This window comes from Papilio machaon, chromosome W (genome assembly GCF_912999745.1).
Source record: "Papilio machaon chromosome W, ilPapMach1.1, whole genome shotgun sequence".
In the NCBI taxonomy this organism is placed as follows: Eukaryota; Metazoa; Arthropoda; class Insecta; order Lepidoptera; family Papilionidae; genus Papilio; species Papilio machaon.
The window spans coordinates 477,711-588,767 of record NC_060015.1 but is presented as its reverse complement, the minus strand read 5'-3'; the positions used below and the strand labels follow the sequence as shown (position 1 = coordinate 588,767).

Below are 111,057 nucleotides of genomic sequence, written 5' to 3'. Positions count from 1 at the left end.
AAATATAGCAATCATGCACTTAGACGTTTCTAATTTACTGTGTAGGTAGAGAATGGTAAGAGAGTGATTAAGTGAAAAGAGAAATCGTTTGAGAGTTGATACTTTTCCTGAAATAAATATATCACTGTCGGAATCGAAAGTTACAAATCGATTTTCCTTTTATTTCGAATTAAATATGGCAATCATGCACTTAGATGATTTAAATGTATGGTGTAGACAGAGAATGGTAATAGAGTGATTGAGAGAAAACAGAAATCGTTTGAGAGTTAATACTTTTTTTGAAATAAATATCTCAATGTCGGAATCGAAAGTTACAAATCGATTTCCTTTTATTTCGTATTAAATATGGTAATCATGCACTAAGACGTTTCAAATTTATTGTGTAGGTAGAGAATGCTTAGAGAGTGATTGAGAGAAAAGATAAATCGTTTGAGAGTTAATACTTTTTCTGAAATATATATTTCAATGTCGGAATCGAAAGTGACAAATCGATTTTCCTTTTTTCCGAATTAAATATAGCAATCATGCACTTAGACGATTCAAATTTATGGTGTAGGTAGGGAATGGTAATAGAGTGATTGAGAGAAAAGAGAAATCGTTTGAGAGTTAATACTTTTCCTGAAATAAATATATCAATGTCGGAATCGAAAGTTACTAATCGATTTTCCTTTTTTTCCGAAATAATTATGGCAATCATGCACTTAAACGTTTCAAATTTTTTGTATAGGTATAGAATGATTAGGCAGTGATTGAGAGAAAAGAGAAATCGTTTGAGAGTAGATACTTTTCCTGAAATAAATATTTCAATTTCGGAATCGTAAGTAACAAATCGATTTTCAAAAACTTACAAATCTCAAAAATTGAAATATTTATTTCAGAAAAAGTATTAACTCTCAAACGATTTCTCTTTTCTTAAATCAATCTATAACCATTCTCTACCTACACAGTAAATTTGAATCGTTTATCCTCATGATTCCCATATTTAATTCGAAAAAAAGGAAAATCGATTTGTAACTTTCGATTCCGACAGTGAAATATTTATTTCAAAAAAGGTATTAACTCTCAAACGATTTCTCTTTTCTCTCAATCACTCTCTTACCATTCTCTACCTACACAGTAAATTTGAAACATCTAAGTGCATGATTGCCATATTTAATTCGGAAAAAAGGAAAATCGATTTGTTACTTTCGATTCCGACATTGAAATATATATTTCAGAAAAAGTATTAACTCTCAAACGATTTCTCTTTTCTCTCAATCACTCTCTTACCATTTTCTACCTACATAATAAATTTGAAACGTCTAAGTGCATGATTGCCATATTTAATACGAAATAAAAGGAAAATCGATTTGTTACTTTCGATTCCGACATTGAAATATATATTTCAGAAAAAGTATTAACTCTCAAACGATTTCTCTTTTCTCTCAATCACTCTTTTACCATTCTCTACCTACACAGTAAATTTGAAACATCTAAGTGCATGATTGCCATATTTAATTCGGAAAAAAGGAAAATCGATTTGTTACTTTCGATTCCGACATTGAAATATATATTTCAGAAAAAGTATTAACTCTCAAACGATTTCTCTTTTCTCTCAATCACTCTCTTACCATTCTCTACCTACACAGTAAATTTGAAACGTCTAAGTGCATGATTGCCATATTTAATACGAAATAAAAGGAAAATCGATTTGTTACTTTCGATTCCGACATTGAAATATATATTTCAGAAAAAGTATTAACTCTCAAACGATTTCTCTTTTCTCTCAATCACTCTCTTACCATTCTCTACCTACACAGTAAATTTGAAACATCTAAGTGCATGATTGCCATATTTAATTCGGAAAAAAGGAAAATCGATTTGTTACTTTCGATTCCGACATTGAAATATATATTTCAGAAAAAGTATTAACTCTCAAACGATTTCTCTTTTCTCTCAATCACTCTCTTACCATTTTCTACCTACATAATAAATTTGAAACGTCTAAGTGCATGATTGCCATATTTAATACGAAATAAAAGGAAAATCGATTTGTTACTTTCGATTCCGACATTGAAATATATATTTCAGAAAAAGTATTAACTCTCAAACGATTTCTCTTTTCTCTCAATCACTCTTTTACCATTCTCTACCTACACAGTAAATTTGAAACATCTAAGTGCATGATTGCCATATTTAATTCGGAAAAAAGGAAAATCGATTTGTTACTTTCGATTCCGACATTGAAATATATATTTCAGAAAAAGTATTAACTCTCAAACGATTTCTCTTTTCTCTCAATCACTCTCTTACCATTCTCTACCTACACAGTAAATTTGAAACGTCTAAGTGCATGATTGCCATATTTAATTCGGAAAAAAGGAAAATCGATTTGTTACTTTCGATTCCGACATTAAAATATATATTTCAGCAAAGTATTAACTCTCAAACGATTTCTCTTTTCTCTCAATCACTCTCTTACCATTCTCTACCTACATAATAAATTTGAAACGTCTAAGTGCATGATTGCCATATTTAATACGAAATAAAAGGAAAATCGATTTGTTACTTTCGATTCCGACATTGAAATATATATTTCAGAAAAAGTATTAACTCTCAAACGATTTCTCTTTTCTCTCAATCACTCTCTTACCATTCTCTACCTACATAATAAATTTGAAACGACCAAGTGCATGATTGCCATATTTATTTCGGAGTAAAGGAAAACCGATCTGTAACTTTCGATTCCGAAATTGAAATATTTATTTAAGAAAAAGTATTAACTCTCAAACGATTTCTCTTTTCTCTCAATCACTCTCTTACCATTCTCTACCTACACAATAAATTTGAAACGTCCAAGTGCATGATTGCCATATTTAATTAGGAAAAAAAAGAAAATCGATTTGTAACTTTCGATGCCCAGAATTAAAATATTTATTACAGAAAAAGTAAAAACTCTCAAACGATATTTCTTTTCTCTTAATGTCTCTCAAACGACTCTCTAACGATTCGCATTGAAAAAAATAAAAAAAAGTAATGTGAGGGGGCCAACTTAACACTAGAATTTGAAATTGTTTTTACGGAGAAAGTAGGAACTCTCAAACGATATTTCTTTTCTCTCAAACCCTCTCAAACGATTCTCAAACGATTTGCGTAAAAAAAAGTTAAAAAAATGAAAGTGAGGGGGCCAACTTCACGGAGGTAGAGAATGTCACCGCAGTGTCGGCTACGGCTACATGTCAAAAAGACGTCTACTCGACACAAACACACTCACAAAAATATTAATTTTATAATAATTTCTCTTAGTACGAATACTTTGATTAAACTAATTTAGAAATTGTTACAACTTTCTCTCTTTGAATGCGATTTCATATAATATACACAAAGACGAATGAAAACTACAGACAAATGTGTTAATGAAAGACGTTGAATTTGTATTAATTGTAACATTATCGAAAAGAGACATTCCACTGAAAAACAACTCGATTTATTTATCTTTTTTTTGGTAAAATATCTTCAACAAAAGTTTCATATTATTCGAGCACATGACACATGACATATAGAGCAACAACAAAAAAAACATTGAATTTATTACAATTTATCATCAGATCTTCTCTTTCCGATTACATTCACTTTTTCATATATAAAATATTGATACACACATTCATTGGAATTATTTGAACTTATATTCCATGGATTTGGTAAACAGTCTACAAATTATTAGAAAAAAAAATAATAATAATAAAGAAAAAAAAAGAAAAGAAAATAAAATACAAGGACACGACATCGGATTAGAAATATTACAATAATTTTTATGTAAAGAAATTGTATTTCTTTAAGAAAAATATTAATTTATTAATTACATTTATTTTTTCTGTAAAGAAATTGTATCTCGCCTGCATTTCTTCATTTTATTATCTGGCATCATTTTGACGTTGACAGTTAAGAGAATTTTAATGTAAAAATAGTTAAAAACTTTAAAAAGGTTAAGAAAAGTAAGAGGAATTAACTTTAATTGTCGTTTCTTCACTTTTTTAGCAACACAATTGTGCTTTAATTCCGAATTACAATAAAATCGTCTTATAAAACGACAATTCTAGTAAAATTTTTGGAACATGGAAAACGTGAAAACAAACGTGTTATGTATAACCTCAATTGAAACACCGGATGGACGTACTTATGAAGTTCCAGATGACCTTAAGGCCGTAAGTAAACACACTGCCATACTTTCCTCCGAAGTTTATAACAAAATAAAGAATTCATTAAAAAAAGGCACCAAACATGATCAGTGTGGATCCCTTTAGATACAAATTTCAGTAAAATATACTTAGATGCCGGTGAAAATGTACAGTTTGGTGACCAATATTTAGAAGAGATTACTGTAAAGTCAAATCCGTCACCAGATAATACTAGTAGTTATTTATCAGAAAAGAAAAATCTGGGAAAAGCTGCTGAGAGATTTTTGATGGAAAGATATTCAAACAAAACATTAAATGCTGAACAATGGATTAATGAATTTGAGAGTGAATGTGAAAGATTTGAAATTATTCAAAGTGAGGAGAAAATTGAAACTTTAAAACATCTCTTGGAAAAACATTGTTTAGATTGGTACAGCAGTATGTTAATAAAATTGTCAGTTAACTCGCAATGGAAAGTATGGAGGGATAATTTTTGTGAAACATTTGGAAATAAAGGTTGGTCTCAGATTAAATATGCATTTACATTTATATATCAAGCTGGATCTTTACTGGAATATGCCATAAAAAAAGAAAAACTGCTGTTGGATGTCAACAAACAAATTGACACCCAAACTATGATAAATCTAATAGTCATGGGATTACCAGATCATATAATAGATAAAATTGATAAAGAAACGGCAAAATCAACGGCAAGCCTTTACAATGAAATTAGCAAACATGAGTATGTGATTAATAAAAAGGATTTCAGCAAAAATAAAATATATACAAATCCATACAAAGGGAAAATGGATAAAATAAAACCATGTAAAATTTGTGAAAACTTGAATAAAGGTGTTCGGTTTCATCCTGAAGAAAAGTGTTGGTTCCGGCAAACTAAAATAAATGATCATAAGAGAAACTCTAATAAATCTGTAAACAATTCAGTGATTGATATAGAATTAAACAATGAGTCCGTATATTGTACGACCCGATAATGCACGGCCCAATAATTCATGTACAAACAAACCTTTGTTTGTACATGAATTATTGGGCCGTACATTATCAGGTCGTGCATTATCGTGGCTGTGCATTATCCAGACCGTACCGATATTGTACAGCCACGATAATGTACGACCTGATAATTGGCGACCACTGGTAACGGAATATTAGGCCGTGCTTTACTTATACACGAATTATTTGGCTGTACATTAACGGTACGGGGGTGATATTGCACGGCCCGATAATTCATGACCACTTCCCTGATTGGTCAGCTCACCTGGTCTCTTATTGGTCAACAGATTATTCTGTCATTTATGGTTTGTGCCTCGTTTAGATTGGGATGAAGAAAAGAAATTTTGTTGCCACTATAACAAAAAATGTAACACAAATTATAACAAATACTTAAAAAATAATAAATTTGATTTAACGCAGTTTGATAGAATTTGGTTAGGAATTACACACTGTAAATTACTTAAATAAATAAATAAAATAAAATAGCCTTTATTGCTTTACAGTTTGTTTACAGTTAATATTAAAAGCCTATTTACTAAAAAACTAAATTGATTAACTTATTTCTAACTTGTATTTGAAATGTTATAATTATCGGCAACTGGTAGTTTGTTTTGTAAAGCTTGTCTGTCGACAAAGGCCTCCTCTAAAGATTTCCAGGTATTCCTGTCTCTTGCTAGGCGGATCCATAACGGTCCAGCTATTTTCTTAAAGTCATCTTCCCATCTTTTGGTTTGCCTACCTCTATTTCTTTTTCTATCTCTTGGATACCATTCCGTCACTAACTTGGTCCATTTCTCTTTGTTTTCTCTTAGCATATGTCCCGTCCAACGCCATTTAAGCTGTCTGTAGATCGTGTGTGCATTTTTAAATTTAGTTTTTTCTTTAATTTCTTGTAATTTCACCCTATCTCTTCTTTTTATACCTAAGATACTCCTTTCTATTGCATTTTGACATACTTTTAATTTACTTTCTTGTAGTTCTGTTAATGCCCATGTCTGACACGCATATAGTAAGCATGGCATAATGCATACTTCGTATACTTTCTTTTTTCCTTTCATTGGCATATCTCCATTCTTCATTATTTCCCTAAGAGACCAAAACCGTTTCCATGTATTAGTTATTCTTCGCTCTATTTCTTTATTCATACAATCATTTGTAGATATAAGTTGGCCCAAATATATATATTCATTAACATTACTTAAATAATGTTTATTATTAAACTAATAAATTGATTGAACAACAACGTAAAATAATAAAATTAAAATTCTATCTCGTGCACATATTTTCTCTACTGTTTTAAATATATCTTCCTTATAGAATCAACCTAATAGTGCAACAACCTCTTTCGATCCTCAAGAAGATCCCATTCACAACACTCCACCTCAATTTAAGACTGCACTAAATTTCTGAAGCAAGAATACCAATCTTTTAACAGACATATCGATGTAATAAATAAACGGCACACCAAATATATTGATCTTATTTCATTAAAAATTACAGTGACAATGTCAACGTAACAATTTCTAAATATAAAAATTATGAAAAATGCAAAGGTTGAAATAACACCACATCACCACCTTTAGGATCGCCGAAGAGAAGTAGCTTCATCGTTTCACACAACTTCATTACCTCCTGCAGGTTCTGAATTTTCCCGAGAAGAGTGCTCCGTCTACTGTTCTACGAGGATGTTTAAAGAATCTTTCATGCGGAAGCATTAATGATGGTGCATAATAATGATCTGATGGAACTGCTGGTAAAACATCCTCCCAATGACCTACGTCACGATTCCACAGACGAACCAAACACACAAGGATTCGACACTTCTTTAGACGACAGTTTCTAATATATGGTGAGGTTAATGTAGAGAAGTAACCACTGAACTCCAGTTGAAAGACATCTGAGAGTTTGAGAAAATTGTACGACCTTATCGGTCTTCACGTCGAGGGAGGACGTTGATGTTACTGGCGAGAGACCTGAGACAATGAATGATAATGACAAAAGAAAGGAAGAAAATCATATTGAAATAATTAAATAAAATTACTATGACGACTTGGTTGTTTATTTTGATCATTGTTAAAAGGAACATGTTGTAAAAGTTTAAAATAAAGTTTTCGTTTGCATTATCGAAGATTATAGTGTGCCCAAGCAGTCCGTCTTTGAGTGAAGACGATGCTTTATCGCGGCAACAGCAACTCGAATTTTTCGCCGTATTTAGCATTAGAATTTTAGTACACATCTTATGTGAATACCGTCAGGGGAAATGCAGCAAAGGAATTAATCGACGAGTAAACTAAACAATCGGCAGTGTATATGCGCCAATTGCAGCTATGCACATGAAGAAGTCTCGATAGTTTAATGTTTATATGGTTTAAAATTAAAAGTTAAGCACAATTCAATTTTTTGGTCGACCGATAGTCAGTCGCTGTAGTGTGCTTACTTCAATATTTAATTTAATTTGTAATCTTAACTTTACTAACATAGTTATAAGTATTATTTTACTAACAATGTATGGACTTATTATGGTCTGAATTAAATGATTTTTATTTATTTATTTTATTTAATACATGCTTATTCACATTATGTGCCGATTAGACTATTGTGCGAATAAGTCTCTTGTCTGCGGAGGCTTTTAGATTCACTTAATACGATAATCAAATATTTCTTTTTTGTTCTGATGGAATTTTTAAAAACTTTATACTGTTTGTGTGGCAACACTATTTTCAAACCCAACCGAACCGCCAATCTAACCGCGGTCTGTCATTTCGTTTCTAAAGTGCTTGGCTGGATTATCCACACTCGTGCTTTTTATTCAAATTTAAAATTCAAGAACTGCGATTTCGACACAACGTTTTTTATATTCACCTACATACTATAAATTTTGGATTTTTTTTAGTAATGGCTGAGCAGCAAGCTGTCCCCGATCCCCGTCACCCTGAGGCTCCCAGGCCACCTGGAGCTCCTCTTGGAGTTTCCCTACAAAGGGAACTCGAGGTGGTTTTCTCGGGATGATAACTTTTATGTGGTCAGTCGCTCGAGGGGGGCCTCGACAATCATGAGGTGCGCCAGCGACCGGTGTCCAGCGCACTGGATACTGCGGGATGGGATTTATTACTCTAAGTAATTCAAAAACTGCGATTTCGACACTCGACGTTTAAAGCTGGACCGACGATTGGGCAGCACAATCATTCCCCTACTCCCTGGGTGCTTAATTGGTGAGATAACAAAAATACCTTCTTTGTTTTTATTAGTGTATGACCTTTAGGCTGAGTTGCAGGCTTGTTTTATTGTTCATAAAGAATACTGTAATTAATATTGTAAAAAGTCAACTACAACTAAAAGTCACTTGTTTTGTTGTAAATTTCATGCTTATGTGCAAAGTTTGTATATGCACTTTTGCTTGACAGTATATGTAATAAAATATTTTGGATATTTTGTTCTGAGACAGCCCTGCCCATGTTATATTTTTTGGTCCTTTTCTGTGGGAATGGATTTTCCCGGTTTAAAAGTAATTACTCAAGGTTATTAAATAACCCTCTCTTTTTTCAGCAATACAATGTTCCAGGAACTAAAGAGGAGGGCTTCAGAGGAGAGTATTCCTCTGAATGCCATATATGAGGAAGAAGCTGCCAGGTAAGTGATAACTATTTCTTAAGAATTGTGTTGTTTATACCACCTTATTTATGGACCCTTTATTTGGACATTCAATTAGTTCAGAATACCAAAGTGATGTGTGTATATTTTTTCTTTTGATTGATGATTTACTATGAAAAACTATGATAGCATTATTAACTAGTAGGTAAGGTGATGCAAATATTAAATATAAATCTTCAGTGCAATCTATATACACTGGTGGTTGTGTAAATAGAAACACTACCAATGGTTGTTGAGATTATGTAAGTTACTTCAGTGCAATCATTTGTGTTTTGAAATAATACAGTAAATATTATGTAAAAAGTGTCCTTTGTTATTTAGGAGTAACATAGGATAATAGAAGTCAATCAAGTCTGCTCTAGCCAAAAACTAGGAATACTTAGTGGTATAACACCTGTACCTGATAACAGTTTGAGCGATTTGATATTTTTCTTGACACATTATGTTTTTCTATTATTCACATTATTATATATTATTTACATAGTTAACAGTTTATTATATTAATTATATAATTTTAATTTGAAACATCCCTATAGGAATATTCGTTGATTAATCAATTTACCAACAGTTAAAAACTTCATTTTTCCTTTTTGGTTTATTCTCCATAAGGCGAGGGCTGAAAATCAGTGTTGTCGTTCCGGGCAAGCTATTCGCCGAGCCCAGGCCTTTTAGTGTTACCACCTTCCAACTAATTTGTACCTTGTTTATTTTATGTATCTACATTTGTGTGTAACCTAAATAAACATTTTTTATTATTATTATTAAGTCAAAGAATATTCAAACAGTGCAGTAGTTTATTCAATGCAAAAAAAAAATTAGCAAGATGATATGTTTTGTAATATAGTTTGAAATAAATATTTTGGAATGTTTTTTTACAGATATCCGGATGCTGCATCTCACCTGCTCTACGAGAGTGTGCTGCCATCGATGCGGAAGTGGAGGAGAAACTCACAGCCGGCTCAGCCACTCACCTTGGAGGAATATGCGGTGGCCTAATAAGGCTTGTTAAGTCCTGTTCTTTTCGCCACTGTGTCGGTGGCGGAAGGAAAAGCTGTCATATTAGTCATGCGCGGTTTCGAACGTTGCATCGCTGACAGTGAAGTGCTAGTCATCGATGGAACATTCCTGACTGTCCCAGCTGGATTGTCAATTTGCCAAATTTTAACGGTACACAGTATAATTGCTGGACACAATTTTCATCCTGCTGTAGTCCTGATGCAGAACCGTCCTCTGTATGAGGCAGTTTTCCTTAGAATTTGGCAAGCAGCTGGCAATCCAAGACCACAACAAATTATAACAGATTAGAGAGTGCAAACGAGCAGATTGTTGGACGTAGGCGTTGAGGCTGTTGTAGATAACGTCCCAGAATTCGCTCAAGAAGTTGTCATTGCAGACAACATTGAGCAGGTAGCACCGGAGGTGGTCCAGGCTCCTATTCTGGAACCCGCCGATGTCCTGCCCGCGTCTCCCCCCCGCCACGATAATGATCGCGAACCTCAACCCCTTCGTTGCAACATCTGTGCGACTAACCCACTCGAAGTGGTGTTGATCCCATGCGGTCACACGCAATGCCAAACTTGTCTGGACCGTTTGTTTGAATTAAATTATGTAATTTGCCCAGTCTGTCGCTCTAATGTTCAATTTTCGAATCGAATTTTTTTTAAGAAATGAGGGGAGCGACTAGATACTTGTAATGGGTATTGTAAATATAGCTTGTAAACCTTTTACAAGTATGTTAGAGATAAATTTTATTTTCATTTAATTTAAATTAATTATTAAGAGATACTAAACTCGGATTCGAGAATGGAAGTGAATAGTCATTACTCCAAATATAACCTAAAAGAATCAGTTACTATAAAAACACAATGTAGAACAAAGTCCTAAATTAGACGATCACATATATAAAATATCTTTTGCACAAATAACAAATTCTACCTTTGGAAAGATATACAAATTTTGATGTCCTAGTCTACTTCATAATTTTGTATAAACCGAGAGTTTGTATATATTTTAAAAAGGATAGTTACAATAGCCTTGAGCTGGCGGGTATGGGGGACCCGCCAGCTCCCACTAAGGGCCGGGATGAAGGTGCACTATAGTTCCGGTGTGCCTTTCCTAAGGTAGTTGATCCAGCTTCATAGTGGTGATACATCAGGGTATCTCCACTACCATGCGTAGGAGGAACTAGAGGTGGTTTAGTGGGTATGCTTCCCTTCCGGGAGAGACTCCCACATAACTGTTTCCCCCGAGGCACATAGTATGTTTAAAATATTCTCATGAAAAAAAAAAAAATTGGAAAACATGTAATTAGTTTTTGACGTCAAAGTTAGTACAAGTACCGATAACTAACAACTTTCCCAATAAAAAAATATTCAAAAAAAATAAAATCATATTCTATAACTGCATATGAATAAACTGTTAATGTATTAAGGAGATAATTGTTTTCATTATCACTATGTAAATGTTTCTTTGATATAGTTTTTTGTTATCATACATATGTTTTATATATTAACCTTTGATTTGTAAAGTTTTCTCTATTAGGTTGTATTGTATAAATCACAATACTTTATTAAAAAATTTAAAGTATGGGTTAATTTTTTACTTTGTTTCCCAGGATCTACATATGGAATCCCGTTCTGTAAAATGTTATTTATTGAATAAAGCAATAAAAGATTGAAAATAACCTCTCTTTTTATTACTCATTACAAGTCTTACAATCCCGGAACCTTCTTGTTTTGCACTCGAGTCTGGCCACCGAGGGGGTTTTAGTGGGTCGAACCCCACATGCCCCTGACTTTAGAAAGCTTAGTAACGACAAAATAACTGTCACAGAAAGCTGTTACTCTTGGCCATCCTGTTACAAAGTCCTCCCATCATATCATTTTATGCGATGGCTAGAGCCAACCGGTGAATTGATAATTTAGTAAATTGCTCTGTGGGATTATTTGCTATAATGGGTATGGGGGCTTGAAAAAATGTTAGTACATATCTGAAAACGCATTTCAAATTATTTTTTCCAAAAATTAAGGCAAACATACAATTGAACGTAACGCGTCCTACCACGAATGCTCACGCGTTTACAAATGTTAAGATTAATCCTTACCCATTGTATGAATATAAACTGATTAATTTTTTTGGAGGCTAAAGTTATTGATTTTACAAAAAGCTTAGCTGAGTAGAGTTAGCCCATTTTAACACCTTTTTATATGACTCATCTTAATGAGCTCTCATAGCAAGTGTGCATCCAACAAAAATTTGAAATTGAACTGAACTGGAATTTGTTGACAGTCAATTTTTGAATTAACTGTAGATGTGTTGAATTATGTTTCTACCAAAATGTCCCCAAGGATATATAACCCACCCCTCTATATAACCAAGAAATATAGTTATGAAAAACAGGTAAAATTATTCACAATTATGGCGCCAAACGTCAGGAAAATTATTGTAAGCTTGTAACAACAATTGAGCTTACAAATAGCAACTTAAGTTTGTTTATATAAATGATTTTGGTAAATTAACCTCGCAAACAAAATAAAAAAATAACTCCTCTTCGGGCTTCTCTCTACTTAAAATTTTGACTGAAACTTTTTACCGTCGGCCGCCTGCAATTTAGGGAAAACGAAATATGTAGATTGTATTGTTTTGATTGTAATTGATTTTCCTGGAGTTGTTATATAAATATACACTCAATAGAAACTAAAATAAATTAATATCATCATCTAAATCTTATCTTGATTTGAATTGCTTTATCAAAACATTTTAGCAAGTTGAATGTTATGTAAAATCGCTATATTACAAAATATAGAATAAAATAATGTATTATAAAATTAACTGGTAACCAATATTATAAATAAGAAAAATTTGATTAATTGTTTGGTTGCTTTATAAGGACTACAAAACTACTGGACTAATTTGAAATTTCTCTCACTATTAAAATTCCATATTATCGCTGAATAAAATCATAAAAACTCGAGCATATCCAAAGTGAGAACTCTATTTCAAGAAACATATGATTTTAGAAACATATTAAAAAGACAAGGGAATACAAAATACATAATCATATCATCAATTTAGAAAATAGGAAGTACTATGGATGTCATACTGTAAAATTCATTCATTCAAAAATACACCGTTATTGCTTCTAAATTAATAATACTAAATAAAATAAAATAGTATGCAAATATCATGTGGACATTTATTGTCCAGTAATTTTTAAAACCTATGGATGATGTACTAAATTAATTTAATTTATTTTAAATTTTCACCGTCGAAAAGGGCGCGAGATTTGAAATTTTTCGCAATACAAAAACATCAACTATACTAGTAAAGTAGTCTAAACGAAGCATAATCATAGAGAATTAAACGCTCCTGATTGGCTAGTAGGATTCTGACAGCTGAGTGGCCGCCATGTTGGCTTCCAATTATCAGGCCGTACATTATTGGGCTGTGCATTATCAGTCCGTGCATGATATTGTACGGCCAAATAATGTACGACCCAATAATTCGTGTACACCTACTTTCTATGGGACACGAATTATCAGGTCGTACATTATTTGGCTGTACAATATCGGCCCGTGCCGATAATGCTCGCCCCAATAATGTACGCCCTGATAATGCACGGCCTGATAATTCATGTACAAACAAACCATTGTTTGTACATGAATTATTGGGCCGTACATTATCAGGTCGTGCATTATCGTGGCTGTACATTATTGCCTCCCTAAACAATGAGTATAAAAAAACGAATAATAACCCCATTAATTAAAGTCAAACTATTATTAAATTCAGAAATAGAAATATATGGGATATATGATTCCGGCTCAAATGTTTCTGTAATTAATTCCAAATTAATTAGGCTAAAAGGAGAAACAGACACTAAATCAAAGTGTGATAATTTAATTACAATTAATGGTGTGAAAAAGACAATTGGTTTGACAACTATTAAAATAAAAATATTTGATATTGAAGAAAAAGCTGATGTATACATAATTGATGGAGAAGAATTTAAATATGATTTTTTAATTGGACTGGATATAATTAAAAAATTCAAACTGAGCCATGATGAGAATTTGAATATTATTCAGAGTGTTTGCGATGAATTCAGCAAAACAAAATTGTACATAAAATCCGTATATTTGTAGGAAATTACAGCAAATTTTTAATATAAAAGAGCGTGCGTCTCGCGTCGTTGTTGGTTTGCGACTGCCGGGACGGGGAAGCGGCGCTCGCGGCGGTGCCAGCTCGCTGCGGTGCGGTGACGTCACTCGCGCGGGCTCGTGCGCGTACACAGAGAAATAAAAAAGAAACAAAAATAGAAGAATTAAAAACAAAAGAAGACAAGGATACTTTTCAAAAAATGAAGAATGATATAAAAACATGTTCAATAAATGATTCAATGAACACATTAAGGAAGAAGAATTTAGAGTACATATGAGTAATTTAAATACAGAACAACAATCGGAAATATACAAACTGATAAATAGCTATAAATCAATCTTTGCAAAAGACAAGTATGATATTGGTACAGTTAAAGAATATGAGGCACGTATTGATCTGCTTGTGGACAACTACTGGCAAAACTACTGGATAGGAATCTGATAGAAGAATCTTATAGTCCTTTTGCAGCACCGGTTACTTTAGCTTTCAAAAAAGAAGAAAATAAAAAGTCAAGGCTATGCATTGATTTCAGTATTAAATAAAATTTCAGATTCAGATTTAAATAAAATTGTTGTTCCACAGGCCCAACCATTTCCACTGATTGATGAACTAGTGGTTAAGACAAGAAACTCAACATATTTCACTACACTTGACATCAATTCAGCCTTTTGGTCCATACCACTAAGAATCGAAGACCGAAATAAAACTGCTTTCGTAACGCAAGAAGGTCACTATCAATGGACATGTCTACCATTTGGCTTGAAGACATCACCAGCTATTTTCCAAAGGATATTGAGTAACATCTTACGAAAGTATAAACTTACCGAATTTGCTGTAAACTACATAGATGACATTCTAGTATATTCTAAAACCTTTACCGAACACATTGACCATTTAACGCAATTGTTAGAAGCAATAAAAAAGAGGGTTTCAGGCTAAAGTTTACAAAATGTACATTTGCTTCAAATTCAGTGAAATATCTCGGTCATATAATACAAAATAATACAGTGCGGCCAGTAACAAATAATTTAGTGGCAATACAAGATTTTCCAACACCGAAAAATCAGAAAAATGTTTGACAGTTTCTTGGAAAAGTTAACTTCTATCGTGAGTATATACCAAGTAGTGCGATTATTTTAGAACCCCTTCATAATTTACTGAGAAAAAATCAAAAATTCACTTGGTCGGCAGATTGTCAAAAATCATTTGAATATATAAAAAAAATACTATGTTCACAACCAATCCTGGAAATTTTTGATCAAAATTTGCCTATTATTATTCACACAGATGCATCTTTAGAAGGAATTGGGGCAGTATTAAAACAAACTCAACCAAATGGCAAAAATAAACCGGTAGCATACTTCTCAATAAAATTAAACCAAGTACAAAAGAAGAAAAAAGCTATTTATTTAGAATGCTTAGCTATTAAAGAAGCAATAAAATACTGGCAATACTGGCTCATTGGTAAGTCCTTTATAGTAAATTCTGACCACAAACCATTAGAAAATTTAAATATTAAGTCTAGGACAGATGAAGAACTAGGAGACTTGACATATTATTTGTCACAGTTTGATTTTAAAATTGTGTATACTCCAGGTAAAGAAAATACTGAAGCTGATTGTTTGAGTAGAAACCCAGTACTTGATGAAAATGATGATTCAGATGATCAGTTAAAATTAGTAAACATGATAACATTAAATGAAATAGTTACAGATCAGGAAAACAATTTAAATATACAAAATAATAAATCAAACTTAATACTAAAAGACAGAGTTTACTATAAAAAAATTAGGAATCGCGAAAAAATAATTTTGTCAGAAAATTTTAGTAAGATACTTACTTGAGGTTTGGCGTTAGAATGGTTTCGTTCTTACCTGACTGATAGATTTCAAATTATTAAAATTGATGAGCTAATTAGCAAAAAACTACCAATAACCTTCGGCGTCCCACAGGGTAGTGTCTTGGGCCCCACTCTCTTCATAATTTATGTCAATGATCTGCTTAGTGTCATGGATAACACTCATACGAATATCATCTGTTACGCTGATGACACTGCCCTCATTTTTGAAGGCGACTCATGGTCTGATACTTCGCAAAGAGCAGAAACAGGTCTTAAGAGTGCAGTAGAATGGTTAAATAATAACCTTTTAACCCTTAACATAAACAAAACGAAACTTATAAGTTTCCACAAAACCAAATCTTCGGAGCCGAAATCTCAAATAAATTTAAAAATTCATTCGGAGTGTAACAATTCCAGCTTATGTAACTGTTCCGTAATAGAGCAAGTTCACAGCATTAGGTATCTTGGTGTTATTGTTGATGACAAATTGTCTTACAATATGCATATATCTGGAGTAGCTGCCAAAGTTCGTAAACTGACACATATCATGTATCGTATCCGCGATGCTGCCGACCCTAAAATTGCTCTAATAGTCTATACAGCGCTATGCGAATCCATAATCGCTTACTGTATTACTTCGTGGGGAGGATCTGCTATGACCGCCATGCTCGAGCTAGAGAGAGCGCAAAGAGCGGTGTTAAAGGTGTTACTCAATCGTAGAAAAAGATTCCCGACTTTTGCTTTGTATTCAGAGGCTGGGGTGCTCAGTGTGCGGAATTTTTTTATATTAAGAACAACTATATTACAGCATAAAGCTATCACAAATAGTACCACTCGCCAAAATTTTCTGGCAAAGCGAAAGTTTAAGGTGCCTATACCGAGGGTTAACTCTTCGTTTGCCCAACGTTTTATGCATTTCTTAGGCCCGTATATTTATAACATAATCATAGGAAAATGCGACATTAAGCGAGACTCGGTATATAAAGCCAAAATAAAATTGAAATCGTGGTTGTTGAAAATAACGTACGAGGACACAGAAGATATTCTTAAAATAGTGAATTGAGTTTATTACTACTTATTTTGTATTAATGATTTAACTTTACTTTTAAGACAAATGGCACTTTTGGTTTTCTTTTGTTAATTTGTTGCCGTCTAACAGATCTTTGGTAAAACTTAAGAGCAGGATCCTCGCGATACAGGCTACGCCTAGTGCGAGGGTACTGATCAATACTTATAAAGCAACCCTTTTGTATCCATAAAGTTTCTTAGCTTAACGGTTCAATGTAAACTTAAACTTCATTTTTTGGATTGCAATAAATTATTTTTCATTTTCATTTTCATTTTCATTTTCAAAGATGTACATGAAAACATGTGTCATATAGGTGAAAAACAAATGCAAAGTAAAATCAGCACAATATACACAGCAAAAAATTTGATCAGAAATATTAAAAGCCACTGCAAAAATTGCGCGATATGTATAAAAAATAAAACAAGAGGGCAGGCTAAATATGGTTTAATGTCACAATTAGGGCCTGCGACAAAACCCTTTGAGATAGTCTCAATAGACACAATCGGAGGTTTTGGAGGCTCCAGGTCTACAAAGAGGTATTTGCATCTTCTTGTTGATCATTTTACACGTTATGCTTATATTGTGACCTCGAAAACACAAAGTGCACATGATTTCATTAAATTAATAAATAAAGTAGCGGATTCGAATACTATAAGATTGCTACTGACTGATCAATACCCAGGAATCAATTCAAAGGAATTCAAAACATTTTTAAAAGAAAAATCTATTTCAATTATATTTACTGCAGTAAATTCCCCGTTTTCTAATGGGCTAAATGAAAGACTTAATCAAACTCTTGTAAATAAAATCAGGTGTAAAATAAACGAGAATAATATTAGAAAGGCTTGGACTACCATGGCTCATGACTGTATAGATAAATATAATAATACAGAACATACAGTTACTGGATTTGCACCCAAATACTTGTTGTATGGAACAGATGTTTCCTTTTTGCCCACAGAATTAAAGAAAAATAAATCAGAATTGGAATGGCAACAAGACAGAGACATAGCATTTAAAAACTCAGTAAAATCACATAAATACAATAAACAAATATTTGATAAAAATAGAGCTCAATTTAATTTCAATGTAGGGGATTTAGTATATGTGGAGAATGGAAACAGACTGAACAGAAATAAATTAGATGAGATAAAGATTGGCCCGTTTAAGATTATTGAAAAGGTCTCAAATTCCATATATAGAATAAGTACTAATCATAAAAAATCAGAATTTCTATTTCACATTTCACATTTCTCTATCTATTTCACATTACAAAACTCATACCAAATCCTGAAACTGTTTTAATAAAATAATTGATTGTATTTTAGTTTAAGTAATTCATATTTTAAGTTCACATTTTTATAATATGTGCATAATTTTTTTTTTTTTTTTTTGGTAGGGGAGATGTAAAGAAATTGTATTTCTTTAAGAAAAATATTAATTTATTAATTACATTTATTTTTTCTGTAAAGAAATTGTATCTCGCCTGCATTTCTTCATTTTATTATCTGGCATCATTTTGACGTTGACAGTTAAGAGAATTTTAATGTAAAAATAGTTAAAAACTTTAAAAAGGTTAAGAAAAGTAAGAGGAATTAACTTTAATTGTCGTTTCTTCACTTTTTTAGCAACACAATTGTGCTTTAATTCCGAATTACAATAAAATCGTCTTATATTTATTTATGAATAATTATAAATTATTTCAATGCGTACATTTGAACATTTTAGTACATAGGAACAAGAAAGAACACTTTGCAAATATCAAATACACTGCACATTAAACACTGAAACATTTTAAAACTTATCACCAATAAAAAAAGAAAACATTTTGCAAATCAATTTATGATTTTTTTTTTACGTGAAACATGATAATATGAGTAAATAAATCAAAAACGGCTTAACTGAACACGGATACAAAAATATCATATCGTAATTTAAGCCGTTCTTAATAAATTAATACAATTTAAACATCCTGCATAATATTCCAAATTTTTATAATTATTATAGAAAAAGTAACTTAAAAAAAAACAATTTCAAACAAAAGGCACTCAAAAGTAACGTAAAAAAACAATTTCAAACAAAATGCACTCAAAAGTAACGTAAAAAAAACAATTTCAAACAAAATTCACTCAAAAGTAACATAAAAAAACAATTTCAAACAAAATGCATTCAAAAGTACCATAAAAAACAATCTCAAACAAAATACACTAAAAAGAAACAAAATAATGTCATGAAAACTTCTTTCTTTCTTTCTTCTCTCTTTCAAAAACCCTCTAAACTCTAAAGAAAGTTCTCTTCTTTCTTGTAACATGTCTATATTGTATAATTATTGTTATTTCGCAGTCGGTGTCGGCCGAAGTAAATAGGTGACATTTTATATTTGAGATGTATTAGACATACTTACGTTTATGTCCCTACTTAGGCCGAAACCGACTCCAAAATTACAATAATTATACAATATAGACATGTTACAAGAAAGAAGAGAACTTTCTTTAGAGTTTAGAGGGTTTTTGAAAGAGAGAAGAAAGAAAGAAAGAAGTTTTCATGACATTATTTTGTTTCTTTTTAGTGTATTTTGTTTGAGATTGTTTTTTATGGTACTTTTGAATGCATTTTGTTTGAAATTGTTTTTTTATGTTACTTTTGAGTGAATTTTGTTTGAAATTGTTTTTTTTACGTTACTTTTGAGTGCATTTTGTTTGAAATTGTTTTTTTACGTTACTTTTGAGTGCCTTTTGTTTGAAATTGTTTTTTTTTAAGTTACTTTTGAGCGCATTTTGTTTGAGATAGTTTTTTTTTGTTTTGAAGTCGGCTATTTTTTTTCTTAAAATGTTTGTTTTATTTCTCAATTTTTAGTGAATTTGAAGTTTAATTACAAATTTCCTTAATACGTATAAGGACATAAATAAGACAAATAAAGAAAAGGACTTTCCTATTTAATATGTGTGTACTTCAATTCAAAAACTAATTTAGAATACACCAGATAACCACTTATCCTTTAAACAATGAAATAATTATCAAAATCGGTATACAAATTGAAAATTAACGAACTAATACATCGTAGCGTGCCTTTAATTTTGTCCAGCCGCGCGCCGCAGTAGCATTTTTCGAATGCGCGTAGTTTTTAATAATTTAATATCTTCCAAACTATTGATCAGAATTACATAGTTTAAAGGCTAATGTAATCTGCATTTAATACTCTAGCCATCAAACATATTTATTTGGATAAGGATTCATATCGAATATAATATAATAGCGCCGTAAGCTTACGACGCTGTTTTTCGTGTGCAATTTAATCGAAGTTTGTTCATAATAACATGGTTTTTGTGAGACATCCATAGATGATAGATATATGCCACCTGAGACTTTTATTTAGCAAATTTAAGGATCTATAATTACTCGATACATCATTTTAATGTAGGTCATATAGTTTGACCTACGTAAGCCCAGAAAGCAAATTTGTGCTATTCATTGTAACGCGATGTAGCATTTTTCGTTTCCGCGTAATTTTATTCTTACGATATCTCCTAAACTATTAGACAGAATGATATAGTTTCAATTGCAAATATAATCTACATTAAATTCTCTTGATAATGAACATATTTATTTACATAAGGGTTAATACTGAACTTGAATAATAGCGTCGGAAATAGGGCAAGAATTTAATTAATGTTTCGTAAAGAAAAGAATGGTTATTGTGAGAAAACTATAAAAGATAGATATATGCTATCGCGGACTTTTATTTAGCACATTTAAAGAGCTACAATTCGCCATACGTCATTTTGATGTAGGTCTTATAGTTTAGCCTACGTAAGCGCTGAACGCAAAAATGTCCCTAATTTTCGCAACAAATTTTGAAGCTTATTCAAAATCTACTAGTCTTCTAGTTATTTAAAAAAAAAAACAAAAAAATGGGACCCACCTGCAAGCACTTCCTTTCGATTAAAATAATTTTTATCAAAATCGGACCACCAGGGGCGGAGATTCGCGGTAACACACATAAAAAAAAAAAAAAAAAATTCAGTCGAATTGATAACCTCCTTCTTTTTGAAGTCGGCTAAAAAACAACATTATGAGACATTATCATTTAATATATATATAGAATTAGTTTATCATTTATAATTGAAGAAATTATTACAATCAATTTAAATCAACTTGTATATATATTTTTTCAGTTTCATTTACTGAAATAAAAAAAAGAAAAGAAAAAACAAAAAAAACTATCTCAAACAAAATGCGCTTAAAAGTAACTTAAAAAAAACAATTTCAAACAAAATGCACTCAAAAGTAACGTAAAAAAACAATTTCAAACAAAATTCACTCAAAAGTAACATAAAAAAACAATTTCAAAAAAAATGCATTCAAAAGTACCATAAAAAACAATCTCAAACAAAATACACTAAAAAGAAACAAAATAATGTCATGAAAACTTCTTTCTTTCTTTCTTCTCTCTTTCAAAAACCCTCTAAACTCTAAAGAAAGTTCTCTTCTTTCTTGTAACATGTCTATATTGTATAATTATTGTTATTTCGCAGTCGGTGTCGGCCGAAGGAAATAGGTGACATTTTATATTTGTGATGTATTAGACATACTTACGGTTATGTCTCTACTTAGGCCGAAACCGACTCCAAAATAACAATAATTATACAATATAGACATGTTACAAGAAAGAAGAGAACTTTCTTTAGAGTTTAGAGGGTTTTTGAAAGAGAGAAGAAAGAAAGAAAGAAGTTTTCATGACATTATTTTGTTTCTTTTTAGTGTATTTTGTTTGAGATTGTTTTTTATGGTACTTTTGAATGCATTTTTTTTGAAATTGTTTTTTTATGTTACTTTTGAGTGAATTTTGTTTGAAATTGTTTTTTTACGTTACTTTTGAGTGCATTTTGTTTGAAATTGTTTTTTTTAAGTTACTTTTAAGCGCATTTTGTTTGAGATAGTTTTTTTTGTTTTGAAGTCGGCTATTTTTTTTTTCTTAAAATGTTTGTTTTATTTCTCAATTTTTAGTGAATTTGAAGTTTAATTACAAATTTCCTTAATACGTATAAGGACATAAATAAGACAAATAAAGAAAAGGACTTTCCTATTTAATATGTGTGTACTTCAATTCAAAAACTAATTTAGAATACACCAGATAACCACTTATCCTTTAAACAATGAAATAATTATCAAAATCGGTATACAAATTGAAAATTAACGAACTAATACATCGTAGCGTGCCTTTAATTTTGTCCAGCCGCGCGCCGCAGTAGCATTTTTCGAATGCGCGTAGTTTTTAATAATTTAATATCTTCCAAACTATTGATCAGAATTACATAGTTTAAAGGCTAATGTAATCTGCATTTAATACTCTAGCCATCAAACATATTTATTTGGATAAGGATTCATATCGAATATAATATAATAGCGCCGTAAGCTTACGACGCTGTTTTTCGTGTGCAATTTAATCGAAGTTTGTTCATAATAACATGGTTTTTGTGAGACATCCATAGATGATAGATATATGCCACCTAAGACTTTTATTTAGCAAATTTAAGGATCTATAATTACTCGATACATCATTTTAATGTAGGTCATATAGTTTGACCTACGTAAGCCCAGAAAGCAAATTTGTGCTATTCATTGTAACGCGATGTAGCATTTTTCGTTTCCGCGTAATTTTATTCTTACGATATCTCCTAAACTATTAGACAGAATGATATAGTTTCAATTGCAAATATAATCTACATTAAATTCTCTTGATAATGAACATATTTATTTACATAAGGGTTAATACTGAACTTGAATAATAGCGTCGGAAATAGGGCATGAATTTAATTAATGTTTCTAAAGAAAAAAATGGTTATTGTGAGAAAACTATAAAAGATAGATATATGCTATCGCGGACTTTTATTTAGCACATTTAAAGAGCTACAATTCGCCATACATCATTTTTATGTAGGTCCTATAGTTTAGCCTACGTAAGCGCTGAAAGCAAAAATGTCCCTAATTTCCGCAACAAATTTTGAAGCTATATTCAAAATCTACTAGTCTACTAGTTATTTAAAAAAAAAACAAAAAAATGGGACCCACCTGCAAGCACTTCCTTTCGATTAAAATAATTTTTATCAAAATCGGACCACCAGGGGCCGAGTTTCGCGGTAACACACATAAAAAAAAAAAAAAATACAGTCGAATTGATAACCTCCTTCTTTTTGAAGTCGGCTAAAAATGCAATATTAAGGGACAACACAAATGTAATATAAAATAATCAAAAGTTAATATTTTGGATTTACCAAAAAAAAAGGCTCGTAACAATTAAAAAATGTTACTTGCTTTTATGTCAACATTGTTAAAATAAAAAAAAGTATATATAAAATATAACTGTATGTATGTATGTAGGAATTATAACAAAACAGTACATTATTGAAATTGATTTCAAAATTGAAAAATAATTAATTTAAATTCAGTGACACAGTACATTGTTCACACAACCATTTTTGTCAGATTATTTAAATATACTTTGATATAATTATTGCTTCAAATTATTTAGAAAGGCATTAAATTGATGTATACTCCACAATGTACTCGATCCGTTGATCAAATGAAAGCTATGTAAGACTGTTTGCACTGTTTGCGTGTCGGGCGATGAACACAACAAACGCACACTAACGAGCGGCGGACACCTAACAAATAAGTTCGTATCATTTCCATTTTTTACAAATAAACACGTTACAAAACACTGTACCCTTACAACTGACCGATGATTGTAATCAAGGAAGTATTAGCGTGGGGCGGACGCGACGTCACGTGTAGTAGACGCGTGGGTCACGTGTAGTAGACGCGTGGGTCACGTGTAGCAGACGCGTGGGTCACGCGGCATGTCCGACGCAGCTCGGCCCCACGCCGACTCCTAGTCGTCCGACATGAACGAGTTCTGCGACTTGAGCTCCTCCAGCCTCGTGATCTGCTGCCGCAGGTACATCACTCTACACAAAAATTATAAAAATTAATATAAATAAATTACGTTAATTTATATACATAGTGTATAATAATATATAATTGTATATTTACTTTTGTTCCTGCAGCGTAGCCTGTATCTCTGTGTGGCGCACCAGCGAGCGCGCGCACTTGAGCTCTGCGGAGACGCGCGTGCACTGCAGACAGCCCAGCTGGTACGCCTCCTCTGTGAACTTGTTCGCCTGCAAACAAACATCATTCTCACTGTACATACAGTCAGCTTTGCTCGAGGTATTCTACATTGAAGGCGCAGAACACAACTAAAGGGATTCGGAGACGAAACTGACATAAATTCACAGTAGTCTTGTAAGATTAATGTCGGTGTAAGCGGAGGTTGGTACAGAGTGGTACAGACGTAGATACCTGTTTCTCGAGTATGTCGGCGGGCCAGGCGGCGACGTGCGCGGTGAGGTCCGCGCGCACGTAGTTCATCAGGGAGGGGGTCAGCATGGGTACGGCGTGCTGCAGCGGACCCCCCACAACCGACGAGTAGCTGCCCAGGCACTCCACTGTTACATCACAAACACGCACAATCTTTAAAACTATACATATTTTGCTAGCTTATCAAGTTTCAGACAGTCTCAGATTTGAACGTAACCCAAACACGTGTCGGCACTTACTCTTCCTGGGCAGCGCCGCGTCGAGGTGGAGGGGCGGCGCATGGGGGTCCGTGTTCTCCGAATGCGTCGGCGTAGGGGGTCCGGCGTCGCGGTGCGGCGTACACCCGCCCGTGTCCGTGCACGCCGCGCCCGCCAGGCTCGTCGCGCCCCCCGCCATGCCCGTCGCACCCCCCGTGCCCGTCGCAGCCGACACCCCGCTGCCCATCGACACCGGCGTGGCCACGATGCGCGGTAACGCCGCCGCCAGCAGCGATCCCGTCTGATAATACAAGGAACATATAGTAATTATCTATAACGTATGTTGTGAAAGTATTTGTGTGTTTTACTCACGGGCTGGTTAGAGTTGTCGAGCACGACGACGGGGGGCACGGCGTTGTCGGAGCGCGGGGGGTCGCGAGCGTACGAGCCCTCCGACAGCGGCGTGCTGCGGTCAGGCGAGATGTCCATGTCCTGAGGCTGGCCATCTGACCACACAATGCACACACATTCAACACAAACATTCTCATACACATACAAGTACACATTTAAGTAACAAAATGTCACAAATAACAAAACTATCTCAGTATCAAATATATTGGAAAAACAATTCAAACAAGCTGATTTAGTGAAAGTTAACTGAAGCAAGGGTATATTTCATTTCACCTGACATCTTTTTCACAAGATATTAAGTTGTATCCAATACAATTTAATTATAAAAAATATATATCTGCATAGTGCAGTACTCACCCTTGGCATCGTGCGAGTATTTGGGTCGCTGTCGTTCGTGCGGATGCGAGTCATCATCTCGTCCGCTCCAGTATCGGTCGGAGGCGTTGTTGGAGCGCTTGCTGCGTGACTGCTCCGACTCTCGCCGTCCTGACCGCGACCGCGACCTTTTCTCTGTGTCACGATCTGTACATACCACACGAAACTTGTATAACAACAATTAGATTCATTATACAACATACATCCTTCCCGCAACTTTCAATTGGAATGAACATGAGCTGAAAACCAACTACAGTTTCATTTGAAATAATTTGGACAAATAAATACATCTTAGTGTCATTGTTTCTTGCAAATATATATCCAGAGCGAGCTTTGAAAAAAAAAAACGTAGTAATTATATGTTTTGGTGCATGTCTTACAAAGGTACAAAGTAAGTCTGCGCATGCGTAGTAACCGCCTGTCCTACGCTATCTCCTGCCAGTCGATTTACAATGTTAAAGCAGTAGCAAATCACAGATTACTTATCTTACGTTGTTATCCTATGTAATGTTACAAGTTAGTATATTACTTCAATAATTTTAAAGCTTATGTAGAAAATGGATGAAAATGAAATACAATCAAATTAAAAATATCATTAAGAAGTCTAGTTATGAAATTACTATAATCACAGGTGGGCACAGTTAATCGAAAAGTTAACTTCGTTAATCGTTAATTTGTTAATTAAAAAATTAACTTCGTTAATCGTTAAAGCGTTAAATTCTCAAAAATTTAACGCAAGTTAAAGTTAATCGTTAACAGTTAACCATACCAAAATTATACATACTAATTTCACACGTATGTGGCGACACTTGTTTAAAATAGTAATTTGACTATACATTCTATAACACATTAGTATTAGAGATAAGTATGAATGCATTATATTATAGAACTTCACATATATCAATTATCAACTCGTTCGTTCACCATTCGAGTCGCGGACAGTCGCCCAACATAGTTGAACTTACGAGCGTGGCGTGGTGCGTAATTCAAACAAAATGACAGCACGTCTCCAAGTTTCTAATTTAACGATTAACGGACTTTTATTAACGGAAGTTGAGTTTAACGGAAGTTAACAAAAGCAAAGTTAAGCAAAATGTTAACTTCGTTAATTAACGATTAACGGATTAACGAGTTAATGCCCAGCTCTGACTATAATGTTAAATTTAAATAAATATTAAAACAATTGTAAATAACCAACAACAGAAGAAGTAACTAACTTACTTGATGATAGTTAGTATGGGAAGACCTAATACTGGGACATTGAGTCAATGACACATGACAATGTTTTGGTTATGCTAGTGATCAATTTATTTAATGTCACGTCATGATCTTACTAAACTTTTGTATAAATATGGCGCGTTTATATTGGTCCGGGAGCCAGCGACAGATTTTCACGACCAATCCCCTCCCAATCGAAAATTCGTAAAATGCATAAAGGACTTATACTATGAATACTCGCGACCGTCAGCTGCGACTCCGTGGGTGGGGTGGGCAGTGGCAACCTCAAAACATGAAGAAAAAAAATTTTTTTCAGTGATTTCCTCTCAAATAAAAATTTACCTGGTGATCGTTTATATGCTACTATGAATGAAAATTAATGCCAGCTTGCTGTATCTCGGTGGAAAGTTTGTCAGCTGGCACCTTGAAATGGTCCGGAAGCCAGCCACAGATTTTCATGACCAAGTCCCTCCCAATCGAAAATTCGTAAATTGCATAAGGGACTTCTACTATGAATACTTGCGACCGTCAGCTGCGACTCCGTGGGTGGGTTGGGCAGTGGCAGCCTCCCAAACATGCAGAAAAAAAAATTTTTTCAGTCATTTCCTCTCATTTGAAAATTTATCAGAGTATAGTTTATGTAGTATTTTGAAAGAAAAACATAGTCAGCTGACCATAACACGGTGGATTATACGTCAGCTGGCTCCTTAACATGAATTTTTTTTTTATTTTTCAGTGATTTCCTCTCAACTAAAAATTTACCTGGTGATCGTTTATATGCTACTATTAATGAAAATTAATGTCAGCTTGCTGTATCTCGGTGGAAAGTTTGTCAGCTGGCACCTTGAAAGGTGTAACGCAACAGCATCTATGACCCACTGAAACTTATCAGCTGACGACTTTTCCCTTGACTTACAGCTAGCTGATTTTTTTATTATTTATTAAAGTATTTTAACAATTCCCTGATGAATCTTACATCAGAAGTGGGATAGGATCCGCGTGATTCTATCCACTTTGCTCACTCTGTGTTTGTGTTTGTATTTTTGTGAAAATAAATGCAAAGAGAAAAATGTCAGATCGTTACCGTGATCATAATAATCGTCGTAGTAGTAGTAAGTTGAGTCGAAATCAGAATCGTACCAGTGTTCGCTAAGCAAGGGTAGCGTGGACCAAGCCGTGTATTCTGCATGGGAATATGTGAGTAGTGAGACTCACGCGCTGTTTGTGTATTTCACAGCAGACAGGATTGTGGACGCAATCTATTCAATTTGTACTGCGGTAAGATCGAACCAATATTTTTAAATTTCAAGTTTTGATGCCAAATAAGACATCATCAGACTTTTCAATTAATTTAAAGATGTGTTCTATATTTCAAACTGAAATTGAATACCTCGATCAGTTTATTAGTGAGGGTCAGGTAAGACCGAGTCGTGATAAGATTAAAAGCCTTTGCCTGAGTCAGATGGATGTCATTATGTCGTAATAGTCATTGATGCCCTTTATTAGTTCAGTTTGCTTTGTCCATGTATTTTCGGGATGGTCTGCGTTGCGTAGACTGCGGGATACCCAACTGCAGAAGTGAGATAGTAAATGAACTGTGAGACGTTTTGTATCCGGAGATGCTTCTAGGGTATCTTCAGGACTGACAAACTGCGGGTTGCCATTAATATCATTTAGAGGACGGACTGCGGGTTGCCATTAATATCATTTAGAGGACGGACTGCGGGACGCTCCTATCGGCAACGGACTGCGGGACGCTTGCCCTACATGGTCTTGTGAAGTAAAGTATTGAACGGACTGCGGGACGTTCAGCATCTGGCATACTGCGGGCTGCCATTAATATCATGTAGAGGACGGACTGCGGGACGCTTCTATCGGCAACGGACTGCGGGACGCTTGCCCTACATGGTCTTGTGGCAATATGTATTGTGCAAAATGTGGCAATTAAGGCATTGAACGGACTACGAGCAGCGCGCCACAGCCGCGCCGGCTTACGAGCAGCGCGCCACAGCCGCGCCTGCCTACGAGCAGCGCGCCACAGCCGCGCCTGCCTACGAGCAGCGCGCCACAGCCGCGCCTGTCTACGAGCAGCGCGCCACAGCCGCGCCTGTCTACGAGCAGCGCGCCACAGCCGCGCCTGTCTACGAGCAGCGCGCCACAGCCGCGCCTGTCTACGAGCAGCGCGCCACAGCCGCGCCTGTCTACGAGCAGCGCGCCACAGCCGCGCCTGTCTACGACCAGCGCGCCACAGCCGCGCCTGTCTACGACCAGCGCGCCACAGCCGCGCCTGTCTACGACCAGCGCGCCACAGCCGCGCCTGTCTACTAGCAGCGCGCCACAGCCGCGCCTGTCTACGACCAGCGCGCCACAGCCGCGCCTGTCTACGAGCAGCGCGCCACAGCCGCGCCTGTCTACGAGCAGCGCGCCACAGCCGCGCCTGTCTACGAGCAGCGCGCCACAGCCGCGCCTATCGACGAGCAGCGCGCCACAGCCGCGCCTGCATACAAGCAGCGCGCCACAGCCGCGCCTGTCGCCGAACAGCGCGCCAGTGCAGCACCTGTCGCGAGCAGCGCGCCAATGCAGCACCTGTTGCCGAGCAGCGCGCCAGTGCAGCACCTGACGACGAGCAGCGCGCCCGCATCGCGCCTGCCAACGAGCTGGTATCGAAAGACTCTATGCCATTGTTACAGACGAATTCCAGTGTTGAAGATGCTGGAAAAACGAGCCCGAGGACGGTCTCATGTCAGGAGGGGCCGTGTTAGGACTGTTGAGGGTAGCCTCACAAAAGGTTTTATAAGGAAGTATGCGCTGCTGCTCGAGGCAGTCTCTTTCCATCCGTCATTGCGGAACGTCTGACATTTTTGTTTACTTACGTTCGGTTTGAGTTTATACTACAGCGAGGATTATTATGAAGTAGAGTCAAATTCATTATTTCGCTGTTATTTTAATTATTTTAAAATACTTTTGCATCAAATATCTTACAGTATATACTAGCGCGGATATTGTGACGACACACTTTACATTACACTAGCACAGCCAGCTGACGTATAATCCACCGTGTTATGGTCAGCTGACTATGTTTTTCTTTCAAAATACAACATAAACTATATATACTCTGATAAATTTTCAAATGAGAGGAAATGACTGAAAAAATTTTTTCTTTCTCCATGTTTGGGAGGCTGCCACTGCCCACCCCACCCACCTTGTCGCAGCTGACGGTCGCGAGTATTCATAGTATAAGTCCCTTATGCATTTTACGAAGTTTCGCTCGAGAGGAAATAATTGACAAAAATATGCACCTGGCTCCCGGACCATATGTATAAGTTCGCCATTCGACCTGAGATATAAAGTGTCTTAACAAATATTGTTTAAATCTTTTTTAGTTTTAAGATTTACATATTTTTATAAATATTTCTAGCTAATTCATACATATTCAAATAAAATTTTTACTCACAATCTATTAAAATCATAAAATTAAAGCCCATAAAAAATATAAATCTAAGGCCAACAATGCGGTTGTTACTGTGGTTATCGAATGCAATAACTCATATTGTTCTCACTGATTTTTTAAAAAGAATCAATAGAAATGTCATAGCAGTTGAAATGCCGAGTTTTCAATCACTATATTACAGGTTTATGATAGAAATGGATGATGAAATTGCAAGATGGATCAATTATCTGGTCAAGGTTGCGGGAATATCCCGGATGCGGGTTTCACAGGACCGATCATTGTGGCGATCTTTGGGGGAGGCCTATGCCCAGCAGTTGGCGTTACGAGGCTGAATGGATGGATGGATGATAGAAATAATTTTGATAGTTGAATATAAAAATATAACTTATGTAAGATAAATCTAGTAAAAATTTAAAAATTTATACATTAATGAGTAAACATATCATAAACATTAAATATATCTAGAACTTCAAATAATATTAGCTTAAACTGACACTGAACAGTATCCAAAATGCGTTAATGAATTTAGAGCTAAAAATTGTAAGTTATAAAAACTCAATAGTCAATATAGGGTCAATTGCAAGCACTTAATGTTATCTAGGTCTCTGATAATACAATCTAGAATAATAACTTGTAATTTTATAATATATTTACACTAACAGTTTTAGCGAAAAGTTAGTTGGATTAAATTAGTATGTATAATGTAGTATGTGTAAAAGTTAGTGAGTTTTATACGGAATAAAACAAATTTTTGCCAGAGAGGGAAGAGACGTGTAATGCGAGTTGATCGATAACAGCGAACAGAATGACAGAGTTAAAAATTAATTTATATTAACAAATCTTAATTCTATGACGGTAATCCTAAAATTACGCCGTTGCTCGTCGTAAAATGGTAGGCGTTGTGAAACGGCGAATTGGCGCGAACATGCCCCCGGGCGTTGAAGGCTCGTCCTTCAACAAAACTAGATGTCGTCTTGAGGCAGCGGGCAGATCTTGCTAAAGGCGCGGCGTACGACTCCTGTCGCAGTCCGCACGTCAGCCACGCGGGATACTCCGTCCGCTCCGGGATGGACTGCCACGACTCGACCCAGCCGCCATTTCAGCGGCGGTAGATTGTCCTCCTTCAGGATGACGAGGACGCCTTCCTGTAAAGGGTTGACATCAGAGCGCCATTTCGTCCTCAACTGTAGTTCCGATATATACTCCTTGCTCCATCTGCGCCAAAAGTGTTGGCGGAGTTGCTCCAAATGTTGGTATCGGCTCAGTGTTCCTGTGACGTGTTGCTCGTAGCAGTCAGTCGGCAGCGCGGTGAGAGGGCGGCCGATGAGGAAGTGTCCCGGCGTCAATGGAAGCAGGTCGCTAGGATCTGCTGAGAGCGGCGTTAGCGGACGTGAGTTGAGAACTGCCTCAATTTGGACCAGCACAGTGTTTAATTCCTCGTATGTGAGGTTACAATTACCAAGAATTCGTTTGAGATGGAACTTTACAGATTTAACGCCTGCCTCCCATAGACCACCGAAATGAGGGGCGTGAGGAGGTAGGAAATGGAAATCAATACCTTCAGGAGCTAGGTCACCAGGCAGCGAATTGTTACAACTTTTAATAAAACGACCGATTTCATTATACGCACCTACGAATGAGGTCCCGTTATCGGAATAAATGTGTTTAGGTTTGCCGCGACGTGACATAAATCGACGAAGAGCCGACATAAAATTATTACTTGTCAAATCACCTACTAACTCAATGTGCATGGCCTTAGTAACGAAACACACGAAAACAATAATATAAACTTTGACAAGTTTACAGCCGCGTCCTTGTCTACTGGCTGACATGATAGGTCCGGCGTAGTCGATGCCAACGGTCTCGAAGGGATAGCCACTCGCGGTCACACGTCGCTGCGGCAGGTTACCCATGATAGGATTCACTACCTTTCCCTTAAATCTACAACATAAATGACAATTACGAAAAGTTCGTTTAGCTAAATTTAGACCACCGATTGGCCAGTAAGTTTCTCTAATTGAAGTCAATAATAAACGAGGGCCAGCATGTAAAAGTTTTACATGCATATATTTAAAAAGTATTTTTGTTAAATGATGAGTGGACTGTAATAAAATAGGATGCTTCTTTTCATAAGAAAACAATGAATTACCTAAGCGACCGCCGACACGCATTACTTTGTTATTGTCTAAACGGATTAAATTTTAATAGTTGATTCTTTGCGGGCAAGCGCTTATTCTGCAATAAAATATTGTATTCATTAAATGACTCGATTTGTAATAATTTTATTAAAACAATTAAAGAATTTTCAAGCTCTTCATTGGTTGGAAATTGTGTTGGTGGACGCTGTTTTTTACAAATATTAATAAATCTTAAAACATACGCACCATGCGTTGTAATCTTACAAAATTAGAAAAACGTTCGAAATTGATTAAAGATCTATTAGAGTGATTATTAATTAAAGTAATTTCAGTACGCGTTTCAGGTAAACGCTCATTTGGCGTTAGATTTTTTGGCCAAGAAGAACTATCATTCTTTAGAAACTGAGGGCCTGACCACCACATGTCGAGATCGCGTATCTTATCAATCGTGACACCGCGTGAGACGTAATCTGCCGGGTTCAAATCAGTAGGAACATGACGCCAAATGTGTGAGCTAGTTTTATCTACTATTTCGGCTGCGCGGTTACGCACAAACGGTTGTAATTTATTTGGCAACATCTTTAACCAGACTAAGACGATAGTGGAGTCTGTCCAAAAAGTTACTGATCTTACTTGCACTCGTAGAGAACGTAACACCTTTTCGTATAGGCGCACTCCGACGAGCGCAGCGCACAGCTCGAGTCTCGGGATCGTGGTGGGCTTTATAGGCGCCACACGACTTTTTGCTGAAAGCAACCGCACCAAAACAACATTATTACTTGAACTACGAACGTATAAACATGCGCCGTAGGCAGATTGCGATGCGTCACAAAAAATATGTAAATCAATTGAGTCATAACTATTGCAAAGTACAAGACGAGGAATACGCAAAGAACTTAATAAAGGCAAGCTGTCTGCAATTATTTGCCATAATTTAATAATTTCTGTAGGCAGTGGATCGTCCCACGAAAGTTTAAGAAGCCATAATTTTTGCATTAATATTTTCATGGAAATAATGCAGGGAGCTAAGAGACCTAGCGGGTCAAATATTTGTGAAATGACTGAAAGAAGTCCTCGCTTAGTTAATTTATTTAATTTAATATTATTTGTAGAAAAATGCAAATCATCTGATTCGATAAGCCAACTGAGACCCAATGTTTTACAAGGTTCTGTGGACCCAATGTATAAATTTAATGAGGGGTCATCGGACTTTAAAATCACTCGAGGTTCATTCGATTGCTCTTTGAATTTTCTCTCTAGAGAAAGTAAACAATGCTTGGCGCGCTGCAGCGAGCCGCCTAATACATCAGGTGACTGCGTCAGTGGCAACCTGACACAGAACCGACCGTCTGCCTGACGAGATGTTTTTTTGATAAAATGTTCTTCGCACATTTTCTCTTCTTCGGAGAAAGATGAAGACTGAGGGCTGACCTCCTCGAGGTGCCAAAACCGCATTAACAGGGTTTGAATGTCATCACTGGAATCATTGCACGAAGAAACATCATTATTTGATTTTACCGACACAAAATTAGACTTAAAGTCAGAAGTCGAGCGCGCTTGGCCACTATTATACAAAGGGCCTGAAACTAGCCACCCTAGACTAGATTCAAATAGCACGGGTTTCCCGGCTCCTAAACTAATTTTACGTAGCCCTAATAAATCCCAGAAAACATCCGCACCAATAATTAAATCCACCGAAGATGGAGTGTGGAAGTTGGGATCCGCTAAACAAAGGTTGCTAGGTAAATTTAAGTCTTTTAAAATTATTTGCTGACTGGGCACATCGTCAGTTATATTCGGCAAAACAAAACAGAAAATCTTTGTCGAAAAGTTTTCATTTAAAGACTTAATGGGTAAACAACACATTTCGCCTATATGCGATTTTGAATTATTTATACCCAGAAGTGACTCGTTTACCTTAATTGTAGGTAAATTTAACGATTCTTTCAATCGTTCACTAATAAGGCATGAAGTGCTGCCGCTGTCGAGCACAGCGCGGGCGAGTCGCTCGCCGCCGCGGTTGTCGATAATTTTTATAAGGGAAGTGGCTAAGAGTACCTGCGTTCTGTTGGGCAAGTAGGTTGAAAGTTGAGCAGACAACGTGACATTACCAGAGGGCTCGTCACTGCTTTGTGTCGGGTTTGCGGGAGAAAGTGCGGAGCGGTCCTCAGTGTTAGAACATACATTAGTTGTTGGCTTATACTTCAGATCTGGAATGTGAATTAGAACATTATGTCGCTTTTTACATATTTTACAACCCGTAGTTCTACAATTGTTTGCATAGTGACCTGAACGTAAACAATTGAAACAAACCTTTAATTTGTGTAAAAGTTCCAAACGCTGTTCGTAAGTAAGTTCTAAAAACTTGGGACAATTGCTTAATTTATGTTCGCATTTGCAATTAGGACATAACTGTAACGAAGGCTTCTCGTTATTTTGAATTATTGAACATTGTGCAATCGACACCATACTCTTAATATTGCTTGTCCTCTTTTGTGCAGGTTGAGAACAACGAGATAGTTCTAAAGTTTCTAAAAGGTCTGCACGATTTCGAAGAAATGTTAGAAATAATTGAAATGAAATGGCAGTATTACAGTCCAACCTACCTTTATATTCCTCCCACTCACGATACGTTTTTGAATCTAATTTATGGCTAATTATGTATATTAATAACGTATCCCAGTAACTTACAGGTTCTCCTAACGATTCTAAAGCCCTAACATTTTTATTTATCGTATCAATTGTACGCTTTAAAATATAATTCGACTCTTTAGTAATTGTCTCGATGTTAAATATTGCAGCAACATGATTCTGTATCAATAGCCTTTTGTTATCAAACCGGTCGCATAACAAATTCCAAGCAATTAAGTAATTACCGGCTGAAAATTCAATAGATTGAATAACCACAGCGGCTGTCCCTTCGAGCGACGCGCGAAGATAATGAAACTTATTTATATTATCTATACTATCGTTCGAGTGTATTAAGCTACAAAAAGTGTCTCTAAACTCAAGCCAATTATCATATGAACCACTAAACTTAGGTAGCTGTATAGTAGGCAATTTAACGATATTATTGTTGCACTGTGAACTACTGCAACTTAGTGCGCTTTTGTTTTGCTCACTATTATCATGACGCATTATTAAGTCTTGCGCCTTTGCAACAATTTTAAAATAAATTGACTCGAAATCGGTACGTTCGCTAATTTGACTGTCAATATCGTCGGCTAAACACTCTAAACGTAGTTGGACCTCATCGTAGTTTGTATATAAAATATCAATTTTACTTACGCGGGTCTTCAATTCGCTAACCTGGGACGAAGTTAAAGGCTCCTTTAAATCGCTGATGTAATTACTCTCTTCCCCCCGGACTGCCGTAAGGTGTAGACGTCTTTCGTGTGTTTTGTTTTTCGACAAAAATATATTAAATTTAAATCAGTTTAATGTGGACAAAATAATAGGAGTGCATAAAAGTGTGGAGTTAATAAACAAAAAGAAGAAACAAACAACTATGATCGGACTTATGCGACCCTGGTACCGTGAGTCGAACAAAATTATTTTGTAATAATAAATTCATTAAGAAGACCCCGCCCACATCGTTGTAATTGGTCAACCCTACTTTCATTTGGTTTACGGAAGACGCGCACACGCACTTCGCTACGCCCTTGAGATTAAGACCCGTTCACACGGTACATATTTATATTTATAAAAAAAATAAAAAACAAAATAAAAAAAAAGTATTTTGAACTATTTCTATATTACAAAGGACAACTTAACACGATGAACAAATCGCAACCAGAGGACATGACAGAATCCAACCCACAGACGTCTTTAGTCACAGCGCGCGACAAACGAAAAAAGGCAAATGTAGACTTTAGTGTCGAATTCAACTATTTTAAAGAGGAGATGAGGGAGCTCATTATCTCTAGAACGTCGGCACAAGAACAAGAACTTAAAAAGATTGCTCCAACTCTAATAGAAATACAGCAATCTAATCGTAATATAGAAAACTCAATAGCTTTTCTCACGGCGCAGAATGAAGAATACAAGAAACAAATTGAGAAACTGCAACGTCAAGCACAAGAGGATAAAAAATATGTTACACTTTTAGAAGAAAAAATTGAAGACATGCAAAAGGGAATGAGAAAAACTTGCTTTGAGGTAAAGAATGTACCAAAAAAAGAATCCGAAACAAAAGAAGATCTAATTGATATGATAACGTGCTTAACAAAAAATATTGGATGTGAAGTTGATAAGAAAGACATAAAGGACATCTACAGAGTCCGTGGAAAAAAGGATGGAGCGCAAAAAACACCTATCGTAGTTGAAACAGTCTCAACTATCTTAAAAAATGACATACTCAAGATGTCTAAAAGCTTCAATATACGACATAAAGATAAAATCAGTGCTCGCCATTTGGGACTACGTTCTGGAGAAGACACACCAGTATTTATAACAGAAAATCTAACAGCAAAGTCAGCCAGACTGTACTTTTTGGGTAGAGATCTGGTAAAATCTAACTCCTATAAATTCTGTTGGACTGCATACGGGAAGGTATATGTCAGAAAGGACGAAAAGTCTCCTGTTGTACTAATTAAAAATGAATCGCAAATTCAACAACTAATGCAAGCTGGCTGACTATATGATCTTCAACCTTTTAGTATTTTTATTATTTTTATTATTACCTCTGTGCGATTTGATTTGTTTTACATATTGTATCAAAACCTCATACGCTCTGAAACAATATTCACTCACAATTCCATTACTTCACCAGTTACCTTCATGTGCCAATTCATAACAAATATTAACCTATCTCTGCCTCTAAAAATTAATTGCAAACTAACATCTGTTTTCTCATATGACCAACAGAATATACATAAAATAAATACAACTAATATATCTTACTTTAAATTATATCATGGATAATCAACTAATTACTTTACATGAAATAGACGAATCTAGCTCTGCAAAATCAATAATTTGTGATATAGATGATTTGAGTAAAAACACAATCTGTAAGAGTGATCTAACAGTTATAACTCAGAACATTAGGAGCATTTATAAAAACTTCGACGATCTACAAATTTCATTAACCAATTTTAAAAATGACTTTGATGTATTAGTACTAACAGAATGTCAATTAGACCTTAATAAAACAATTCCTATGTTAGATAATTATACAACATATAATACTTTAAAACACTTAAACAAAAATGATGGGGTTACTGTATACGTTAAAACTGATCTTAGACCTAAAATATTTGAAATTGATTTGGCACATGCATCTTGTGTACAAATAGATATACTTAATTACAGCATATTAGGAATATATAGATCACCCTCAACAACGAATGCTGAAAATTTCATTGACTCACTTCGTTTACACCTCAATACTTTTGATAAGCATAAAAATATTATATTAACGGGCGACTTAAATATTAATCTTATACCTAAAATCAACGAATCGAGTACAGAATATAATAACAGACATAATTACCTTAACATGTTATCTGAACAAGGCTTACTACCCGGACATTTAAATCCAACTCGAGGAAACAGCTGTCTAGACCACTTCATGTTAAAACTAGATAAGATGATTTCTGCTACGGTAGCCACCTTAAATACTACAATTACAGATCATCGAATGATTTTATTATGCTTAGCTAAAGTTAAGGACGTAATATCCTCCCCTAGCACTAAAACTATATTCGATATGGAAAACGCCTTAATCAGCCTGGCAAATAAAAATTTATCCGAACTATTACATTATGATGACCCGAATAAAATAACAGAAAGTCTTATAGAAAAAATTAGTGAATCAATTAGCGAAAACACAAAAACAATAAAAAAGACTAAAATTACTAGAAATATTAAGCCTTGGATTACGACGGGTATATTACGCTGTATTCGGAACAGAAACAAAATGCAAATGAAACTAAAACTAAATCCTTGTGATGAGATTCTGAAAATAACTTATAAGCGGTATCGCAACTACTGCAATAACCTTATTAAAAAACTTAAACGTGACTATGAAAGAAATTTATTGTTAGTAAAAGACCCGAAAAAACTTTGGAATAATATCAAAAGCATTGCTCACATTAAGACTGACAAGAGCGCCAACACTGAACTATTAAAAATTGACCAAGACCCTCTCGTGTCTGTAAATCGTGTGAATACCTACTTTGCTAGCATTGGAGAGGAATTAGCTAAAAATATTTTAAACGACGCTCAAACAATTCCCAGTGATACTAACGAAAATAAGTACAACTCTCCGAATCACCTTACATCTTTAGCCATGCTCGACACGGATGTTGAAGAGGTTGGCCATATTTTAATGTCTCTAAAATCTGACAGTGCGGCAGGCTGGGACAATATAACATCCAAATTTCTAAAGTCGGCAAAAGAGATAGTCGTTCCTATCATTTGTCATTTAGTGAACACTTGCTTCGCGAAAGGAATTTTCCCAAAGTTGTTAAAGAGATCAATTATTACACCGGTATACAAGGGTGGTCACCGTGACGATGTAAGCAATTATAGGCCTATCTCGGTTCTTCCTGTTGTATCTAAAATTTTAGAAAAACTGATGAATAAACGGTTAATAAATTATTTTAACAAATATGAAATTCTATCCCGCTCACAATATGGATTCAGACAAGGGAAATGTACACAAGATGCAATTTTAGAATTAACTTCAAAAATAACTGATGCTCTAGACCATAAAAAGAAATGTTTGACCGTATTTTTGGATTTAAAAAAGGCCTTCGATACCGTCTGTGTTACCACCCTTATCAGAAAATTGGAAAGACTTGGTGTAAGGGGAAACCAGTTAACCCTACTACAAGATTATTTAAGCAACCGTACTCAAAGGGTAAAAATAGGAAAATACACTAGTGATGATCTCAAAATATCATTTGGTGTACCACAAGGCAGTGTTTTAGGCCCCACCTTATTCTTAGCGTATCTCAATGATTTGTGCAACCTAAATCTAAATAAAGGACACGTTATATCGTACGCGGACGATACAGCATTAGTCTTCGTTGGGGATACTTGGGAGGAAACACGTAGTGCAGCTGAACTTGGTTTGCGCAAAGTAACAAAATGGCTTAAATCTAATCTATTAACTCTAAACACATCAAAAACCAATTACATATGCTTTTCAATCAACAACCGTACACAACCGTTAAACTTCAATATAAAGATTCATGACTGCAGTAACGTGAATAACGACTGTCTCTGCCCTAGTATTGAGCAGGTTGGTTGTACCAAATATCTTGGACTAATGATCGATCAAAGATTATCTTGGCACAATCATGTTGAATTATCTACAAACAGAATACGAAAACTAATTTGGATTTTTAAAACTATCAGAAACATAGCCTTTAGTAAGCTTTTAAATCAAGTGTACATGGCTCTTGCGCAGTCGATTCTGACATACTGCATCCCTGTTTGGGGTGGTACTAACAAAGTTAAGCTCTTAGAGCTAGAACGCAGCCAACGATCCCTAATAAAAGTCATGTACCATAAGCCCTATAGGTATCCTACGAGATTACTTTACGCTGACAGCAAGTTGTTGAGCATTAGGAAATTATACATACTACACTTGTTAATAACAAAACACAAATCAGTTTTCTATAATTCTAAATTGGATACTAGAAGAAGCAAAAAAGCAATCAATGAAGGTATGGTAAAAACATGTTTTGCTTGGCGTCAATATAAAAAACAATCAGAATACATATACAATAAAACCAATAAAATTCTAAATATGTCACATTTGAACCTACATGATTTAAAAAATATTGTTACGAATTGGCTTAATCAACTAGAATATGATGAAGTAGAAATGTTACTTAACGCACCATAACAGACACATTCAGAAACAAAATAGACCAAAATACTCACACTACTAGTTCCACGCATACACTTTCATGCACTTGCAGTTTAAACGCACACAACACAACACAACAACACGCGCGCATTTACACTTAAAAGCAAACACACATGCAATGTATTAGTCTAAGTCATAACGAAATGTAACAAAATAAAAATGTATAAAATTTCATATGTTATGGAAGAACGGGGCATCCTGACACAAGTATGTACTTACTTAAAAGGGTGCCTCAACCTAAAATTTGTTTGTAATAATTGTGTTTTGAAATAAATAAAATTTATTATTATTATTATTATTATTATTATTAATTACTAAATACAGTTAGGCGACCTTTATAACTCGCTCGCTTTTTAATTAATTCCCTCTCCTCGGTCATTGTATATGGAAAAAGGCAAAAATCTGAAAATTTACAAAAATAATCTTAAAGTAAACTAAACAACACTACACAAATAATCAAAATACTAATAAACTTCCATTAAACACTGTGCGGTGCTGAGTATGTTTGTCCGTTTCTTTGTTCTCAAGATGTCCTTCACACGACCTCCGGACGAACTAATGTCTTCTTCAAGATCTTCGTAAAATCCGTAGAAATCGAGAAATTATTTACTCCACTGGTTATTAACAATATATAATTTGGCTCGAAGCTGACCATGTAAAAGTTAGTGAGTTTTATACGGAATAAAACAAATTTTTGCCAGAGAGGGAAGAGACGTGTAATGCGAGTTGATCGATAACAGCGAACAGAATGACAGAGTTAAAAATTAATTTATATTAACAAATCTTAATTCTATGACGGTAATCCTAAAATTACGCCGTTGCTCGTCGTAAAATGGTAGGCGTTGTGAAACGGCGAATTGGCGCGAACAGTATGCAATAAAGTTTCTTAACTCTATTCATTGTTTTGTCAGAATTTAAGAAAAGTGAAAGAAAGCTCTGTAAAAAAGTTACATCTCTTGTGAGTCAGATATGATAATCTTATTATTTTGTATAGAAAAAGTTGGCAAACAAACAAGCAAGCAGCCACTTGACTCTACTACAATTTGCAGATGATTTATCACTATCAGCAGACTAACTAAACACCAGTGTATATCTGAAACACACTAAGCCTCATCAATAGTATAGTGTCTATTTGGCATGAACAAAATTAGAACAGGTATTGATTGCTCAGCTTTGACAACATCTTTGATTAACCATGGACTAAAATGTTATTTTACTTTTACCCTATAATAAAAAACCACTTTAGTTTATTCCTAACAATAAATCAATAAACAATAAATGCTATTGTGCCAGTGACATTTGTTTACATCAATATTAGCTTCTATAGCACATTTTTCTTCTATAGCATAATTTAAGTTGTATTGAGACAAATGTAAATTGCTATTGACAAATAAGTAAACTTATAAATTGGACATACTGCTGACATAAATTTCCCTTCCACTTTCTAGTTCTATACTCTATAGGTACATGCTATTCAGTAGAAAGACATACTTGATGTACATTAGAAAATGTTATATGTTGGAACATTTAACCTGTTCTTTAAATTATAATGTAGGAGGTTTATTTTATATTAAAAACTTGTGACAAACATCCCATAAATATTTTGTTAGCAAACTGAAATACAGTAAAAGTACAGTCAAATCTGGATAAGCGAGAGTCAAAGGTAATGAAATACTAATCTTGCTTGTAGAGGGTTTACGCTTTTTCATGTTCAACTATTATAGAAGAATGCTAATATGACCTTAAATAGGATGGCAATGTAAGAAAATGTGTGGCTGGAAAGAAGATGTATATAATTGTGAGACTGTTCCAAAGTCAAACAAACAAATAATGATAAGTTGAAATAAGATTCTTTAAAAAAGGTTTGTTTGTTAAGGAATTGTTTAAAAAAGTTAAAAATTGGCATCACACCAAGTCATCCTAGCTTGTCATTTAGAGGTATATTTCTCTGACATTATATTTAGCTACAATAAAGCATGTGCATATTTTAGAGGTCATCACAGCGTCTTCTAAGGCCCCAAATTTTGAACAATAGAATTTAATGTCAAATATCATAACAAAGCATGTTAAATATTATCTTAAGATTAATCTGTATGATATAAGTATTTTTGGAGACATTATGATATTTCAAGATGATAAACGCAGCATAGTTCTAATAAATGTAGGCAAAATGTTTGTTATTTGGCCTTATTCCTCCGTATTTCATAGGATTGTTCTTTAACATTGCAGTATTAGGGAATGGTACTAAGTGGAAGCCTGTAGTTTACACCTATTTTGATCATTATTGACAACAATAATGTTGTATGTATGCTGTATGTTGTAAGATACTTCATATACCTATATAGGACCTCGCAATGTGTAAAAGATGAACAATACACTGAACTTATTTAGAACTGATTATGATTACCTGAGCACACTGAAAAAACACATTGTCGACTATGATGGAACATAAACAAATCAAACATGATAGGATGTACAAAGTCAAAAACCACATTTAGTATTTTTGGATGACATTGTGTTAGGCTTAGATTGTGTGGAATAATACAAACTATTGTGCAATTATAATTAAAGATATATTAGGTCCTTACATATGAAATTGGCGTTTTTCGTACTGGCCACTTTAATCACGAATTTCTCCTCTTTGGTAAGGAATTCCAAATTCAAATTAGTACAGCTATAGACTCATGTATTTGTGGTTCGATGACCGTCATTCATTTGTTTTTTTTTCTTCTGTTTTTTTCTGTTTGCGTCACTCATTTTACAAAATGGAAAACTTAAATTTTTTTTTTTTTTTTTTTATAAGAGAAGGGGGCAAACGAGCAGCGGGAACACCAAGGTGTTCATCGACGCCCATGGACATCTGCAATACCAGAGGAATCGCAAATGCGTTGCCGGCCTTTAAGATGGTGATACGCTCGCTTCTTGGAGGACCCTAAGTCGTACTGGTTTGGAAATACCGCCGAGGACAGACCATTCCACAACGCGGCAACAAGAAATTTCGCGAGAACCGCACTGTTGTGGAATGCCAGCCGTCCAGATGGTATGGATGGTATCTGGCGGTCTGTCGGGTCGTCCGATGACGAAACTCGGCGGCAGGAATCGTTCCAAACAGTTCTTCGGAACACTCCCCGTGGTATAAACGATAAAAAATGCAGAGGGAACTGACGTCCCTCCGCAAGGCCAGAGTATCAAGCCGATCGGTAAGAGCTCGGTCGTTGACGATTCGAGTCGCTCTCCGTTGTATGCGGTCAAATGGAAGAAGCTAGTATTGGGGTGCTCCAGCCCAGAGGTGCGAGCAGTATTCCATGTGGGGCCGAACTTGCGCCTTGTAAAGTTGTAGGCGGTGGCCCGGCTGGAAATACTGCTTCGCCCTACTGAGCACACCCAGCTTTTTGGAGGCCAGCTTGGCCTTGTCTTCCAAGTGACCGCGAAACTGAACGTCACTCGATATGTCAACGCCGAGAATACCGATACTGGCTGAGGCAACCAGGGGAGTGCCCTCAAAACGAAGATTTACGACAAAGGGTTGTTTTTTAGCGGTAATGGCGCACACTTGTGTCTTTTTGGGATTGAATTCAACGAGATTTCGTCGACCCCAATCCGAAACTTCACCCAGTAGGGTCTCCAGTTCAGACACAAGTTTGGTCCGGTTCTCATCGGCAGTAGCCCGAGAAACATTGGCACGGGCCGTGTACAGTGCGTCACACGTGCTATCGTCTGCATAACAATGAATGTTGCTGAATTGCAGCATGTCATTGATATGTCATATACTCGGCGAAAGCCATTCGGTTTAAACCGTGGGGGACGCGAGATGGGCACTGTGGTCCGGATCAGGCAGTGGTCTGACGAGCCTAGAGGGGCTTCGACGGAAACCTTATAGCTGTCCGGATGTGAGGTCAGCAGAAGGTCCAACAGGGAAGGTGTATGATCTTCGACATCTGGGATTCGCGTCGGCGATGTGACCAGCTGCGTCAGATCATAAGACAAGGCAAAGTCGTGGACAGATCTCCCCGCATGATCGGTGGTACGAGAGCCAAGCCAATCGGCATGGTGGGCGTTGAAGTCGCCTAGTATCACGATTTCAGCGGAGGGGATCTGTGCCAGAACGGAATCTGTAGCCGTTTGGACTTGCTCCATGAGTCGGTCTGTTTCGGCATTACCGCTATGGGACCTATAAAGGCACGCATAGACCCGCGGATGGTCATCGCCATCTACGCGCAGCCACAAAAGAGATAGGTCCCTACCTTCAAGAAGGCTGAGGCGACGAGAACAGATATCCTCTCTGACGTACACGCATACCCCAGCCCGGGGCAAAAAGGAATGTTCTAATTTGTATCCGGGGCAGGACAGATACGAGGTGTCCGCCGGAGAGGATATCTGCGTCTCGGTTAGAAAAAGCAAGGCCGGCTTGGCCGTCCGGAGATGGTAGTGGACGGCCTCCAAGTTGGAATGGAGCCCCCTGATATTGCAGAGGTCCACGGCGTAGGTGTCAGGGGGAGCTGAAAGAGCCTTGCTTCGTTTGCCCCGACCTTTACAAGCGAGCGGAATGGTGCCCCCCCAGAATACGCGGGGCGGCCCGCGCGCTTACCCCCAGAATACGCGGGGCGGCCCGCGCGCTTACCCCCAGACTCCGCGCGGGAGTTCAAGCGTAAGCGCGCGGAGGGGGATTCTCCAATACCAGGGGTATTGGTACCCCCCTGGGGTATTCTCTCTTTGGATCCCACTGCCACGCTGTATAAAGGGGGGGGGGGGGGTGTTAGGCCTCCGGCACCACACTCATCAGACGAAACGCAGAACTGCTTCCACTTCACGCCTGTCTTCTGTGTGGTCGTGGTATTTCACCGGGCGAGCCGGCCAATTCGTGCAACTGATGTTGTTGTTGCTGGCGTCTACCACTGTTAAAATTATAAATATCGCATTATTTACGAGTGCGAGTTCCGCCGTGGCACTAGTGCTGCGGAAACGACTCGAGGGGTGAATGATGTGTATGGCGGTCGTGTTGCAAAAGAAAACACAGTTCGTTTTTGGTTCCAACGTTTTCGTTCTGGAAATTTCGATCTGCAGAACGAGCCCCGTGGACGGCCTGAGCCTCAAGTTGATAATGAAGAGTTGAAGGCTATTGTGGAAGCGGATCCATCGCAAACCACGTCCGAGTTAGCTGCAGGCTGCGATGTTAGTGATAAAACTGTTTTAATTCACTTGAAGCAAATTGGGAAGATTATAAAGCTTGAAAGGTGGGTACCTCACGAATTGACTGAAGAAAACCGGCAAACGCGCATCGACTGTTGCGTTACATTACTAAACCGGCACAATAATGAAGGTATTTTAAACCGAATCATTACCTGTGATGAAAAATGGGTTCTTTACGATAATCGGAAGCGCTCAGCGCAATGGTTGGATCCTGGCCGGCCAGCCAAATCCTGCCCCAAACGAAAATTAACCCCAAAAAAGTTACTTGTAAGCGTTTGGTGGACTAGTGCCGGTATTGTTCATTACAGTTTTCTCAAATCTGGCCAGACTATTACGGCTGATGTCTATTGTCAGCAATTGCAAACCATGATGGAAAAGCTAGCGGCTAAACAACCTAGGCTGGTCAATCGCTCCACGCCACTGCTGCTTCACGAAAACGCTAGACCACACACTGCGCAACAGACGGCTACTAAATTAGAAGAGCTTCAATTGCAAAGTCTAAGACATCCTCCGTACTCCCCGGACCTTGCTCCAACAGATTACCATTTTTTTTCGAAATTTGGATAACTTCTTGCAAGGGAAAAAATTCATCTCCGATGAGGCAGTCCAAATCGCCTTCAAAGATTTTATTGATTCCCGTCCGACTGGTTTTTTTATTAAAGGGATCAATGAACTACCTATGAGATGGCAAAAGTGCATAGAAAATAATGGTTCATACTTTGATTAATTAAATATATTATATTAAAAAATATTCGACTTTTTGTTCCTCCCATACAAAACGCCAATTTCATATGTAAGGACCTAATATTATTATGTGAGTAGTTCTGTGAGAGGCAAATTTGTTTGTAAACTATTCTAATATATATGGTAATTGCTATTAAATATAATGACTTAGATTAGAAATAAAGTAGTCTGAATTAAATGAGATTTAATAATTATTTTGTTAATTATTTAAAATTAGTCATACCATTCATAGTAAAAAATTGATATATTTTAATTAAAAAAAAACCCCTACAGCATCAGTTTAGACTGTATAATGTATAAAAGGCATGAGACAAAATATAACATAAATATCTGTGTCGGTGCAGGTTCGTTAAGAATCATTGAAAGATCTTACTTGATCGCGTGCTTGTTGTAAGGTTGGATGTTGAAATTGAAGTGAAGTAAAAGATGGCGCCGACGACCGCCGGCCGGTCGGCCGTCGGCGCGAGAGCAGCGGTGACAGTGCACTGTCGCTGCTCTGTGGCAATGTTGCCACTTTTTAAATATGGCGTAGACAATCTGCCTGAAAACTAGACTTGTTTTCTAATCATTTCTGTTCTTTTATATAAAAATATGTCTAGAAAAAAAAACACATGGCTCTCCAAAAGGCCACATTCAAGAAACAACAAAATAAACAAATTTTCCTATAATTTTAGTTTATAATAGAGAATGTGTCTGCGCCAAACTTCACGCACCTGGCGGAGCGGCGCGGGAACGTCATTCAATTACTCATTCTTTCATTCTATTCACTCTCGCATTCACGCGCTACGGTAAAACACTACCAATCTACCTTTCAATAAAAACGCATCTAATCTAATTGCAAGCAGTTTTTTTATTTCTTGTTCTGTACTGAACAAAGTGGCGACCGTGACAGGACCTGCAAAAGCCAGGAAAAACTATTTCGAAGTTTGAAACTTCTTCGCCGAGTGAAGGACAAATAAAAGTCATCAGCACGTGCATCCGTCCAGCTTTCTACATCTTCTTGAAGGACTACAAAGGGGCTGCGACTACAGCGGACCACGTGCAACTAGACTTCCTCACGCCGGTCTACATATCAACCAGTCATCCCGAAGGAACCTCACGCCTACGTGGAAGTCAGCCAGCACCGCCTATTGGAGGGAACTGCCTTCTTTTTGTTGCTTCCTGCCTTTCTCAAGTGAGCTCGTTCCTTTTCTACTTTCCTAATTGCCTTGTGCTTTGATTTGCAAACAAATATTTTGGCTTTTCAGTGTTTAAGTGATTTAAAAAGTTACGCTAATTACGCTCATATCTAGCTATAGTGAGTGTCTAAATTATTGAACAAATTTAAATTATCAAATTGCTATATTCATCTATGATTAAAGTTGAAAGTCATGCAACGTGCGCATTTCTTTGTGACCCATTCATTCATTCATTCTAATTAACCGCTAAAATCACGCTTGCATTGCAGCGTATTTCGCTTTATTTATATTGCTCCTCGCTGCTTATCAGCTTATTTCATTTAATTTAGCGTTAAAATAATTTTGCCCATTTTTGTATAAAATTATAGAAACCCATCATTGATTAAATAGATAAACGCGCTTTTACCGCTAAGAATCAACATATTTCCTAGTAAATCGTAAAATTGTTTCAATCGTTTTATTATATCAATTCCAGCCATTATCAACGCATCGGACAAACAACAGTCGACTCGCGTGACGTCACCCTTTGTCTACGTGTATGCAGCTACCTGTGCTCTTCACTCAAGTGACCATACGTGCGTGTGGGAATAGTCGCGCTCTAAAGAAAGTTCTCTTCTTTCTTGTAACATGTCTATATTGTATAATTATTGTTATTTCGCAGTCGGTGTCGGCCGAAGTAAATAGGTGACATTTTATATTTGAGATGTATTAGACATACTTACGTTTATGTCCCTACTTAGGCCGAAACCGACTCCAAAATAACAATAATTATACAATATAGACATGTTACAAGAAGGAAGAGAACTTTCTTTAGAGTTTAGAGACACGCAAAATACGCGCTTGTCGTGGAGTTGCGGAAAACTGAGCCCCTACTACTAACTACTAGAGTTTAGAGAGTTTTCATGACATTATTTTGTTTCTTTTTAGTGCATTTTGTTTGAATTTTTTTTAATGTACTTTTGAGTGCATTTTGTTTGAAATTAGTTTTTTTAGGTTACTTTTGAGTGCATTTTGTTTGAAATTGTTTTTTTATGTTACTTTTGGGTGCATTTTGTTTGAAATTGTTTTTTTTTAGGTTACTTTTGAGTGAATTTTGTTTGAGATTGTGATTGTGTTTTTTTGAAGTCGGCTATTTTTTTTTCTTAAAATTTTTGTTTTATTTCACAATTTTTAGTGAATTTGAAGTTCAATTACAAATTTCCTTAATACATATAAAGACGTAAATAAGACAAATAAAGAAAAGGACTTTCCTATTTGATATGTGTGTACTTCAATTCAAAAACTAATTTAGAATGCAGCAGATAACCACTTATCCTTTAAACAATGAAATAATTATCAAAATCGGTATACAAATTGAAAATTACCGAACTAATACATCGTAGCGTGCCTTTAATTTTGTCCAGCCGCGCGCCGCACTAGCATTTTTCGAATGCGCGTAGTTTTTAATTATTTAATATCTCTCAAACTATTGATGAGAATTACATAGTTTAAAGGCTAATGTAATCTTCATTTAATACTCTAGCCATCAAACATATTTATTTGGATAAGGATTCATATCGAATATAATATAATAGCGCCGTAAGCTTACGACGTTGTTTTTCGTGTGCATTTTAATCGAAGTTTGTTCACAATAACATGGTTTTTGTGAGAGATCCATAGATGATAGATATATGCCACCGAAGACTTTTATTTAGAAAATTTAAGGATCTATAATTACTCCATACATCATTTTTATGTAAGTCATATAGTTTGACCTACGTAAGCCCAGAAAGCAAAATTGTGCTTTTCGTGTAGCATTTTTCGTTTCCGAATAATTTTATTCTTACGATATCTCCTAAACTATTAGACAGAATGATATAGTTTCAATTGCAAATATAATCTACATTAAATTCTCTTGATAATGAACATGTTTATTTACATAAGGGTTAATACTGAACTCGAATAATAGCGTCGGAAATAGGGCATGAATTTAATTGATGTTTCTGAAGAAAAAAATGGTTATTGTGAGAAAACTATAAAAGATAGATATATGCTATCGCAGACTTTTATTTAGCACATTTAAAGAGCTACAATTCGCCATACATCATTTTTATGTAGGTCCTATAGTTTAGCCTACGTAAGCGCTGAAAGCAAAAATGTCCCTAATTTTCGCAACAAATTTTGAAGCTATATTCAAAATCTACTAGTCTTCTAGTTATTTAAAAAAAAAAAAAAATGGGACCCACCTGCAAGCACTTCCTTTCGATTAAAATATTTTTCATCAAAATCGGACCACCAGGGGCGGAGTTTCGCGGTAACACACATAAAAAAAAACAGTCGAATTGATAACCTCCTTCTTTTTGAAGTCGGCTAAAAATACCGAGTTTCGATGGAACATATTTCAAGTGGTTGGAGTTTAAAGAAACATTTAGTTCTTTAGTTCATGAAAATTCTAAAATTAAATATATTCACAAATTTCATTATCTGAATTCTTACTTGGAAGGTGAAGCCGCCCGTGTCATTAGTAACTTAGAAGTTTCAGATCTAAATTATTCACAAGCCTGGCAACTCTTATGTGAACGCTTTGATAACAAAAGACAATTGATCAACAATCATTTAAAATCACTTTTGAATTTTGAATACGTCCTCCGCGAGACTGACAAGTCACTTCGTTTCATCACTGATCACATTACTAAAAACTTGCGCGCCCTCAGTACACTGGGCCTACCTACTGACAAGTGGGACGTTTTAATAATTTATATAGTTACAGCAAAGTCAGACAGAGCTACATCTTTTAAATGGGAGGAACATAGGTATAATTTGTCCGATATACCTACGCTTAGTGACTTCTTTGCTTTCCTAAGAAAACGTGCAGATATTTTAGAGATTGTCCATCGCAATAAACAAGAAAAACAAAACAAAATTAAATATACAAATTCTACTGCACCTAACAATAAGATGCAAACTAAGTCTTTTGTAGTTACTTCTAAAGACACTGTTTCTAATTCTAGTAAAACTTTCGAGTGTGCCTATTGTAAGGGTAACCATCGCCTATACGAATGTTATTCATTTAAGGCCAAGTCACCAGAAGATAGGAACTCAATAGTAGCAACATTGAAATTATGTAAAAATTGTTTGAGGTCAGGTATGTTGCTGAGTACTGCAAACTTCCAGGTTCTTGTCGATCTTGTAAAAAACGTCATAATTCACTTTTACATATTATTAAGGAATGTGAAAATTCAGCGTTCCGCCTACTCAATCGGTAGTAATGTCCGTCTTGTCTTCTACTGAAGTGTTGTTGTGTACAGCCAAGGTTTTAGTATCTAATCCCATAGCTAAAAAATCTATAACAGTGCGAGCCTTACTTGACTGCGGGAGTCAGTCTTCTTTTATAACCGAGTCGGTCCAACAAAGGTTGAGCTTGACTCCTCAGCCTTCAAACGTTAATATACTTGGTATTGCTAATGCTCAAGTCAACCTAAATACGAAAAGATGCAATTTACAATTACAATCTAATAATAGTTCTTTCAACGTAACAATGAGTTGTTTAGTTTTGCCTGTAATATCCAGCAATTTGCCAAAGATATCTTTTGATTACAAAGACATAAATTTACCTAAGCTTGAATTAGCGGATCCTAGTTTTAACGAACCATCTCCTATTGATATGCTCATTGGCGCTGACTTATTCTGGGACTTGATAGGCTCAGAGCAGCGCTGTCTAGGGCACCAAACTAAAACCCCTAATCTTCGTAGCTCTAAACTTGGTTGGCTTGTTGCTGGTCCCCTACCTAATTTATCAAAAAATTCTATTCCAAATAATTTATCAATATGTAACTTCTGTCTAAAGGATGATAATTTTCCTAATAATTTCTCTATATGTCAACATGAAAATTGTAATTTTGAAAAGGCCTTGTCAAGATTTTGGGAATTAGAAAGTGTTCCCCACAATAAGCCCCTTTTTTTTTTTTTAAAGTCAGGAAATGCGTTTACGCACGCCTACGCCGGGCTGTGCAATGGCGTAGGGAGTGTGGGACTCGCCGGTCACAGAAGGTGACCGGAATACCCACTAAAACCTGACTGCCCTCTAACGCATTATGGCGGGGCCACGGGAACGCTTTAGCTTTCTTCCGTGGCCCAAACCACAATAAGCCCCTAACGCAAGTGGAAAAACTATGTGAACAGCATTTCCTTTCCACTACTACGCGTTTAAGTGACGGTCGGTTTTGCGTCAGTTTACCGCTCCGTGATGATCGAGACTGTTTAGGTGATTCTTATCAACTAGCCAAAAAAAGGTTTTTAAATTTAGAAGCGCGGTTTAAAAGGCAACCAGAGCTTAAAAAAGCCTATGCCGATTTCATATGCGAGTATGCCGAGCTTGGTCACTTAAATGAATCTAAAGTACCTAAACCTATTAATTCATTCTTTCTTCCCCATCATCCTGTAATCAGAGAAAAGAGCGAGTCAACTAAATTACGTGTCGTGTTCGATGCATCGGCTCGTTCTACGTCAGGTTTGTCAGTAAATGACTTACAAATGATAGGGCCTACAATACAAGATTCACTTTTCAACATTTTAATTCGCTTCTGACAGTATAAATATATCATATCGGGCGATATAGAGAAGATGTATCGTCAGGTTAGCTTAAGAGAGTCAGATTGATGACCTACAACTTATTCTATGGCGGGAAAACGAAAATGACCCTTTACGTACTTTACGTTTAAATACGGTGACATACGGTTTTTCCAGTGCGAGTTTTTTAAGTACTAGATGCATCTGGCAGTTGGGCGAGGAATGTGACGACGATAAAATAAAAAATATAATACAACAGGATTTTTACTGTGACGATTTGCTTACAGGTTCTGACTCCATCGCGGAGATTCGTCACATTCAGCGCGCTGTGTCAGATGAACTTAAAAAAGGTTGTTTTAATTTAAGAAAATACCGGTCTAACGTTCCCGAGTTGTTTATTTCCGATTCGATAAATCCAGAAGAAGGTAACTTAATTATCAGCAATTCTACAAGCACTCTGGGCATCGGTTGGTCTCCTTCTTCAGATCAATTAAATTTTCAAGTCAATTTTTCCCCGCCTGAGAACATTACTAAGAGATCGATTCTATCTACTACATTTAAAATATTTGACCCTCTTGGATTGATATCCCTATGTACAATAAAACCAAAAATTCTTATTAAAAAACTATGGTTTCTTAAAATAGGCTGGGATGACGAGATCCCTCAAGATATTCTTGCTTCTTGGCTTAAATTTTCTAATCAACTGAACTGTATTTCATCTCTCAAAGTACCAAGACCCGTTTTAATCCAAAACTCTAAAGTAGTTGAAATACATTGTTTTTGCGATGCTTCTCAGCAAGCCTACAGTGCCTGTATTTATATTAAATCTATTGACGCAAATAATAAAGTTCAAGTTAATTTGATAACCACCAAGGCACGAGTTTCCCCCTTAAAGGCGACTACAATTCCAAGATTAGAATTATGTGCTGCGTTGCTCGGAGCACAACTTAGCATTTCAGTTACTAAAGCGTCGTCCTATAGATCGAAATATTTACTGGACCGACTCCAGCGTGGTCTTAGGCTGGTTAAGGTCACCTAATAAAACTAAAACTTTCGTTGCCAACAGAGTTGCTGCTATAGGAGAACTCACTCAATTGTCTCAATAGCGTCACGTTCCTACCAACGAAAATCCCGCTGATCTCGCGTCTCGAGGTGTAGATCCACGAAATGTAGAAGGCTGTAACCTTTGGTGGCATGGCCCTTCCTTTCTTTTGCAACCCGATCATTTATGGCCTCAAGAAATTTCACCTGTTTTCGATTTGCCAGAGTTGAAAACGGTTTCTACCTTATCAGCGGAAATGATAACGACGTCTCCTGTGATAGATTTTAAAAGATTTTCTAAATTTCGTACCTTACAATGAACTTATGCAAGAGTTATTAGATTTTTACACAACTGTCGTAATCCTAAAAATAAACTAACTAGCTGTCTGCACGTGGATGAACTTAATAAATCCCTACAGTTTATTATCAGTCAAGCTCAGAATGAATCCTTTTCTAATTAAATTAGTCGGTTAAAGTTTAAAAAATCTCCTTCAACAAAGTCATCTCTCTCTTCCTTAAATCCCTTTCTCGACGCAGATGCACTTCTTCGAGCAGGAGGTAGAATCGATTCTTCCGCCTATTCTTACGACAAACGACATCCTATTATTTTAAAATCTGATCATCTATTGACAAAACTTTTATTTCAAAATGAACACGAGCGTCTTTTACACGCTGGACCCCAACAAGTTCTAGCTTCAATTAGAGACCGCTATTGGCCTCTTGGTGGCCGTAACTTAGCAAGAAAGGTAGCTCGTAACTGTCTAGTTTGTCGTCGTTTTAAAGGTACGACGATGAGTAACATAATGGGCGATATGCCTAACGAAAGAGTAGAGCCAGGTTTTCCATTTCATACCGTTGGTACTGATTTCGCTGGACCGTTCTTGATCAGTGATCGAAAGGGCCGCGGATGTAAAATAACTAAATGTTATTTGTGTATTTTTATATGATTTCGTTACAAATGCGTTCACTTGGAAGCCGTAAGCGAATTAAGTAAAGATGCCTTTATTTTAACACTAAAACGATTTATAGCTCGCAGAGGTTTGCCTAAATTAATTTACTGTGACAACGGTAGGAATTTCGTTGCCGCGTCTAAAGAAATTTCATCTTTTTTACAGTCAAATATTGATGCTATTTGTGATTATGCAGCTCTTCGAGGTATCGATTTTAAATTCACACCTGCTTACGCTCCTCACTTCAACGGTTTAGCCGAGGCTGGAGTAAAATCCGCTAAATTTCACATTCGTAGGGTCTTAGGAAATAGTCATTTAACCTTTGAAGAGCTAACTTCTTTGTTTGCTCAAATCGAGGCCATCCTAAACAGCCGACCCTTGTGTCCCCTCAGTCCCTCGCCTAATGATTTCCAACCTCTCACCCCGGCACACTTTTTGATTGGCAGGCCGCTTACTTCACTACCGTCACCGAGCTTCCTTGACTGCAACACCAATCGACTCAACAGGTTTCAGTACCTAGAGCAGATAAGGCAACATTTCTGGAAACGTTGGGCTAACGAGTACATTGCGGAATTACAACAACGTTCAAAGTTGCGTACTGAATCAAGACACTTGAAGATCGACGATCTTGTCCTTGTAAAGGAGGACAATGCACCTCCATTTTGTTGGCGCCTCGGTCGAGTCAACAGGTTGTATCCTGGCCCTGATGATGTCCCTCGTGTCGCTGACGTCGTGACTTCTCATGGAACAGTTTGAAGAGCACTCAATCGCCTATGCCTTCTTCCCTCCCCGGAAGAAGACCTATCTTGAAGGATGTCTCCTTCAAGGCCCCGGAGGATGTCTGCGCCAAACTTCACGCACCTGGCGGAGCAGCGCGGGAACGTCATTCAATTACTCATTCTTTCATTCTATTCACTCTCGCATTCACGCGCTCACTTGTAAAACACTACCAATCTACCTTTCAATAAAAACGCATCTAATCTAATTGCAAGCAGTTTTTTTATTTCTTGTTCTGTACTGAACAGAATGTAATCTTAATTTGAATGTAATTAAATGAACTTGTGGGAAATTATTAAAGCTTAATAAATGTTTATATTAGGTCCTTACATATGAAATTGGCGTTTTTCGTACTGGCCACTTTAATCACGAATCCTCTTTGGTAAGGAATTCCAAATTCAAATTTGTACAGCTATAGACTCATGTATTTGTGGTTCGATGACCGTCATTCATTTGTTTTTTTTCTTCTGTTTTTTTCTGTTTGCGTCACTCATTTTACAAAATGGAAAACTTAAAATATCGCATTATTTACGAGTACGAGTTCCGCCGTGGCACTAGTGCTGCGGAAACGACTCGAAGGGTGAATGATGTGTATGGCGGTCGTGTTGCAAAAGAAAACACAGGTCGTTTTTGGTTCCAACGTTTTCGTTCTGGAAATTTCGATCTGCAGAACAAGCCCCGTGGACGGCCTGAGACTCAAGTTGATAATTAAGAGTTGAAGGTTATTGTGGAAGCGGATCCATCGCAAACCACGTCCGAGTTAGCTGCAGGCTGCGATGTTAGTGATAAAACTGTTTTAATTCACTTGAAGCAAATTGGGAAGATTAAAAAGCTTGAAAGGTGGGTACCTCACGAATTGACTGAAGCAAACCGGTAAACGCGCGTCGACTGTTGCGTTACATTACCAAACCGGCACAATAATGAAGGTATTTTAAACCGAATCATTACCTGTGATGAAAAATGGGTTCTTTACGATAATCGGAAGCGCTCAGCGCAATGGTTGGATCCTGGCCAGCCAGCCAAATCCTGCCCCAAGCAAAAATTAACCCCAAAAAAGTTACTTGTAAGCGTTTGGTGGACTAGTGCCGGTATTGTTCATTACAGTTTTCTCAAATCTGGCCAGACTACTACGGCTGATGTCTATTGTCAGCAATTGCAAACCATGATGGAAAAGCTAGCGGCTAAACAACCTAGGCTGGTCAATCGCTCCACGCCACTGCTGCTTCACGACAACGCTAGACCACACACTGCGCAACAGACGGCTACTAAATTAGAAGAGCTTCAATTGGAAAGTCTAAGACATCCTCCGTACTCCCCTGACCTTGCTCCAACAGATTACCATTTTTTTCGAAATTTGGATAACTTCTTGCAAGGGAAAAAATTCAACTCCGATGGGGCAGTCCAAATCGCCTTCAAAGATTTTATTGATTCCCGTCCGACTGGTTTTTTTAGTAAAGGGATCAATGAACTACCTATGAGATGGCAAAAGTGCATAGAAAATAATGGTTCATACTTTGATTAATTAAATATATTATATTAAAAAATATTCGACTTTTTGTTCCTCCCATACAAAACGCCAATTTCATATGTAAGGACCTAATATTAGGTCCTTACATATGAAATTGGCGTTTTTCGTACTGGCCACTTTAATCACGAATTTCTCCTCTTTGGTAAGGAATTCCAAATTCAAATTTGTACAGCTATAGACTCATGTATTTGTGGTTCGATGACCGTCTTTCATTTGTTTTTTTTTCTTCTGTTTTTTTCTGTTTGCGTCACTCATTTTACAAAATGGAAAACTTAAAATATCGCATTATTTACGAGTACGAGTTCCGCCGTGGCACTAGTGCTGCGGAAACGACTCGAAGGGTGAATGATCTGTATGGCGGTCGTGTTGCAAAAGAAAACACAGTTCGTTTTTGGTTCCAACGTTTTCGTTCTGGAAATTTCGATCTGCAGAACGAGCCCCGTGGACGGCCTGAGACTCAAGTTGATAATGAAGAGTTGAAGGCTATTGTGGAAGCGGATCCATCGCAAACCACGTCCGAGTTAGCTGCAGGCTGCGATGTTAGTGATAAAACTGTTTTAATTCACTTGAAGCAAATTGGGAAGATTAAAAAGCGTTATATTACTAAACCGGCGCAATAATGAAGGTATTTTAAACCGAATCATTACCTGTGATGAAAAATGGGTTCTTTACGATAATCGGAAGCGCTCAGCGCAATGGTTGGATCCTGGCCGGCCAGCCAAATCCTGCCCCAAACGAAAATTAACCCCAAAAAAGTTACTTGTAAGCGTTTGGTGGACTAGTGCCGGTATTGTTCATTACAGTTTTCTAAAATCTGGCCAGACTATTACGGCTGATGTCTATTGTCAGCAATTGCAAACCATGATGGAAAAGCTAGCGGCTAAACAACCTAGGCTGGTCAATCGCTCCACGCCACTGCTGCTTCACGACAGCGCTAGACCACACACTGCGCAACAGACGGCTACTAAATTAGAAGAGTTTCAATTGGAAAGTCTAAGACATCCTCCGTACTCCCCGGACCTTGCTCCAACAGATTACCATTTTTTTCGAAATTTGGATAACTTCTCGCAAGGGAAAAAATTCAACTCCGATGGGGCAGTCCAAATCGCCTTCAAAGATTTTATTGATTCCCGTCCGACTGGTTTTTTTAGTAAAGGGATCAATGAACTACCTATGAGATGGCAAAAGTGCATAGAAAATAATGATTCATACTTTGATTAATTAAATATATTATATTAAAAAATATTCGACTTTTTGTTCCTCCCATACAAAACGAGAATTTCATATGTAAGGACCTAATATTAGTAAATAGCATAGGAAGGTATCATGCAATACTCACTGCTTCTTGCAGAGTATGTGGAATCTTTGGATGTTGTCCTGCGGGAGTCCCATTCCCGTGGCTTCTCCCACTGTGACACTTCACTGATAGAGTTATAATAGTACTTCTTCCCTGATGAACTAATATGTTCTGACCATTCGCTTCCTGTAGGCACGCTTGGAACTGGTGCACTTCGTTTATCATATTTACTACTCCTACTAACACTACAGTTCTTGCTACTAGTCCTACTTTTTTTCTCAGATTCACATCGTTCATGGTTGTTCTTCTCTCTATCACATTCTTTGCTACGTTTCTCTTTCGGTGATCGAACACTGTCTGAAAATTGTTACAAATAGATATTATTAACCTGAATTTACGAGATGGCGCACTGTTCAATAGACTTTACTTTTAAATATTGTATTAATTAATATGTAATGAAAATTACTTAATTGTTTGCATAAACGAATGTATATGTGCATTCGCATTGATAATAATAATGTATCAAACACATTCGCGATTGCTGGCTTATAAATAAATAAATAATTATATAATTTTAACATTTACTCAGTAATTATAATTTGAATTAAAATATAATAACAATAAGGAATGTTACAGATTTATAATAATTAAAAAAAAAATTCAATGTCTATGACATGTCTAAAATTGTCTATACTTCTCATTATGGTTTCACTTTTTACATTAGAGGGTAACTTAATAAAAGCAATTAGTAACGATAGTCTTTTCTTTAAACTTTATTAATTCCATGCTGAAAGTTATGTAACATATCTCTTTTTGGTCCATCGATACGGATTATTCAGTGATTATTTATTATTTTAAAACAAACGGCATCGGAGTACAGCGGCATCACGCCCGCAACGCCTGCCGCGCAATAGCGCACTTCCAGCATTTAAACAAGACTTCAACATGTCGACAGACACCCTAGAAAGGTTAATTAACCGTAGAACCAATTATAAAGGACGTCTTAAACGGATTTATAACTTTGTAGATGAACAAAAAAACCACGTGGAAATATACGAGCTTCAGACAAGACAAACAGAAATGGCTGAACTGTATGAAAAGTATAATACGACTCAAGAAGATATTGAAATGATTGAACAAGCAACGAAATCCCACGAACAAGATCGAGCTTCCACTGAAGAAAAGTATTTCTCGTATGCAGCAAAGATCGCAGAAATCTTGAAAGAACACGAACTCAACCGCTCTGCATCTTCGTGTCAATCGGTTCTACAACCCAACTTAAAATCACCAGTTATTAAAATTCCGAAAGTCCAGTTATAAAAAGCTTCGATGGAAACCTGTCGGAGTGGTCCAATTTTAAATCGCTATTCGATGGAGTAATCGACTCACATGAGCAACTGACACACCTCCAGAAGTTCCAATACCTGAAGTCGTTACTACGCGGGGAAGCTGCCGGTCTCATCGACTCCTTAACAGTTACTGAAGAAAATTATCAACATGCATTAAGTATACTTACTAAGAGGTACGACAACAAACTAATTACAGTTAACTTTCATTTAAAAAACATATTATCAGTTACATATATTAGTAAAATTAATCTTAAAAATTTCCTTATAACATTACAACAAAGCCTAGATTCACTCAAAGCATTAAATGTACCAGTAGATACCTGGGATTTAATACTTATGTACATTATTATTCAAAAGTTAGACCAGAGTCTCAGATCTGCCTGGGAACTCGATTATAAAAGTGAAGAATTACCAAAGCTCTCACAATTATTAGACTTTCTAAATCATCGTGCAAGAGCATTTGAACTTATGTATGATCAGAATCAAAATGTTACAAAATCTAATACACAGATTGTTGCGGCCATGACATCTGTCGCAGCCCTAGAAACCTGCTTTCAGCGCGTGACGTTGGACCGAACATCAGCACCTCGTCATCGATGCAACGATTGGTCTGTCAATCAATCGTCATACATTGACCACCAATTGCAGTACGATTGGCAGGCCAATCCTGTGCTTCGATGACGGGGTATATAAGGCGATGACTGTGCGAATCGCTCTCTTCTTCCCAGCGCACTTCGAAAATTAAAAGTTGAAATTCCACACACGCAGTTTCATTTTCAACATTGGTCCATTCGAACCGGAGAGCTACAGTCAATACTGAAGAAAGAAGAAAAAGCGCAATTTATGGTTCATGCGAGTCGTCGCCGAGACCGCAGCCAACAGTACAACGTGCCGCAGCCAACAGTACAGCGTGCCGCAGCCAGCAGTACAGCGTGCCGCAGCCAGCAGTACAACGCGCCGCAGCCAGCAGTACAGCGTGCCGCAGCCAGCAGAACAGCGTGCCGCAGCCAGCAGAACAGCGTGCCGCAGCCAGCACCGCATCAGTACCGCACCAGCAACATCGTGAGTACTCCACACAATGGCTATCAAAGCGGGTGTCGAATTGAATGCGGAATTAGCTTCCTTATCGCGAGATAGATCCCCTTACAAAAGCACGGAAGATCTCACATTAAATCAACTCGTGCGAAAACGTGGTGTCTTGAAAGGTAGATTAACTAAATTCGCTAATCTCATTCAATCGTTATGTGCAAACGATTTAACGGACGTTCAATTAATTGACTTGAATTTACGCATTCAAAGTGCTAATAATTTATTTGCCGATTTCAATATAATTCAGACGCAGATAGAGGAGTCGGCTACTGACGTAGATCTAGACGGGCAGCTCGAACAACGCGAAATGTTCGAAAACATTTATTACAAAACGCAAGCCCAAAGTTTTATTCGAAACGATGCGGTCAAAAATGAGAATGCGTCCAAAGTCCACAACTCCAACATTAAGCTACCGACGATCGTCATGCCCACCTTTAACGGCCAATATGACCAGTGGTTGGAGTTCCGTGACACGTTTTTATCACTAGTACATAACTCACGCGATATAAGTAATATTCAGAAATTTCATTATTTAAAATCGTCCCTAAAGGGTAGTGCCGAATTAGTTATTGATTCTTTAGAATTTTCTAGTAACAATTATGAAGTCGCGTGGGATCTGCTTTTAAATCGTTACGATAATCATAAGTTATTAATATTTAATCACGTAAAATCTTTATTTAATTTGAAAGCTGTTTGTAACGAATCGTCTAGTTTAATCAGGAATTTAATTGACACAGTATTAAAAAATTTACGCGCTTTGAAAATACTAGGTGAACCTACAGACTCCTGGGATACCTTAATCATATATCTAGTCGCGTCGAAGTTAGATGTAACGAGTGAGCGCGAGTGGGAGCATTACAAAGTTAACTTATTCACAAACACAGCCGATAAGCGATCATCCGTTAAGTTAGATCACTTAATTAGATTCCTAGGAGATCGGGCCGACATGCTTGACACGTTGTCAGCATCGCACAAAAGGCAACATTACAATCCGAACAAATTAAGTAGTACGCAGATTAAATCAAAAGTGCACTGCAACGTGTTAAGTGAAAAGCCACGGTCTCACGATTATAACGCTAAAAATTGTCTTGCCTGTAATGCCAATCATCCCTTATATTCTTGCGAAAAATTTCTCAATTTCGATTTAAATTCTAAATTATCTTTCATTAAACACAATAGTTTATGTGTTAATTGCTTACGCGCAGGGCATACGTTAGCTAATTGTAGATTCGGACCGTGTAAGAAATGTAATAAAAAACATAATACTCTCATTCACAATGATTATTCAAATACGGCAACGTCGCATTTTTCGCAATTGCACTCGACCAAGATGGCGACGTGCAGTGCGCCTGCGCCAGTATCGGCCGGCGACGGCTACGTCGGTAATGAGTCATCACACTCTATTCAAGTTAACGAAGCGCACATCAATAGCAACTTACAATGCGCTCGATCTATTAAACCTGTTTTGCTTTCGACTGCGTTAATCGAAGTAGCTGACGTTCACGATAATTATATTACGGCGCGCGCGCTTCTAGATAATGGTAGCCAGCGCTGCTTTATTACTAAATCTCTATGCGATTCTTTAAATGTTCCTGTAGTACAATCGACTATGGAAATTAGGGGCGTCGGAAATTCGGTAACACAGACCACGGAAGTTTGTGAAATCGACATTAAATCCCGCGCGGACCCTTCGTTTGCGACACGTTTAAACTGTTTTGTTTTGCGAAACATTACGTCATCGTTGCCGGCCGTATCCAACTTATGCGCACAACTACCTAAAGAGATACAGCTGGCCGATCCACACCTATATGAATCCCGCGACGTGGACATTCTTATAGGTGCAGATAAATTTTGGGATCTATTAAAATCTAAACTAATTAGACTACCTGCCGGTCCTGTCCTGTATGACACGCATTTAGGGTGGATTATTTCCGGTCAGGTTAATATGCGTAACACTTTACGAGGCGATAGCATTTATTGCAATTTAACACAGTCCTTAGAGATGCAATTACGGCGTTTCTGGGAGCTGGAAGAGCTGCCCAAAACGGGCGCAGACACACGCACTGATGAGGAGCGAGCATGCGAAGAACACTTCGTTGGCACTACGAGGCGCAAAGTCGACGGAAGGTTCTGCGTGCGCATTCCTTTCAAAGGTTCACCTGATCGTTTAGGTGACACATACTCCATTGCCGAACGGCGCTTTAAAGCGCTCGAGCGTCGTTTAGAGCGCAACACAAATTATAAAGCGCAATACGTTAAGTTCATGAAGGAGTACGCGGACTTAGGGCACATGTCTCTCGTTCGTAACTACGGAACTCCTCATTACTTTATGCCGCATCATGGTGTTTTTCGGGAGCATAGTACAACTACTAAATTGCGGGTGGTGTTCGACGCGAGTGCGGCCTCCACCACTAACGTTTCACTAAATGAATTGCAGATGATAGGGCCACCTATTCAAGGGGACTTGATGGCAATTTTATTACGATTTCGGCAATATAAATACACGGCTTGCGCAGACATCGAGAAAATGTATCGGCAGTGTTTAGTAGATGAAACGCAACGCGATTTACAATTAATTCTCTGGCGTGACGACCCGTCGAAACCCTTAGACGTTTATCGACTAAATACTGTCACCTACGGAACCGCATCCGCACCGTTTCTCAGTTGCCGATCGCTGAAACAATTAGGTTACGACTGTGCAGACCCCGATGTAAAGCGTATCATTATGGAGGATTTTTACGTGGATGACATGATAACGGGTCACGACGACAAATTTCAGTTATTACAAATTTGCGAACATATAACGGAAGTACTTCACTCGGGATGTTTTCCATTACGTAAATGGTTATTTAATTTTGATTGTAACAATGCGGAATTTTTAGATTCAAAGACTTCACACTTAACTTCAAAACCATTTCATTTAGAAGAAAACGTCAACGCAAAGACGTTAGGTCTCGGGTGGTGCAATATTCGCGATACATTTTATTTCGATACACAACTTAATAACACGTCACAAAAAATAACAAAACGTTACATCATGTCTATTATATCTCAAATTTTTGATCCATTAGGATTATTAAGCTGCGTGACCATAACCGTCAAGGTGTTACTGCAGCGCCTGTGGTTGCTGCAAATCGACTGGGACGACGAGGTGCCCAGCGACATCAGGCACACATGGCAGGCTTTCGTAAGCGCGCTGCCTACACTGCGGACGTTACGTATACCACGGCATGCTATTGGTGACAACCCTATTTATGTGGAATTACATGTGTTTTCAGATGCGTCAGAGTCGGCGTACGGCGCTTGCGTGTTCGTGCGGACGGTCAACGCCGACTCCACGGTCGCTTGTAACTTGCTGTGCTCCAAAAGCAAGGTGGCGCCTCTCAAATCCGTGAGCATTCCGAGACTAGAGTTATGCGGTGCCTTACTAGGGGCTAGACTGTGCGAAAAGGTACGTGACTCGCTTCGTTGCCATATAAGCAAGATCATATTCTGGTGCGATTCTACTATAGTGCTAGGCTGGTTACGCATGGCGCCTAACGCCTTAAAACCGTTTGTCCAAAATAGGGTAGCCGAAATCCATGACTTAACGAAGGAATCATTATGGCGACACGTACGGAGTAAGGAAAACCCAGCCGACATGGTTTCGCGAGGAGTTAGGTTGGAGGATCTGCCCTCCTGCACAAATTGGTGGCACGGACCAACATTTCTTCGTGATGTAGAATTCGATAGCACCACGGTAGACGGCACGTCAGAGCCTCAAATTCTAACGGAAGGTTTACCTGAGTTAAGACCGAAACCCGCACATTCTTTAGTAGTCGAGACGAGTTTTCCTAATTCGCTATTTCCTTTTCATAGATTTTCTTTACACAACCGCATGAGACGCGCCGCTGCGTATGTATTGCGTTTTATTCACAATACGCGCCATAAGCGCAGCCGTATGACAGGCAACGTATCTGTCGACGAATTAAGGCGGGCAGATACGATGTTAGTACGCTTTTCGCAATTAGAATCCTTTCCTTCGGAATACAATATAATCAGCAACGACAAACAATTAAAGGGTAAACATAATTTGGCTAAATTAAATTTATTTATTGATAATCAAGGAGTCCTACGAGTTGGTGGGCGTTTAACTAATTCACGTGAATTTTCCTTTGACAAAAAACATCCGATATTAATTTCAAGTAAACATTTGTTCTCATTGTTATTGTTTAGGCACGAGCACAAGCAGTTAAGACACGCTGGCCCACAAGCACTCCTTTACACCGTGCGTGAGACGTACTGGCCGCTCGGGGGTAGAAGCCAGGCAAGACAAATTGTTCATAGTTGCGTCACCTGTAGGCGGTTTAGAGGCAAAACTATTACGCCCATTATGGGCGACTTGCCTGAGGAACGAATAACGCTAGCTTTTCCTTTTTATCGATGCGGAGTTGATTACGCCGGACCGTTTCTCATTCTAAACCGTAAAGGCAGGGGCTCTAAACTTGTAAAATGTTACATTTGTTTGTTTGTTTGTTTTGTTACCAGAGCTGTTCATCTAGAACTAGTCGGCGACCTCTCCACAGATGCGTATCTCCTAGCACTGAAAAGATTTATCGCACGTCGCGGCAAACCTGCCGAGATCCTTTCAGACAACGGTAGGAATTTCGTAGGACTAATGACCGAATTCAGTAAATTTATAAATAATTGTTCTTCGCACATAATAGATTACGCAACTTCCAATAACATTAAATTTAAATTCATTCCGCCATATTCACCCCACTTTGGTGGCCTTTGGGAGGCTGGAGTAAAATCATGTAAACATCATCTGGTGCGGTCACTCGGCAAGGCGCATCTTACCTTTGAGGAATTCAGCACAGTACTAACGCAAATCGAAGCCATCCTGAATTCCCGCCCTTTAAGTCCTCTGTCCACAGACCCAACTGACTACCTCCCCTTAAGTCCCGCTCATTTCCTAGTTGGTCGACCTCTCACAGCGCCCGCCAGCGAGGATTTCAACGACACGCCTGCGCTAAAACTTAACAGATATCAACGACTCGAGCAGATCCAACAACAATTTTGGACGCGATGGGCGAAAGAATATATTTCGGAACTACAAACCAGGAACAAATGGAGGCACAACCAGAGTTCACTTCAACCCAACACACTAGTCGTAATAAAGGACGACAACACTCCTCCACTCAGATGGGCCTTGGGTCGCATCAAATCGACCTATCCAGGGAAGGACGGCGTCTCCAGGGTGGCAGACATCCGGACGGCTTCGGGAGTGACGCGACGTGCCTTCTCCAAAATCTGCCCACTGCTAGATGACCTCACTGCGTCTTCTTTGGAAGCAGGTGCTTCCAAGGCCGGGGGCATGTTGCGGCCATGACATCTGTCGCAGCCCTAGAAACCTGCTTTCAGCGCGTGACGTTGGACCGAACATCAGCACCTCGTCATCGATGCAACGATTGGTCTGTCAATCAATCGTCATACATTGACCACCAATTGCAGTACGATTGGCAGGCCAATCCTGTGCTTCGATGACGGGGTATATAAGGCGATGACTGTGCGAATCGCTCTCTTCTTCCCAGCGCACTTCGAAAATTAAAAGTTGAAATTCCACACACGCAGTTTCATTTTCAACACAGATACGTAATAAGCCTAAACTGACTCGAGTATCCACCCATGTAGGAATGGTTACTTCTAGCTGCAGTCTATGTAATATGTCTCATGAACTATACAAATGTCCATCTTTCCTTGAAATGAGTGCAGTCAAACGCAATGATTATGTAAAATCTAATAAATTATGCTTTAATTGTTTAAAACCTTACAGGTTTCAACATACATGTTCAAAGAACAGTTGCTCTATCTGTTCTAAAAAGCATCACACAGCTATTCGTATTGACAATTACTCTTTGGCTAAAATGTCTGGTAATACTGCTGCAATTGTAGGCAATACACAAAACAAATTAATTAAAGAAAAGGTACCTGAGTCCCAATCGAAGGTAAGTACCAATAATTTAAGTGATAACAAACAAGCTTCAGTTATGCATTTACACTCAAATCAAGTTCAAGTTTACCTATCTACAGCTGTTATTAAAGTTCAGCAAGATAATGGTGAATGGACTTCATGCCATGCCTTTACTCGATAGCGGAAGCCAAGTATCTCTAATAACAAAACAGCTAGCTAATAAGCTCAGCCTGCCACTTTCTAACAAGAAAGGTTACATTATTTATGGTGTAGGTAGCAATCCCACACACTCATCTCAATCAACAATAGTTAATATTGCATCTCGTAACAGCAATTATGCCACAGTCTTAACTTGTGTAGTTACTGAACAAATTTCAACAAAGCTACCACAGAATTACATACCACTTGCTAACTTCAAGTTACCTAAAAATATGAATTAGCAGATCCCACATTTAATGTTCCAAAGGCCATTGACCTGCTCATTGGTGGACATTTATTCTACTCGCTTCTTTTACAGGGCAGTATACAATTAGGTAAAAATCGTCCCACACTCATAAATACAGTCTTTTGATGGGTAGTGACAGGAGAGATTGAATTAACAATGCAATCTTTATATCATAATACAGTCCACACATCAAACAATCTCCACACTTCAACTCATACAGACTCACACTTTTACAAACACTCAGTTATATCAGCACATTTAACCTGTGAACAATCTTGTGATCAATTATTAAAACGGTTTTGGGAGCAAGAGGAACTAAAACCTTCCCGAATACTTACACCGGAAAACATCTTTTGCGAAGAACTTTACAAAAGCACAACTACTAGAGACCCAACAGCTCGCTTTACAGTAAAACTTCCAATTATACAAGACAAGCTAGATCAGCTAAGTGATTCCTACAGCATCGCTGAAAAGTGCTTTATGTCCTTAGAGAAAAGATTCACTAACAATCCAGAACTTCATAAACAATATTCTGAATTCATTGATGAATACATAAACTTAGGCCATACATCTTACATACCTGCCTCTTCATCTCCATCAGACACACAAGAGGAAATCAAAAGATTCTTTCTACCTCATCATGCAGTTTTAAAACCAAGTAGTGTTTCAACCAAGTTACGTGTAGTTTTTAATGAAAGCAGTCAGTCATCCACATCTATCTCTCTTAATGACGTCTTACATGAGGGTCCTAACATTTACACCGATTTAATAGACATTATATTAAGATATAGAACCTATAAATATGTAATATCATGTGATTTAATTAAAATGTTCAGAAATATAAACATAGATCCCTTACATCGTAACCTACAATGTATACTATGGAGAGCATCGCCTAACGATGATATTAAAGTTATGAGACTGAATACAGTCACATATGGGACTAGATGTGCTCCTTATCTAGCATTTAGGACATAACTAGAGCTTGCCCATCAGGATGGTCACATTTATCCATTAGCAGCACAATGCATTTCATATCAAACATGATATCCATTGTGGAACAAACTCACTCTCTGAAGCTAGAGAACTTTGCAATCAATTAATTTCCCTATTTAAAAGAGGTGGTTTTCAACTACATAAATGGTCATCTAACAATCCTCAGATATTACAAGATGTTGAAAGCAACAAAGGTCAGCATTCACCAACCAGTCTTATTATTGGTGATGAAACTAGTACATTAGGTCTCAAGTATGAACCCGCAACAGATACATTTAAAGTTAACATTCCCTCTCAGCAATGTAACTTAAATTTTACTGAAAGAATTGTGCCGTACACGACGGGTTCGGGTCCCGCGGCACAACCTGCCTTAGACTACGTATCGCAATGGTTGGCGTAATATTGTACATATATTAGGTCCTTACATATGAAATTGGCGTTTTGTATGGGAGGAACAAAAAGTCGAATATTTTTTAATATAATATATTTAATTAATCAAAGTATGAACCATTATTTTCTATGCACTTTTGCCATCTCATAGGTAGTTCATTGATCCCTCTACTAAAAAAACCAGTCGGACGGGAATCAATAAAATCTTTGAAGGCGATTTGGACTGCCCCATCGGAGTTGAATTTTTTCCCTTGCAAGAAGTTATCCAAATTTCGAAAAAAATGGTAATCTGTTGGAGCAAGGTCCGGGGACTACGGAGGAAGTCTTAGACTTTCCAATTGAAGCTCTTCTAATTTAGTAGCCGTCTGTTGCGCAGTGTGTGGTCTAGCGTTGTCGTGAAGCATCAGTGGCGTGGAGCGATTGACCAGCCTAGGTTGTTTAGCCGCTAGCTTTTCCATCATGGTTTGCAATTGCTGACAATAGACATCAGCCGTAATAGTCTGGCCAGATTTGAGAAAACTGTAATGAACAATACCGGCACTAGTCCACCAAACGCTTACAAGTAACTTTTTTGGGGTTAATTTTCGTTTGGGGCAGGATTTGGCTGGCTGGCCAGGATCCAACCATTGCGCTGAGCGCTTCCGATTATCGTAAAGAACCCATTTTTCATCACAGGTAATGATTCGGTTTAAAAAACCTTCATTATTGTGCCGGTTTAGTAATGTAACGCAACAGTCGACGCGCGTTTGCCGGTTTGCTTCAGTCAATTCGTGAGGTACCCACCTTTCAAGCTTTTTAATCTTCCCAATTTGCTTCAAGTGAATTAAAACAGTTTTATCACTAACATCGCAGCCTGCAGCTAACTCGGACGTGGTTTGCGATGGATCCGCTTCCACAATAGCCTTCAACTCTTCATTATCAACTTGAGTCTCAGGCCGTCCACGGGGCTTGTTCTGCAGATCGAAATTTCCAGAACGAAAACGTTGGAACCAAAAAAGAACTGTGTTTTCTTTTGCAACACGACCGCCATACACATCATTCACCCTTCGAGTCGTTTCCGCATCACTAGTGCCACGGCGGAACTCGTACTCGTAAGTAATGCGATATTTTAAGTTTTCCATTTTGTAAAATAAGTGACGCAAACAGAAAAAAACAGAAGAAAAAAAACAAACGAATGACGGTCATCGAACCACAAATACATGAGTCTATAGCTATACAAATTTGAATTTGGAATTCCTTACCAAAGAGGAGAAATTCGTGATTAAAGTGGCCAGTACGAAAAACGCCAATTTCATATGTAAGGACCTAATATGAACTGGCACTCACCTACTCGATGCCCCGTTCACCGCCTGCAGGTGCCTGGTCACTGTCGGTGTCAGTCGAGTCAAAAAGTCACAGTCATACAGTCTAAAGGCGCCAGCAATGCTGCACTCCTGATGCACCTGATGCACCGCTTCCCGTAAGCGCCCTATAGACGCGTCCTTTACCGAACCGAACGCGGAACCGTAAACTTAGCGACCCTGTACGCTAAATATAAGACACGTCCGATGAGCTATCCAACTGCCGACCACTTTCTATGCTGCCACGATGCGCTCTGTCGACTCACTCCTTCCCCGCACAAGCCCCCCGCAGGCACCGCGCCCGTCCGTAGCGGAGAGGGATTTCCAACTACCCGCTTGTGCGGGAGAATAAAAATGAGTCGACCTACCTTCTCTAACAATTAAAACCGCCAAATTCAAAAGTAGCGAACTACAGTGCAACTGTACCGAACAGTCCCCCGCCCCAGCCAGACGATATCTGGCTGCGTCTAAAACCGTAATTCGAAACCCAAAATTAAACGAGCTGGGGGAGAGTTGCCACTGCTCGCTTTACCACCAAGTGGCCTAATAAAATCTATGTAAACATCCAATTCGCTTTACCTGTTCCGCGAATAAATCCGTAATCCGTACCCGGTCGATCCGCGACCGTAAATGTTCCACCGACCGTATTTAAACAATGCATACCTATGAACCCGAGTCCAAAACCGCGCGCGTGGTTACCTATTTACTCCGAAGAGAACCGACGCGAACCTGAGCGGTGGACAGTGAAACCGTACTAAGCGATGAGATGCATTGCGATGGAAAAGTGGAACGAATTATCGTTCCTGCGAATATTTATTTATATGTGGTGTGGAGGAAGGGCGATCCTGGTCACTTATCACCTGATGATCCGATCGACACGGTCGGCGACGCTCCAACCGAGGCCAGTCCAAGAAGTGGAGTGGCGAGCGAGCGCCGGCCGCACCAGGCTCCTTTGCCGCAGCTTGAGGGGCGCTACAAGAATCACGCAGCCCCCCGCCCGTGCTCACTGGTGAACCCTGAACACGTTGCCGTTCGTGGTGTGCCCTAAGCCGTGGTGGAGACCTAACATCACGGCGACCTGATGTCCGCTGCATAGCTCCAGACCACTGTTCCTCCGTATTTTTATTATGAACAGGGGAAGTTACATGCCCCTGAGTGGTTGGCGAGTGCGAGCCGTTGCGGTTTCCACACAGCAGGAGATGATGCCTACCACCACACTGACCGCACGCACGAGTGGACTGGCAGTGCAAGACAAGGTGGTCCCCCAAGCAGCAATAACACCAAAACCGTTGGCGAGTAATACCGCGCCGAGCTTGCCAACGTAGTTCCCGGAACTTGGGGTAACCCGTAACACCGTGCCCTGTATCCCGACAATAACTGCAGTGAACGTCCTGTGCCTGTCGTACCGCTGCGTTAAACATCCGTGGCCTATTACGCGCCCAAACCGGTGGACGGTGTTCGTTACCCGCGGGCCTCGCTCTAGGAGCAACTACGGGAGGCCCCGAAGGAGGAGGGGAAAGATTCTCCGTTCGACGACACTCATCCTCCAGGAATAAAATTAGGTTGTCAAAGCTGGGAAGATGAGTGGCGGAGTCCCCGCCGAATTCCAGTTCAAATCTATGTTGTAAATCGTATGGTAATTTGGAAAGAATTATGTGCAATAATAAAAACGACCAGGTGGACACAGGTAAATCCAAACCCTTGAGACCGTTGACCGCTATTAACAACGGGTTAAGAAGCCGTGTGCGCAACGACTGCGTAACCAAAATCCTAGGTAGGCCTAAAATAGCAGCAACATGACTATCTGCTAATCGCCGAACATTCTGGTACCTACGGTTGAGTAAGTCCCGGGCGATATCATAATTACCGTCAACAAGACCTAAATGTTGGACAAGGCCCTTGGCCTCTCCCGTTAACGACGCCAACAAATAGGCAAGCTTCTGAGCAGAGGTCAAATCCCTACGACTGTGAACAATGCTTTCAAATAAATTGTTAAAAGCAACCCACTGTTCCAAGTCACCGTTAAATTGTGGCAAATCGAGCAGCGGCAATCTACTCATGAGCGCTGGTGACGCCTCCGACTCCGCAGTAACGCGCGCGTCAGCAGCGCTTGACCCCTTAAGGGAACCAACAGCCTGAATAATTTGATCAGCCAGGTCGTCGGCCTGATCAATGTCAGCATTAATCTTCGCCATGGCATCCGCTTCTAAACCTAACTCTAGAATGCCACGGTACGCCGCATATAGATCCGCCATTTGATCGTCTAAAACCTGGTATCTAGCCATAAGGGCCTGCGCACGGTCCGGCCTAGAAATATTCAAAACCGCTGAGCCGAGCCATCTCAGCACGCCTGATATCCTAGCGGTATATTTGCCGGCCATAATTAATAAAGTTCAAAATTTTATAAATAAATAAAAATGAAGGTAGAAAATTATCGACGCTTCCAGAAACCGCTTAATACAAATGGTCGTTAAAGAAAAGAAAAAATCTAAATGGTGGGTAGATAATTCTCCCCTTAACCAAATGTATTAAACCCGTTACAAAGAATTACCTAATAAAACAAAACCAAAAAAACCAACCTAAATTATCGACGGTAACATAAAAACTACCAAACGAAAAAAATTACTAAATTAAATTATGAACCGTAATATAAAAAAAAAAAACAAATTAAAAAATCACCAAATTATATTATGCACCGTAACATAAACTACAAAAAAAAAAGCGATGCGTAAAAAAGCCCTAATTTAAATATACTAGAAAAAACCGTGAAATTACTCAATTAAATATTATGAAAGAACCCTAAATTAAATAATCTAAACTATAAGAAATCAACAAACGGAACCCTAATGGCCGATTAATATTACGTAGCAATCGTACAATAAAAAATGTAACGTAAACGACCCGATTAAAAACCGAATATTGTACGACGTAATATGTTATAATATTCTGTATTCCGTTGTATTCCGTTACATTCCGTTATATTCCGCGCGAGAAGGAAGTTACAATATTTCGCCAAGCAATGTAAATACGTACCCGAAAAACACGTAACCCGAATATAACCACGCGGTTATAACCTACGTGTTAACCTAACCACGCTCTGCTACCATCGAATTGTGCCGTACACGACGGGTTCGGGTCCCGCGGCACAACCTGCCTTAGACTACGTATCGCAATGGTTGGCGTAATATTGTAAATATATGAACTGGCACTCACCTACTCGATGCCCCGTTCACCGCCTGCAGGTGCCTGGTCACTGTCGGTGTCAGTCGAGTCAAAAAGTCACAGTCATACAGTCTAAAGGCGCCAGCAATGCTGCACTCCTGATGCACCTGATGCACCGCTTCCCGTAAGCGCCCTATAGACGCGTCCTTTACCGAACCGAACGCGGAACCGTAAACTTAGCGACCCTGTACGCTAAATATAAGACACGTCCGATGAGCTATCCAACTGCCGACCACTTTCTATGCTGCCACGATGCGCTCTGTCGACTCACTCCTTCCCCGCACAAGCCCCCCGCAGGCACCGCGCCCGTCCGTAGCGGAGAGGGATTTCCAACTACCCGCTTGTGCGGGAGAATAAAAATGAGTCGACCTACCTTCTCTAACAATTAAAACCGCCAAATTCAAAAGTAGCGAACTACAGTGCAACTGTACCGAACAAGAATTGTACTCTCAATTATTGCCAAGATATATGACCCACTCGGTTACCTATCACCCGTTACTATCACTGCAAAACTTTTCGTTCAACAGCTATGGAAAGAATCCAATATCATACAGTGGGATACACCCTTACCCAAACATTTACTTCAACAATGGCTGTCCTTCTATGATAATATTCAGATATTAAAAGATATTACTATTCCTACATATTGTTTCTCAGATATACCAAATGAAATTTACTTAGTAGGATATTGTGATGCCTCACTAGTTGCTTATGGCTCATGTATCTACATTGTAGCACATTATCCTAATCAAAAGACAACTTCTAATTTAGTTATTAGCAAAAGCAAAGTTGCCCCTGTACGCACAGTCAGCTTACCAAAATTAGAACTTTCTAGCGCTACACTACTCTCAAAATTAATGAAAAAGGTCAAACTTGCCTTAGAAGTAGCTATTAAAATACATTCTGTATACTATTTCACAGATTCAAGTATAGTTTTAAATTGGATAAACTCACCCTACAAAAAATGGGAAGTTTATGTATCAAATAGAATCTCACAAATATTACAAAACTCAGATTCTAATTTGTGGCATCATACTAGAACTTATGACAATGCTGCAGACTTACTTACTCATGGCGTACATGCTAAAGATTTAAATAATTTATCACTATGGTGGCACGGTCTGACATACTTGCTCTCACCACCTAGTGACTGGCCATGCGGCAGTGCTTAGATAGAAACAGAAGTAGAAACCTATCTCATTAAAGTAGTAAGCCCTAATAAAAATCAAACTGTCTCAGAATATTATAATGATGATGACTTAGAATACTTTATGAACATATTTGAAAGATTTTCAAGTTTTCAAAGATTATTAAACACAATTGCTCAGTGTCACAGATTTTGTCATAACCTCAAACACAATCGTAGAATCACAGGTCCTCTCACACCTGAAGAATTAAAAGTTAGCCATAACTTCATAATCAAGATTGTACAAGCATCTCACTTTGAAAGAGAAATATTAGAATTAAAGTCAGGTAAAACTAATTATACCTATTCAAATAGTCCACTCAAAAGACTATCCCCATTTATAGACAGTCGAGACTCTCTATTAAGAGGTAGAATTAAACATGCAAACATTCAATATAATCAGAAATATCCTATAATATTACCCAAATGCCATGTCACATCTCTCATCATACAAAGGTATCACATACAACTCTTTCACTCAGGCATTCAGAACACAGTCTCAAACTTAAGACTTACATATTGGCCTATCCATGCTAGAGTTGAAGTTAAGAAAATTATCTACAAGTGCACAGTATGTACCAGATATCGCGGTCAGACCTGTAGGCAAATGATGGCTAACCTACAATCTCATAGAGTCAATTTAGAACGACCATTCTTACACATAGCAATAGACTATGGAGGTCCAATATACATTAAAAGTTCAAATCTATGCAATGCTAAATTTATAAAGAGCTACATATTAATACTAGTCTGTCTATCAACTAGATGCATACATATTGAATTATCAACTGATCTTACAACACCATCATTTATCTCATGCCTAAAAAGATTTGTTGCTCGTAGAGGTATCTGCAGTAGCATTTTATCAGACAATGCTTTATATTTCAAAGGTGCAGATCATGAACTACATGACCTGTATAATATGTTCAAAAATGAGACATCTTACAGTCAGATTATGGATTATACTAACAATCTAAATATTAGGTCCTTACATATGAAATTGGCGTTTTTCGTACTGGCCACTTTAATCACGAATTTCTCCTCTTTGGTAAGGAATTCCAAATTCAAATTTGTACAGCTATAGACTCATGTATTTGTGGTACGATGACCGTCATTCATTTGTTTTTTTCTGTTTGCGTCACTCATTTTACAAAATGGAAAACTTAAAATATCGCATTATTTACGAGTACGAGTTCCGCCGTGGCACTAGTGCTGCGGAAACGACTCGAAGGGTGAATGATGTGTATGGCGGTCGTGTTGCAAAAGAAAACACAGTTCGTTTTTGGTTCCAACGTTTTCGTTCTGGAAATTTCGATCTGCAGAACAAGCCCCGTGGACGGCCTGAGACTCAAGTTGATAATGAAGAGTTGAAGGCTATTGTGGAAGCGGATCCATCGCAAACCACGTCCGAGTTAGCTGCAGGCTGCGATGTTAGTGATAAAACTGTTTTAATTCACTTGAAGCAAATTGGGAAGATTAAAAAGCTTGAAAGGTGGGTACCTCACGAATTGACTGAAGCAAACCGGCAAACGCGCGTCGACTGTTGCGTTACATTACTAAACCGGCACAATAATGAAGGTATTTTAAACCGAATCATTACCTGTGATGAAAAATGGGTTCTTTACGATAATCGGAAGCGCTCAGCGCAATGGTTGGATCCTGGCCAGCCAGCCAAATCCTGCCCCAAGCGAAAATTAACCCCAAAAAAGTTACTTGTAAGCGTTTGGTGGACTAGTGCCGGTATTGTTCATTACAGTTTTCTCAAATCTGGCCAGACTATTACGGCTGATGTCTATTGTCAGCAATTGCAAACCATGATGGAAAAGCTAGCGGCTAAACAACCTAGGCTGGTCAATCGCTCCACGCCACTGCTGCTTCACGACAACGCTAGACCACACACTGCGCAACAGACGGCTACTAAATTAGAAGAGCTTCAATTGGAAAGTCTAAGACATCCTCCGTACTCCCCGGACCTTGCTCCAACAGATTACCATTTTTTTCGAAATTTGGATAACTTCTTGCAAGGGAAAAAATTCAACTCCGATGGGGCAGTCCAAATCGCCTTCAAAGATTTTATTGATTCCCGTCCGACTGGTTTTTTTAGTAAAGGGATCAATGAACTACCTATGAGATGGCAAAAGTGCATAGAAAATAATGGTTCATACTTTGATTAATTAAATATATTATATTAAAAAATATTCGACTTTTTGTTCCTCCCATACAAAACGCCAATTTCATGTGTAAGGACCTAATATAAAGTGGAATTTCACCACACCTCTCGCTAGTCATATGGGAGGAATCTATGAGTCTTGCATTAAACAAACTAAATATTTACTCAAAAGAAAATTAGGTAATTGTAGAATGACCTATGAACAATTGTCTACCATACTTTGTCAAATTGAAGCAATATTAAATTCAAGACCATTATTTGCAACTACTGATAGTATAGATTCAATTAATTATATAAGTCCAAGTCATTTTCTTATTGGCACAACAATGTTAGATATACCAGAGCCCAGTCTAGCTAAAATTTCAGACAATAGACTTAATATGTTACGGATTTATAATAATTAAAAAAAAATTCAATGTCTATGACATGTCTAAAATTGTCTATACTTCTCATTCACTTTTTACATTAGAGGGTAACTTAATAAAAGCAATTAGTAACGATAGTCTTTTCTTAAAACTTTTCTTTAAACTTTATTAATTCCATGCTGAAAGTTATGTAACAAGGAATATTGAAAAAAGTGGGTGGAAAAAATGGTAAAACTTAGATGAAAATCTATATAACAGGTCTTGCATTAATTTTGAGTTTTGTTAAGTGATGCATGCAAAATAATGACTCATTTTGCCACACATGTTTTTTTATATCATTGTATTTTTATAAAATTTTATCAATATGGCATTACATTGCAATTTCTGTTAATATACCAAAGTAGAAAGAATACATAACAGCCTTAGCAAAGCTTTATTTTTGCTTATTGATAGAACTCTTATGGAGTCCTTTGATAATGAAGAGAAACCCACCTGTGTACTTATTTCTAGATGATTTGTAGTCTCGATCTCTCTGATTTTCGGAATCTTTTTGCATGTAGGAATTTCTTGGTATTGTATGTGGCCTTTGGTCGGGCACATGACTGTAATGGTAGTGGGCCGAGTGGGCAGAGTGACCGGTGTGGCCGCCGTGACCGTGTCCATGTGTAAACACATTGCCGTTTGGTGATCTAAGTGATGCATAGCGTGTTTCAGGAATGTAGTCACTATTTGTCCTCTCAATCTTGGAATTGTACTTCTGGATGGAAAACAAACATTATTATTGCTAAAGAAATGCAACCATCACAAACTCAAATGCTGCAGTCAACATAAACATGTTTGTTTATAAAATGCGAAAGTAAAAGTTGCACAGGTTATGTATGTACAAGTTGTCAGTATTGAATCTTTGAAAAAAGCCCATATAAAGAATAGCGCTCACCCAACAAATTGAATACGTTAAGTTTTTATGAGTCTCCTACATACACCTAACAAATATGTAACAAATTACGAAAGTTATAAAAATGCTAATCTAGTCTTCGACTTAATTAGATTATTGCAAGGAATGTCTACAACAAAGACGCCTAAATTGATCACAGAATCAAGCAATGTACTGATAGAAATGAAGTCATCTATCAGGAAAAGTTGCTTCTAATGTAATAACATCGGGAATGACTCGAATCAGAATAATATAAGCATGTTTTTTAACTATTATCTATATGATGTACTTGGAAAATACTTTGAAAGAAATGCTTACCTGATACGGATGGGTTTGGTGCTTCTCAAAGTACCTGAAATCAGAAAAAACATTTAGTGTTCTCGTAGGATCCACATAGCACTTGTCTATCGGCGACCGCCATCTACATATTATATTGCTAATACTTAGCATAAGAAAACGTAACGTACCCATCGCTTATTCGCTGAGGTTTCCTTGCATGCATTATCATCAATGCAAATGTACGATTATTTTACGGCATCAGTGACAAAATGTAAAATAAGACCACCGTTATAGTTTTATAAGAGGCCGCAATACATCTTGATGGACGCCATGTCACATTCGAGACACTCGAGAGAGAGTCGATAGAAACGAGAAAGAGATAAAAAGTAAATCGACAGCGTATACTCGTAGAAGAATGACGGAGGCTAATACATTGTTTTACCTATAGGGCCTATAGTTATCCTTTATAAATTAAAATTTATTTTAGCTAATGGCAAAATCTTTAAATAACTTGATTGTCTAATTAATAAATATGTATTTAATTTTTTTCGTAGAATTCACAACGCCACAAACTTTTATCATAGATAAATTAATAGTGATCTTAACTCTATGGCTAATTATCACAATCGTTATTACGATTGAATTTTAATTATATTACTCACTAAACATAAATTTAATTACAGGAAAAAAATAATTACGATTTTTGTTAATTATTAAAATATTTAAAGGTAGCAATATTTCTTCTATTGACTTCAAACAACAAGCAACGGTGTCAAGTTGACATTCGTTCTACTGCCATTTGCAAATGCCAATCGGGACTTGACTTTTGGCAGCGTTGACGCTTGGTTGAAGTTAGGTTATAAACTTGTTTCGTTTGTTTTATATTGCTGATTATTTCTTATTGAGACTGTAATATTTGTGTTGTCGTGTTTGTGTTGGTTGTGGGTATTTTTTTAAGGTAAGTGTATGTAGTTAGATTTAAGTTTAAGGTAAAGATGAGTGCTATGGATGCCCCCGATAAGCGAGCTGATCAGGTAGTTCAACAAAAGCAGGCATTAAAAAGACCAGCAGTAGATACAAGAGCAGACTCTAAAAAAACAACATCCCCTTCTGGTTCGATCCAGTCTGTTTTTACAAAACCCGGTTTCGAAAATGATGCTGACATACAATATAGTGAGAGTGACAAGGGCCCGTACACAGTGTTTGTCTACCGTAAAGAAACAGACCCTTCATCTGGTTCCTCTTTAAAAACTTTAAGAGTAGCACAGCTCTTACATAAACATAATGTACCTGATATTGTTGAAGGTGGTATAAAGGAAACTGGCAGAAATAAAATATCGGTTACTTTTAATAAACCAGAAAGTGCTAATGCTTTCCTGAAAAATCCCGTTCTCGAGAATAGCAATTTGGTTGGCCATATACCCCGCTTCTACATCTTCCGCTTAGGCGTTGTTCGAAATATACCCACAGAGTGGACACTAGAAGAGCTTTTATCTGGAATATGTACCCCTCCCAATTTTGGTGAAGTAATTAGAGCTAGAAGGCTCAATTTCAAATCAAGGAGAGAGGATTCTGTAACATGGGTCCCCTCCACTACAGTTGTTTTAACATTTACTGGCCAACGCCTCCCTGATAAGATTTTTTGTTTTAATGCTTCCCTTCCAGTTTCATTATATCATCTTCCCACTATTCAATGCCGCAACTGCTGCAGGTTTGGTCATATTGCCAAACAATGTAGGTCAAAGCCTCCATGCTTCCGATGCGCTCAGCCCCATTCAGGGGAAAGCTGTTCAATTTCAGATTCTTCTTCATCCTGTTTTCTTTGCCATGGTGGCAGACATATGGCCACTGATTCTAAATGCCCTGAGCACTCCAGACAGAAGTCTATCAAGATGCTTATGTCAGAAGAAAATATATCCTATTTAGAGGCATCTAAAAGATTTCCCCCTTTATGCAGATATTGCTGCAACTCCCACTTCGGTTTCACACCAAACTTCTGCTTTCTCTCCTCTCAATGCCACATCAAACCCTGCCTCTAGATCCTACAACAAAACTGTGTTTCTCCCCCCAGACCTAAACCTGTGTTGAGCAAATCTTATGATTTTGTCTCACACAACTCTATTATCCAAACACCAAAATCCTGTCAATCCAATGGAGAGCACATCTAGATTCTTGCTCTGTCTCCCCCCTGTCCCTACTCCTAATGATAACCTTTTTTTTTTTTTTTTTTTTTTTTAACGTCAGGAAATGCATTTACGCACCCCTACGCCGGGCTGTGCAATGGCGTAGGGAGTGTGGGACTCGCCGGCCGCAGAAGGCGACCGGAATACCCACTAAAACCTGACTGCCCTCCGACGCATTATGGCGGGGCCACGGGAACGCGTGAGCTTACTTCCGTGACCCGGCCTGCGTTGTCGCCCACGGGGGGGGGCTCCTCTCACATATTTGTGGGGTGAAGGGCGGCGGCGAATTGCCGCCTCCTTCGCCCCACTCTACGGCGTCGGAGCGGGGGCGCCAGAGGGTCTCTCTCGCGCTCCCGCTCCTGTGCCTCCTTCTGCGAAATCACTTCTTCGCAGAAGGAGGCAACGGCGTCCCAGGACCTCTCACTTCCTAACATGGCGCGTATAACGCCAGGAAGTGAGAGGTCCCCACCTATCGTCGCCACCAGGGTGCGGCGCTCTTCTGTCCAGGCGCAGCACACTTCCAGTGTGTGCTGCGCCGTATCCTCGTCGTCGCCGCACCCATGGCACGACGCCGTCTCCTCCCTTCCGATCCGACGCAGATACTGTCCGAAACAACCGTGTCCGGACAGCACCTGCGTGAGTCGGAAGGTGAGGGACCCGTGGCCCCTTCCGCACCACTCCGGGAGCTGTGGGCGGATGGCCTCTACTGTGCGGACGCCATATTCGACGTCCGCTAGGCCTTCCACCCAGAGCTCCATGGTCCTCCGCTTTCTCCTCTCCCGGGCGTGGGCGAGCTCCTCCGGGGCGAGAGATTCTCCCCGGGTTCTTCGCTCAACCCGCGCCCGGTATGCCTCAGCCAGCACTCCCGCTTCTATCTCCCATGGGGGAGTACCGGCCAGGACGCAGGCCGCCGCGTGGCCTACCGTGCGGTAGGCCCTGCAGGCACGTCCTGCAATGACGCGCTGCGGCCTGCGGAGGAGGGCCCTGTTCGACGCGTTTAGAGCCTCTGCCCATATCGGCGCGCCGTACAGGGCCATGCTGCGGACGACCATGGTGTACAGCTGCCTTGCTTGTACACCCGGACCCCTCAGGTTCGGAAGGAGCCTCGAGAGGGCTGCTGCCGCGCCTACGAGCCGGGGGGTTAGCGACCGGAAATGCTCCCCAAAACGCCACCCCCCGTCGAGGACAAGGCCCAGATACTTTATACTGGCCTTGACCCCGACCTCGTCCCCGTTGACCCGGAGTGTTGCCCCCGACGGCACCCTCCACCTCGGCCCTTTAAAACATAGGGCCTCAGTCTTGGAGAGCGCCACCCGGAGGCCCAGCGCTTCGATTCTCCGGGTCACCAGGGAGGCTCCGGCCTCAGCCCTCCGCCTCAATCTCCTCCAGGTGGTGTCCCGGACGGCGATCATCGTATCGTCTGCATAGCAGATAACCGCCATCCGGGGCAGCACCTCTCCGCGGATGGCCCAGTCAAAACCGATGTTCCATAGCAGGGGTCCTAGAACAGACCCCTGGGGAACACCGGAGGCCATCCGCCTTTCCTCCCTTCCTCGCCTTGTTATGTAGGACACTACCCGCCCCTGCAGGTAGTGTCCTACAACCCTCCGGAGATAGAGGGGCACTCCATGGAATCGGAGTGCCTCCTCTATCACTGCGAAGGGGAGGGAGCCGAAGGCGTTGGCAATATCCAGAGATATCGCCATAGCCCCCTGCCCCCTCTGGGCCGCGTCCTCCGTGAACCTCTTCAGGGCGGTCAGGGCGTCTAAGGTCGATCGCCCCGACCGGAACCCGAATTGGTTCTCGGAGATTTGCGGCCCGATCCTCTCCAGATGCTGGATGATGCGGGAAGCCACCACTCTTTCAAGCAGCTTCCCGACCTCATCCAGCATCACGAGTGGCCGGTGCCCGGAAGGAGAGTGTGCGGGTCGACCCTCCTTCCTTATGAGCACCAGCCGTCCCTCCTTCCACACCCCAGGGAAGCGCCCCGCTGCCAGACAATCACTGAACAGGCAGCGGAGGCGGGCCCCGAGGTGTTTGAGGGCGATGGGGAGCACCTTGCCGGGCACCCCATCCGGTCCCGGAGCCTTCCGGCCCCTGAGCCGGCCAACCGCCCTATCCATTTCCTCCTCTGTTACCAGAGGAGCGTCAAGGGCGGTGTAAAAGTTAGTGAGTTTTATACGGAATAAAACAAATTTTTGCCAGAGAGGGAAGAGACGTGTAATGCGAGTTGATCGATAACAGCGAACCGAATGACAGAGTTAAAAATTAATTTATATTAACAAATCTTAATTCTATGACGGTGATCCTAAAATTACGCCGTTGCTCATCGTAAAATGGCAGGCGCATATCCCAACGGCGAATTGGCGCGAACATGCCCCCGGGCGTTGAAGGCTCGTCCTTCAACAGAACTAGATGTCGTCTTGAGGCAGCGGGCAGATCTTGCTAAAAGCGCGGCGTACGACTCCTGTCGCAGTCCGCACGTCAGCCACACGGGATACTCCGTCCGCTCCGGGATGGACTGCCACGACTCGACCCAGCCGCCATTTCAGCGGCGGTAGATTGTCCTCCTTCAGGATGACGAGGACGCCTTCCTGTAAAGGGTTGAGATCAGAGCGCCATTTCGTCCTCAACTGTAGTTCCGATATATACTCCTTGCTCCATCTGCGCCAAAAGTGTTGGCGGAGTTGCTCCAAATGTTGGTATCGGCTCAGTGTTCCTGTGACGTGTTGCTCGTAGCAGTCAGTCGGCAGCGCGGTGAGAGGGCGACCGATGAGGAAGTGTCCCGGCGTCAACGGAAGTAGGTCGCTAGGATCTGCTGAGAGCGGCGTTAGTGGACGTGAGTTGAGAACTGCCTCAATTTGGACCAGCACAGTGTTTAATTCCTCGTATGTGAGGTTACAACTACCAAGAATTCGTTTAAGATGGAATTTTACAGATTTAACACCTGCCTCCCATAGACCACCGAAATGAGGGGCGTGAGGAGGTAGGAAATGGAAATTAATACCTTCAGGAGCTAGGTCACCAGGCAGCGAATCGTTACAACTTTTAATAAAACGACCGATTTCGTTACTCGCACCTACGAATGAGGTCCCGTTATCGGAATAAATGTGTTTAGGTTTGCCGCGACGTGACATAAATCGACGAAGAGCCGACATAAAATTATTACTTGTCAAATCACCTACTAACTCAATGTGCATGGCCTTAGTAGCGAAACACACGAAAACAATAATATAAACTTTGACAAGTTTACAGCCGCGTCCTTGTCTACTGGCTGACATGATAGGTCCGGCGTAGTCGATGCCAACGGTCTCGAAGGGATAGCCACTCGCGGTCACACGTCGCTGCGGCAGGTTACCCATGATAGGATTCACTACCTTTCCTTTAAATCTACAACATAAATGACAATTACGAAAAGTTCGTTTAGCTATATTTAGACCACCGATTGGCCAGTAAGTTTCTCTAATTGAAGTCAATAATAAACGAGGGCCAGCATGTAAAAGTTTTACATGCATATATTTAAAAAGTATTTTTGTTAAATGATGAGTGGACTGTAACAAAATAGGATGTTTCTTCTCGTAAGAAAACAATGAATTATCTAAGCGACCGCCGACACGCATTAATTTGTTGTTGTCTAAAAACGGATTAAATTTTAATAGTTGATTCTTTGCGGGCAAGCGCTTATTCTGCAATAAAATATTGTATTCATTAAATGACTCGATTTGCGATAATTTTATTAAAACAGTCAAAGAATTTTCAAGCTCTTCATTGGTTAGAAATTGTGTTGGTGGACGCTGTTTTTTACAAATATTAATGAATCTTAATACATACGCCATGGTGCGTTGTAATCTTACAAAGTTAGAAAAACGTTCGAAATTGATTAAAGATCTATTAGAGTTATTATTAATTAAAGTAATTTCAGTACGCGTTTCAGGTAAACGCTCATTTGCCGTAACATATTTTGGCCAAGAAGAAATATCATTCTTCAGAAACTGAGGGCCTGACCACCACATGTCGAGATCGCGTATCTTATCAATAGTGACACCGCGTGAGACATAATCTGCCGGGTTCAATTCAGTGGGAACATGACGCCAAACGTGTGAGCTAGTTTTATCTAGTATCTCGGCTACGCGGTTACGCACAAACGGTTGTAATTTATTTGGCAACATTCGTAACCAGCCTAAGACGATAGTGGAGTCTGTCCAAAAAGTTACTGATCTTACTTGCACTCGTAGAGAACGTAACACCTTTTCGTATAGGCGCACTCCAACGAGCGCAGCGCACAGCTCGAGTCTCGGGATCGTGGTGGGCTTTATAGGCGCCACACGACTTTTTGCTGAAAGCAACCGCACCAAAACAACATTATTACTTGAACTACGAACGTATAAACAAGCGCCGTAGGCAGATTGCGATGCGTCACAAAAAATATGTAAATCAATTGAGTCGTAACTATTGCAAAGTACAAGACGAGGAATACGCAAAGAACTTAACAAAGGCAAGCTGTCTGCAATTATTTGCCACGATTTAATAATTTCTATAGGCAGTGGGTCGTCCCACGAAAGTTTAAGAAGCCATAATTTTTGCATTAATATTTTCATGGAAATAATGCAGGGAGCTAAGAGACCTAGCGGGTCGAATATTTGTGAAATGACTGAAAGTAGTCCTCGCTTAGTTAATTTATTTAATTTAATAATATTTGTAGAAAAATGCAAATCATCTGATTCGATAAGCCAACTGAGACCTAATGTTTTACAAGGCTCCGTGGACCCAATGTTTAAATTTAATGAGGGGTCATCGGACTTTAAAATTACTCGAGGTTCATTCGATTGCTCTTTGAATTTTCTCTCTAGAGAAAGCAAACAATGCTTGGCGCGCTGCAGCGAGCCGCCTAATACATCAGGTGACTGCGTCAGTGGCAACCTGACACAGAACCGACCGTCTGCCTGACGAGATGTTTTTTTGATAAAATGTTCTTCGCACATTTTCTCTTCTTCGGAGAAAGATGAAGACTGAGGGCTGACCTCCTCGAGGTGCCAAAACCGCATTAACAGGGTTTGAATGTCATCACTGGAATCATTGCACGAAGAAACATTATTATTTGATTTTACCGACACAAAATTGGACTTAAAGTCAGAAGTCGAGCGCGCTTGGCCACTATTATACAAAGGGCCTGAAACTAGCCACCCTAGACTAGATTCAAATAGCACGGGTTTCCCGGCTCCTAAACTAATTTTACGTAGCCCTAATAAATCCCAGAAAACATCCGCACCAATAATTAAATCCACCGAAGATGGAGTGTGGAAGTTGGGATCCGCTAAACAAAGGTTGCTAGGTAAATTTAAGTCTTTTAAAATTATTTGCTGACTGGGCACATCGTCAGTTATATTCGGCAAAACAAAACAGAAAATCTTTGTCGAAAAGTTTTCATTTAATGACTTAATGGGTAAACAACACATTTCGCCTATATGCGATTTTGAATTATTTATACCCAAAAGTGACTCGTTTACCTTAATTGTAGGTAAATTTAACGATTGTTTCAATCGTTCACTAATAAGGCATGAAGTGCTGCCGCTGTCGAGAACAGCGCGGGCGAGACGCACGCCGCCGCGGTCGTCGATAATTTTTATAAGGGATGTGGCTAAGAGTACCTGCGTTCTGTTGGGCAAGTAGGTTGAAAGTTGAGCAGACAACGTGACATTACCAGTGGGCTCGTCACTGCTTTGTGTCGGGTTTGCGGGAGAAAGTGCGGAGCGGTCCTCAGTGTTAGAACATACATTAGTTGTTGGCTTATACTTCAGATCTGGAATGTGAATTAGAACATTATGTCGCTTTTTACATATTTTGCAACCGTTAGTTCTGCAATTGTTTGCATAGTGACCTGACCGCAAACAATTGAAACAAACCTTTAATTTGGGTAAAAGTTCCAAACGCTGTTCGTAAGTAAGTTCTAAAAACTTAGGACAATTGCTTAATTTATGTTCGCATTTGCAATTAGGACATAACTGTAACGAAGGCTTCTCATTATTTTGAATTTTTGGACATTGTGCAATCGACACCATACTCTTAATACTGCTTGTCCTCTTTTGTGCAGGTTGAGAACAACGAGATAGTTCTAAAGTTTCTAAAAGGTCTGCACGATTTCGAAGAAATGTTAGAAATAATTGAAATGAAATAGCAGTATTACAGTCCAACCTACCTTTATATTCCTCCCACTCACGATACGTTTTTGAATCTAATTTATGGCTAATTATGTATATTAATAACGTATCCCAGTAACTTACAGGTTCTCCTAACGATTCTAAAGCTCTAATATTTTTATTTATCGTATCAATTGTACGCTTTAAAATATAGTTCGACTCTTTTGTAATTGTCTCGATGTTAAATATTGCAGCAACATGATTCTGTATCAATAGCCTTTTGTTATCAAACCGGTCGCATAACAAATTCCAAGCAATTAAGTAATTACCGGCTGAAAATTCAATAGATTGAGTAACTACAGCGGCTGTCCCTTCGAGCGACGCGCGAAGATAATGAAACTTATTTATATTATCTATACTATCGTTCGAGTGTATTAAGCTAGAAAAAGTGTCTCTAAACTCAAGCCAATTGTCATATGAACCACTAAACTTAGGTAGCTGTATAGTAGGCAATTTAACGATATTATCGTTGCGCTGTGAACTACTGTAACTTAGTGCGCTTTTGTTTTGCTCACTATTGTCATGACGCATTATTAAGTCTTGCGCCTTTGCAACAATTTTAAAATAAATTGACTCGAAATCGGTACGTTCGCTATTTTGACTGTCAATATCGTCGGCTAAACACTCTAAACGTAGTTGGACCTCATCGTAGTTTGTATATAAAATATCAATTTTACTTACGCGGGTCTTCAATTCGCTAACCTGGGACGAAGTTAAAGGCTCCTTTAAATCGCTGATGTAATTACTAAATACAGTTAGGCGACCTTTATAACTCGCTCGCTTTTTAATTAATTCCCTCTCCTCGGTCATTGTATATGGAAAAAGGCAAAAATCTGAAAATTTACAAAAATAATCTTAAAGTAAACTAAACAACACTACACAAATAATCAGAATATTAATAAACTTCCATTAAACACTGTGCGGTGCTGAGTATGTTTGTCCGTTTCTTTGTTCTCAAGATGTCCTTCACATGACCTCCGGACGAACTAATGTCTTCTTCAAGATCTTCGTAAAATCCGTAGAAATCGACGAAATTATTAACTCCACTGGTTATTAACAATATATAATTTGGCTCGAAGCTGACCATGTAAAAGTTAGTGAGTTTTATACGGAATAAAACAAATTTTTGCCAGAGAGGGAAGAGACGTGTAATGCGAGTTGATCGATAACAGCGAACCGAATGACAGAGTTAAAAATTAATTTATATTAACAAATCTTAATTCTATGACGGTGATCCTAAAATTACGCCGTTGCTCATCGTAAAATGGCAGGCGCATATCCCAACGGCGAATTGGCGCGAACAGGCGGTGTCCTCCTCCTCCGCATCTGGCGGTGCCATGCGCGGTGGTTCGAATGGGGGGCTGTCAGGGAACAGCCCCTCAACCACCGCGCTGAGGACGGCCGGCTCCATATCCTCCGTGGGGGGCGCCCTCTTCAGTTTAGCTCGTACCATATGGTACGGGCGCCCCCACGGGTCCGCGTCAAGGGTCGCCAAGAACTCCGCATAAGCAGCGTCCTTGGCGGCCCCTATGGCGGCGGTGAGCACCTTCTTCGCTGCCCGCACTTCAGCCTGAAGGTGCTCCAGTTCGCCATCAACCCGATGCCGACGTCTTCGGCACCGGGTGAAAGCGCGCCGTGCGGCGTTACTGGCAGCGCGCAGGACCGCAAGGTCCTGTGTCCACCAGTATACGCCTTCCCTGGGCGCGAAGCGTCGCGCCCGGGGCATCCCAGCGTCGCAGATGGCCGTCAGGTCCCGGCGGAACCCGACGGCCCTTTCTTCGACCCCCAATCCTTGATGGGGGTCCGCCGACCATGCGCGGACCACGGCCTCCTCTTCCGCTAGGTCCGTGTCGAGGCGTGAGAGCTGCCACCTCGGAAAGCCTCCCACGCCTCTTCCGCCCACCGCCCGGGTTTAACGCCCGCAGGGCGCGTTGGAGACCCTGAACCGGATATACAAATGGTCGGACAGGGTCTCCACCTCCTCCAGGACACGCCAACACGTTATGCGTGCACCGATGGCAGGGGTAGCGAACGTTACGTCCACCACTGAGCCACCCCGCCCGCGCACGCACGTGTAGGCGGTGCCCTGGTTCTCCGGGGCTAGGCCGATTACTGTAGCCCAGTCCCGGAGAAGCGCCCCTTTTGCGTCGGTGATGGAGGACCCCCACTCCGCGCACTTAGCGTTGAGGTCCCCCATCACGATGACCTGGGCCGGCGATGCCCTCTGCACCACCGGTTCTAGGCCATCCAGGAACCTCTCGAACTGCGAGAGGTTCCTGTTTGGGGAGAAGTAGACTCCGATGAGAACTACTTCCCCCCAGTTTGCCGCCACGTAGCCGGCACCCCTCTCCCTGAGGGAGAGGCGTTGTCGGCCCGCCGGCGGCGCCACTATGCCGACCAGACCCTCCGTGTCCCCAACCCAGTTGGAGTGGGGGGGATCACGTAGGGTTCGGCCACGACCGCAACGGCAATTCTCCACTCCGCCAAAACCTGCATGAGCAGGTCCTGTGCGCGGGCGCAGTGGTTGGCGTTGGTCTGCAGGAATTCGCTATGCAGGTGTCCGGGCATTAAGACACCTGCATAGCTTCCTCGGCCGGCGGGCTAGGCTGCGGCGGGCTAGGACGCAGCTTGGGCATCTTTCCTTTCACGGTGGGGGGTACACATTTGTCGCCCCCCATCACGTGCGTGTGCGGGCGCCCTGTGGTGGCACACACTGTGCATTTACAGGGCGCCTCACAGGCGGCCGCTTTGTGCCCCGCTTCGCCGCAACGGAAGCAGAGTAGACCGTGCTCCGCTTCCGTTGGGCATAGGGCGCGCGTGTGGCCCAGCATCATGCATTTGAAGCATCTTAATGGCCGGTCCTGCACCGCGTTGATGGTGGCCATGGTCCAACCGATGGCCACCTTCCCTATTTTGACGGCTGCCTTAGCAGCCGTCGCGGGGCACTTTACAATTGTAGAGCCGCCACCCCAGAAGTTGGACCTGATAAGGCCCACTTTGACCGCGTTGGGGGAGCAGCCCCCAACCGTCGCCACCTTGGCCGCCACTTCCTCACGGGTCACCGTCTCATCCAGGCCGGTGACCCTGAGGTCTGCTAGTTTGCACGGGCGGGCGACGTCCGCCCAGTCTCCTATAACTTTAATTAGCTCGGAGGCTAGGCGGTCGGCGGTCTCTTCCGGGGTTTCCCCCCCACTTCCATTAGTTTGGATCCGGTCATACTTGTCCGGATCCTAACCGTCTCCAGGCCAAAGTCACTGAGTTTGATGGAGGCCTTAGCCTTAGCTAAGACCTCCGCGTACTTGGCCTCAGTGACTTGGCCTTCCGCTGTTGTGATCGTAGCCCCCTTTTTAAGGGTGAGGCTGATGGCAGCCGTCTTGGGGGCTACGATCTTGACGGCTTTTGTGGGGGGGGGAGCTGCAGCTCGCCGCTGGGCCGCACTAACCTGTGGGGGAGCCCCGGCTGGGGCCGAGGTATTGCCCTTCCCCTTGGCTTTGCGGCCGACCACCTTCGACCATTGGACTCCACTCCCCGATGCCTGGGGAGCGTTGTCCTCCTGGCCCGCTACAGCTTTCTGTAGCTGGGCTCCCCCTGCCCGTCATCTCGATTCCTGAGAGGGGGGAGGGGGAGGGGGAGGGCCAGTTGGTCGTTCTTTGGGGCCCGTTTTGGGCCCCCGTCTGGCCGGTCTGGCTTTAGCCTTAGGGGCTTGAGCCGGCTCCGGGTCTCCTCTCATGGCCCCAGCCGCCAGGCCAGATTGGGCTTCAGGCCGGGGCGGCGGCGGCTGCCGCTTATCCGCAGCCAGTGGGGGTCTTACCACTGGCTCTGGTGGGAGGCGCGACTCCAAGCCTTGAAGGCGGGCATTGACCATCCCGCCCACAGACTGTAGGAGTTCGCGCCTCATATCCTCGAGGGCATTTTTGAGAACCTCCTCTAGGCCTGGCTGGGCCTGGGGTGCCTCCCCCGGAGTCGCAGTCGCGTTGGTTCGCTTCTGCTTCCTTAAATGCGCTTAGTTCCGCGCGGACCAGCTCCAGCTCCCTCGCTAGTCGAGCGTTGTCCGCGCGAAGCTTGCGCATTTCCTCCCCAGCGCCTTTCGTCTCCCTACTTGGCAGCGTCCTCTTTTTGGTCGGGCTTGCCGGCCGATACGAAGACCGGTATGTGGGGTCGGAGTCGCCCGATTCGCTCTCCAACCCCTCCGCCAGGTGTTCCTTGGCCGCCTTCAGGAAGGAACTCTTTCCTGCGCTGCCTCTGATGCGGCCTCTGGCCGCCGTGGACATTTTAGAGGTCCCGGCGGTTTTACCAGCCTCCTCATCGGACGACTCCCTCATGGCCCTCTTCTTCCGCGCCCCTGCAGTAAGCTTCAGGGTCATTTTTGGCGCCGGCTCTGCCTTCTTGGCGCGGCTTCGCAGCCGCAGCGCAAGCGTCTCCTCCTCTTCACCGTTCTCACTTTTACCACTAGAGCAGGACGCGCTTATGGCGATCGCTCTGTCTTCTCCGTCTCTTTCTCCCTCGTTCTCCACTACTCTCTCTCCTTGTCTCTCCTCCTCTCCTTCTCTTTGTGTTTTGTTTTTAGAAGATTCCATTTTGATTCCCACGAGTATGGGACGAACTAGACTCCACCCCCGGGTGACGCCCATTCCGGATGGTGGGGCTACATACTGTAGAGGTCGCCAGTTGTCTACAGGTTTTAAGCGACTTCGCTGTCGGGTTTTATAGAGTTTTCCTTCTCGCGGGCCGGCCGATTAAGGCAAGCCCTCCGGTCCTAGTGGCCTCGTACCCCATAGCGCCGCTACGATGGGGGTCGTTGAGGTTGCACATAGGTTACGGGTGTGCTAGGGGTGCGGCGCACCACCCCTAGTTTCGGACGGAAACCCCCCCACCCCTCCCCGACGGCAGGTTAGTGCGCGCCAGGGTCCGCCCTCCCATTCCCCCCCCAGTGTTTGGTTCGCGGGGCCGAAGCCCTACCCCGGCAGAAGGCCGGGGCATTCCCCTATCCACCACCCGGGGACGCGCCACGTCGGAGTTCACCTCTCCGCCCACTCGGACAACCGAGCAGGTCCGTGGTCCTAATGATAACCTTGTCGAATTACTACTTTGCTCTTTAATTAACATGTTTTCAAAATTGTCAGACTCTCCACTACCGTCCAATGTGGCTGCCCTTGCAGATAAACTTTTTGCTATCCTTGCTAAAAATAACCAGCAAATTCCCCCCTCAAATTCTCCAATGGAATTGTAGAAGTATCCGCAGTAAAAAACACAAAATTTGTCATCTTATAGACCAATATAAACCCATTACTTTTGCTGTCTCAGAGACGTGGCTTTATCCGAATTCCCACTTTAGGGTTCCGGGCTTCTCATGTCTTCGGGACGACAGAGATGATGGCAGGGCGGGATGCGCCCTTTTGATCAGTAGATCTATTACTTTTTCCCAGATTAACATCTCCCCCCATAACCCAGGCTTACATATTGTAACAGTTAAAGTTTTAAATATTAGGTCCTTACATATGAAATTGGCGTTTTTCGTACTGGCCACTTTAATCACGAATTTCTCCTCTTTGGTAAGGAATTCCAAATTCAAATTTGTACAGCTATAGACTCATGTATTTGTGCTTCGATGACCGTCATACATTTGTTTTTTTTCTTCTGTTTTTTTCTGTTTGTGTCACTCATTTTACAAAATGGAAAACTTAAAATATCGCATTATTTACGCGTACGAGTTCCGCCGTGGCACTAGTGCTGCGGAAACGACTCGAAGGGTGAATGATGTGTATGGCGGTCGTGTTGCAAAAGAAAACACAGTTCGTTTTTGGTTCCAACGTTTTCGTTCTGGAAATTTCGATCTGCAGAACGAGCCCCGTGGACGGCCTGAGACTCAAGTTGATAATGAAGAGTTGAAGGCTATTGTGGAAGCGGATCCATCGCAAACCACGTCCGAGTTAGCTGCAGGCTGCGATGTTACTGATAAAACTGTTTTAATTCACTTGAAGCAAATTGGGAAGATTAAAAAGCTTGAAAGGTGGGTACCTCACGAATTGACTGAAGCAAACCGGCAAACGCGCGTCGACTGTTTCGTTACATTACTAAACCGGCACAATAATGAAGGTATTTTAACCGAATCATTACCTGTGATGAAAAATGGGTTCTTTACGATAATCGGAAGCGCTCAGCGCAATGGTTGGATCCTGGCCAGCCAGCCAAATCCTGCCCCAAACGAAAATTAACCCCAAAAAAGTTACTTGTAAGCGTTTGGTGGACTAGTGCCGGTATTGTTCATTACAGTTTTCTCAAATCTGGGCAGACTATTACGGCTGATGTCTATTGTCAGCAATTGCAAACCATGATGGAAAAGCTAGCGGCTAAACAACCTAGGCTGGTCAATCGCTCCACGCCACTGCTGCTTCACGACAACGCTAGACCACACACTGCGCAACAGACGGCTACTAAATTAGAAGAGCTTCAATTGGAAAGTCTAAGACATCCTCCGTACTCCCCGGACCTTGCTCCAACAGATTACCATTTTTTTCGAAATTTGGATAACTTCTTGCAAGGGAAAAAATTCAACTCCGATGGGGCAGTCCAAATCGCCTTCAAAGATTTTATTGATTCCCGTCCGACTGGTTTTTTTAGTAAAGGGATCAATGAACTACCTATGAGATGGCAAAAGTGCATAGAAAATAATGGTTCATACTTTGATTAATTAAATATATTATATTAAAAAATATTCGACTTTTTGTTCCTCCCATACAAAACGCCAATTTCATATGTAAGGACCTAATATTTCCATTATTTCAATTTATATCCCTCATCCCAGTATAAATCTTATTGCCGAACTACAATCCATCCTGGCATCCATCCCCAGACCATTTTTAATATTAGGAGATTTTAATTGCCATCACTCTATGTGGGGATCCCACTATAATGATCCTTATTCATCATCCATGATAGATCTGATGGATGATATTCGCCTTTGTGTTCTAAATGATGGATCGCCTACACGAAGAGCTTCCCCCCTACAGAATATTAGTATACCATATCTTTCTTTGGCATCCCCGACACTGGTCCCCTATCTAGCATGGTCTGTCCTTCCTAACACGTTCGGAAGCGACCATTTCCCCATTCTGATTTCCATTCTTCAATCTTCCATACCAAATGTAACCTTCACTCCTCTCCGAAAACATCGCACGTCCTTTGCAAATTGGAATATGTTTTCTGATATAATTAATAAAGAAATTTCCTCCCTTCCGGAGGTTACCCCCTCTAATCACCTTTCAGTTTATAACGACTACATTTCCATGCTTATGAAGGCGGCCGACAACTCTATCCCTCTCAAAAATTCTGCTAGAAAGGCTATTGGTTCTCCTCCATGGTGGGATTCAGAATGCACAGAAAGTATTCGTCTTCGCAAAAAAGGTGAATATAGGTATGCATCCAATTTTACAATGGAGAACTTTCTGATTTTAAAAAAGGTCACTGCCCGCACTCGCAGACTACTGGCTACGAAAAAGCGCTTGGGATGGCAAAGATTCTGCGAATCTCTCTCCCCCCGCTCCTCTCCATCTCTGGTATGGAAAAAAATCAGGGTTTATCGTATTTCAGCTTCCGATTCTAATATATCTTCTAATGATTCAAGCACATGGTTAGAAATCTTTTTTAATAATTTGGCCCCTCCCTTTGTTCAGGAATTTGGCAATTTCCCCACTCCTCTTCCTCCTTCTTCTGATAGAATGAATGATACTTTTTCCTTATCGGAGCTCTCGTGTGCTTTGGATCATTTACGTGATTCCTCTCCAGGTATCGATGGCATACCTTATTCCTTTGTGCGTAAATCCCCTGACTCATCCAAAACCGTACTCCTGAACATTATTAATACTATTTTTATCACTGGCATCGTTCCCGACTCTTGGATAACTCAAATTATAATCCCTATTTTAAAACCTGGCAAAGACCCTCAGGACTCATCCTCCTACAGGCCTAAATGCAAAAACTTCAACCGCGAAGATGGGTTTAAATTGTCGAGTGCCTGGAATCCAGTGATCCAGTATTACAACAAGACTGGACAGCAACCGACTTCGAGTACGCGCACAAATGTGGACACAGTGAGTGTAGTTTGTCGACAAACAAAAATAACATCGAGTGCGGACTTAATGTGCAGTGAGAACGCGGACAGTGGTAGTGGTCGCCGAATCAGGAAGAAGGTAGACCGATACGGCTATCTTTAACATTTTTTACACTACCGCACAACACCAGTCAACCCGTGAACATGGCGCATGCAACTGTGCCGAAATATCGGGAGCTCAAACAGCCTAATCGTGGTAAGAATCCCGTTTCTTACGAACATTATATTAATATCTATACTTTCGATTTGGACTCTTCCGTTAATTCATTTTGCAAAATTCTACAATATGCTGACGATATTGCTTTATACTCTGTATCATCATCTATAAACGAAGCCACAACCCGCATAAACACTGCCCTATCTCTATCTCGATCCCTGTAATAAAATCGCTCTGGCCAAATTAGATAAGATTCAATCTAGATGCTTAAGACTGATAACTGGTGCAATGAAATGCTCCCCAGTCAATGCCCTTCAAGTAGAATGTCTAGAAATATAAGGGGGGAAATTTACGTAGACAATTTCTATCTGATAGATTCTTTTGTAGAATAGTCCAAATTAAATCACATCCTCTTCTTCGCGTCTTAAAGGTTTTCTCCCGATCAATTTCATCCTCCAACTATTGCTCCCACAAGGACCCCCACTGCTCATTAACTCCTTTAATAAATATACAGCTCCCTCCTCCCCAATAGAACAAAGTGTTTTAAACCCGGTTTTTGAAACCCAAGTTGACGCCCTTATTCATAATCCCAAAATTATTCTAAATTTTGGAATTGACAAAGACAGTCTTGCGGCTAACCATAAATCCAATTGTATTTTGGATAGGGACTGGCCCCAATGGCATATAATATTTACTGATGCTTCAAAATCATGTCCTGATTGTGCCGTAGGGGCAGCTGTTTGGTTTCCCAAATTCAAAATTGTTTTAAGCTTTAAATGTCCCCCGTCAACCTCCATTTTTACGGCAGAAGCAATAGCATTGTTAGAAGCCATTTCTTTTGTCGAATCGCACAAACTAAACAAAACTATAATTTTTTCGGACTCACTAAGCTGCCTTAGAGACATTTTAAAAAGTCCTTTCCGTGCTCGTGATAATTGTAGCATCACACTTAAAATTAAACAACTTCTATACAAATGCCACTGCTCCGGTATTGAAATTGTCTTGGCTTGGATCCCCAGCCACTCGGGTATCAGTGGTAACGAGACAGTGGACTCATGTGCAAAGGCCGCCGTTCAATCTGGCTGCGACACTTACAGATCTTGCCTCCCCCGAGACTTGCGTATCTCTGCTAAGTCGTCTTTACTAAACACTTGGAATAATATCTGGCAAAGATCTAGCCAATCAAAAGGTAAATTCTTTGGGTCGATTCAACCCTTTATTCCCCTCCAAACCATGGTATCTTAAACATGGGAATATTAACAAATATACAATATCAGTAATAACCCGATTACGACTGGGCTTTGTTGCTACACCAGTCTTCCTGGCCAAAATTCGTATTCGTGACTGTTAGTTTATAATCGATATTTACTCTATGATCAATAATGTAAACGAACTATCGATTCATTGATCTATGATCTATTCAATTATCTATGACCTTTGTAAAAGATGGCGAGTCGCTAATAAAATTTCGAACAAGTAACAGCGTTTCTCTTCTCAAGATCCAACATAACCACATCCAACCAACATAGTGGCCTCATCGAGCCGAATATTCAGCGTTTTATTCAAAATTTGGAAAAATTGGTAAAAAACATGGATAACGTAGAACAATTATTAACAGTGCTCCAAGACATACGCCAACACATTACCCGAATTTACGAGAACTTCAAGAAGACTCCAAAAAGTCGTCTGACCGAAGGATATGTTGAAACCAAGATGTCGATCTTACAAGAATACTGGGTCGCCTTCACAAATAATCATAACAGCTTAATAAGGATAGTAACGAAAGAACAAAGAAAATCATTGGAGTATTTCAAGAACGAAGTATTCGTCGACTGCGAAGAGACCTACATTCAAGGTAAAGCAGCTATGAAAGATTTTCTTCAGCCAGCACATCCCCAAAGCAGCAGCATACCAGCTATCGGCAGCCCACCAAGTATGAAGCAGCAGGTAAAATTACCAAATATAGAAGTACCCACATTCGCCGGTAATTATGAAGATTGGCCAACATTCCAAGACCTTTTTATCTCCCTTATTCACAAGAACGATGGAATTAGTAAAGTACAAAAACTACAATATTTAAAATTGAGTGTCAGCGGGGAAGCAGAAAATTTACTAAAACATATACAAGTAACGGAGGACAACTACGATCAAGCCTGGGAAGTGTTGAGGCAGCGATACAACAATAAACGTCTCATCGTAACATCTATTTTAAGGAAATTATTTAACCAGAAAAGGTTGCAGAGTCCATCGGTGAGTCATATAAAAGCTTTACTTGATACCACTAACCAATGCCTCCATAGCCTTAATAATTTAAACATTAACACAGACCAATGGGACCCTCTAATTGTTTATATAATTACCAATAAATTAGATCTAGAGTCACAAAAGGGATGGGAAGAATATGTTAGCAAGGAAGTTTCCGGAGATCTACCTACATTTTCAATTTTAAAAAAGTTTCTAGAAATTAAATTTAGAACGCTCGAATTATTGCAGTCATCTACAAAAGAGAAAAATACAGTCCACACATGTCACACTACAACAAATTTCAAAGGATGTGTCTTATGTAAAGAACATCATGCACTTTGTCACTGCAAAAGTTTTGGAAAAATGAATCTACAAAAGAGAAGAGAATATATCAATCAGAATAACATCTGTTACAACTGTTTAATTCCAGGACATCCTGTCAAATATTGTCGATCATCTAGCACTTGCAGGATTTGTCACAAACGGCATCACACGCTTCTTCATCATTCACCCACAGCGAGTACCCAAGGTAACATTGCAGATCATTCTCAACCTACGGTTTTAAATGCAAATGTTGAAGAAACACCAATTCAAATTAATACAGTAGCGACTTCACAATCAAATACAACATACAATAAAACAGTTTTATTAGGGACGGCAATAGTAGCTGTACAAAGCGAGGATGGATACACAACTGTTTTAAGAGCATTAATCGATCCAGGTTCACAAGGTTGTTTAATAAGTGAGCGAGCCGCTCAATTGTTAAAGGCAAAGAGATATTCAACAAAAGGAAACATCATCGGGGTGGGATCAGTAAAGTCAAGGATAAATGAATCAATTCAAATTGAAGTAAGCTCCAGATTTATGAAAGATTTTAGCATTAAAATAAAGGCATTTGTGATTTCCAGGCAACTTACTTCAAGAATACCAAACACAACATTGCAATACAGCGACTGGCCCCACATACAAGGACTTGAGTTAGCCGATCCAAGTTTCAACATTTCAAGATCTGTAGACCTACTGTTGGGAGTAGATGTATATTCACAAATAATACTAAGTGAGGTTATAAGAGGCCCACCGGGAACACCATGTGCTCAAAACACCACATTAGGTTATATAATTTTTGGAACAATAGATGATAGTTTACAATCAACCCAAGAAAATATTATAGTTATGCATCAAATTACAAACCTAGATGATATGTTAAAATCACTATGGGAAATAGATACAACTTCTAAAAGAAAATTAACGCAAGATGAACAAATTTGTGAAGAATTATTTCAGAATACAACATCAAGAAGTAGCAATGGCAGATACATTGTACAATTACCTTTCAAAACAGACAATCCTAAATCCATGGAAGGAAATAGTCGAGAGATAGCATTGAGAAGATTCAAACAATTAGAAAGCAAATTGGAAAAGTCACCAGGTCTTAAACAAAAATATAATGAAGTTCTTGAAGAATATTTAACAATGGGACATATGGAAAAGATTCCTCAACAAGATATTGTCAAGAAAGGTGTTTATTTACCACATCATGCTGTGGTGCGTGATGACAAAGAATCGACAAAGGTACGCATCGTGTTCGACGCTTCATGTAAAAATTCTGATGGTGTGTCACTTAACGATGAACTGTTAGTAGGTCCTGTGCTTCAAGAGGATTTAAGAAGTATTATTCTAAGATGGCGTACACACAAGATTTGCTTTGCAAGTGATATTGAAAAAATGTACAGAATGATTTTATTAAGAAAAGAACATACAGACTTTCAAAGAATTTTGTGGCGCCAAGGATCATCAGAGGACAATGAAGTTGAAGATTTCCGACTATTGACAGTTACATTTGGTACCGCTGCAGCACCATATCTTGCCGTTAGAACTCTAATGCAGATTGCTAATGATGAATGTGAAAATTTTCCGAAGGCAGCTAAGGTTATTAGAGAAGATTTCTATGTGGATGATTTGATGTCAGGTTGCGACACCATTCAAGAAGCAATAGATATAAGCAAACAATTAATAGAAATTTTAAAAAGATGTGGATTTAAGCTCAAAAAGGACTTGACTTTTGGCAGCGTTGACGCTTGGTTGAAGTTAGGTTATAATACATTGAAAACTTGTTTCGTTTCTTTTATATTGCTGATTATTTCTTATTGAGACTGTAATATTTGTGTTGTCGTGTTTGTGTTGGTTGTGGGTAATTTTTTAAGGTAAGTGTATGTAGTTAGTTTTAGTTTAAGGTAAAGATGAGTGCTATGGATGCCCCCGATAAGGGGGCTGATCAGGCAGTTCATCAAAAGCAGGCATTAAAAAGACCAGCAGAAGATACAAGAGCAGATTCTAAGAAAACAACATCCCCTTCTGGTTCGATCCAGTCTGTTTTTACAAAACCCGGTTTCGAAAATGATGCCGACATACAATATAGTGACAGTGACATGGGCCCGTATACAGTGTTTGTCTCCCGTAAAGAAACAGACCCTTCATCTGGTTCCTCTTTAAAAACTTTAAGAGTAGCACAGCTCTTACACAAACATAATGTACCCGGTATTGTTGAAGGAGGTATAAAGGAAACTGGCAGAAATAAAATATCGGTTACTTTTAATAAACCAGAAAGTGCTAATGCTTTCCTTAAAAATCCCGTTCTCGAGAATAGCAATTTGGTTGGCCATATACCTCGCTTTCACATCTTCCGCTTAGGCGTTGTTCGAAATATTCCAACAGAGTGGACACTAGAAGAGCTTTTATCTGGAGTATCTACCCCTCCCAATTTTGGTGAAGTAATTAGAGCTAGAAGGCTCAATTTCAAGTCAAGGAGAGAGGATTCTGTTACATGGGTCCCCTCTACTACAGTCGTTTTAACTTTTACTGGCCAACGCCTTCCTGATAAGATTTTTTGTTTTAATGCTTCCCTTCCAGTGTCATTATATCATCTTCCCACTATTCAATGCCGCAACTGCTGCAGGTTTGGTCACATTGCCAAGCAGTGCAGATCAAAGCCTCGTTGCTTCCGATGTGCCCAGCCACACTCTGGAGAAAGCTGTAATGTTCCTGACTCCAATTCATCTTGTTTTCTTTGCCATGGTGGTAGACACTTAGCCACAGACCCGAAATGTCCAGAACAGTCCAGGCAAAAATCTATTAAAATATTAATGTCTGAAGAAAATATATCCTACATAGAGGCAGCAAAAAGATTCCCCCAGGTTAGGCCCCTGTATGCAGATATTGCTGCTTCCTCTACTTCTGTTTCGCATCAGACTCCTACTCTCTCTCTTACTAATGTCCCCAACCGTCCAGTCACTAGATCTTATAACAAAACTGTATTTCTTCCCTCCAGGCCAAAACCTGTGCTAGGCAAATCTTTTGATTTAGCCTCACACAACTCCATCACACAAAACCCTAAATCTTGCCAAGCCAATGGTTGCGCCCTCAATTCCTGCTCTGAGCCCTGCGATACTCTTTCTCCCAATGATAATCTTGTTGAATTATTACTTCGTTCTCTAATTAATATGTTCTCTAAACTGTCTGATACTCCTTTACCGTCCAAAGTCTCGTCCCTTGCCGACGAACTATTTGCTGTCCTAGCTAATAATAACCAGCCAATTCCCGCCTCAGATTCTCCAATGGAACTGTAGAAGTATTCGCCGTAAAAGGCATGAAATTTCCCATCTTGTAAATCAATATAAACCCATTGTTTTTGCTGTCTCGGAGACGTGGCTTTACCCGGACTCCCATTTTAGGGTGCCAGGATTCTCATGTTTTCGAGATGATAGAGATGATGGCAGGGCGGGTTGCGCCCTTCTAGTTAATAAATCTATCTCTTTTTCTCAGATCGTCATCCCCTCCCATAGCCCTGAATTTCATATTGTAGCTGTCAAAGCGTTAAATATATCTATTATATCAGTATATTTTCCCCATCCTAGTATACATCTCATTACTGAGCTCCAATCCATCTTGTCACTCATTCCCAAGCCATTGATAATGTTAGGTGATTTTAATTGCCACCATACTATGTGGGGATCCCACTACAATGATCCTTATTCTCCATTCTTAATAGATCTAATGGATGATATCGGTCTCTGCGTTCTTAACGATGGATCACCCACTCGCAGAGGGTCCCCCTTACAAAATATTAGCATACCTGACCTTTCTTTTGCTTCCCCCACTCTAGTCCCCAATTTAGCCTGGTCTGTTCTTCATAGCACATATGGAAGTGATCACTTTCCCATTTTGATTTCCATACTTCAATCTTCTATTCCAAGCATGCCGTTTACTCCCCTTCAGAAATATCGCATTCCTCAAGCAAATTGGACCATGTTTTCAGATATAGTTACAAAAGAAATTGCCTCTCTTCCAGAGGCTTGCCCCTATAATTTCCTTTCACTCTATAATGACTTTATTACTATCCTTATAAAAGCTGCCGATAAGTCTATTCCCCTAAAAAAATCTACCCAGAAAATAAGTTCCCCCCCATGGTGGGACTCTGAATGTACAAAGAGTGTTCGACTTCGTAAAGAAGCTGAGAAAAAGTATTCATGCAATTATTCAATGGAGAACTATTTGAGTTTAAAAAAAGTTTCTGCGTACACTCGCAGACTTTTAGCTGAAAAGAAACGTCTAGGGTGGCAAAGATTCTGCGAATCTCTCTCCCCTCGCTCTCCTCCTACTCTCATTTGGAATAAGATCAAGGCCTATCGTAGGTCCCTTTTGGAATCAAACGTATCTTCTAATGACCCTATGCCTTGGTTAGAAATCTTCTTTGATAATTTAGCCCCTCCTTTCGTCCCGGAGTCTGATAACTTTCCCACCCATCTCTCCCCTTCTTCTGACAGGATGAATGACCCTTTCTCTCTAACGGAACTCTCCGGTGTTCTAGTCCACCTACGAGATTCCTCTCCAGGTGTTGATGGCATACCTTATTCTTTCATTTGTAAATCTCCAGACTCATCCAAGATCATGCTCCTTAAAATTATTAACTACATATTTATCACTGGCTCTGTGCCCGATTCTTGGTTATCCCAGATTATAATCCCCATACTAAAACCTGGCAAAGATCCCCACGACTCTTCGTCCTACAGACCTATAGCTCTGTCTTCTGTCCTTGCCAAAATTATGGAAAATCTTATCAAAAACAGACTAGAGTGGCTTCTTGAAAACCGTAATTTATTGCCTAACTCTCAATTTGGATTCAGAAGAGGCAAAGGATGCTTGGATAGTTTGAGCATCCTTTCCTCAGAAATTCGTCTGGCCTTCTCCCGAAATGAAAATGTATTAGGTGCATTCTTAGATATTTCCGCTGCCTATGATAGCGTTTCACTTCCCCTACTCAGGCAGAAAATGCTACAGCTGAGTATTCCAGAGAGGATGATCAATTTCATTTGCAGCCTGTTGATGTCCCGTACTATTTCTATTCGTTACTTTAATACTTCCCTCCCTCCTCGCACCGTTTGGAAAGGCCTCCCACAGGGCTCGGTTTTGAGCCCCCTGTTATACAATATCTACACTTTTGATTTGGAATCTTCCGTAAATTCATTCTGTAATATCCTACAATATGCCGACGATATTGCCCTATACTCCGTATCGTCATCTGTAAATGAAGCCACTCGTCGTATAAACTCTGCCCTCTCTTATTTAAACGACTATCTTTTGGCACATAACCTCACTCTCTCCGTTTCAAAATGCAGCGTAGTCCTTTTTTCTCGTAAACGAAATGTTCCCCCTGTAGATGTTTATGTAGATAATACACGTATTCCTAGTCATGAGACTGTCAAATTTCTGGGAGTTACGTTTGATTCTAAACTTTCGGGTCGACAACATCTGGACCATATCATTCAAAAATGTGAAAAGGGCATAAACATCTTAAGAACTCTTACCGGGGTTAGATGGGGTTCTCATCCTGTCACTCTTAAACTCATATATGACGCATTAATCCGTAGTCACTTTGATTATGGTGGTTTTCTTCTGGAACCCTGTAATAAAATTGCGTTATCTAAATTAGATAAGATACAGTCCAGATGCTTACGTTTGATATCTGGTGCTATGAAATGCTCACCAGTCAACGCTCTGCAAGTGGAATGTCTGGATCCCCCGCTATATCTCCGTAGGCAATTCCTGTCTGACAGATTTTTTTGTAATGTTGTCCAAACTAAACATCATCCTCTTCTCCGCGTCTTAAAAGCTCTCTCCCAATCAATTCCAACTTCCAGCTATTGGTCTAACAAAGATCCCCCCTTGCTTATTAATTCGTTTAATAAATATATAGTCCCCGCTTCCCCTATCGAACAAGGTGTTGTAATCCCCATCTATGCAACTCAGTTTGACGCTCTTATTTATTCTCCTAAAATTATCCTAAATTTTGGAATTGAGAAGCATACTCCTGCAGCCAACCAAAAATTTAACTCTATTCTGGAATCGGACTGGCCCCAATGGAACATAATGTTTACTGACGCCTCAAAGTCGTCTCCTGATTGTCCTGTGGGGGCAGCTGTTTGGTTCCCTAAATTTAAAATTGTTTTGAACTTTAAATGTCCTCCGTTAACTTCCATTTTTACTGCAGAAGCGATTGCGTTGCTAGAAGCTATCGCCTTTGCTGAGTCCCATAAACTTAACAAAACATTAATTTTTTCCGATTCATTAAGCTGTCTATTAGATATCTTAAAGTTTCCCTTCCGGTCCCGTCATAATTTCAGCGTTACCCTTCAAATTAAACAGCTCCTATATAATTGTCACTGCTCCGGGATTGAAGTTGTCTTGGCGTGGATCCCTGGCCACTCGGGCATCAATGGTAACGAAACGGTAGGCTCACATGCAAAGGCCGCAGTCTACTTAGGTTCCGATTCGTACAAATCTTGTTTTCCCCGAGATCTACGCATATCCGCCAAATCATCCATGATGGAGAATTGGACCACCTTGTGGCAAAGGTCAAGTCAATCTAAGGGTAAATTTTATGCGTCCATACAACCTAGTATTCCATCCAAACCGTGGTTCAACAAACATGGAAAGATTAAAAAAAGTATAATCTCTGTTATAACCCGGTTACGACTAGGCTTTGTAGCTTCTCCAGTCTTTCTCGCGAAAATACGTGTTCGAGATCATTCCTTGTGTGAGTGCGGTACGGATGAAGGGTCCATAGAACACATATTTTTTAATTGTCCCAATCTCCAACTTCAACTATATGACCTCCTTCCTAACGAAATCCCCAGACCTATTAATATCCCATTCTTACTAACTTTGGCCCATACCCCCCTGGTGAAGGTTTTATTTAAATTTTTAATCTCTAACAAAATTAATCTTTAATTGTCTAAGTTTCTGATATTTTAAACTGTAGGTAGTTTACTAACTCTTGTGTTGTCCTTTTCAGTGTCCCAACTGAAGTCATCAGCTACCGGTCACTTGTCAAAGCATACTGGAATTCGTATTTCTGGACTGCCATTAGCTATTGCAGTTTTTTTTGTTTTTTTCTTATTTATTTTCATCTTTCATTATCAATTACCTTCAACCTTGACGTTGGCAAAATCATCGAAGTTACGATGGAGTCCAGTATTAATTAAAAGAAGAAGAAGAAGCTCAAAAAATGGACATCAAATAGTGCAGAATTCTTAGAAACAATAGAACCTCAAGATAGATCAACACATGCTTGTCTGAATTTAAGAATAGATGGTACAGTAAAGGCACTCGGACTTACTTGGAATTTAGGCGAAGATAATTTTCAATATTCATTAAATTTACCAACTATTTCTACAAAAATTACCAAACGCACTATCTTAGCAGATATCCAGAGAATGTTTGATCCCCTAGGGTGGTTAGCACCAGTCATAATAAGAGCCAAAATTCTAGTGCAAAGGTTATGGCTTGAGGGATTGAATTGGGATGATGAGATTAGTGAGAGTTTAAGAAAGGAATGGCTAAAGATTAGAAGTGATTTATGTAACATTAAAGAAATTAAAATCAAAAGATGGACAAATACAACTACTTCAAATAAAAACAATACATTTATTCATGGATTTAGTGACGCCTCTAATAAAGCAATTTCAGCTGTAGTTTATTGCAGAACTATTGATCAAGATGGAAATATACAAACCAGCATTGTCGCAACGAGAACTAAAGTTGCTCCAGTGAAAACAATATCCCTACCTCGTCTCGAGTTATGTGGTGCAGTCCTACTATCAAAATTATTACACCATGTAACCAATGCAATGAGAATACCATCAAATCAAGTTTATGCATGGACAGACTCTTCAGTTGTGTTAGCATGGCTGCTAGGAGAACCAAACAGATGGAAACCATTTGTCGCTAATCGAGTAGTGGAGATATTGGACAACATCAACAACAGTCAATGGTATCATGTTAAGTCTCAGGAGAACCCGGCAGATGTTGCCTCAAGAGGTTGCAGTGTCGATGAACTTCAAAACAATACTTTATGGTGGAATGGCCCTTCATGGCTTCTACAAAACACAATAACATTTTCAAGACCTAACATTATATCAACTCATTTAGAGAAGAAATCTGTACAAGTTTGTTTAAATACTATGGAAACTGAAGATAACTATTCAAATAAATTTTTAGATTTTGATAATTTTGACACACTAGAAGAACTTCAAAAAATAATCGTTTACAGTAGAAGATTTCTAAATTTAAGAAAAAAGGAATACAAAGAGTCCAGCATTACAACAGAAGAATTAAATCAAGCTTTATTAATCTGTATAAAAAAGGATCAGCGGGGTTAGGCAGTAAAAAACTAAAAACGAAACGATCGATCGTTTCGTCTAAGCGATAGCGTCTCTCGTTTTTCCGTGTAAGGCTAGGCAGTAACAGACGACAGTCGCTTTCGTGCAGACGAAGGTGAATCGTCAAAAAAAACAAATTATTGTCTATACTTGACGATCAACATTGTGTCATTTGAATTTGACGTATAAAGGTCAAATATTCTCGCGGTAAAAATACATAAGTTTAGTGAAGTGTTTGTGTTTCAATTTACGTTTTGTAAAATGAATTCTTAAAACGCAAGCAATGAGCAAATCGCCATAATGGTGGAATTTATGGAAAGGTACGTCAATAACGTATTTAAAATGGTAAACACCCCGCAGGGAAGAGTGAGGCGCCAGGAACTTTGCCAACTATTAAAGATGTTGCTGGGTAAGGCAGGTAGTGATCCTGACAAGTCTATGGAGCAATGGATCAAGGTTGGTTCTAATGTAATAATGATTGTAAACATAAAACAAGACATTCATTCTGAAGCATGTTTGTTATGCTGGCAGACACATCCTTTTTTATTTTACTTATTCTTTGCAAGTGCCCTTGCTATTGAATCATGTATTTAATAACAATAGTTTTGTAGTTGCCATTTTCCTAGCTACGAATATCACATTTCATCACCCAAACTTTATATTTTAGGACTACCAGTAGAGGAACATTCAAATGAGGAGCCTCCAGTTGAGGAACCATCTATCCAAATACAAATTTTGGAGCAGATCACTGACAGTAATTTATTACAATCCTGTTATTTCATTTAGAAAACAGATATGCAAATCTATTCTTCAGTTGGTAACTGTATTAATAGAAAAATATTTAATTAGTACCTACCTCAATTTATTTGCCCATGTTTCCGTTTAATCATTTGGGTAAAATAAATTAACTAAAATCAATTGATACAATTTAATGTTTAGTTTTATCTTATTATATACAGTTTAAACATTAATATTTACTAACTTTATCATGATATTTCAGATGATGAACAAAATGATATATATGTTGCCTCCTCTTCAAGAGTATATGCTGCCCCATCATCAGTTCAAAGGAGGGAAATGGCATCCAGGACCCTCACTCACTGGCTTATTAATGTAATGCTTATGCTTTGAGATGCAGTCTCAAATGCAAAAACATGTAACATTTACATTGGTTTTGGTTGTAACTTGTGTAATTAATGTTTAAGTGAATATTGAAATAAAAAATAATTGTATATAAATAAAGTTTATTTTTAATTTGTAAAACATTCATCTTCATCATATTTCTTCTTAAAAATACACTTTTAGACATTATTGTGTGGGCTTCTTCAACCAAACTAAAAACTGCCAATAATTAGTCTATTCCTAACAGCCCGCCCCACAATCACATCCAGCCCGTTTTCAACAACAGTTGGTTGTGTAAGAGCAGTGGACAAAAGTACTTCTGCATCATCTGTAGGAGTTCCTCTTGAATCTATGAGCATGTTATGCAGTACCACACATGCAATAACAATTTCTGCTGCATAATCAGGGTGATAATAAAGGATACACTGACCTAACAAATATCAAAATCTATATTTAACCAAATGCCCTTTCTATGCAGTTTCGGGCCTTGACATGCACTCTAGTGTAGTTCTCTCCTCTAGATCCTGGTTCTGCATTCAGAATAGGTGTCACAAGGTAGCTCCTTTGAGGGTAACCACTGTCACCTAAAATGTTATAAGTAATATTAAAGTTACAAATAATATTTAACATAGAACATCACCTGTTAAATATTTTTCTACTAAAAATGCAATTACCCAACAACCAAACTGACTTGCCAGATAGTTGCAGAGCCTCCATATGGCTTTGCAGTCTGCTACTTGCCCAGATATGACTGTTGTGACTTGCACCACCAAACTTGGCATTAACATTAGTGATTCCAAGATCACTGTCACATACCTAAAATATTTAATTGAGATTAATCTTTAATTATCTTATAATTATTATAACAAACATAAAAAGGTTCATACCATTTGGACATTAAGAGAATGAAAGCCTTTTCTGTTATAAAAACAAAGTACATCTGCAGCTGGACGAACTATGGCCACATGGGTGCAATCAATGGCACCAATTACACCAGGAAAATTAAACTTAGTATAAAATCTGTAAAATAATATTTGTAAGTAGTTGTATGTGCTCAAGGTAATAAAAATAAAATGACGGAAGTTATATATAGTAACCCCTACCCTTGCTTAATTTTAGTTCTTTGTGTGCTTGTTTGTGGGAATTGTATCCATTTATTTGAAATCTCATTCAGAGCTTTTGTCACCTCTCTGATACACCGACTTACACTTTTTTGATTCATATGTACCTCATTAGCAACACCTTTCTGATATGAACCCATGGCATAAAAGTTCAATGCTGTCAGCACCTAAAATATAATAATTGTGTCAGTATAAGACTCAAAGTGACTAAAGTTAACATTAATCATATTAATAACATAATCACCTTTTAACACACATATATTAAAAAAAAACATATATCATAAGAAATCAATTTACCTTAAGTTCCAGTGAAGTTGTTTTCGAACCTTTTAAACTGGTATTGTGCCTGAGCTCGTCACACAACGAGTGGAACTCTTCCTTATTCAGCCTGTAATGAGCTCTAAACTGCCACTCCGGAATTTTTTGGAGTAACCGTTCGCGATTCTTTAATCTTTGTAGAAGCATACGCTGCCGAGACATCTTTTTAGCTTCGGCATCTGCAGCTTCTAACATCAAGGCGGTCCACATGCGAGACATATCTATAATATGCCAAATCATAAATTGTTTACTTTATTCAACTAACAAATCATTTATAACATAATACCAAATTGATTTCTCACCTTAGAAGTTTTATTTAATATTTAATAATAGTTTAAGATATTTAACTAAAGTTGATTCGGTTGACTTCGCGGCAAAACGAGACACCTTTGTCGATCGTCTCAAAAACGAACGATCGTGTCGCTTTTAAAACGATTGGAAATGTCATTTCGTGTTACTGCCTAAGAATTTTATAGGAATTGGTCGAAAAACGATAGACGATAGACGACGCTTCGTCTTTCGTCTTTCGTGCGTGTTACTGCCTACGGTTTTAACGCGTGACGTCAGACGTCAGTCTCTCAACCAATCACAATCGAACGACAGTCGCTTTCGTTTCGTTTTTGTTTTTTACTGCCTAACCCCGCAGAGCGAACATTTCAGTGATGACATATGAAATATTATGATGTATGAATATGTCAAACCAACCAGTCACCTTAAAACTTTGAACCCTTTTCTTGACAAAGAAAGAGCATCATGCAAACTTAAGTGAAGACAGTAAACATCCAATTATACTCGACTCCAAGTCTAAACTTACTGCACTTATTGTAGCTGATGCACACAGAAAAACTTTACATGGTGGATTGCAACTCATGCTTTCATATTTGAGAACGAAATATTGGATTATAAGAGCAAAAAGCATTGTTAAATCACATATTTTTAAATGCTTAATTTGTGCAAAACTTCGAGCCAAAACAAGAAGTCAACTCATGGGTGATCTACCGAGTCAGCGAGTCACTCCATCACGACCTTTTCTCAACAGCGGCGTAGATTTCGTGGGACCATTCAACATCCTCATGTCCAAGGGCAAGGGCATTCGCACAAGCAAGGCTTACATTGCTATATTTATTTGTTTATCTACAAAGGCTATACACCTAGAATTAGTGAGCGACTTAACCGCAGAGGGCATTGTGCTCAGATGTGGAGCGATCAGGGTAGAACTTTTATTGCTGCAAATAGAGAACTAAAGGAGTCCCTAGATGAAGCTAATTTAGAATCATTACATAAACAAACTGCAAACACCTTGGCTATGGATGGTACTCAGTGGCATTTCATTCCTCCCTACAGTCCAACATTCGGTGGACTCTGGGAAGCTGGAGTCAAATCAATGAAAGGTCATTTGAAGAGGGTTTTGACAACAAATTTAACATTCGAAGAAATGAGCACACTTTTGTGTCAAGTAGAAGCTTGTCTCAATTCTCGGCCGTTGACACCAATAGATGACAGTGATGTAGATAATGTGGACCCGCTGACACCAGGACATTTTTTAGTTGGAGAAGCCCTTAAAATTGTTCCTACACCTAACTTAACTAACATTAATTTTAACTTACATACTAGATGGCTTTATACACAGAAACTTTTAAATGATTTTTGGCATCGATGGCAACAAGAATATCTAACAAGATTACAACAAAGACCTAAATGGTTGAAAATTAAAAAGGAATTTTCAATTAATGACATTGTTTTAATAAAACAAGATAATATGCCTCCGGGGAAGTGGATGCTGGGGCGCATACTCAACAAACATCCTGGACCAGACGGGATAACCAGAGTGTATAGTGTAAAGTGTGGTGATAGTGTTACTAAAAGAAATGTGCTTAAATTGTGTCATTTACCTATTAACATTGATTCATAATTTACTGTAAAACTTGTTAAGTAGATATATGTTATATCATTTTTCTTTATAAATTGTTGTAGTTAATAAGTTTACTTGATTCATACTTTCAATACTTACCTTAGATTCTTAATTAATGTTTTCTTTATATTGTGTACATATTTAATTTGCAATTACTTAAAACTAATTGATTATGTTTGTGTTATTGATTTCAGCAGTTGTGTTTTAAGTTTTTATTTTTGGTTTTAAGATTTGTTTTTGTTTTTCTTTTCATTTTGATTTATGCTAAGTTTGTTTACATTTACTTTGATTTGTACTGATTACAGCGATTTAACTATAAGGATGATTAATTAAAATTAGGATGTTTTGTAAATACTAGGATAATTTCATACATTTGTTTTCATACTTGCATATTTGTTTCACTATTTGTATTACTTAAGATTTTCATTCATGTGTGTTTACAACTTAAAATTTTGACAGTTTGCTATTAATTCATTCTTTGGTTTATATACAGTTTAATTTCAATTTCATTAATTTTCTTAAAAAGGCCTGTGCCCTTTTTGGTGGGGGGCATGTTAGTTTATAATCGATATTTACTCTATGATCAATAATGTAAACGAACTATCGATTCATTGATCTATGATCTATTCAATTATCTATGACCTTTGTAAAAGATGGCGAGTCGCTAATAAAATTTCGAACAAGTAACAGCGTTTCTCTTCTCAAGATCCAACATAACCACATCCAACCAACAGTGACCATTCCTTATGTGAGTGTGGTATGGGCGAGGGATCCTTAGAACATATTTTTTTTAATTGTCCGAAACTTAAAATTCAATTGTATGACATACTCCCTCCTCGAATCCCCAGACCCATTAACATCCCATTCCTGCTAACCCTGGTTCACACACCACTGGTTAAGGTTTTATTTAAATTCTTAAATAATAATAATATTAAACTATAAATAACCGTATACTTGATATCTTAATTTTTATTAACCTACTAACAATTGTGTTGTCCTTTTTCAGTGTCTCAACTGTCATTATCAGCTACCGGTCATTTGTCGGAGCATACCGAACCTCGTTACCTTGATTATATCTTGCTATTTAATATTTTGATCACACGCACTTTACACTTTCATTTATCTTCAACCTTGACGTTGGCGAAATCATCGAAATAAAAACGATGGGGTCCACTATTAATTAAAAGAAGAAGAAGAAATGCCAATCTCTATCTCCATTCTCTTTGAAAAGTTGAAAATAACCTCACGCAGAACCTCTTTGAACATAATAAAATTCACTAAAAAGTAAATATGGCAAAACTTGTGGATTTAGAATTGAAGAAAGCTTTCGCGGAATTACAAGTAAAAATGGTTGAAACCAGAAAAAAAATCAACATTATCGACGCTCAAATCGACGCCTTGGACAAAGTATTGAAATTTATAGAATCTACGCGACAAGAGTTAAATGTTGTGCCGAATGACACCAATACTTACATACCTGTGAGCAGAATGTTTCTTCAGGCGGACTTAGGAGACTTAAAGGAAAATATCGAAGAACGTGTGTCTATACTTAGTAAACGTATCACCGAGTTAGAGAACAAAAAAGAGTACTTGGAAAGAAAACTAAGAGAAAGTGAAGACAACATAAGAGAAATGGTTCAGCAACGGAAGGAGCAGATCGAAGATAAAACTAATTAAAACAATAAAATTTAATAGTTTGAATGCATCACAATTATGTATGTCTACAAATGTGCTTTTTAATTCTAACGAGGTTTTTAATTACTAATTTGCTATGACGGCGATTATTTAATGAACAACAAATATGATGTATTACTAATTATTTTAAAATTGTTGTAATGTCACCTAATTATGATTGCCCACATAATGTTACTGTCTTAAAGAGTTATTAATTTTCAAAACCTAATAAAAACTAATTATTTACTTATGTCTTTTATTGGAAATCTCTTAATATTTATTGAGGTACAAACTATTTACAGACAACAGCATATAAAGAAATAAAATCAAACAGTAAAATCATCACAGACAGTCACTCCACATAAATTTAAATAAGTGAATAAGAAACAGATGA

At 39.0% G+C, this 111,057-nt stretch overlaps 9 protein-coding genes and 1 long non-coding RNA gene across 12 annotated transcripts; 4 read left to right on the top strand and 6 right to left on the bottom strand.

Annotated features, from left to right (window-relative positions):
* The first annotated feature begins 8,315 nt into the window (after positions 1 to 8,315).
* LOC123723286 lies at positions 8,316 to 10,638 on the top strand. Its single transcript, XR_006756710.1, has 3 exons — positions 8,316 to 8,380; positions 8,715 to 8,798; positions 9,698 to 10,638. It is a non-coding gene; the product is annotated as an uncharacterized LOC123723286 (long non-coding RNA).
* Positions 10,639 to 23,363: 12,725 nt separating this feature from the next.
* On the bottom strand, positions 23,364 to 77,272 carry LOC123723264 (WW domain-containing adapter protein with coiled-coil homolog). Its single transcript, XM_045685840.1, has 10 exons — positions 77,097 to 77,272; positions 76,948 to 76,981; positions 76,188 to 76,452; positions 57,233 to 57,547; positions 25,231 to 25,395; positions 24,835 to 24,968; positions 24,505 to 24,763; positions 24,248 to 24,393; positions 23,939 to 24,066; positions 23,364 to 23,853 (listed from the first exon to the last, which is right to left on the bottom strand). The coding sequence occupies exons 1-10, from the start codon at positions 77,135 to 77,137 to the stop codon at positions 23,778 to 23,780; spliced, it is 1,563 nt and encodes a 520-aa protein (XP_045541796.1). The 5' UTR covers positions 77,138 to 77,272; the 3' UTR covers positions 23,364 to 23,777.
* LOC123723265 lies at positions 30,778 to 35,151 on the bottom strand. Its single transcript, XM_045685841.1, has 4 exons — positions 34,662 to 35,151; positions 34,114 to 34,265; positions 32,689 to 32,801; positions 30,778 to 31,858 (listed from the first exon to the last, which is right to left on the bottom strand). Exon 4 carries the CDS (start codon positions 31,828 to 31,830, stop codon positions 30,880 to 30,882), a length of 951 nt encoding a protein of 316 aa, XP_045541797.1. The 5' UTR covers positions 31,831 to 31,858; positions 32,689 to 32,801; positions 34,114 to 34,265; positions 34,662 to 35,151; the 3' UTR covers positions 30,778 to 30,879.
* LOC106716081 lies at positions 59,059 to 64,656 on the top strand. Of its 2 annotated transcripts, XM_045685839.1 has the most exons (4): positions 59,059 to 59,601; positions 62,700 to 62,815; positions 62,907 to 63,079; positions 64,156 to 64,656. In XM_045685839.1, exons 1-4 carry the CDS (start codon positions 59,390 to 59,392, stop codon positions 64,267 to 64,269), a joined length of 615 nt encoding a protein of 204 aa, XP_045541795.1. In that variant the 5' UTR covers positions 59,059 to 59,389; the 3' UTR covers positions 64,270 to 64,656. The 2 variants fall into 2 exon arrangements, with proteins under 2 accessions (XP_045541795.1, XP_045541793.1); XM_045685837.1 differs by lacking the exon at positions 59,059 to 59,601 and having other exon boundaries at positions 59,969 to 63,079; positions 64,156 to 64,649.
* Positions 77,273 to 81,389: 4,117 nt separating the features above from the next.
* LOC123723320 lies at positions 81,390 to 84,789 on the bottom strand. Its single transcript, XM_045685902.1, has 3 exons — positions 84,740 to 84,789; positions 83,315 to 83,427; positions 81,390 to 81,909 (listed from the first exon to the last, which is right to left on the bottom strand). The coding sequence occupies exons 1-3, from the start codon at positions 84,787 to 84,789 to the stop codon at positions 81,503 to 81,505; spliced, it is 570 nt and encodes a 189-aa protein (XP_045541858.1). The 3' UTR covers positions 81,390 to 81,502.
* A 2,411-nt stretch (positions 84,790 to 87,200) lies between these two features.
* LOC123723319 lies at positions 87,201 to 87,856 on the bottom strand. Its single transcript, XM_045685901.1, has 2 exons — positions 87,779 to 87,856; positions 87,201 to 87,692 (listed from the first exon to the last, which is right to left on the bottom strand). The coding sequence occupies exons 1-2, from the start codon at positions 87,854 to 87,856 to the stop codon at positions 87,201 to 87,203; spliced, it is 570 nt and encodes a 189-aa protein (XP_045541857.1).
* Positions 87,857 to 89,073: 1,217 nt separating this feature from the next.
* LOC123723318 lies at positions 89,074 to 89,865 on the bottom strand. Its single transcript, XM_045685900.1, has one exon. It carries the CDS (start codon positions 89,863 to 89,865, stop codon positions 89,074 to 89,076), a length of 792 nt encoding a protein of 263 aa, XP_045541856.1.
* Positions 89,866 to 94,899: 5,034 nt separating this feature from the next.
* Positions 94,900 to 97,249, top strand: LOC106718360. The gene is made up of 3 exons (XM_045685771.1): positions 94,900 to 95,805; positions 96,230 to 96,328; positions 96,708 to 97,249. The coding sequence occupies exons 1-3, from the start codon at positions 95,146 to 95,148 to the stop codon at positions 96,774 to 96,776; spliced, it is 828 nt and encodes a 275-aa protein (XP_045541727.1). The 5' UTR covers positions 94,900 to 95,145; the 3' UTR covers positions 96,777 to 97,249.
* An 8,522-nt stretch (positions 97,250 to 105,771) lies between these two features.
* Positions 105,772 to 107,542, bottom strand: LOC123723219 (putative nuclease HARBI1). 2 transcript variants are annotated; one of them, XM_045685794.1, is made up of 5 exons: positions 107,380 to 107,542; positions 107,057 to 107,298; positions 106,742 to 106,926; positions 106,526 to 106,658; positions 105,772 to 106,222 (listed from the first exon to the last, which is right to left on the bottom strand). In XM_045685794.1, exons 2-5 carry the CDS (start codon positions 107,294 to 107,296, stop codon positions 106,187 to 106,189), a joined length of 594 nt encoding a protein of 197 aa, XP_045541750.1. In that variant the 5' UTR covers positions 107,297 to 107,298; positions 107,380 to 107,542; the 3' UTR covers positions 105,772 to 106,186. The 2 variants fall into 2 exon arrangements, with proteins under 2 accessions (XP_045541750.1, XP_045541748.1); XM_045685792.1 differs by lacking the exon at positions 107,380 to 107,542 and having other exon boundaries at positions 107,057 to 107,373.
* Positions 107,543 to 110,191: 2,649 nt separating this feature from the next.
* Positions 110,192 to 110,737, top strand: LOC123723370 (prefoldin subunit 1-like). Its single transcript, XM_045685949.1, has one exon. The coding sequence runs from the start codon at positions 110,280 to 110,282 to the stop codon at positions 110,664 to 110,666; it is 387 nt and encodes a 128-aa protein (XP_045541905.1). The 5' UTR covers positions 110,192 to 110,279; the 3' UTR covers positions 110,667 to 110,737.
* Positions 110,738 to 111,057: the final 320 nt, after the last annotated feature.

Excerpts from the sequence above, each read along its gene's own strand:
- LOC123723265 (XM_045685841.1), bottom strand. The coding sequence starts at position 31,830 with ATGGGTAACCTGCCGCAGCGACGTGTGACCGCGAGTGGCTATCCCTTC.
- LOC106716081 (XM_045685837.1), top strand. The coding sequence starts at position 60,053 with ATGCCCACCTTTAACGGCCAATATGACCAGTGGTTGGAGTTCCGTGAC. Across the intron at positions 63,080-64,155 it reads GGGCTAGACTGTGCGAAAAG|AGCTGTTCATCTAGAACTAG; the intron begins GTACGTGACTCG and ends TTTTGTTACCAG.
- LOC123723264 (XM_045685840.1), bottom strand. The coding sequence starts at position 77,137 with ATGATAATGCATGCAAGGAAACCTCAGCGAATAAGCGATGG. Across the intron at positions 76,982-77,096 it reads CCTCAGCGAATAAGCGATGG|GTACTTTGAGAAGCACCAAA; the intron begins GTACGTTACGTT and ends TTCTGATTTCAG. Across the intron at positions 23,854-23,938 it reads GCTACGCTGCAGGAACAAAA|AGTGATGTACCTGCGGCAGC; the intron begins GTAAATATACAA and ends ATTTTTGTGTAG.
- LOC123723320 (XM_045685902.1), bottom strand. The coding sequence starts at position 84,789 with ATGTCACGTTGTCTGCTCAACTTTCAACCTACTTGCCCAACAGAACGC. Across the intron at positions 83,428-84,739 it reads ACTTGCCCAACAGAACGCAG|CAAAAAGTCGTGTGGCGCCT; the intron begins GTACTCTTAGCC and ends GGTTGCTTTCAG. Across the intron at positions 81,910-83,314 it reads TACGTTCTCTACGAGTGCAA|CAGATCCTAGCGACCTACTT; the intron begins GTAAGATCAGTA and ends CGCCGCTCTCAG.
- LOC123723319 (XM_045685901.1), bottom strand. The coding sequence starts at position 87,856 with ATGCCCGGACACCTGCATAGCGAATTCCTGCAGACCAACGCCAACCAC. Across the intron at positions 87,693-87,778 it reads CACAGGACCTGCTCATGCAG|GGTCTGGTCGGCATAGTGGC; the intron begins GTTTTGGCGGAG and ends GGGGACACGGAG.
- LOC123723318 (XM_045685900.1), bottom strand. The coding sequence starts at position 89,865 with ATGGAATCTTCTAAAAACAAAACACAAAGAGAAGGAGAGGAGGAGAGA.
- LOC106718360 (XM_045685771.1), top strand. The coding sequence starts at position 95,146 with ATGGATAACGTAGAACAATTATTAACAGTGCTCCAAGACATACGCCAA. Across the intron at positions 95,806-96,229 it reads AAAGGTTGCAGAGTCCATCG|GACATCCTGTCAAATATTGT; the intron begins GTGAGTCATATA and ends GTTTAATTCCAG. Across the intron at positions 96,329-96,707 it reads ACCCACAGCGAGTACCCAAG|GCAACTTACTTCAAGAATAC; the intron begins GTAACATTGCAG and ends TGTGATTTCCAG.
- LOC123723219 (XM_045685792.1), bottom strand. The coding sequence starts at position 107,317 with ATGATTTGGCATATTATAGATATGTCTCGCATGTGGACCGCCTTGATG. Across the intron at positions 106,927-107,056 it reads CAACTTCACTGGAACTTAAG|GTGCTGACAGCATTGAACTT; the intron begins GTAAATTGATTT and ends ATTATATTTTAG. Across the intron at positions 106,659-106,741 it reads AGAACTAAAATTAAGCAAGG|ATTTTATACTAAGTTTAATT; the intron begins GTAGGGGTTACT and ends ATTATTTTACAG.
- LOC123723370 (XM_045685949.1), top strand. The coding sequence starts at position 110,280 with ATGGCAAAACTTGTGGATTTAGAATTGAAGAAAGCTTTCGCGGAATTA.